This window comes from Ornithodoros turicata, chromosome 10 (genome assembly GCF_037126465.1).
Source record: "Ornithodoros turicata isolate Travis chromosome 10, ASM3712646v1, whole genome shotgun sequence".
Classification (NCBI taxonomy): Eukaryota; Metazoa; Arthropoda; class Arachnida; order Ixodida; family Argasidae; genus Ornithodoros; species Ornithodoros turicata.
In genome coordinates, this window is record NC_088210.1 from 8,231,272 (window position 1) to 8,375,450 (window position 144,179).

The window sequence follows — 144,179 nt, forward strand, 5'->3', positions numbered from 1 at the left end:
CTAAGAAAATTTTGCGTTTCAGTGCCCGGTATACCCGGTGTCTCAGTTAAATCTAAGGGCTAAATAATTTGCGAACGGGTGCACCAATCGAAGGGCTTTCTTTTTTACAAGGATCTCTCCGATACCACCTACACTCTTAGAAATGAACTTCACCGCATAGCACGCTCATAGCCAACCATGATCTTGAATGATATCGTTATCTGCCCTGATTTGTTGAAAACGGGAGGCGTACGCCTTTTTTGTGACAAATATGAACAGCATAAGTGTCACAGAAAAGGCGTACGCCTCCCGTTTACAACAAATCAGGGCATATAACGATATCATTCGAGATGATGGTTGGCTAGGAGCGTGCTATGCGGTGAAGTTCATTTTTAAGAGTGTACAAGCTCCGCATCGTGTGGATGAGTGGGAGGCGCTCTTTATTTAAATAGAAATTCAAACGAGTTTCCTGTAAAACCTCTAAATCAGGGCGCCGTCGGCATTAAAATGGGTACTACCCCTTTTGGGACCTTCAGTGGACATATTTTAGAGAAAAATGTGCCAACCAAGCGGGTCATTTGTTGCAGTAATTAACTGGTTTCGGTTTACATGTTTTTGTCGCGGCTGGTCGCGGTGAAGCGCAAAAGGACGCTCTTCCATTCCCTTATCCACCAATGAATTACGTGTTCTTGAGCTGACTTCGCAACGCGGAGCACTGAAGAAAAAGTTTGGCCCAGCGCTGTGCTAGTGGAAAGCATGTGATATCAAGGTACACTCTTAAAAATGAACTTCACCGCATAGCACGCTCATAGCCAACCATGATCTTGAATGATATCGTTATCTGCCCTGATTTGTTGAAAACGGGAGGCGTACGCCTTTTTTGTGACACTTATGCTGTTCATAATTGTCACACCAAAGTTTTCAACATATCATATATATAGCGATATCATTCAAGATGATGGTTAGCTAGGAGCGTGCTATGCGATGAAGTTCATTTTTAAGAGTGTACTATGCGATAAACTGTGTTTCGTCCGCGCGATCATAACAGAGAAAGGGCGCATATCAGTCAGATAAGCGGGGTTGGGGACTGGCGAAGTCTGTATGACGCTGTTACTCAGCACTCCCCGTTGCGAAGTCAGCTCAAGAACACGTAATTCATTGGTGGATAAGGCAACACCCGATATATGAAGTGTTCAGGCAACAGGCATGTTCCCACGATGGTCGCTAACGAAACCGTCCTGCTTAAACCGTCGGTGTACTTCAGGCTGGACACCACGCACAAAATGCAAAGGTACACTCTTAAAAATGAACTTCACCGCACGGCAGAACAGCAGAAGCACCGAACAGCATAAGTGTCACAACAAAGGCGCACGCCTCCCGTCTTCAACAAATCAAGGCAGATAACGATATCATTCGAGATCATGGTCGGCTAGGAGCGTGCTATACGGTGAAATTCATTTTTAAGACTGTAGCTAAAAATGTAGCTAAACTTCGTCCCAGTAGTTACAAAATAGTTTTAACTAGTGCTATGATGTAGTTACAGTTAGTAGTTAAACTACAATGTCAAGAGGTACAGTTGGTCGTTGTAGTTAAACTACAAAAAAAAAGTATTTACTGTCCATCCCTGCCTCTGCGGTCGAATTCATAAGACAACAGTCACTCGAAACCTGCAACAGAGCAGACGTCCTTAACATATGGCAAGCAAAAAAAAAAAAAAAAAAGACGAGATCTGGAAGCAAGGTTCTGGCTAGGGAACGAGAGACTGTAGGACGTTCTGTACGAATGCTCGTATATTTGTCAGGGCTGTCCCTACGTTCTAGCAAATGATTATCTTTGTTGAAGATCTCTCTTCCTCGCCGACAACAGCTGAGACTTGGTCGCTGAACTCAACTTCCTTAGTCCCCACGTCACACCTGTTTATTCGATTGGAATTCGTTGTACCTTGCATAAAGGCAGCATCCGTCTGTTTTGCAACTTTGTGTACTGCCCCCACCTTTTCTGCCGAATCAAAGACAGACAATGTGAGGTGCACTATCGAAGATGATCCTGATGACTGTCCACTGTCATCATAGAAGCTTTCCTTCTAGGTTAACGGGAGTAGAAGGCTCCATGGTGAACAACCCGAAACACAAAGTGGTTTCGGATGGTGCGCACTCGTTTAAAACCAAGTAAAATGTACGAGGGGTGTTCAAGTCAAACCGGGACTTTCTGTCTCATGGCTGTACAAATGACCCGCGCTACTTTTTTTTGTCATTTTCACACGCGACAGGCCTCCGCGTTCACCACGTGGTGGTCCAAAGTTTGTGCAAAACAGAAGACACGCGCTGGACAAGATGGCCGACAACGAGGTGAGCGCGCACATCGAACAGCGAATTGCCATGAAGTTTCTCGTGAATGAAGGCGTAAAGTCATCTGAAATTCACAGAAGACTTCAGGCTCAGTATGGCCACGATACACTGTCATGTATCTATTTAGTTGGGTGCATGTTACTAGCGCCCCCTATGCCGCTTGGTTGATGTTGGCGGTCGGGCCAGACTATCGCTTGTGTGTGACACATATTCATGCTGACGCATGCCAGCATGTCCGTCGCTCGTCGTTGCACGTCTGTGTGCACATGTTTTGTTGTGCTTGTAGTTCGTACGCAATACGTATAATAAACACTTCAAGATGCCCCTTCATGCTGTGACGGTTGCCGCTTTGGACTATGACAACACTTAGCCGCAACAAAGCCTTTGAGTGGTGCAAACGGTTCCGAGACGGCCGTGCAAGACGACCCCGGCCGGGGCGGCTCAGAGCCCAGCATCAGAGTTCCTGACAACATCCAACTTGTGGAGCGCCTGATCTTCAAGAACCGACCGATAACATGTCTCGATATCAATAGTGCATATAGTGCGATCAATAGTGCATATTATTGCCAGATTCTCAAGAGTGTGCATAAGGCGCTGAAGCAAAATCGGCCGGGCCTCATCACCAAAGGGGTCCTCATCCTACAGGACAATGCACGCCCGCATACCGAGCATCTCACGACACGCACCTTACAGGAACTTGGTTGGGAGTTGCTGCCACATCCCCCTTACAGTCCAGACCTCGCCCACAGCGATTTCCATCTCTTCGGGCCACTGAAGGCGTTCCTTAGGGGCCCAGCTGCGACGACGAGGTCAAGAATGCGGTCAGACCATGGCTGGCTACGCGCCGGTAAGGATTTCTACGCTGCTGGCAATCAAGCCTTCGTGAGACGCTGGGACAAGCGCATTAGTGCAGCTGGAGATTACGTGGAAAAATAAAGCTAATTTCTCGCCTGTAAGTTCATTTTACTTTTGCGAAAAATGAAAAGTCCCGGTCTGATTTGAACGCCCCTCGTAAAAGGGCAGTTAAAGCCAAGTCAAGTCAAGGTCATGTAAGGTCAAGTCAAAGGTAAAAAAAAAAGGTAAAGGTGAAGGTCAGGTAACATATGTAAAAGGTCAAGTAAAATGTGATAATTCCGCCAGCATCTTGCTCCTTGCACGGTGGAAGGAAGCCAGGACCTCTTTGATGCTTGCTTGGTTGTCCCTGCTGGAGTGAAAGTTTCGAATTGGAGAAATCGTCAGTAGTAGCCTACTGGTCTATATAGTACACCCTTAAAACACAACCTCACCACAAAGCATGCTGGGGACCAACCGTTGCGCAGGATGATGAAGTTACTTTGTGGAAATAAGCACAGGACGTAGGCCTCTCGTTCTCAACAAATCACGGGCAGCGAACGATGTTATTCGGGATGATGGTTGACTGGGATCGTTCTACACTCTTAAAAATGATGATGGTGGTGGTGATGAAATGAACTTCACCGCTTAGCATGCCCATGGCCAACCATCATTCCGAGTGGCATCGTTCTTTTTACCTTGATTTGCTGAAAAAAGGGAGACGTACGTCATTTTTGTGGCATTATGCAGTTCCTAATTGCCACAAAAACGGAATACGCCCCCACGTTTTCACGAAATCAAGAAAGAGAACGCTGTCACACTGTAAATAACCTCACCACATAGCATGCTCCTGCACTCTTAGAAATGAACTTCACCGCATAGCACGCTACTAGCCAACCCTAATCTCGAATGATATCGTTATCTGCCCTGATTTGTTGAAAACGGGAGGCGTACGCCTTTTTGTGACACTTATGCTGTTCATAATTGTCACAGAAAAGGCGTACGCCTCCCGTTTTCATTTGACATGATTTTTGACGATATCATTTGACATGATGGTTGGCTAGGAGCGTGCTATGCGGTGAAGTTCATTTTTGAGAGTGTAGAGAGCCGTCATTCCGAATGGCATCGCTCTGCGTCCTCATTGGTTGAAAATGGGAGGAGGCGCCTATATGGAACACGTTATGAGTGTCCCCTTATTTCGAAAAAATCGGGGCACAGATCCCGGTGACCGCTTGTGATGCCTGAGGTTTTTTTGTTTTTTTTTCCTCAGAGGGTGGTTTTCGGCCTTGAAGTCGGGCCAGGACGTATTTTCCCCCCATGGTGTCAGTCGTGACGTTGCCCACCACTATATAAAGCCGACAACACCAGCACCACCACTGTTGAACAGTGCACGCGGGGTGATGCTTGGCTAAGGACGGGCCGTGAAGCTCCGTTTTTAGGGTGCACGCCGTGAATTTACGTTTTAAAAATCAAGAACTACTCACGCAATGGCTGCGTCGAAAAATGTCGCTTTACGAGGTACGCCCTGGTAAACGATGCTGATCCGAGCAGACACCGTGCCTCCGCTTTCAATGGACGACCCGTATGAACCGTGCATCTGCAAGTTGACAAGCGGTGTTGTCACCAAACCAAGTGCTATGCAACTGTTGACAACAGCGACAACAGGTAAACGTTGCTTCCGGAGCACGTTAGACAACCTGCCGGTGATCGAAATCGTCCGCTCTCCACATAGGAATCTCTTAGCCAACCACCATACCGAACGATGTTATTCTGTTTCATGATTCGTTCAAAACAGGAGGAGGAGCCTTATCTGGGACAAGCATAATGTCTGCCAGATAGGCGCCCCCTCTCATTTTCAGCAAATAAGGACACAGAATATTATCAATCGGAATGACGGTTGGCTATCAGCGTGCTATGGGGTGAACTTCTGTTTTAGCAGTGTAGAATACATGACACTCTCGGGTAAACATAAACAAGTCCCCGCCACAATTTCCGGTGCCACCAAGACTTCCGGTCCTTCCGCGACTAAGGACGCTGGGAATCAGCCGCCATGCAGTATTACAGGGTTCGCCAAGATAAACTTCGGGGTTTGTAACGGCGATAAAACAAATAAGAACAGTGTCGGAAAGCTAAAGTAGGTGTTATAGGATGTATTATGCCCCAAAATTTTATGTCGATACTGCCATTTGCCATTTGGTCCGTTCCTCTGCGGATAAATCGTGAAAATTAGAAAACCGCCGCTGCCTAGTCGGCTATACCTGTGTTTCAGCTCCTTTCCGTCAGATGGCGAAACGGTCGAACGCGGCGTTGCAGACGACATCGAAACCTGAACAAGTCAGAACCACGGTGGTCAGAACAAGTGTAACTGAATGCAGAATCGTACTCTGCAACGCCGCGTTCGACCGTTTCGCCATCTGACGGAAAGAAGCTGAAACAGAGGTATAGCCGTTTAGGCAGCGGCGATTTTTTAATTTTCACGATTTATCCACAGAGAAACGGACCAGGCGGCATTGTCGACATAAAATTTTGGGACATAATACGTCTTCTAACATCCACTTTAGCTTTCCGGCACTGTTCTAATTTGTTTTATCTTCTTTACAAACCCCGAAGTTTATCTTGGCGAACCCTGTATATCTTTCGCTTTCCTGATTTGTTCCAAACGGGAGCCGTGCGCCCTCTTGTGACAATCTGAATTGCAAAAAAAAAAAAAAAAAGGAGTTTACAACCCTCTCTCTCCTCAAATCAGATGCGATAACTGTATTAATCGGCACAGCGGTTGGCGCAGAGCGCGTTTGCTGTGAAACCGGATGTCGTTTTGGCAACGAACCGGAAGCCTCGAAAACGGCACGCATAGATAAATGACACCTGCTTAGCTCACCTTCACGTCCAACGGAGTTGTATGTCTTCCCATAAAGTAATGCTGCAAAGTAGCGTTTCTGCTCGAAGGCCGCCACGTCCTCAGGAGCAGGGTGAATGAACCTATACATGAACGAGTCTATATTCGATTGCGTATACAGTGTGTGGGACAAGAAACAAATACCTGGTTCTGCGGGAACGTTGCAACTCGCGTAACCTTGCACGGAGTAGCTACCCCAGCGGTCACGGGACACTACCTGGATGAGAAGTTTTCCGACGCTGCCGAGAACATCCTCTGTAAAGACGACCAATATACAGGTGGTCAACACCGCACGACAGTCAACTCGTGTTCAATCTACACTACACAGTGGGGGAGGTGCCGAAGTAGCTCGCCGTTGCTGGCCGCACACGAGTGGCCGTCGTCACGACTATAGCAAAAAAAAAAAAAAGAAGAAACGAATCGGGGGGACAAGAAAGTTGATGAGTTCAAAAGTGAGGCATAGGCAGGATGAACGATACTGATGGGACGAAGGTACACTCTTAAAAATGAGCTTCACCGCATAGCACGCTCCTAGCCAACCATCATCTCGAATGATATCGTTATCTAACCTGAAAACGGGAGGCGTACGCCTTTTTTGTGACACCTATGCTGTTCATATAATTGTCACAGAAAAGGCGTAGATAACGATATCATTCAAGATGATGGCTGGCTGGGAGCCTGCTATGCGGTGAAGTTCATTCTTAAGAGTGTACACTGTAGATTACAGGTACACTCTTAAAAATGAACTTCACCGCATAGCACGCTTTTAGCCAACCATTATCTCGAATGATATCGCTATGCGCCCTGATTTGTTCAAAGCGGTAGGCGTACGCCTTTTCTGTGACACTTATGCGGTTCAGAAGTGTCACAGAAAAGGCGTACGCCTCCCGTTTTCAACAAATCAGGGAAGATAACGATATCATTCGACGTGATGGTTGGCTAGGAGCGTGCTATGCGGTGAAGTTCATTTTTAAGAGTGTAGCTACACTTTAAAAACAAAGCTTCACTGCATAGCAGGCTGTGCGCCAACCATTGCCACGAATGATAGGGTTATCGCTTCCGATTCGAGGAGAGAAGGGGGCGTACGCCTTTTTGTGGCAATTTGTGTATATGATAATTGCCACAAAAAGGCGTACGCCTCCCTCTCTCATCGAATCAAAAGCGATAACCCACCCTGTACGCTCCTTCTCCACTTTTCATTTGCACTCTAGAAACTAAACTTCACCGCATAGCACGCTCTGCGCCAACCGTTGCCAGGAATGATAGAGTCATCGTTTCTGATTCGAGAAGAGGGGAAGGCGTACGCCTTTTTGTGTCAATTATCGTGTATTCAAACCCGACACAAAAAGGTCCCCATCTCTCTTCGAATCTCTCTTCATCATTCGTGGCAATGGTTGGCGCAGAGCGTGCTACGCGGTGAAGTTTAGTTTCTAGAGTGTGGGATCAATAGCGAACTGTATATTTTGGTTCGTGACTGGACAGAAAACTCAAAAAGTGGGTGGAGCTTCTGGTATAGGCAGGTGTCGTTGATGGCCAGACTCGCGTTTGTATACACGGCACTGCATTGACAATGCGCGTAGCGCCATCGAGCGTGACACCTGTCAACTTCTCAAAGAGCATTGGACCCAGTACTCCCTGATAGGTTGACACGTTACACGCTAGGTGGCGCTGCGCACATGTTCAATTGCCATTTGTAACAACGATGATTGAAGACTGCCCACCCGTGTGACAGGGCCGTAACTATATACAATGATAGGGGGACTTTCAAATAAAACAACATTCCATTCTATGCAGAACCATATTTAAAAGAGTCTCACCTGTGTTGCGACGCTCCAGACGAACCTCGAAGGGATGAGCTAAGCAGCACACGTTGTTCTGGAACAACAAAATGTCATGTCGGGACTAATTTCCATTGCATCGCGTACATCCGCAACCCTCTGAGAATATGCTGTACACAGGTTTTTGATTCTAAATTTACGCAACCGGCAAAGAAAGTGCACCTACAGTCGGCTAATGTACTTTTTTTTTTTTTTTTTTTTTTGCACTCGCATCGTAACCTAGCGGCTGTCCAGCGAAACACGCTCGGCGCGCGCCAAAACACAGGCGGCGCCATTTTGGCGCCATTTCAACTAGAGTCACTAAATAAACTTCGCTTCAGAGTATCGACACTGAGGTCCAAGGGAGAGCAGGAGCGCCATCTTGTTTCCGCACCACACCGGTATCATCCCCATTTGAGGACCAAAGACGACTAACATAATGCTCCCCGTGGGATAGAGAAACGCGTACGATTTTTGTGCTATAATCCATGTATTGTCAACCAGAGCGTGTCTCGAGGATGTCAAGGTGAGCTCAATGCCGTCGACTGATGCTCGCAAACGCAAGGAACATTTCACCCGCGCACGATAGATGGCATCGTGCGCCAAAGGGGGCATTGCGCGTGCGCGTGGGTAGCGTGGCGCGGAAACAAGATGGCGCATGCTCGCTCTTGGAACTCAGTGTCGATACTCTGAAGCGTAGCTTATTTAGTGACTCTAGTTTGATCATGTAGGGAGCCCTCTCTGGTGCCTCAGAGTCGCAGAGCATGCGCAGAAGTGTTGTGAAAAAGGTCCATTGTCGGTGTTTACGTCGTTCGCGCCTATCCTTCGACGTCCATGTAAGATGACCTGTCTTCAGCATGGAATTAGGCTCAAGCGGGGGGGGGGATACGGGGTTGGAACTCTATGTGGGTCTCATATTGAGTCTCGACATTCGAGTAAAGATCCTGATGCGAAGCCCAATTTTTCTTAATGAAAGCACTGTAAAGCCGTAGATTGCAATCGCGGAAATCGTATCTTCGATAGCTTCAGTCTTCAGTACTCTTACGTCACGGTCTTCGTCCCGATTGCGCTCATGATCTTTTAGAAAATTAAAATTACGGGCAACACTGCGCCACCAACTGCGCATTGCTCGTCAAGTCGTCAACTATACGGCGTTCAAATTACACTGCATGCGCGTAACACTGTGTCTATAAAGCAAAAGAAGTCGGCCACGCCACGTGTCAGCTACGGAGTCATCATGAGCAGCAAGCCAGTCGGGAACATAGATCACTGTTGCTCGAGGAACTGGGGTGATTTCCCACTAGACGTCGCCCCGAACGGTTTTACCGCAGAGCCATTTATAGAGAGAGTTTGGCCATTAGGAGGAGCCCAACTTGAGCTAGAGTCACTAAATAGGGGTACAGACTATCGCACTCCTTTCTGCACCGCAGCCGCACCTCCGTGTTTGCGATTCTACCGATCGTGTCACGTGGTTTCTCTTTCTAAGAACGCGCCGTCCATGTTGAGTCCCCTCCCTCCAAAACCGGTTTCCTCGGTTGCGAGCTGGCTCGCCTGCGTGCTGTTCTCCGGCGGCGAGGGGGGAAGTTGGAGTCCCGTTGCTAGGCGACACAGCCGCGCCGGACTCAAGATGGCGGCCCCGCTCGCCGGCGTGGCTCAGTGTCGCTATTCTGCTTCCTAGTTAGTGACTCTAACTTGAACCTAGTCATGCGACGTCACGGCTGAACGACCTCCCTCTTCGCGCTCTATTGTTGCCCAGTCGTCAACCTGTTGCCGACGCCATGTTGATGCAAAGCGTTGGTCATGATGCAAGGCGGAAGACACGTCCTTCGAGACCTCTTCGTCCTTGAATCCTTTCAGTTTCGTAACAAAGCCTCGATTTCACAGGCGCCTGTGGGCGATAAGCCGGCAGACCCCGGTAGATTACATTGAGCGCGACAAAAGTACATGTCGACCAGCCGGTGAACTGCATCAAGATGGCGCCTATCTGCTGGCTGATAAGCGGATTTCGATTGGATCCAGGCTTTTTGGGCGGTGCAACACCGACCATGATGTCAAAACAGGCTCCGCCCGTGAAACGGCAAAAGATCAAAAGATGGCCAAACTCTCTCCGCAATGTTACTAGCAAGTTAAGAATATTTAACGTACCCTGTCAGGTGTATAACTTGCTGTTCTGGGTTTATAAGCAACACAATGTTTCGGAACGCCGCCAACGTGATCTTTCCATCTACAACTTTACCGTTCCTTTAGTGGGCCTTTCTTCAGACTCGCGTCGTATATGCCAGCGGTTGTCCAGCGAAGCACGCTCGGCGCGCGCCAAAACAAAAACCGACGCCATCTATTGAATACGTAGGGAACCCTCTCTGGCGCAGTTAGGGTCACAGACACGGAGGGGACGCGGAAGCGTTGTGAAAAAGGTCCATTGACACATGAATCATTCTGCTGCTGTGAATGTCTTTTTTTTTTTTTTTTTAGAGAGAGAGACTTTTCTTGCTGGGAAAACTCTGTATCGCCCCGGAAGAGCCTCAAAAACACTGTGCCGTGACACTGGCGGCTTTCGCGGCGAAAACTCAGAGAGGGACTATATAGCGTCATTCACATAGCTTTGGGCGAACTGATGGTGATGATGATGGTGGTGGTGGTGGTGGTGAGACCCCACTCCGTTACAATTCCATTCCGAGGAATGGAGATTTGCAATAATTCCATTCCTTTCAATTCCTCGGAATGAAAAGGTATGGTCAGTTCCCACTGCTGGAATGGCTTGGCAACCCAAAAGGACCGGTAACCATACTGGCAAGTCCAGCAGTGCTAGAGGAGATTGACATTACCGAGCACGAAAAAAGCACAAAGACAAGGTTATTTCACTCTTGACCGTGTGCAGGTGCGGTGCAAAGGGTACGAGTAGAGTCACTAAATAGGGCTACAGAGTAGTATTGCATTCCTTTTCCGCGCCGGAGCCGCCGTTCGGTGTCCGCGATTGGGCCAATCCTGTCACGTGGTTTCCCTTTCCAAGAACGCACCGTTCATGTTGAGCCCCCCCATCCGAAACCGGTTTCCTCGGTTACGAGCTGGCTCGACTGCACGTTGTTCTCTACCGGAGCAGGGGGAGGTTGCCGTCCCATTGCTAGGCTACGCAGCCGCGCCGGACCCAAGATGGCGGTCTCGCTCGCCGGCGTGGCTCAGTGTCGCTACTCTGCTCCCTGTTTAGTGACTCTACACTCTTAGAAATGAACTTCACCACATAGTACGCTCCTAGCCAACCATCATCCCGAATGACAACGTTCTCGCCCCAGATTTGCTGAAAACGGGAGGAGGAGCCTATTTTGTGGCATTATGCACGGCACAAAATAGGCTCCTCCTCCCGTTTTCAACAAATCAGGGGCGAGAACGTTGTCATTCGGGATGATGGTTGGCTAGGAGCGTGCTATGTGGTGAAGTTCATTTTTAAGAGTGTAGGTACGAGGGCAGAAACCAGCACGCTCAAACCAAAACTGCCACAGCGGCACCCAGACCATTCCATTCCCATTCCTAGAACAGTTTCCGCCATTCCACTCCAATTCCATTCCGGGCCCTGCTAAATCTGGAATGATTCCGGTATCATTCCAACTCCGGAGTGGCAACTCCGCAATCCTGGGTGGAGCTGTGAGCTCGCTCTCCGCGAAACAAGCTACTTCAGATGTGGTGGCGGTGCTGGTGAAAGGGCTCGCCGCTGTCGGCCTCACAGAGGTGGGCAACGTCACGAGCGATGCCTTGGGGGAATGAGCGTCCTGGGCCGACTTCTAAGGGAACTGTGCCGACATATGTCGGACATAGACGAGACAAAGAAAGCGTCTGAGGAAACCCAGCGCATCCGGCACCGAGATTCGAACCCGGGTACCTCCAAGACTTGTTTGGGACTTATAAACATATATATATATATATATATATATATAGGGTGAGGTAAAAGGATTATCAAACGGCCACGAAGTTTTACAGAAGTTCAAAAAAAAGTTCAAAGAAGTTCAAAAATTTTTTTAATGGCCCTAAAATCTGTTTCCGCGTCTTTTTTTGAACTTATATATATATATATATATATATATAGCTGAAATGAAAATTGAAACACAGACTACGAAGGTACGGGAAGTAAGAAAAAAGGGGATAATTTATTTACATTTAAGATACTTGGAATGCTAAAAGGGTTGTCGACGTTTCGACAGTGGCACTGTCGAAACGTCGACAACCCTTTTAGCATTCCAAGTATCTTAAATGTAAATAAATTATCCCCTTTTTTCTTACTTCCCGTACCTTCGTAGTCTGTGTTTCAATTTTCATTTCAGCTACATATATTCGCGGTCGTCCGAACCCCATTCACCAAGTATATATATATATATATATAAAGAGGGGGGAAAGCCATTAAAAAAATAATAAGTAAATGATGCTAGACGTGTTTGAAATTCAAACTTACAGATTAAAATGGCTTCTATGGCTGCACGTGGAGAAACAGATACTCATTGAACGATGCGACAGCACCAGAGGACACGTGTTTCGAAACAAACCACTAAAAACTAAACCACAAGCCATAGCAACCTCGAACCACTTCAGTTGCGTCTCTTTCGAGATGTACTACAACTTCCTCATTGACATCTGAGAGCTAAAACCGATAATTAAAAAGTTGGAAAATTAATTACCGCTAATTAATTGACGAGGGGCGATGAAAAATATATTTTTGGATAGACCACACAACAGCCAAGCACGTACAGTTGGTTCCATTTGTGTAGATCACTCTGTTTTTTTCATTAGCCCCTGGCCCTTTTTCGGTGGGACACCCTGTATGAGCGTCGACTGCCTTCCTCTGCTACTATAGTCTTCCCCTCCGGTCGGTTTTCATATTGGTTCTGCGTGCGCGACAGCAGCGGTAGAGAATCCTTTCGTCACGAGCTGGAGATTACAGACAGTGTGCTGCACGCAGTATTTCGAACGGCAGAATTGCATGATTCATTGCACACGTTTGTGATGCATGATTTATTGCACACGTGTCCCTGTTTGTAGACAAATGACGTCATAGTGTTCGACAGCGCCACCGGTTTGGTAGAGTTGAACTATGCTCGAAGGTATGGGGCGAACAAGGCCGCGCTCGAAAACCACGGCCTTCAGGGGATTACACTCTTAAAAATGAACTTCACCGCATAGCACGCTCCTAGCCAACCATCATCTCAAATGATATCGTTATCTGCCCTGATTTGTCGAAAACGGGAGGCGTACGCCTTCTTGTGACAATTATGAACAGCATAAGTGTCACAAAAAAGGCGTACGCCTCCCGTTTTCGACAAATCAAGGCAGATAACGATATCATTTGAGATGATGGTTGGCTAGGAGCGTGCTATGCGGTGAAGTTCATTTTTAAGAGTGTACGATGATTCCTGAAAGAAAGGGACTCGACCTGCGGTTAGTGTTCATTCGTAGAAACCAGCTCTTCCCCCTTCCGATCTGTTTCGGTTTCGGTCTGTCTACCAACGTCATGATGACGTTTCTCGGGCAGAGGTTTATTCGCCTACACAATTCATCAGGGTCCGTGTTTTCGGTCTTAATAGAAAAACACCGAAAAACATACGCCGGGTAAATTTTCGCTCATTCGGTTTTCATCGAAAAACACCGAATACAGAGGGACATTCCAGGGCATGACAGAGATAAATTGCTGCATACGCCCAGCAAGTTGTTGATGCAGATCAGAAAACCATATACAGAAATATACGATGGTTGTGAAAAAATGTCCGTTTAGTGTCTCGTTAGCCGTCAAACGCCACCGCAGCGAACAACGGCACGTTGAATGATCGTCGTGCGAAAATTACTTGTGATTTCGGGTGAAACATGTACAAGCCAGAAAAAACATCGAAAAACGCTGATTTCGTGAAAACCAATAAACATATCGAAAAACGTTAATCCGAATCCACCCAAAAATAAAACCCGCAAACGCGGAACCCTACCAGTTCATCAGGTTCCGTTCTTTTTCCATTGCTCTCGCTGTAAATCACACCTATTTCCATTCAGCAGCTAGAGTTGAGTATGCCAAATAAACAACCGCTGGCCTGGACTTGTTTTCAGTCGATCGTCGCAAGATGACAGTATACTCCGTCATCTGCATGAGAGGTGATTATATTATGCCCGCAATAAACCTCTACCCGACAAACGTCATCATGACGTTGGTAGACAGACCGAAACCAAAACAGATCGGAAGGGGAAAGCTGGGTTCCACGAATGAGCAATTGTTCGCTGAGAGAAGGTAGGACCGAAGGTCGCGTCCCTTTCAGAGACCATCGTAATCCCCTCAAGACCGTGGCTTTCAGGCACGACTTTGTTCGCCACTATAGCTTTGAACGTAGTTCAACTCCACCAAACTCTGGCGCTGTCGAACATTATGACGTCATTTGTTTACAAACAGGTAGAGGTCTATTGATGATTGGTGGTAGTGTGATGGGTAGGGTCCGTCGTTCTTGACCTCACAATTGTGATGGCGTCCGTACAAGTCGACCCACGGCAATCTCTCGTGACGTCACGAGACGTCCAGGGCCTCTTCAGAGTTTTCGAAGGGGTCATGAAGAACCCCCTCTAGCTGATTTTACATTTATTCTCAATACGCATTACGGGGCGATATAGATATTCCCACGTACTAAGATTATCCTGGACATTTACTTTATGATGTACCACGAAGGTGGAGCAGTCACTTAACCGTTCTACGGCAGAACGCGCTGGCACTGGGGGAGAGGAACAGCAACGAGCATTTATCCAGTTTCGAGATGAACCCCAAGCAATGGGCGCGTTAGGCAGGCTTCTGAACGCCATATCCCGTGTTCTCAGGGGAACGTACCCTTGGTGTCTCTACTTAATGGTGTTTGTGAGGCTATCCGGAAGCCGAGCGCCAGAGCCCCACTCCAGAGCGCCACCTATCGCACTTTCTTCTGTCGTCTGCTTTTAAGTAAACATAGCGGCAGACCATAGCATGCAGCCCTCTGTAATCGTATGGCTATTTACCGCCGACATCCGACCATTCCGGAAACACAAAGAGCATGGGCGTTGCGCAATTTCGAGAGTCAGTACACCGGAACATGCGTCACCCTCCGGAACTGGCACCGCTCTTCGTCAGCGTTCTCCGGCTCCGAAGAAGGGGCGCGCAGGGTGCACCTGGGAACGTGCACCGGAAGTCACTTTGGAGGTGTGAAAGGACGTAAGAACTCCTATCTGCATGCATTAAGTTACGGGTTTAATAGGTGTAATATCCTACGCTTCGTAATTCTAGTTACAATCTATTGTTCAATTCTTCTCCTTCGCAACTTGTGCAGCGTTAATACAAAAACGCACTCTCTTTCGTATTCGGGCGAGTACACGCACCGCCGTCCAGATACCTCTATCCATCGTTACATCATCTGAAGAATTGTAGCATCCAATGAGACGCCAACGCGGAGGTACACATAACGTTCTGCTTTACACTCTAAAAACAGAACTTCACCGCATAGCACGTTGTGCGCCAACCATTGCTACGAATGATAGGGTTATCGCATCTGATTCGAAGAGAGAGGTGGGCGTACGCCTTTTTGTGGCAATTTGAATATATGAAAATTGCCACAAAAAGGCGTACGCCCCCGCCTCTTTTCGAATCAGAAGCGATAGCCCAATCATTCTTGGCAATGGTTGGCGCACAGCGTGTTATGCGGTGAAGTTCTGTTTTTAGAGTGTACCCTCTTCAAGATGAATTTCACTACATGGCACGCTCAGCGCCAACCATCATCCCGAATGACAACGTTCTCGTCTCTGATTTGTTGAGAACGGAAGGCGTAGCCCATTTTGTAGCCGCGCATAATAGATACGTAATAGGCACCGCCTCTCGTTATCAACAAATCATGGGCGAGAACGTTGTCATTCGGGAAGATGGTTGGCTAGGAGCTTGCTATGTGCTGAAGATACGCACCTATCCAATTCACCTATATAAAAGGTGTCACGGACGACACTTCGGCGGGCTCGCTTGGTACAGTTCATAGCTCCTTTAAGTGATCCGTTTCAAATGGGAACGTTCCCGGGGCACGAACCTAACGCGCCCAATCGCTCATACGGTCCTCCTATGCCGGCCAACCATATAGAGAAGCCAGCAAACAGATGCAAGCGATTATGCTGTTTGGCTCAGATCTTTCGCAGGAACATGACGCTGCCCTTTCTCTGATGGCTTTTGCAAGGCAAGCGCGCTCCATTAGGTAGAAAGGAATTATTCTGATACGGAGAAGGGCTCCTGGCGATCATCTTCGCTTTCAGAAAGTTTGATCCAGCCTTCGGAAGCTCAGTCGAAAGCGCCATATCCATAGACATATGTATGTATGTATAGCGTTATTTTTTTTAAGGCAATTGATGAAGGCAAACAAATTTGCCATTCATATACCTTCATCGCTATTCGTTCCTCGACTTTGAGCAACACGTGAGACGCTGCCAGGAATCCAGCAAAGAAAACGCGCGAAGTTGGCGGAGGGGGCGAGAGCAGACGACAAACACGAGGAAAGAACGGGGAGGAGATCAGTAAACTACTCTAAATAAACTGTAACTGTAAAATAAACTGCCGTAAATAAACGTTACCTGACTGTAAAATGCACAGTCGCGCGCGGGAAACTGCCAAAAGCGAAATTAGACTAACCTGCTGGACATACAAATTCAAACATCGAACTTGACTAACCTAATAGACCTCTACCAAAGAAACGTCATATGGTAGGCGGACTGCAACCGAAACAAATCGGAAGGAGAGGGCTGGGTTCCACGAACGGCCATTTGTTCGCTGCCTCCCATTGAAAGAAAAGTAGGACCGAAGGTCACGTCCCTTTGAGGGACCATATTGTGATCCCCTCAAGTCCGTGGCCTACGGGTGCAACCTTGGTCACGTCTAGCTTCGAGCATAGTTCAACCCTATCAAAATTTCTGGCGCTGTCAAACACTATGACGTCATTTGTTTACAAATAGGAAGAGGTCTATAGCGCCTAAACTAAAACCAACGTGCTGTTCCGTCGTGGTCCGCCCTGCTAAGCATAACGGCCGCTAAAATGTGGCTTTCGTTCGCTAAAGTGGCTTGGAGAGACATCGAAAACCCGAGAATTTGAGTGGTTAAATACCGATGTCGCGTTCATTTTCCTCGTTTTGAGAACGTCAATTTCGACATCGGGGATTTCGCAACCGGGAATATCGAGCAGGGCTCGAAACCGTTATTTTTTTAGGTTCGGTTCAAATTCTGGTTCAAGGTTATCGGTTCGGTTCGGGTTCAGCGCAACGAAAATAATGGTTTCAACCGATATTAGTCGGTTCGAACCGGTTTACGTGCGCCGTGCTAATCAGTGTACCACATGTGAGAATTAATATCAGGTTCCGGCGATGGCTTGCTCCATCTTTCTTACTCTTACTACCTCGCCTCTACACTTCACTGGTACAAAGAACCATGTGGTTCACAGCAGATAATCTTTTACTGCACCAAAAAGTACTGGGAAATGGCGTACAGCTATCATACAATTGAACTCCATTGCAAAAGGCTATGGCCAATTTCTAAAGAAGAAAAAAAATAAGAGAGAGAGAGGAAAGCGGCCACGTGGTATATCGGCATATCCCAGGGTCCTATGCGCAGGCCGACACGTTGCACCCCGTTGAAAAGAGGGCCCGCTCCTGTGTTTCCTTCCCCCCTGCTCTGGACCACACGCCAACGTCGCTCCCGTAGTCGCTAGAGGTCTGCGTTGCTTGTGGATGTTACTCTGTGAACTATTAAAATTTACGTCGCCTTCACACTGCGACGCTGAATGAATGCGAGCAGCCAAGGCAACAATGCAAAGTGTCGCTGCCGTGTAGCACATTTTTTTACACCTCGAGTCACAAAAATATACAGGGATGTCGTGAACCTTTTGGAGGTGAGGTTGTAAGAGGTGCATGGAATCACCACTTCTTGGTTTATCAATTTGTCCGCTCTATGAATTCGACAAGATTCCGAGCGATGTAGGGAGCTGGTGCGCGAACCAGTTTCCGCATCATATTTTTTCGGTTCAGTTCCGGTTCGTTCAAGGGGAGAGAAAAAATGTTTACGGTTCGGTTCGGAAAAAAATAACGTTTTTTTTGCGGTTTCCGGTTACGGTTCAGTATCGGTTTCAACCCCTGATATCGAGGTCCTCTCTTTTGCCAGTACTGACATCCAATCTATCAAATATTTGTCCACTGTGTCCACTGTTGGAAGCTTACGTGTTCGGGTTTGTCCATAAATGCCTACCTCGAGCTGTTTATCATGACCCGTGTAGGTTCACCTTGTAGTGCAGCATGAGGACAATACTGGTCCCATGCTGGCCAGATGTTGCCAATATTAGCTCACTTTTACAAATGAATCCCTGCCCTAGAAGGGTCAACTATTGACATCCCCTCATTCAAACCCCACATTGCACTGCAGTTCCCCCAAATATATTGCCACGTATCATCTTTGAAGCGTATCACGTACCACGTATCATCTCAGTCTTCGTTTCCTTCTCTTTTACATTTTTTTTCTGTTTTTCTGCACAAAATCTTCGCGTGAGAATGTCGTAATTCAGTTCGTAGACCTGCCAGTAACGCAGGAAACACTACGTAAACAAAAGTAAAAAGATTGGGAATTTGGTAACCACACTGGCAAACCAGTACTCCGATGGCAGTGCCGATATTCACTTCCCATTTACCCAATAGGGAACCAACGTGAGGCCAACACAGAGCTGCTGCCTGGGCAATATGGGATCTATACTGGCAATACTGCAGATGAGTACTGGCGCCTTGCGTGGGTCGGGTTGGAATTGGAAAATTGGGCAAACATTTGTAATCGGAGATTGCCAAATATTTGTCCAGCCTGGGACTCAGATTGGGGTGCTGCCTGGGTAGCGTTCTGATGCGCATGTTTGCTTTATATAAATAAATATTTACAACATTATTTCTTGAAACGTTTGGAAGTGGTTTCATAGCCGCTGTAAGGTGCAGCAGGATATCCAAGAGGAGAAGAGGGTGGACAGCGCGAGAAGCACTCCGGCTTGTGGGAGCGCCCTCGCCGTCCCAATGTATTTCCTATGGAACATATTTTATGCTTTTTCCCGGTAACCACCGCACATATTTTAACTCTACTGGTTTCACTATAAAGAGGAAGAGGAGATGAATTGGATAACGGATATACATTTCTGATACATGTCGTATATATGTATATTGTACAGCGACGTCACGAATGTGAAAAAAAAAAAAAAAAAAAACTTTTCTAGTACCTGTTTAAACAGGTTTTTATTAAAGGTGTTGTGACAGTTGGTTTCAAGCTTTCCCAGATAAATACGAAAAACTATTCTATCACCCGACATCATCCCATATTCAAGTTTTCACGTGCATGACGTAGGCAGATACGGAGAAAAACGGCCCCGAAGAAGGGACATCGGTGACGTCACACAGGAGCAGCCAGGGAAGACGCGCGTCTCCCAAGCCAAATGGGGGAGAGGGGTACGTGAGGTCACACCGTAAGTCGTCGTTTTGTGGACACGCCTATTTTCCGGACTAATCCAGGGAGAGGAAAAATTCTTTTTCCCACGGTGTTCTCATAACGAGTACTACAATGCCCATACGTTATGCTTTAACACATCAGAGAAAGTATCTCCAAAACCTTTAAACTTCTATAGGCATTTCGAAAAAAACTTCCCATTTACTTTCTCCCGAAATATTTCAGGAATCGATATAGACACCAAATTTATATGTCTACCACTTCTCGTTTTTATACAAAAAAAAAAAAAAAGCACGAAATATGAATACACATACACACCGACTGAAAGCCCCGTGAACCATGTCACTCCGTGCCGGACTGGTATATGCCCTCTTAACGTGCCGTGTCTGTTTCCACAATGGGTGTGCTTTCTAAAAGTGCATCTGCGGGGTCACAAAAAGCGGTGCGTGACATGCGGGCATAGCCGAAAAAAAAAAAAAAAAGTACCGTTCCAACGGTTGCCGCTCGCGAAGTGTGGGTCATCCAGGAGACGGGAGAAAGTGGTTGCCATCCTATACGGAACAAACCAGAAATTATAGCCAAGACGAGCCACAAGTCGAGGATGAAAGGTACTTTATTATTACTGCGGAGATCCCCTACCTCCGTCGACTTGTAAGTGGAAGTACACGGATAGGTTCTCTTCCTGAAAGTGTGTTGCCGACACTGGCAACATTTAAAAGAGAGTAAGTAAGACACATTTGGGCCGCTGCTCGCTTCACCTATTTCACCGGACAGCAGAAGAGAGGACGTCTTCCTGCGGAGATGTTGCAAAACAAAGGTTGCTTAGTTGCAATGCCCTTATAGTGAGCTAAACACTCAAATAAAGTTAATTGTTAATTTAAATAGTTTTCTTTTTCTATTCGTTACATAATGTTTACAAAAAAGAAAAAGAAAAAAGAACTAGCGGAGCAAAATAGAGGACGTTTTAGCAGGTGCGCTCTTAAAAATGAACTTCACCGCATAGCACGCTTCTAGCCAACCATAATCTCGAATGGTATCGTTATGTGCCCTGATTTGTTGAAAACGGGAGGCGTACGCCTTTTTTGTGACACTTATGCTGACACTGATGCTGACACTTATGCTCACACTGACACTACGCGTTGTCGGAAAAGGTCCATTGGACCTTTTTCGACAACGCGTATGCGCATGCCCATCCCTTGAGTCCGCCATTTTTGAGCGGAAAACATCGCTTTGAACCCACTTGCGGGCGACTGTCATGTTCATTGTGGGGAGATAATGGATTTCAAGGTTACGCGGGCGTTTGAGGTCTGGTAATGAGTACAATGCGCTTTCACCTCTTTCCGCATTCTCCTTCCAATCTTCTCTTGCTTATACTTTCCCACGCAACGTACCAGTCCGAAAAGTGTCACCATTATTGGGGGGAAAGACACGACGTTCGACAATTCCGTCGCCAGAGGCGACGCGAATATGGAAATGGTCCATTGTCACAAAAAAGGCGTACGCCTCCAGTTTTCAACAAATCAGGGCAGATAACAATATCATTCGCGATTACGGTTGGCTAGGAGCGTGCTATGCGGTGAAGTTCATTTCTAAGAGTGACTGGTTATACAGCCGGGCGAACATCGTGTAAGGCAGCGTATAATTCTACTGGACAACTAATTAGCTAAAGTTAATTAATTGACTCATTTATGAGACGTTTTCTGGGAAAATGCCAGATAGCGAAATTGGAGCCAGTAATTATTCAAAATTCACAGTCCTTATTAAACGCCCTGTGAAGCGAACGTACTCCGCGATGTAAATTGATAAATTTAATTATGCAAATGAGCCGAAAGCAGAGAAGAAATGTCGCGACCTTCGCCGTTGTCGGCCTCACAGAGGTAGGCAACGTCACGTCTGGACGCCCTGGGGGAATGTGCGTCCTGGGCCGACTTCTAAGGGAACTGCGCCGATATATGTCTGAAAGCGTCTGAAGAAAACCCAGGAAAAACCCCAGACAGCACAGCTGGCACCGGGATTCGAACCCGGGTACTTCCCAGTCTCGATGCGACATGGCCAGCACGCGACACATAGCGGCAGATAGCGGTATATCTGGCCAACAGGCTAGCGCCTCCTCCAATCAGCTCCGTCGCTCCAAAGCACGTGACCCTCTCAGAAGGATTGCCTGTCGCTCCTTCCGCGCTCGAGTGGTGCGTAGTTTTGGTTTCAGTTCATTTGCATGGCGAAATGTAGCGATTTATACAGTGTCCGGTGAGAGAGTGTCATTAAATTTCTAAAAATAGGTTTAATTTCAGAAAATTATGAAACTACTTGGAAAACACACACACAGACTTTTGCCACAGATTCAGGCCGTTTGCATTCGCGTCACACAAGAAGCAAGCTAATTTTGCTATTTCAACTCGAAAATTAGCCAAGCAAAGGTAATGTTTTTTATTTTTTTTATGAATTCAGAAGCCAATGGCCATAGCACACTATTCCAACCGAAATCACAGGTTTTTTTAAGAAGATTTGTACAAAAATTTGACAGCCGCAAAACCGTCCCCGTGTGAGGTGAGTTTGCTGAAAGTTTGCGGAACTTTTCGTTCCATCCAAATACCCTCCCTCTTATGCGAACAAGGACATAATCACGCCTTCTGCCCTTATCAACGCGCATACCGTCAGTCCCCAGCCACTGATAACGTCGGTTACCGCGGTAATGCCCTCGATCGGGTGCTGTTTCCACTTTCTCTCGATAAAGGCAGAGCCAGCATTTACGCAAATGCAAATTTCATGGAGCACGCTTTGCCAAGTGACGGTTTTGCGGCTCTCAAATTTTTGTACAAATCTTCTGAAAAAAAAAAGAAAAAAAAACCCTGTGATTTCAGTTGGAATCACATGGCCATGCTATGGCCATTGGCTTCTGAATTCGTCAAGAAAAACGTTACGTTTGCTTGGCTAATTTTCGAGTTCAATTAGCAAAATTAGCTTAATTAATGTGTGACGCGAACGCAAACGGCCTGAATCTGTGGCAAAAGTCTGTGTATTCGAAGCAGTTTCATAATTTTCTGAACTTAAACCTATTTTTAGAAATTTAATGACACTTTCTCACCGGACACCCTGTATCTCCAAGTACGTTCGCTTCTCAGGTTGTTTAATGAGGGCGGCGGATTTGAATAATGACTGGCTGAAAATTCTGCTATCTCGCATTTCTCAGAACACAACTAATATACCTCTACCCGAGAGAACGTTGGTAGACGGACTGAAACCGAAAGAGATCGGAAGGACAGGGCTGCGTTCCACGAATGGGCACTTGTTCGTTGCCTCCCATTCAAAGAAAAGTAGGACCTAAGGTCGCGTCCCTTAGTCCCCTCAAGACAGTGGCTTTCGGGCGCGTCCGTGTTCGCCCTCTAGTTTCCAGCGTAGTTCAAGTCTACCAAATTGGTGGCGCTGTCAAACACTATGACGTCATATGCTTACAAACAGGGAGAAGTCTAAAGTGCCACTACGCGCTAAATCTCGTGTCTTCAGAATCCTATACCAAAGTCGTGTTACTGAAATCTCCTCGTCTCACTTTACTGTCCTGCAAAATATTTTGGCTCTACGTGAGGCGAAAGCTAGAGAAATGTAATTTTTATTTTCGAGGACTACGACGTCATGTTAGGCTCCGACGGAGCGCCTTCCTGCCTTCCGGGAGGGTGGGGGGTGGGGTGGGGGGGCTAATGCTGTTGTTTGCATTGACGTTTTTAGTGGCAACGGACTCCCTTTAGCGAGAGAAAGGAGAAATGGATGGACACTTATTGTAAATATAGCGTCCACGCTGATGAAGTGGTGTAGTCACGCTACTTTATGTTCCCAAAATCTATTTTTTCACAAGCGCAGCTTTAGCGAAATGCACTTAAAGGAAGCCCAATAAGATGAACACAGCACTTTACATAGACTACAGTACTTGCCAGCACATGCATTCGCAGGGTGAATCTATCTGAAACCGTACTGAATCCTGTGGAAAATAAGTCTGCCAGCATTGCTCTGGCCGAGCTCACGGCAGTATTAATTCACAACACAAACGCAATGTGTCACGACACTATTCCACTACCAGTAAACAGGACTACATTTATTTTTCAAACCACCACCAATCATACGCTCCCCTTCTCCACTTTTCATCTGACTCGTTTAATTTTTACTGCTCGCGTGTAAAGGGAAACGTTGGACTCTTGCCTCATCACATATTCGTCCAATAGAGCTATACACAACTGGCCTACTCCATTCCTGCTTCATTCGTCCGCGTTGCGCCTCCTCGCAAACGCCGCAGCGCGTGCGTGGGGCGCTAGCCGCGGCGCTCACAAGTTACAAGTTACAAAAAAAAAAAAAGGAACTTAGTTACCTCTAACTCCGAAAATAATAGCGGTAACCGGTTCCCAACAAAAGGGTTCACAAAGACACACACAAAAAAATACGATGAAAGATGAAAGTCATCAGTTCTTTCATGTTCACTATAAAAAAAGTCAGCGTAAGAGTTTATTTGTCTCTCAATCGCCGACCGAGGACACGACAAAGACATATAACCAATTTCGCAAATTTTCTCCTACCAGCCAAACGAGAACGTATAATGAGTACGCCTTCAGCGTCTTTTTTTAACAAGTTGAAGCACAGTTGTCCTTAACTCGGTACTTTCGCGCCGCGGTAACTTTCAGAGGAACTCGTTTCTTTTTCAGGTAACTTTGTCAAAGTAACTTAAGTTCCTTTTAACTCGCTTTTCACTCATGTCCACATATTTTCTTGCTTTCTCTCCGGTTCCATCGTGGCATTTTATGCCATAAAACGCGATATTCAATCAATGGCAGTGTTTTATTCAGGAAGTAAGAACCGCTGTCATTGAAATGAAGCTGAACCATTGTGCGACCACAGGGAATAAGATGCAAAGCGTTCGTATATACCTCTATACCAGAGAAACGTCATCATGGCGTTGGTAGACAGACCGAAACCGAAACAAATCCCGAGTTCCACGAATGGGCACTGGATCGCTGCCTCCCATTGAAAGAAAAGTATGACCAAGGGTCACGTCCCTTTAAGGGATCATATCGTAATCCCCTCAAGACCGTGGCTTTCGGGCGCGACCTGGTTCACCTTTAGCTTCGAGCGTTTGTGGCGCTACCGAACACTATGATGTCATTTGTTTACAAACAGGGAGAGGTCTTTAGTTGGACACAAATGAAAACGATCTAAGCGTGTTGCACTCCTCCGCAGGCCACTCAAGGTCTACCTCAACTGCATGCTGCGCCTGCAACTCAACGCGCGCTGCACCTGCGTAATGCTATTTCGTGTCCGAAGTAATTTGGAAGTAACTCGTTCTTTCTTCTTTAAGTAACTCAGTAACTGCGAGTTACGTTTCAGGCTGAAGAACTTTTTGACGGGTAACTTCTCAATCTACACTCTTAGAAATGAACTTCACCACATAGCACGCTCCTAGCCAACCATCATCCCGAATGACAACGTTCTCGCCCCTGATTTGTTGAAAACGGGAGGAGGAGCCTATTTTGTGCCCATTATGCACGGCACAAAATAGGCTCCTCCTCCCGTTTTCAACAAATCTAGGGCGAGAACGTTGTCATTCGGGGTGATGGTTGGCTAGGAGCGTACTATGTGGTGAAGTTCATTTTTAAGAGTGTATGATTACTTTTTCCGCTTCTGCTCCGGTTCAGGCTCAACAGTATCATGTTCGGGTTCGATTCTAGACCCTGTTTTTAACTATTGCGTTTTTGCAGGTTCATCACAGAACACACCAGCTTGCAGCCCTATGTTGATGCGGTTATCTTGCGACGTAAAGCCACGAATTATTATTATTATTATTATTGTTGTTGTTGTTAGACGCCTGCTGTACCGAACACGGATAGGTTTCTTTGCGACAACATACGTAAATTCGGATACCTTCGTCCAACGTAAGAATAAATTGAAGTCGCACAAACTTCAGCGAATTTGTTCTATATCGGTACAACGCACTGCAGGTCAATCAGTTCCATTTGTAAAAGTCACGAGGAACGTTGTCCACAGCTGCAGAAAACTGCCACAGAAAAAGCTCCGCTTCAAGTACAGATCGAGACGTTACCCGTCAAAAAGGACTCGTTACGAGTTAAGTTACTGCGTGAAAAATATAACTAAGTTAGTAACGAAGTTCTTCAGCTTGAGATGTGATACCCCTGTCACACGGGCATTTTCGATCCTGCTCGACCGAACCTGCTTGAACACAATGCAGATCGGATGGTGCTACACAGCCGCTTCCAAGCAGGATCGAACTTTGATCCTGCTTGACTCGAGACAGTTCCCATTTCGAGACAGCCGCCATTTGCATCCTCGACCCCGGTGAACTGTCATAACTTAACACGGACATGCGCGCGAAGCTACAAATGATGCTTTCATCGGTATACGATAAATTACCACTAATATCGCTGCTATATAGGAAACGCGAAATTAATGAATTCCGTTTATTCATTTGCACAGGTCAACCATTCAATGCGCATTGAAAGTGGCCGTGTAGCAGCGTCAAAACTCGAGCGTGCTCGGGAAGCTCAATGCAGATCGGATTCGACAAGGATCGAAATGCCCGTGTGACAGGGGTATAACTCTCAGTTAGAGTTACTTAAAAGAACGAGTGACTTCCGAGTTACTTCGGACACAAAATGGCGGTACACAGGTGCGCAGCGCGCGTGAGCAGTTGAGTTAGACCTTGAGTTGTCCGCGGAGGAGTGACACATACTTAGATCGTTTTCGTTAATGGCCAACAAGTCGAACGCTTTGCATCTTACTCCCTGTGGGCGCATAATGGTTCAGCCTCATCTCAATGGCAGCGGTTCTTACTTCCTGATACTGGTATACAGGATACTGTCATTGATTGAATATCACGTTTTATGGCATAAAATATCATGAAAAAAAAAACCGCAAGAAAATATGTTGACGTGAGGGGCTTAAGTTACTTCGGCAAAGTTACCTGAAAAGAAACGGGTTCCTCTGAAAGTTTAACGCAAGCAGCGTTGTTAACTAGCTGTGTGTATGCTGGCAATGCTTGAAATAAGAAGCGGGGTTTCGAACCGTACGCCAAATGAAACCCAAATTATATTGGCATCATCACTTCTTCACATTCTAAAAACAGAACTCGACCATATGGCTCTCACATTGCCAACCACAACCACCGTTCATTCGTTCTGCCCCAAGCAAAGATGGTTGAAAACGGGAGGCGTATACGCCCCTTTTGGAGACACTTATGTAGTCCCCAAAAGGCGTACGCCCCGTGCTTTCCGCAAATCGGGAGTGATAGCGGCCGGTGTTTACACTCTTCAAAACGAATTTCACCGCATAGCACGCTCCTAGCCAACCATCATCTCGAATGATCCGTTATGTAGTCCGGTTTGTTGAAAACGGGAGGCGTATGCCTTTTGTGCGACACCATGAAGAGCTAGCTCGCTAGGAGCGTGCTATGCGGTAAAGTTCATTTCTACGAGTGTGCACCAATCCTTAGCGCACGTTATCCCTTTTTTCGTACAGGTGCACAGCCGTCTCCCGAAGACTACACCGGGCTCCATCTGCCGTCTTTCATGCAGTTGTTTCATGGCAGTCGTATCATTGATCACGTTCGTGCCATCGTCTTTAATAAATCATCATGAATCTCATCCCCCACCCTTCATCCCCTCTTTCACACGTACATTGATTCGTGATTGCGTTCTCGCATTTCAAAGTCCTTGCTAAATTTTGCATAGCGTGTCCAAAATTTACCGAGACATATTGTTTCAAATACATTTACAGAGTTGCGTTCAACTTGTTGTGGTTGGCAGCGCGGTGCATTCAATCGATAACGCGCTGGCTACACACATCGCGTTCCTCGCCAGCCGTTCAGCCAGTCTTTACCAGGATTGTCGTTAAAAGCTGAAAGAAGTAACGCACCTGGGCACAACACTGGAATGCACGGAACCATCAGCCGCCATGATTTCATGCCCAGCTGATTATAGTAAATACACCACACACACAACAGACCTAAGCACGAACATAAACAACGCAGCGTCCTTCTTTCGCGTTTCTGTTTTTATTTCCTTCGCCCACGCTCGCATCTGTTCCGCACAAAAAGTTGAAGAATACCCGTCGTACTCGCAGATTCATTTTTTACGTCGTATAGAAGTTCATTAAGGTAAGAGACAAATATTTTACTGATATTCGTAATGGATAGTTACTAGCGGATGTACCATTATTTTTCCAATTTCGACGAATGAGAGCCGAGCTAGTTAAATTGCTGCCTTTGTGATGGCGGCTCGTAAGGGGAAATGTAAACGGCTTCGCAACTGGAAAGGTATATTTCAGATACTAACTGCGCTTATTCCTCTACTTAGTATAGCTTCGGAGGCGTATAGGACGGGAAAGAAACAAACCCCAAGGAAATATGTGGTCGATCTGTTTTGTAAACAAGCGTGTTCTTCATGGACGGAGCCTAAGCCTATTGGATACACTTAGGACTGTTTGCGACATCATTGTACTGGTGGCTTTAGACCTGTCCTGATTCGGTCGAATCAGTGTTACCTCATTTATGTAGCATCGAAGGCACGACAATTAGCGAGATGCTCGAGTGGCGTAGTCTCGAGTGACCACCGCGGCTTGACCAAAGGCTTCCTGTGGCCGTATGGAAATAAATATCGCCAGTAGGTGTATAATCGCACATTACAGCAGGTTTCACCGTTGTGGCGGACTTTTCTTGAATTGTGCCTCATCATAGTTTTTTTCCTGTCTTTGCAGGCCTTCCCTATGTGGGAGATATTGCCTAAGCGTGAGCAGGACATTCCAGGACTATATGGAAAACCGCGGCATGAGGTCAGTCACCAGACTCACGCTCGTTGCTCAGCACTTCCCACAGGCCCGACGATGAGACCTGCCCCGCCTGAAACTCACTTTCCGTCCTTTGATTTCGTAGCAAGTTCGGAAAGTCAAAACGAGCGAGCAGTGGTTGGTTTTTACAAGCGGCTCGTATGAGCTACGCTTACCAAATTTCAGGATGGACCTCGCGATCGTGAACATAAACGTGTGTCAGTGCCAGGAAGAAAACTGGCTGTATGGGTGTTTCTAGGTTTTTGTTAAACAACACAGTTTTAGAACATTTGATTCCAGGTGTAGAAGTAGAGCCGGCTAGTTTTTTTTTTTAAATCTTTCTCGCTACTGCGGCTTCCTCCGTTTCTTTTCTTTTTTCTTTTGGCAGCCATTTGTCCGATGGACGGCATTGACACGAGTCACTTTCCGTCTCCAGATGTCCTTGAAGCGTGCAGAGCATTTAGGAAGGCCCGTGTTATCCCTCTACCAATTCAGCATAGCCGGACTGCTCGTACATCGTAATCGTTTGTAAGATGTGAGCGGAAGATGAGCAGCATGTCTGACGGGTTTGGGTCGTAGATGATTCTTTAATAGACGCCTCCACAGAGCGGTAGTCTGGGCAGAAACCACGTTCGCGCACTTCTTTGTTGGTGCTCACGATCGCCGTGCTTGATGTTTCAATCGACCTTGCAGTCGATTCTTCGTAATTTAATTTTAGAGCTGGGAGCTTTGCTGCCCGCTATCACTGTCAGTGGCTTCTAATTTATGCCCTGCCAAACAAGTGTACGTCCGATTCCAGGCATAACTTGCCGATTATGTTTTGTCGTATCTGGAAACTACCCTTGATCACCTCGCCCGCAGGAGCACTCCTTCGTGACGTCTTTGAAGGCACGGTAACTGACGCTTGCGTCGTCTTACCGTAATCATTTTCTGTAATCACGCTTTCCGTCCTCCTTGCTCATCTAAAAAAACTATAACGCTCATGGGGACGCAAAAATTGTACCCCACGTTACAGCTGAATGCAACTAATCCAATATTAATCCATACCAAAGAACCCCCCCCCCCCCCCCCCCCCCCGAGACGAGGGACATGGAAGAAAGGGGGCAAACACGACAAAGTCTGGACCCGCATCACCAGCTCACCCGCTTCCTAACTGTTCTATTGGCATCTAACATGAAAATCGTCCGGCAGCTCTGGACTGCCCCTTTAATGCACCACGGTTTCCACAGCGAGGAGGGACATGACCTTGACAATAGACCTCCCCCTTGCCGTCCTTCAAAAATGGAATGATGGACACAGGGTAGCGTAGGGGACTAGAGAGCTGCGCGGGCGTACCCCCGAAAGCCCGACCCTGGCCCAGACGAAGGCTTCTTTTGACGGGCCAAGGTCGGGCTTCTCTTGGACATTGTGGGCAAAAGTGGTGGCTTTATTCTGGGCTGCAAGAGAGAGAGAGAGAGATGCCTATTGATGTCATCATCTACGCGTACCATCTGAGCGAATACACATAAATGTGACCGCTAACGACGTGCGCTGCTGCAAGTAGATTACGAGTAATTTACTCTTAGGTACGTTTAGAACTGTGTACTTTGCAGTGCACTTTTAGCTTGACTCCTATCCCCTCAATTGTCCCACTTGTAATGCAAAGTTAAAAAATGGAATGAGAGTAACTAGAAATAAATCAGTGGAAGTAAATAGAAATAATGTAAACGGAAGTAAAAGCGAAAAAATGAACACAAGTAAAATCTGAGGCCTATACAACGCGTTTTTAGGCCTGTCTTTCTACGCTAAAAAAATTCCGTTAAAATGTGCCATTTGATGCAGTTCCTCGTCGATAAATCGTAAAAATAATAGTAAAAACAAAAAATCTCCCCGGAGCTGGAGAAAACGGTTGCACAGTGCATCAACACCATGCATTCATTTTTGTATTTGTTTACTCTTTTTGTGATTTGCAGATAGAAATTCAGAAGCTGAAAACTATCATTAGGCTCTCTGTACATAATGGAAGAAAATTTTGGTGTTCGCTGTACAGGCGTTTTTGTTCTTTCTGTCTTAGAATGAAAGAAACACTGTGCTTTATCTTCGGAAAGGCTGTCCTACAAGCTGTTTATGTACAAGATTACGCAAAGTTGGGGTCCCACAGATAAAGAGGCAGTCACGGTTGCTACGAAGTTGTTTGATGGTTGTGCGCAAATGTTTTCTTCAATACGTAGCAATTTCCAGTGAGTGATGTGGAGTACTCGAGTAACTACTTTAATACAACTATGCATGAATGTGTTGAAGTACATTTCAAACGGTTCTTAAACGCCCACCCATCAAGTTACGCAGCTGGTAGAGAAACGGTAAAAAATAGTGGTAAATAATTTACGCTAGTCTCGACACGAGGATAGAACGATACTACCTTGCACATGCAACAACATTTTCTGTGCCAACTATGCCATCCGTTTCAGTTTATGTTCACGCGTAAAGAGTAAATGACCGAGGCTCACTAGAAACTTGCCTATGTGCCACTGACAGTGTTGCACTTCCAGTGCTGGATTGTCCCATCTCATCTTGGTCCTTGTCGATTGTAAAATAATTACATCTCCACCTGACAGTGGAACGCGCGCTTTACTTTAGGTACATTTGCAGCGTGATACCTTGCACTGTGCTCAGGGTACCAATGATACCAGGTGCACATTCCTCTAGTCAAAGTACAGTTTTTAGGAATGTGACCGTTTCCGGGTATGTTAATTTTGAAGGCCAGAAGCGCAGAAATCAGGGACAGGAAGGTAGACAAGTAGTTCTGCCCGTATTATGCAACACAGTCTCGTGACCTTGGGTATTTAAGGACAGAATTGTGCACGTGTGCAAAAGCTAGGAAGGATGTTTTGCTCACAAAACAGTTCTCACTGAAATCCCTCGTCAATGTGAAACACGCAGCTTCGACACGTTCTAATTCAGAAGCAGATGATGTAACAATATACCAGATTTCCCCGCTGTGCAGTGCTGAATAGACAACATAATTCACCTGGCTTCCTCAGCCAGGCTTGTACATTGGGGCCCGTGTGACAGAGCTAATGGGCAGACTGTAATACACTGCTTTGCTTCCGTTTTAAACTGATGACCTCCTTGGTTGGTTATGAAGGTAGTAAGTACAATGAAGAGGGTACACCCTTGTACTATGACATGTCCGAAAACACGATAATTCAATCGCCTGATTCCTTTGGAGTGAGAGCGGCTGACATGGCGTGGCCTATATCTTATTGATTGACAGCGATACGCAGTCGAAATCGCAGGGCGCAGTTGCGATTTTCAAAAGAAAAAAAAAAAAGCATATGAGGCACAAAAATAAGGCATATGCAAGGATAATGTTTTCCAGGGTTGATATTCGACAAAGAAATGATAATAATAATAAAAATGTTTTGGCTGATAAGTCTTGCGCTTGCTTCCGGGACGTGTTGTCATATCGTCGGTGTTTGCGCGGAATGCGCTACTCGTTTCAGTAATCAACAATCAGCTCTGAGCCGCACTTATGAGAGCACCTGAATGGGCCGCGCTTTTGACTTGTCCGAGACGTTTTGTGCTCGGAACACCGGGGGAACAATTGGAAGACAAAAATAAAGAAAACGTAATCTCCAGATTGGACGGCGTTGAGCGAGCCCCTGACCTTCGCAAACAATGCGTGGCTCCCCCCCCACCTCTCGAGCGCTCCTCATGGACTCGTCCATGTTGGTTCGTTGACTCCAATCGGCCAGCCGTCGTCGTAGTCGGCCATGAGCCAAGTGCTACCTGCCGTCGGCCGCTTGTGCGTAACCTTGTGTGTGTGTATGTGTGTGCTTGTGAATGCCAGCCAGCTGATGAAAATGTCGAGGATACATGCGTTCATGTCATTCTATTTCTGGCCATTCGCGGCCACCGTTGCTGTGACGGAAACGGTTTCTGCTACCGTTTCGGTGTTTTGCCAGACGGCGAACGTCTGCCATTGGCTCTGTATTTTTGTTTGTTTGTTTGTTCGTTCGCTTCGCGTTGCGTGCGACGAATTTCGCCCGGAGTTTCCCCGGAATAAAATCACTCGCGTGATACGTTCTACGTAGATGTTGCCCGAGATTCTCGGGAGGGAAACGCTCGCGCAGTTTCAGGTGTTGAGCGATGTGATTTCTTGTGTGCAGCAGAGCCCACGAGCCAGGCTCCCCCTACAAGCGCGGGGGTCACTTGAGCCCCCCACTTGCCGGCACCCGTGGATACCCGTACCCGCAGGACCCGACCCGATTTTCTCCGCTTCTGCCCCAGCAGGGATATAGAGATGCCACCTTCCAGGGAGCCAAAAACACTTCCTCGGGAAACGCTGTCGTGCAGCATTTCCTGGGCCTGCAGGTGAACTTCCTCCTAATCTTTCTTTTCTTTTTTTTTTTCTGTGGTGAATGGTGGTCTTTTTTTTAAATATTTTTTTCATGGTAAACATCCGTATCAATGCGAATCGTTTGTTTCCTCTCATAGCGAGCCTTGTATACAACTCGTCTCTGGCTCGCAGTTTGACCGCAGCCATCGTGCCGATAAGCTCGCTCAATGTTTTGAAGTTTCCTTCGCTCGTTCTTTTTTTTTCTTTTTAGAAAGTCTTTTTAGAAAGTCCTTTTAGAGTCCCTTTGTCTTGCCTGTCCCGTTGTACTAGCGTTGAACCTGTAAAGGGGACTGACCCGCGTCTCAAAAGTAGGTCATCTCACCTCGGGGCAATACCCTTGAGCTGGTGGCTGAGCACACTTCTCTTCCCCCTTTTCATTTCGTTTATTTTATTTTATTTTTTGTCAACATCCGCTTCGTAATATCTTATCAGTGCCCCTCACCTTATGGCTGCCCCTTTATTTCAAAGTCGATGGCCAGGAAGTAGGTCTCCCAGAAGCCCAGTGCTCATTTCCTTATTGTGACGAATCGCGGGGCTCCAGGGAAAAAGGTGAAAGTGTTTTGTGTTTGAGGTAAAAGCAACCAGTAGCAGCTGCATTGTTATTGAAGTGCATAGAACTTTTGTTCAGAGGCATCGGCATCTGGTTGCAAAAACAAACTACAAGAAAGAGGATACTGCACATATCAGCACACCCAACAAAAGAATGCACTTCTGTTGCATGTCTAAAGAGATTCTTAATGTGTCTTCTGCTACATTCTCTAGTTTTGTATTGTGCCAACATAGTGTTTTCTCTTGAGGGATGAGTATGCGTGGATGTGTTTCCCAAGTAGGGTTCCAAAAAAGGAACTTGTGTGTGCATGTGCCTTCGCACTTAGCTGTGTGCTTACATCTTTACATCTGTTTAGGCACTTCCTGTGTCATGATTGGTTAATTGTACGAGTAAAGAGGATGTACAACTATTAACTGAAACTGCTTAAACTGTGGGCCAGTATGTGTATTAATATTACGTGTTATTATCGTTCTGTTAATATAGTATTATTACGCTGCATGGTGAACCCACAGTAGCAGACAGTAGTTCAGATAATTACAGTGAACTACTTAACACAGTTTCAGTCCACACAGCGGAGATAAACCAAGTTTTGCCGATGTCGCTGCCAGTTTTCGGCATGCGAGTACTAATTCCTTTCACGCGTGTACGTGCCCCATCACATAATTTTTGTGAAGGTGAAAAATGAGGGTCTTGCGTGCGTACACTAGTGCTACGCTCTCAAAACGAAACTTCACCACAAAGCAGGGTTGTGTGATCAGCGTACATTATATAGCTACGGAGTGACTTTTTCGGGTCAAGCCCGATTTCGCCCGGGTCACAAAAATATAAAGTCACTCCCTATATATAGCCGGCATATCTTGAAGGACGCGAGAGAAAATGCGAGACTCAGCAGCTGCCGACAGCTGAAAGATTTGCTGAGCATAACAGAGCAATAAGCGCGACAGATTATCACAAACCGGAAGCGATAAGCGGAAAAGAAAGGAGGATAACAACAAGAATGGTTGGTCTTGACTTCCCAGAACTGAACAGAAAATATGCACACGTCACTCTACACTCTTAAAAAAAAGGGTGTACCGGGCAGAAAAACGCGCAGAATTTGAAAAATGTTCGATGTGCAACGCGCACCGGTGCATAACGTGCACCGCAATGGTGCTACAAGCTTCTGTACTGCCACCAGTATATACACTATAAACCAAAGCGGTGCATCATATACGTTTGCACATGCTATATTTGAAACACATTTAGTCAAATCCGTTATACTCCGATGCAACAGAGTCGATGTCATAGTATACGTCAGTCTCCTCTCTGCTTTCCGTTTCGCGTCCCTTCTCAATCACGCCGTTCTTCTGAAATGAATTAAAGATTATTGACCGTTTATGAGGTCCATTGTCCTTTCGCCGGATCTGTCAACTGACCCTAAGAGATACGGAAGAAAGCCACAGCACACCCTGGAAGTGGCTAGAATTTGTACATCACCGACCTGAAAAAGGAACTCTGCGGGAAAAATATTTCCGTGTATAACGCGCACCGTTAGATAACGCGCAGGACCTCTTCGGAGCACTTTTTTATTGTATAACACGCTCGTTATACACCGGAAAATACGGTACTTTAACTCCTTTTTTTCTTGCCACATGTATCACTTCCTTGTGAGTCTCCTTACTCCCTTGAGGGAGTGGGGTTATGCTTTAACTCCCTACTAGAGAGTAATATTACTCCCTGGTAGGGAGTAAGGGCGTAATTGTAATTGTCCCTGGGGTAATTGTACGCTCCAAAAGGGAGCGATATATGTGGCAAGAAGGAGGAGTTAGGGTCGATTCACACGACGCAACTTTAGTTGCGCCACCAAGTTGCACAGCGTGAACGCGAAGCCCTGGTTGCGCAACTCGAGTTGCACGGCCGACCGCTTCACGAGCGATTTCTCCTGCAAGTCTAGCTGCAACCTGTCAATCACACGGCTCCTCCTCGCAAGCGCGACCGATCACGAAGACTTCCACGTGTCAGTCGTTGCAGCGGCAGTACGCGGGACGACGAAATTGTCTGTGGCCAGCCGGAAACTACGCGAAATTATGGAAGTAGCAACGGGTTGAAGTCGAAACGAGCGGAAGTCGCCCTACGATTTGACGAAAATGATGACAATGATGTTTTTTTGCGCCATCTGGCGAGCTCGGTGACCACTACGACATTTCAAGTTGCTCGCCGTATGAAGGGGATTTATTTGGTGCAACTTTGATTGCGCGTAACTGTAGCTAGAACCGAATTGCAGAAAAAAGTTGCGTCATATGAATCGACCCTTAAAGTACACCCTTTTTTTTTTTTTTTAAGAGTGTACGTATTCAGTTTTGGGATGCAGAAGGTTAACGGAGGGCAAGCTGACAGTGTGCAACCCCCCCCCAATTGGTGCGTACGAAACTCTGCACAAGTTTCTCTTGTAGTTCTGTTACGATAAGTAGACAGGATTACCGCTTGCCTGAAAGAAGCGTTTCGTTGAAGTGGCCTGGTTTGAAGACTTCAATGAGGCCGCATGTTCCTCAAGCCTTACGTTAGCACAATGTCCAGTGTAGCCAACACAACCTTCCACGGCATAAAGGTCTGCAGTATACATAGGGCTTGACTTTTTAGGGTTATACCCGATTATGCCCGATATTTACCCCCCCCCGATTCATTAACCCGTTATTTCCCCGAAAACTTCTGGACCAGGGGAATCCGAAGTCATCGCAACTAGCACACAACTTTGCAAACTGTGTTGTGTAACAACATAAATGTGCTAATACAAATTGTCAAAACAGAGACCCTGCTGCCTCTTCCATGCACAGACTCAATATCGATGCGCCGCGTATACTGGTGTGCCGTGCGTATTCTGCCGCGCAAACCAGAGATTTTACGCCCGATCCAACCCGATCCAACCAGAATTAGGTCGAGTCAGGTCCAGTTCAACCCGGTTACACCAGAGTTATTGAAGCAAACTATAACCAGATATTTACCCCACTCCCCAAATTTTGCTAGAAAATACGACCGGTAAAAGTCGGTCCCCAAGTATACGACGTTCATTCGACATTGCGCAAACTTTTCCCTATGCAATGGTCACTGCAGTGGAGGGCAGCCTTTGGGTGGTTGACCACAGAACGCAGCTCCTCTAGCTTCCTGGAAGTTCCCGGAACTCCGTGACGGTGTGCACAGTTTCCTTGTTAGCTTCAGACAGGTTAAGGGCAACTTTTCTTGTCTCGTTTCTTTTTCTTTTTTTTCTTCCTGTCACTTCTGGTTTATGGTAATCTGTCGTACCTGCTGTTCCGCACGCTCGGTAAGTCTTTCAGTTCTGAGTAGCTGCTGCCTCTTTGTTGTCTGTGTGTTGATCAGGGGCTTATACTAGAAGAGATAAAACTTTCCACCAACAACCCCGTCTCCGTACCTTGATTATGTAGTCAGGCTTGGTGCCAATGTTTTGTGCAGCTGTATTAGATTTTGAACTGTTATTTTTTTTTGATTGGGTGTTAGCGCCGCGAAGCAACTGTGGCTATGAGCGACGTACAGATGTGGACAGACGGAGAGAGGATAGCAGGAAGGAGTGGGGGACAGGGGGGTTAGTATGCGTCCTGGGCTGACTTCAGGGGGAACTGTGCCGACATTCGTCTGGAAAGTCTTCGGAAAACCCAGGGAAAACCTCAGACAGCACAGCCGGTGGTAGGATTCGAACCCACCACCTCCCAGTCTTCAGCACGACCTTGGTTACCACCAACGAGCGGACGCCTTAGCCCACTCGGCCATGCCGCTGGTGTATTTTGAACTGTTAGAAAAGCGTGTGTATCCAACGTCGTCTGAAAGTCTTTTGCGGACGGGCTTTAACGTATCGGCGTTATTAGTGTCAGTGCCAAAATATTGTTCATAAATTTAATATATTCATTTATACATATAATTCATAATTCATTCCAAATATAAATTCATTTTCATTTACATAGTTTGTGTGGTAGATGCGTGCTACGTTTAAAATACACTTGTGCATTCGCCTACGAAATTTATTAGAGGAGGGGAGTGAAACCACCTCATTCACCTTGAAATGAGTTGTCCTGGTTTGGGTTTTCTTGGAATGAGTTGTCGTGGTGTGAGTCGAGTGTGGTACGAGTAGGGTCCGACTTCTTCGGGTTATATTTTGCTTCAATAATTTGGGCGTAATCGGGTTGAACTGAACCTGATTCAACTTAATTCTGGTTGAATCGGGCTGGATCAGGTTTGGTTCCTCGGTTTACTTTGTTAACTCGGCAGAATACACGTGACAAACCAGTAGACACAGTGCATCAATATTTAGCCTATGTATCTATGAGGCAGCAGGGTCTCCGTTTTGACAGTTTGTATTAGCATGTTTATGCGGTTACAACACAGTTTTCAAAGTTCATTCATTGCCCTGTTGCGTGTTAGTTGTGATGACTTCGGATTCCCCTGGTCCAGCAGTTTTCTGGGAAATTCCGGATTAAACCCTGTTTTTCCTGCTTTGAATCAGGAGGTAAATATCCGATATAACCCTAAAATGTCAGACCCTAGGTATGAGTTATCTATACAGGGTGTCCCACTGAAAAAGAGCCAGGGGCTAAAGGTGCTCTACACTAATGGAACCAACTGCACATGCTTGGCAGTTGTGCGATCTATCCAAAAATATTTTTTTCGTCGCCCCTTGTCTATTAATTATCGGTAATTATACTTTGTAATTATAAAAGCTACGAAGTTGTTCCAATGAGAACATCTGATCTCTTCGGTCACCTGATACCAAAGCAGTTTTCATAACAAAAATCTGCTTGATAGATCGTTGGCAAAAAATTTGTGAAGAAACACCTTTTTTTTGTTCATTGCGCATCACTAGAGACGCGTCTTTCCCTCACCCCCAGTGTGAGAGGGGAAAGAGCACAAGAGCGCCTCTTGCGTCCTGGAAAAAGATTGAAAGAAAACAAGATGCAACCCAAGATAAGGGCAGTTGCCATAGAGTCACCCGATACATTTGTGTTTGTTTTGTTTCATTTTGTTTTTGCAAGTTACAGTTCATCTTCGACACATTAGGTGGCACTGTGCTCTTTCACTCTCTCACACTGGGGGTGAAGGAAAGACGCATCTTCGAACATGCGCAATGAACCAAATACAGAAAAAAAAGGCGTTCCTTCACGAATTTTCTGCGGACGATCTATCGAACGGATTGTTGTTCTGAAAATGGCTTTGGTATCAGGTGACCGAGGAGATCAAACGTTCTCATTGGAATAACTTTGTAGCTTTTATAATTAAAAAGTTAATTAAGGCATCGCCTTAGGAGAGACTGCTAATGCCCTCCTAGGGAGTGCACTTCAGCATATGCTATATTGCAGTTGATTTGGTCTCTGAAAAAGTGATAGATATACTTCAAAAAAATGTTCACATTTAACTGGGACACCCTGTATATGGGGTGGGTGGCCTCCCTCGTGCAGTGGAAAGAATGTCGGCATCGCCCCTGGTGGTGGAAACCTTCAGTCATCGTCATTAAAATCAAGTCGTCGTCTGTTCTTGTTTCTCGACGGCGGCAGCGTGCACGCTTTCTCGGAAGCCTGTTATCCATAATCTGAAATTGAAGCTTTTGTTCCTTGTGGGTGTGCGCAGCTGGAAAGGCAGCAGCAGGAGTACCTGCACCTGGAGCAGCAGAGGTACCACCGGGAGCCCGAGCCCCAGCACGTGCGACGGAGACCCTCTCTCCTGCCCACCCCCGAGTATGGCGGGGGTTACCTGGAGGTCCCCACCTACAGGTTCCCCACGTACGCGGACGAACCCCTGGAGATGCACAAGCGGCCGCGGTTGGGACTCGGGGAGCCCAAGGCGGGCCCCCTGGTCATCGACACCCAAGAGGTGGTGGAGGTGAAGAAGGAGCCGACCGCGTACGTGCCCCAGGTGGAAGCCATCTCCCCCACCCTTCCCAACGAGGACCGCACTTCCAAGGATGAATTGCTCAACGCCATCAACAAGCTAGACAGGGAAATCGCCCAAGTGGAGTCCCAAACAAACAAGCTCAAGAAGAAGCAGGTACGTCCCGTGTCGCTTCATACCCCCCCCCCCCTATTGGTCTTCGACAGTCTTATAAGCTGATGGTCTTCGAACCAGTGCCGTGTATTAAAAGGGAGTCTAGTTATTAGGAGGAGTCTAAAAAACGAGTTTCGACCTGTCAATCAAGCTTGGGCACATTTCATTGGTTTCCGTTTTCCATGGGAGCCGCTATGACACCAAAATTTCTCGCAGATGGTGCCTGGAACGGTGAAGCGGAGATTTTGTGAGAAAAAAATTGGTTTCTTTCACTCCGCCATCATTAGTTACGCAAAAAGTGAGAAGTCTTGTCACTGACGTTTGGCCTAGTTAAGACCCCACCCCCACGAATATATAGCAAGAAAGGCATCCTTGATGCGTAAGATTTTGCATTACAGCGTAAAATTTTATTTATAAATACATCTTTGCACATTTTTGAAAACATTTACTTATGTTGCGTGATTAAAAGTTCCTACTGGCAGCGATCTGTCTTGAAGCAATGGTTCTGCCGGCAACCATTTCTGCGGTTGTGAACCTTCCCAACATGCCTCTCTTCATGCAGATGGCGTTGGTAAAAGAGGACTCAAATTCAGTTGTTCTGGTCTGTCACCAGCGATATCCGTTTCAATCCAGATCGATCCAGTTCTCCAAAATGGTGGCACCCAGTAGATAGGGGTGAGGTATAAGTACTGGATGGCCTGCTACAAAAGGGAATTGTATTTTGACCTCTGATTGGTTAGATACCTCAAAAAGTGTAGCTACAACTATGTGCAGGTCCCACCGACGGCCAGGCTCCCTTTTAATACACGGTGCTGCATTGAACATGAACACGGCGCCACCAATAATGAAACGTGTCAACTTCTCAAAGGGCATTGGATCCAGTGCTTCCAGAGAGGTTGACACGTGCATCGTGCATGTTAACACATGTTCAACGGCTGTTGGTTTTAATCATGTGTGGCAGAGGGAGTAACATTTGAGATCATCATTGAGAGACGTGCTTGCATGCTTTGAGTTTTTGAAGTACATAGTTCACTTATCGATTGCATGTTGCATCATGGCCCAGGATTTACACAGGATTTCCATCTCGAGGGATGGGGTTGTATGTAACACCTTACAAGTAATCAGTTACTTTTTTTTAGTAATTTTGCGAGTAGTAATCGATTTGTTTTCCCAGCAAGTAATTTTTCAAGTAATCTGATTACAATTTCGGGTAAGTGATCGCTGAGTAATGTACGGTTATCGGTTACCTTTCGACTAAGCTTAATTCATCGGAGAAACCAATCCACAGATTCCACCACTGCCTTTCCTATCTGCTTTGCTTTCCTCTACAATAAGTGGAGGTCATAGTGATAACATTCTGCAGATGCATTTTGAGTGCCTGGGGCACTTTATACCAGAGTTAAAGGTAACTCGTTACTGTAACTAAGATACTTTTTTTTTTGGTAACTTGTATTTAACTTGGTATTGCGCCGTGGCAACTTTCAGAGGAACTACTTTCTTTTCCAGGTAACTTTGCCAAAATAACTTATGCTAAGTTCCAACTTGCTTTTAATTCCCATTTCACTCAATTCCACTTATTTTCTTGCTTTTTCTCCGGTTCTTTCATGGCATTTTATGCCATAAAACGTGGCATTCAACCAATGAGAGTATTTTGTTCAGGAAGTAAGAACCGCTGCCGTTGAAATGAAACTGAACCCTTGTGCACCCACAGGGACTAAGATGCAGAGTGTTCAAATTGTTGCACATAAACGAAAACGATTTAAGCGTGTTGCGCTCCTCCGCAGGCAACTCAAGGCCCAAATCAAGCGTGCTGCACCTGTGTAGTGCTATTTTGTGTCCGAAGTTACTTGGAAGTAACTCATTCTATTTTTAAGTAACTTCGTAGCTGCGAGTTACATTTCAGGCTGAAGAACTTCGTTAATAACTTATTTACATTTTTCACGCGGTAACTTAACTCGTAACGAGTTATTTTTGATGCGTAACTTCTTGATCTATGCTTTATGCCCCTGTCACAGGGGATGATTTAGTGTCATTTTCCTGTAGTGCACTCCAACCAGCGAATGTCACTTTCACGACGTGCTCGCTCCACGGCTTAAGTAAGTGTCACTTGAGTAGTGATGGCATTTACGATTGATAAGAATAAATGACTGCAAGATTTGTAGGCATGCGCCGCAATACCTTCCCCAGGATGTTTTTCTTTGACTTAAAAAGCACCTCCTGTTTATCTTCTTCCAACATTAAACGAAATTGGCCCCAAACGTGTGCCGCAACAAAAATGGCCGCCGCCAAGACCGCAAAGTTGTCACAGGCTGTTAACGAGAGTAATGACATGTTTTTTTGGCACTGCTGATGATGGGGCTGCCTTAAATATTGATTGTGTTGTTGATATTGACTGTTGAACTTACTTTACGGAGTTAAAAAAAGAATGAGTTACTTCCAAGTTACTTCGGACACAAAATAGCACAACACAGGTGCAGCGCATGAGCAGTTGAGTTAGACCTCGAGTTTTCTGCAGACGAGTGCTACACGCTTACATAGTTTTCGTTTATGTCCAACTTTGCATCTTACTTTCTGTGGGTGCACAGTGGTTCAGTTTTATTTCAATTCTGCGGTCTTTGCTTCCTGAATAGAATACTCTAATTGATTGAATATCATGTTTTATGCCATAAAATGCCATGAAAGAACCAGAGAGAAAGCAAGAAAATATGCGGATGCGAGTGAAAAGCAAATTAAAAGTAACTTGGAACTTAGCTTACAATAACTTTGGCAAAGTTACCCAAAAAAGAAACATGTTCCTCTGAAAGTAACGACTGCACAAAAGTACTGAGTTAAGTTACAAGCTATAAAAAAAAAGGAACTTAGCTACAGTAACGAGTTACTTGTAATGAATTACCTCGAACTCTGACCTATAAAATGTACATGCATAAACTGACAGCCTGTCATTGATCGAGTGATTGCAGTAAAGTTTCGTGTTACGTTTTTGTTCGGTGTGAGTTTTTAGGGCATAGCCAGATAATATTATCGTTTATATAGACCTGCGGGAGAGATAAGTTGTTGACTTTTCTTTATAGCAAGAGTTGGAGGCAAGCAGCCCAGCAGACAGCAAAAAATATTCTCAGGAAACTGCACCCAACGAGCCAAAGCAGCTGAGCATTGCACAGATCATCTACTCCGATAACAGGGTGAGATGCTCTGAAAGTCTCTAGTTTAGTTCTGAAACCCGTAAAATGGAATGAAATACATTTTTCCCGCACACTTCGGTTGTGCATGTGTATTAGCCTCTCCATCTGGTTGCTCGCCACCTAGTGGACCCCAACAGAGGCACTCAATGAATTATAGTAACAGCAGACGACAGGTATATCTCGCGCTGACCCGAAGCTTCCGCGACTTCCCTTTGTGTGCGATGGGGGTTCTCGGCTTACAGAACTCAAACAGCTACAGCACTGCTCAATTCCGCAGCGCAAAGACTACTGCGGGGAAGAATATTGAATGTCGAGTAGGGGGAAGAGGAAAAAGATACCACCACGGGAGCGACGTGAACGGAAACTACGAGGACAGTGGGAAAGGACGCGCGAATTACTTGATTCGTGCAATTTTTGAAGCGCGTCTCGTGGAAGAGGGCACGAATCGGGGCGATTTATTCATCGGCAGTCGTTCTTTTCTCCTCCGTCTTGAGGACGCCGCGAGCGCCTCTACGGGTAGTTGGAGAGGCGGATTGGACTCCAGGAACTCGAGAGTAAAAATGCTGTGGGGTGGGCTCTTACGATGCCATCCATGTGGCAGTGACACCCGTCCTGAGGTTCGTGGATTGAACACTAGAGGTCCTACAGAGTCTACTCCCAGCGACTCTCCTTTCCTGTATTCGGGTCGCTGAGTCGATGATGTACGATGACTAGGGCCCGATTGTTTTTTGTTGTTGTTTTTTTTTCCAGCAAAGTTGGGGGGGGGGTGTAAATGTCAGGACAACTTCTGGCAACATTAGGTGTCACCGTTCCGCGAGTCGGCTTCATCTAGTGCTTGAGGGGTGATTTACTTCGCGGATGGACGGCATGTGCTCGGTTTCGCTGAGCGCCACGACTGGACCTCCTTCACTCAAGAGTATTGGAAAATGAACAGTCACTGCCTATTTTTTTTCCCGTAATTTTTATATTGGGCTCGATGGGCTTTCGCATTGTGTCGTGCACACGTGGAGAGCAGGCGGCCACAGGGGATGCTTGTGGGCTGGGCAAACCGTGTCCGAAATATGGACGGCATCCAAAATTTTGGACGTCGTGATGTGCCAACTCAACGGGACCCCGTGGCCGTTCAGCGAACGCGTCTGAATAATCGAACATGTCCGAAAAATCGATTGGCGACTGTATTCCGGATGCCTGTTTTGGTTTCTGTTTCCTCGAGACGGTTCCTCGTGTTAGCGTCATCACAATGCTTAAGGCCCTTCTTTTTCTGCTGCGGCAAATCCTGAATTCCGCAGCAGAGAACTATGAATTCTGCATTTTTCCGCGGTAAAAGGCAAATTTCCCCAGTTCAGACAGAAAGTACTCTGTTAGCTCTTAGTGTGGAGGAACACAGTTACAACTCCAAAAACTTTTGTGACTTAGCATAACAAGATACATTGTATATTTTTTTAGAGGGAGTGACATTTGTCACTGACTATCAGATTGTACTTGCTAAGTGACCTCTCTGCATGTACAGAGTTTACTGTCACACAGAGGTACTTGACAGCTATGGACACCAAAGCAGGGGTCAGCATTTGCATTCCACTCCAGAATCCCAATATGTTGTTCCAGCACACAGATGGGGCCATATCACGGCCTGGTGGCCTTAACTGGTTGGCACATCTACGGTGTAGCGCAAGCCGACCTGGTGCAAGCTAAGTCCATTCATCTCGCGCATAAACTGAGTTAAGCACACGGTTTCTGCAAAATTCTGCGCAAAACCTCATATTCCGCGGCAGACCCACAATTCCACGAATTTTTGCAGAATCGCGGAATCGCAGAAAAGGAAGGGCCTTAACAATGTTCCTTCTGCGCCTTCTGCCTGGCGTGGGTAAAGGTGCATTTACACTACACTAGTGTGAATGCACCTTTACCCATCGCAGGCAGAAGGCGTAGGGTAAGGCGGGTGAAGGTGTAATGCCGTGGTAAGGCCTTTTGCTTGAAGACCCAGGGTGCTCGGCTCAAATCGAGCTCGGTGCACAAAGGTTTTCTTTTTTTTCAACAACGTTCTGCGTTTTTCTGAGCAAGCGGAGAGGGAAGAGGGGGAAGGGATGGTCACGTGGGTGCAGTGGGCTCAGCGTTGACTCTCCTGCGGGAATGCGTTACGTGCCGCAAAGTAATCTCCATGCCGAGTCCATGCCGAGTGTTACAGCCGTCAAGTTTTGCGAGCGTACGGTCAGAGCGACGGAAGGGTCTTGAACACGTTTTTTCCTTCTCTGTTTTTTCAGAAAAAAGCTCAGCAGGCTCATGCTACGTTGGATAATTTAGGTCCAAGGGTGGACTTGGTACGTGTGGCTGCTGGCGCAGCGGATGCATGTCGCCCTAACAAATTTCTCTCTTCCGCAGCCCATGTACAATCAACCGTCGGACACTGCCGTCTATCACGAGAACAAGAAAAAGTGAGTTTGCTGCCGTTGTTTTCCCTCCATTTATTCGTGCTTGAAATGGCCACGCAAGCCGAGAGTCCGTCGAGGAACCAGAGCGTTGAATCGAGAAACAGAATTAACTGTAATTTTTTTGCTGGAACTGAACCGGAAGCGAACCGGAAATACTTGTGCCATCTTGGAGCTGAACAGGAACTGAACCGATATAAATTTGGGCGGTTACCCGTTCAGTTCGGGTTGGCGTGTGGTGGGGGGGTGACGTGGGGATTTGAGCGGTCTGTCTGCCTGCCTAGATTGGCGGCACGTCGCTCGGGGAGGGGATGCAAGGGGGTCCCATTGGTCGAAAAACAAATAAATGCGTAAAAAACGTAACTACGAGATGTTGTATCATTTTTAGTGGCTTGCCTATAATTTTGTAGCATGTTAGAACCTCGAACCTGTTTACAGCCTCTGATCCAATTAATCGAACAGATATATGTTATCTCCGGAGTTCAACTGGAACCGAACGTTTATAACCGAACCCGAATTAAACCGAAAAGTCTTTCGGTTAGACGCTCTAGTTAAAAGGGCTCACCCCAGATCACTCACTGTGAGGAGCAGCTGTCCCTTGTGCGTATTCCCACTACAGTAGACGACCACTTTTCCGAACTTGGTGGTGACCGCGAAAAAGTCCAAATAACAAAAAATCCGACAGTCACTAAATTAAACTTTATTTCACCTCAACTGCACTAATGAAGTTTCAAATGCCTTCTCTGCCACGTGCAGCACCTGCATGTGAGGATACCCACTTGCATTTGCGCGAGCATACGATGCTCACGCAAATGCGATTAAATTAAATTAATTTAATTAAAAGATTTATTTAAACGCACAAATTTTACCTAGATAACACTTACAGTAGTATTGGGCGCATTATGGCCTTAGTAGCTAATGCGCCAGAAAAGCCCAAATCAGATCAAATCAAAGATTTAAAAAGATGTGACAACACAGTGAACGCTGATGAGCTGCAGCGGCGTGCCCAAGCGGAAACTCGACTCGCGAAAAGTGCCAGCTCCGAAAGCGGAGGCGCTCACTACCCAGAGCCATTTATTGGGAGAGTTTGGCCATTCTCTGATCTTCTGCCGCCTCATGGGTGGAGCCTATTTTGATGTCACAGTTATCGTTTCCCTAAAAGCCTGAATCCAATGAGAATCCGCTTATCAGCCACCTGGTGGATGCCATTTTGATGCCGTCCGCCAGCTGGTCGACAGCTTTGTTGTCGCACTGCATGCAATCTACAGAAATAACCGGCTTCTGACCCACAGCTGTTTGTGATAAAGGGGGGGCTTTGTTGCCAAGCTGAAAGAGCTCAAGGACGAAGGGCTTTCGAAGGACAATGTACGCACGTGTCTTCCCGCCTTCCATAGTAAACAACAATAAGCATCAATATGGCGTTGGCGACCGGCTGACAACGGGACATTGGACAACATTGGTCTGTTGCCACCCAGAGCCGTTTATAGGGAGAGTTCGGCCATTAGGAGGAGCCTAACTTGAAGCGCGTCATGCGACGTCACGGCTAAGCCACCTCCCTCGCTGTGCTCTATTGTTGTCCCGTTGTCAGCCGGTCGCCGACGCCATATTGATGCTTATCGTTGTTTACTATGGAAGGCGGGAAGACACGTGCGTACATTGTCCTTCGAAAGCCCTTCGTCCTTGAACTCTTTCAGTTTGGCAACAAAGCTCCTCTTATCACAGGCGGCTGTGGGTTATAAGCCGGTTATTCCTGTAGATGCATTCATTGCGACAACAAAGCTGACGGACAACATCAATATGGCGAGCGCCAGATGGCTGATAAACGGATTCTGCTTGGATTCAGGCTTTTTGGGCGGCGCCACGACAACTCTGACGTCAAAATAGGCTCCACCCACGAGGCGGCATAAGATCAAAGAATGGCTAAACTCTCCCTATAAATGGCTCTGTTGCCACCGTCGCTATAGCGTCACCTGGCGGTAGGGTATGGAAGTTTTAGAGCAGCGTTGCCTAGGATTCCAATTACCAATCCAATCCAACTGCACACTCCAACATGGCGGTTTTGAAGTTTGTGCCGTAGTGCTGAGAATAATCATAATGGTTCTTGACCGCGAGCGTTTTAGTCCGGAAAACTGAGCCTTCGGACTTCACTGTGACCGGAATGAGTGTAATAAAACAACTTAATCCTAGGACGAAGGTCAGGAGGTTGTGTCACATTAATAGTTTGCTTTCATAAAACTTAATATAGTACATAACTGTTGTCCCAATGTCTGTGCGGAAAATACAGTAGAATCTCGATGATACGATCACGGATGATACGAATTTCGGGATGATACTAATTCTTTTCCGGTCCCGGCCAGAATGCCTATTCTTCCCATGTATTAGAGTTCGGATGATACGAACACGTTATCTTGCCTTTACGGATGTTACGAATGAGCCGAAGATGCGACAGAGGTCGTTCCCTCGTGACGCGAGAGCGCGCGAGTCATGCTGTCGCGTCTTTCGAAAAGGGAGGGCGATCCTCACCACGAACTCCCTTACATCATGTAGCGCAATGCAAGCAATGACTTTCCTTTTGGTGGTGGTGGAGATAAGATCAAAGCGATTGAACGGCCCGGAACCTTATCACCTTATCTCTGTTTTGACCTTTTTACCCCCCTCGCAACAATAAACCGCGCAGCTGTGTGGCATCGCTCTGGCGGAAAACAGCGACCGGAACCCCAGAACACGTGGAGGGAACATATCAGGACAACTTGTGGCAACATTACGCGTCACCATTCCGAAAGTCGGCTTCACCTAACGCCTGCTTGCTTTAGGAGAAGCTCGCTTTAGATCACTGTCGCGCGACCCGCGGGTGAAAAGCGCGTGCTACGTCTTTTGAATCATCTCGCGTGTTTGGGCAGCATTCGCCAAAAACGGAGACACAAAAGCGTTACAACCGACCTCTTTCATTGACAGTAACGGAAAATGAACAGTCACTGTCTATTTTCTTGCCTCAATTTTTATTTTGGTATAATTCGTTTGATACGAATTTCGGATGATACGAATTTTTTCCGCGACCCCGTGAGATTCGTATCATTGAGATTCTACTGTACTGCTAAAGCAGGTTGCTCCAAACGAACCGGATGAATTCTTTCATTGGTGATCATTCTCTTGCAGGTTTCAAGAATTCAGAAAAAGCTTGACAGTATATTTTAAGAAGCGAATACAAGAAAGGGAATCACGGGTAAGAAACGGCCTCCTTTGTGAACACAAGAATGTTACAGGGAGGAAAGTACACATGATGGGTGCATGCACAGTAAGAGCAACAATATTAATGGGGCACTAAAATGATGGCCATACCCTGTCTCCAAAACCACACAGGGTTTGGCTCCACCTAAATTTGCGCGGAAGAGTTTGTGCAACCCAAGAGCTTATGTGGTTATGCAATATAAGTAGAGCCTGAAGTTTTCGAGAAATATTTTTTTCTAAATTCGGGTGGTAAAAATCGGGTAAATGAACATGTGCACTAAATTTATGCGAATTCGGGTGAAAAGACTTCCATTACGCTAAAATCGGGGGGAAATCGGGCTCAGTTATTCAAACTAACTGTAGCGGTTTCGTACAAACGGTGATGTAACTGCATTTTTCTGCCAAACAAGTTGGTTGGTGCGTTCCTACAGACATCCCAGAGAGGGCAATTTGCCTAGTAAAAATCGGGTTCCACCCTAAAGAGGCAACTTTCAATTTGGGGTGCAAATTCGGGGAAGAATCGGGTAAAACCCTAAAACTTCAGGCTCTAAATATAAACACCGGCATGCCATCACCATGTCATGCCCGCATCACCACGAGCAATGGGGTAGAGGGTCGCCCTCGGTGATGAAACTCTCCAGTTACCATCCCGTAATAAAGTAGTTGTTGTTGTTGCTCTGCTTGTATGCAGTGAGAGAACATATTCTGTCACGCCAAACTAGCTGCAGTTCATCACAGCCAGGGCCGCCAGCGTTGGCGCCCTGGTTATTTTCTGGGTACTTCGCGGATGTACCTTGGCACTGTATTTTCGATTCTTGTGTGCCTAAAACTGGATGACGCGTCAAGCCTAATAATGATGAAGTACGTCGACACACTCTCTCCCTTGCTGATCAACCTTCCCTCTGTCAGTGCGATGCAATCCGGGTTGCATTCCCTTTTGTCTGCCGGGGTTTTAGTGCTCACTGAAGAGTCTTCGGATGGGTAAGGCAGGTGCCAGTGATTTTTCGATCTTTGGTTTGGCAACCTTAATTGCAGAAATGGCAAATTACTGCACTAGAAGGGCCGGTAAAGGCGACATCTGGAGTACAGGGTGGGTGCAGATAAACTAGCCCCACATTTCTGCATGTATGGCGTTCCACGCTTCCCGCGTGAACTTCCGGTGGCATGGGATGACGCGTTTCTCGGATGAAGACGAACAGTAGAATTGTAGTAACCAAACTCTGCGTAACAAAAAAAAAATTATCATTGCTCTCCGTGCATCCCGATTTTCCTATGCAGAAATCAGTAAGGCGGTTACGGCACGGTTGCGTCTGGCTACCGCTAGGCATAGCGGGCCTCGTTTCGTTTCTGCATCAGCGGCACCCCCAGCGGCAGGGCGACGCAACTGTGCTCCTCTGCCATGTCCCGTTGGAAATACACTGAGCAAAGTTCGCGTTGCTGACGATTTTATTGCGTAGATACCACGATTTTTCTTCTCGATGTGCACCGCGGCGCAGCGGCGTCACCGTAAGTTCGTATATTGTATGCAGGGAAAGCGCCGTGTGTGAAAATGTGGGGCTACTTTAGCTGCACCCACCCTGTAGATAAGAACGCGCCAAACATCGCGAGAAATTAGTGCCTCCTTGTAGTCAACCTTTGTGTGGACGCATTCACGTTTCACTGGAGAGAGCTCAGATGCCATTATTCCCTCTTTCAGGAAAAATACTTAATGGATACTTACAGCCAACTCATGCAGGCCTGGCTCAAGAAAATGGAGAAGCGGGAGAACAACGCAGCTCGAAAGTACGCGTCTGCATCGCGCGTGGCTCTTGTCGCGTTACTGATGAGAAATTCCCCCCCTTTCAGAGTGAGGGAGCTGAAGCAGCGAGAGTTCTTTGAGAAGCAGTTTCCGGAGCTGAAGAAGCAGAGGGAAGACCGGGAACGTTTCTCGCGGGCGGGACAGCGGGTGCGCAGTGAAGCGGAGATGGAGGAGATTATGGATGGCCTTCAGGAGCAGGAGGTGGGTGCACTTCCTTCACTGGGTGGGTGCGGTCTACCATTACGGACCTCATCCACCGTAGAGAACGAATTTTCTGGCCGATCTTACAGAGCACGAAACTTTTACGATACAGTAGAATCTCGATATGAATGTCAGCATGATGTAGGGCTGGACTTTTTTGGGTTTTATTTTTGGCCAAATTTGGGGGGTAAATATCGGGTGATATTTTTCATTCGAAAATTGGGGTGTATTCGGGTCAAATCCCGTTACGGCATATTCTGTCGACAGGAATTCGGGTGATTTTTTTTGTTTAATAAAAATTTGTCTTAACATGGAACTAATGTTTAGCAATGTTATCAAACTTTATTTTAATGCACGCTTATGAGCGTGCCACGGGACCCGGATATTTTCGGGTAGATTCGGGTTAAATCCGAATTTTACAGATTTCATTCGGGGGGTAAATATCGGGCGGATACGGGTTTAACCCGAAAAAGTCAGGCCCTAGTTATACGGGGTGTCCCAGAAAACGTGTCATTGAATTTTAATTTTAAAAAAACTACGGCGCATAGAATCATGCGGTCAACGGCGTTGGTTCTTACTAGGTTTTTGCCGCCACCTGATGTGCCTGTCGTGCATCCTAAGTTTAATTATGTAAATTTTTGCGAACTGAACTTGGAAATTTGCCAAGTAAACCCACCACCCCACCAATGTGAAGAGCGTGCCGAATTTACTCAAATTAATGGTAATTGACAGGAATATTGTGGAGCTATCGTATACAGACAGCCCTGCGGGTTCTTGCGGGTGCTGTATGGGTCCAAGTTTGCTTACCCGCACTCACCTCTAGTGATTTTGTCTTGGCTTCTTAACAGCTCCAGAGAGCAAACAGGCATCACAAGTGCCCGGGCATCCTTTTTCTTTCTTCAGAAATTTATATTTTTGTGAATTGGAAGTAAGGATTATTCAAGTTTGCATGGATTAGCACAGGGGTAGCTGCATGGAGGCTGTGATTGGATTGTCTTAGGTTGCTCACAATGTTGTCACGGTAAATGAGGTTGGATGCACTCTTGCCTCACCTCAGAATGAAGATCGCAAGATGCGGAGCTACGCCGTTGTGCCCCCAATCTTGCTGGATTCTCGGCAGCGGCACGTGCGCTATCTCAACAAGAACAGCGTGGTGGAAGACCTGTCTGTCGAGTACAAGGACCGTCAGATGCAGAACGTGTGGTCGGAGCAGGAAAAAGAAATCTTCCGAGAAAAGTACCTCCAGCATCCCAAGAACTTCGGCATCATAGCGTCGTACCTCGAAAGGAAGGTGAGAAGTACCCCCAGAAGTGCCGGTTCCGAAGGACGTGGCGCCACAGTGGAGTCACCCAGCTGTACAGCTCGGGAGCCTTAGAGCGGCCTAGCATAGGATTGTAATTGCCAATCCAATACAAGTGCGCAATCCAGAATGTGGGGTTTCAAAATTCCCGCCAGAAAGCCTGGCCTTCGGTCTTCGTATCAATCCTCTGGCAAAGGCCATGGTTTCCCCATAGGAGTCCGAATAATGGGCATCCCAAAAAGCGGTCGGCAACTGTACTAAAAAAAATCGCGAGTGTTTTTCTTTTCGGGAATATTTTCTTTTTTTTTTGCTGAAGATTTCAACCTTTACAATGCAGGTGTCGAAATCGTCGAAAGTGAACTTTAAAAGTTCAGGATTTTTATTCAGTTAAAGTGTGCACGCAAATGAGCCACTCACTCGTCGTCCCTTGGCCGTCGTCCGGAGGACGTTTACCGGAAATAAAGTTTTCCCATAGGGCGAACCATTTCCGAATCGTTCAGCCGGCAGATGCTTGTGAAACACCCGGTAGAGTGGACGTGTGTACCGTCACACCCTGTAGTAGAACTCTCGTGTGCTAGAACAACCCCCTGTTGCCACTTTGCAGAGCGTAGCTGACTGTGTCCAGTACTACTACCTTACCAAGAAGGGTGAGAACTACAAGCAGCTGCTGAGAAAGCACAACGTCAAGAAGCGTACCCGCGCAATGGTGAAGGCCCCACCTATCCCTTCTACACAAGTGACAACGCAGGTGAGCCAATCTGGAACGTCGGCACGTGTGAAGCCCCCTAGATTTCTGCGGGGCAAAATTTACATTTCTGCAGAGGTGGGACTCACAAATCTGGGGGATTCTGTGGGGAAGACAAAGAAGAAGAAGAAAAAAAAATAATTGCAGCATTCTCCCAGTGTTGCTTAAGGATTCTTCCCGCGCGTTTGTCCAGTTTTTGGTAACTTTTTAGTGTGGAGAGAAAATTAGACATCTCTGACTACTTCTCTCCGGGAGTTCCTTTTTCTAATTTTCTTTAAATTTTTAAATGTTTTTAAAAAGTTTTAAATTTTCTTTTGTTGCTGCACGTTCAGCCACGTTAAGTGCCAGCAGTATCATTTGTGTCGGGCATTGCAGTCTCAACTGATCAGGTTTAACCCACGAAAATGTTGCAGATCATTTGAAATCCATGCGTAATTATCTGATTTATGTAATATTAAAAAAAAAAATACTTAGAGAAACGGCAGGCTTGGTGAGACATGGCCAGTTCCACAAAATTTTGCGGAATGCTACGGGACTCTATTGAACTGACTGCCACTCTTGTTCTAACCCAGGCTTGTACAAATGTGAAGAGAGGCTGAAGTTTTGGGGTTTAACCCGATTCTTCCCCGAATTGAAGGTTCTCTCTTTAGGGTGAAACCCGATTTTTACCCGGCAAACTGCCCTCTGTGAGACGTCTATAGGAGTGCGCACTAACTTGTTTTCAGCAAATGCAGTTACATCACATTTGCACAAAACCGGTACGGTTAATTTGAGTAATTGAGCCCGATTTATCCCCGAATTTAGCATACTGAAAGTTTTTCCAACCGAACTTGCACGAATTTATAGCAAATGTTTATTTAAATGTTATTTTACCCCCCGGAATTTAGAAAAGATATTTCCCGAAATCTGGAGGCTCTAAATCCGAAATGTGTGAAGTTTGAAAATGGCATTTCCAAAAAGCTTTATTAGCTTGCAAGAACAACATCTTTTCAAAATTACTATCTTTAACGCATGACCCCCAAAACAGAACAGGCTCTCTGCAGACGCAAACGAATGCTCTACAGAGACGACATAATTTCCTGTCATCAATTTTGGTGTAATCTCGTGCTACGGCTTTGGGTCCCCTATGCTGCCTGATAATGCTCTCAATGGTGTACCCGCATACCCTTCAGGTCTTTGTGCTTCCAAACTGAGGCGGCGATATATGATAGTACTCCCGAACCCAAGTACTCCTTACACCAGGAAGGACGTGGATTCCCCGAATATCTAGGATGTTTAAAGCGTATGCACCCTGAGGAAAAAAAGAGTAAATGCAGTCTCTAAACCAATGACTTTTACTCTCTTTCTACTCGTTTCTGTTCGTCTTTACCCTGATCACCCCGCCTTGCTCTTCAGAGGCTCACTTTATCCTGCCAAGATTCCCGTTACACGTCGAACAGCGTAAAGGTACAGAGACAGGAATTGTTACTCTCCTCTTTCTCACTTTCATTCTGGGGTGTACACTTACACATCATCACCTGTCCTGTTATCCTGAGGCTCCCTCGAAGGTCTGCAGTTTCTAACGTACGTTTAGGAACTGCCAGACGTCCTTGTTAAAGTAGCAGCAAAGGTGGTTGTGGTAGTAGAAAACGTAGTTAGAGATGTAACATTTCTTTCAAATTTAATTTTTTCCGTATAACACACTCTGTTCCTTTCAAATCGGGCGAAATTTGTGGTACTTTACTGTCGGCATTGCAGCTATGTAAAAGACGCATATGATTTTACTTCAAATTTTGTTCTCAAAAGGTACTGTAGACGTATTTTTAAGGCCCTTCGTTTTCCGCGATTCCGTGATTCCGCGCAATTTCGCGGAATTCGGAATTCATCGCGGAATCCCTCGTTTGGCACAGAGTTTCACGGAATCCTTTATTTTTACGGGTGTGTGGATATTAGAGTTCTCAAATTCGAATCGAATATCAATCACTCGAAGTATCCGATTCGCAAATCGAAATACCCAATATTCGGATTTCCGGATAATTTGACTATTCGCCGAATACGAACGACACCTCCCGAAAGTGGGCTTCACCTGGCGCTTCCCTGCATGAGGTGAAGCCGCCTACAAAATTGAAGCCTGCTTTACGAAATTGTTTCTGCTGCAGGACAAAACAGAATAACATTAGACAAATTAGAATAACATTAGCCCAAGTTTATTGTGTATACAGTAGAACCTCGTTAATTCGAAGCCGCCCGGACCGCGAAAAAATTTCGAATTAAGCGGGTATTCGAATTAAGCAAATTCAACAAGTGACTGAGCAAAATGCAGTTCATTACACAAAAAATCGATCATCTCTGTCGCTTGCAGTAGTTACTGTACTGTCGGCCGTCACCGCTCGTTCCAAGGTGGCCACTAAGTCTATCATGCCATGCACGCACCGCTGGCTTCCGCACGACAGTGACAGTAACAGCTCCAAACGTCTCCGAAAGCGAGAGCACCCGCGGTAGTTCAGCTCGTCGTCTCCGCTATCGTCACTTCGAGGCACCGCGGTAGTCGTTTTGCATGGACGATGCGCACGTCTGTTCACCTTCTTCAATTCTCGCGTAATCTTCGAAAAAGTCGACGAGCTCATCAGAGTCCACGGCACCCACAGGGACTTGCAGTGTTGTCTGTTCCTGCTGCTATACGCGTTCCACCTCATCCGCGTTGTCTTCCTCGTTATTCTCGTTTGCTGGTATCACACAGGCAGTATGCCGAACTGCTCTGCCAGCCGAGACTTCGAGCACATAGCTGATTTTGTGGCCTCGGTGACAGCCACTTTTTCCTTCACAGTTGGCGTCTTGTACTTGCCCATGTCTTTCTACAACCGGCGTTGCGAACGCAGACAATGAAAATGGCGCAACCGAAACTGCGCCGATGACGGCATGACGGTGACGACGGGTTGGGGACACCGAGAGCGAGGAGGAAAATGCATGGAAGAAGGTTAACAGGAGAGGGACGTCGGCGGGCACGTGTCACCTGAAGCTCATGAATGGTGGATATTTCCGCGGGAAACCTTCAAATTAAGCGGGACGCGGCGCTTTAGTGCTTCGAATTATGGGGTCAAATTTGAACATGTGAACACGGGACCACGGAAAACCTTCGAATTAAGCGGGATTTCGAATTAAGCGAGTTCGAATTATCGAGGTTCTACTGTACTTCACCTGAGGAAGGGGCGGCGTCCCTCCCGTATGCTGTTTAGCAGTAGCAGTGGGGGATTTTGATTTGATATCTGGTTGTGTCGTTCATATTCGTGGAACAGTCGAATATTCGAAAATTCGAATATTGGATATTCGAATTCGAGAACTCGAATATTCGCACACCCCTAGTTTACAGTATTTACTGTAGCTCATGTCCTACGCTCTTGGAGCCCAATACATGGGTCGGTGTGCTGACTCTGTGATAAACCTGTGCGCCGGCGCCATTGGGCGTTGCACATGCGGTTCCGGAGTTGCGTGGTTGATTTTGTTTCGTGTGTGGATGAGCGCAAGTGGGAATCTTGGGATGGTTCTGCGGCGTTTCCTTTGCGATTCCCCGTGGCATCGGAAAAGGGTTGTCCGTTACAAAAGAAAAGGTGTCATTGCTATCTGTCGATAAAAGTTCATCTGCAACAAAAACGCGGCCTTAGCGATTTTTTGTTTTCTTGTCATTTTTAGTGCTAAACCAGGGGTGCGCAAATTGTGCGCTGGTGCAAAACATGCGAGTAAATACGGTAGATGGCCCTCACCACAAAAATTAAGGTTTTGGTGTTTGTTTTGGTTATATACGGAAGAGGCAGCTGCATTCATCGAGGGCTTGCAATTTAGAGGGGCACTAAAATGCGAAAACAAGTTCACTTCAAATTACGTTACACGCTGTGTTAATTTCGTACTCGTTACCATAATTCAAAGCTTTGATTCCGTTCCGACTCTTTCTTGCTTCGGTGCTAAGCATGGAACGTCGTTTCAGCTCGTGCTCGTCGGTGTTCGTAGTCCATACTGCACGTGCACGCACGTGCCACGCCATGGAGCATTCCTGGAGAATAACTAGAGCCTGAAGTTTTAGGGCTTTACCCGATTCTTCCCCGAATTTGCACCCCAAATTGAAGGTTGCCTCTTTAGGGTGAAACCCGATTTTTACCAGGCAAATTGCCCTCTCTGGGATGTCTGTAGGAATGTACCAACTTACCTGTTTGGCAGAAAAATTCAGTTACATCACCGTTTGTACCAAACGGCTACAATTAATTCGAATAACTGAGCCTGATTTCTCCCCGATTTCAGCGTAAGGGAAGTTTTTTCACCCGAATTCGCATGAATTTAGTGCACACGTTTATTTACCCGATTTTTAACCCCCGAATTTAGAAAAAAAATATTTCCCGAAAACTTCAGGCTCTAAGAATAGCATAGCGCGCGTTCCGAAGCGGACTAGCGCCACTGTCCGAAGGACGTGAATATATAAGTGTTGTCAGCGGAACATTCGCGAGAACTGTTGTGGGCTACAATTCAGTGAATCGGTATTGAAAAATGCAGCAGTGCGCATCAAGCCGCGCATATTCGGAACACTACGATCGGACCCGTTCCAAATATAAAACACGCGGACAATAGGTATTCGTGCGTGTCTGCTGTCTCATTGGATGCCTCCAATCTTTGCCTCCTGGGTATCCCATTCGTGGCCGCCAAAGACGGCTCTGTTTTTATTGCGGTTTCTTCTAAACGGTAGTGCCGTGCGAACTAATTTTGCTTGCATTATATTAATACAGGCACGGAGTTTCATTTGAGAGCAAGTTGTTTTTGCGTTTAAGTGCCCCTTTCATGTTTGCACTGTTCCGGACGGTCTATCGAGCAGTCTTTAGCTAAATCGCATTTTCTCCCAAGTCCAGTGCACGTTGCTGCGACAGATTTTTGTGGCTGTAGTTGTCGTAGCTGTTGTCTGAAATGTTGACGCTAATAGGGACCACTACAGTTGATGTGGGAACGTGAGGCCGCACGACTTTGCTTTCTGCTGCGGTGTCATACTACCGTCGACACATTGACGACTATCGCTGGCAATGCCGTAGCGACAAGTATCACGGAAGTCCAAATGGTTTTCGCATCATGATACGTATCCATGGTGTCGTCTGCAGTTACTTTTCTGCACTCAACATAGGGTGCGTCGCTGGTGCAGTCCTATTTCTGTCTTCAACCGCCTCTACTGACAGACTACTGCGTCTGCAAAACGACCAGGGATCAGTCGGGATATCAAATGTGCTGCTCATCTGTGGCTGGTGGGAGACGTACAGAAATGATGACGAACTGCATCTAAATCATTGGGCCGTTTTTTGAAAAAAAAAAAAAAAAATTGCCATCAATCATCAGTCTGAAATTTGTGAGGCGGAAATGCATTGGAGGTTGACGTGAGCGTGTTTGTGGCCCCCTCGAGGAAACGTCTAGATGTGATTATGTGTACAGTGCCTAGAAACGTGTTTCTTCCGCCAAACATTACTGCACAGGTGCTCTGGGTGGTTATTTTCTAGGTGAGCACGTCTCTACCTGTGCGTGTGCCCGTGACGACGTCCGCGGAAGACAAGGTGACGACGGCTGCTGTCGCAACGACGGTTACCGTTACCACCATGGAAAACAGCCTGACCCACATGAATGGGCCGGAAGTGTCCGACACATTGAATGGGTCAGTAGTGTGGCTCCTGATGCAGTTATAGTATATTCTCGTACAATACGGTCGGCACACAGTGCAGCGGTGGCGTAAGTTGGAATGCCGCCGGATGTACAGTGCTTGTCCGCGTTAAGTGTGAGGCTTTTAACCTGGAAAAGAAGCCCTCTGATGTGTATTGATAGCATGTGTTCTCTGGACCGACAGGCTGAAGAATGTACAGGAGAGAAGTGCCATGAATTCTACCGAGGGTATGTACTATCATTTGCAGCGCTTTTTACTCATTTATGTACAGTTACGGAACACGCTCCGGTGCACTCCTTCCCCCCGGGTGACGCGCGAATGGGATTGTGTGGTCTTAGTCACGCGCCTAGGTAACCCCATCACCTGTTTGCAAGTCTGTACGGTCCCATTCGCTGCTATTGCGTGTCACTCTGAGGAAGGAATGCCGTACGTGTTACGGCAAGGAATTAAGTGTTCCGTAACTCTTTGTCCTGCACTGTACAAAGAAAAGCATTGTCCTCTGTAGCTATGGTTTTCTTTTGCTCAGAACACTGTCTCAACAATTGCTTCGCGCGGATCTCGGTGTGTCTTGTACCCGATGACTAGGGCACTGCACTGGCTTTCACGTGACAGGGCTGGGGTCAGGTTTGACCCTGGTGGGATCGGGCCGTGCCTAGTCCTGGCTTCGAGCCTGTGTTTACCCCGCGTTTAGTTAGCCACAGTTAACTTTTACGGCTGGCTACACTGTGCCGGGCTGGGCCAGGCAGCTTATAAATAGGGAGTGACTTCTTTGGGTTAAATGTCTTTCTCAGATTCGAGGGGGTAAAAATCTGGTGCTATTTTTAAACCTGTAATTCTGGGAGGAAATCTGGCGATAATTGTACCTTCGGGTTATATTGGGTGTTTTTGTTTCTCATCTTGTATATTATGTCCTTTCCGAATGTTTTCTTTTTTTTTTGGGTGGGGGGGACCTACCAGCGCTAGTCCCCGAAGGCATAGACACCATCTTGGCCCAATATTAGACCAATATTGGGCCGACATTGCCAATATCGGTCCAATATTGGGCCAATATGTTGTGCTGCTTAGAAGTGCTGATACACACGGGTGTATTGCTGAGAACGTAAGTGACCCATTCTTACATGTTTTACCTTTGTTCGTCTTGATTGGAAACATCACTTGAGGGTTTCATAGTGACTGAATTCGGGGAGAAATCGGGTTTAACCTGTATTGGTCGGAGGTCAGTTCGGGGGAAATAACCGGGCAGAATAGGGTTTAACCCGAAAAAGGAACTCCCTACTTATAAATTTATAAAATAATAAAAATTCTTTGGGCTTAGGCCGGGCCTCGTATGGAGCCGTTGGATATGGCCTGACGGCAGGTAGATCAGCGGAAGGCCGGCCCTAGGCCTAAGAATGCAGCCTGGGCAGTGCCCTACATGTTGTTGAATGCAGCAATAGACACCACAGAGAAGACAAGAAGTTGACGCCACGGTGGCTTACTCACAACTGACGGACACAACTTCTGTTAGTCGTGAGCAAGCAGCCGTGGAGTACAACTTCTTGTCTTCTCTGTAGTGTCTATTGACTGCATTCAACAATATGTCGAGATACCAACTACCGCGACTTCGAGCATTTGTGCAGTGCCCTACCCCTGACAGATAGGCAGGCTAGTATTTCGTTAACGGGGTGGGTCCAGCTTTGAAGGACTCCTTTATGGAAGGCAGTCTGTGGATCACTGTGGATCTTCATGGAAGTGTTTCTCTTGGTGCGTGCTGCAAGAAATGTGGCTTCAGGTGTTTGGATTGGAATCCTTTTTGTAGCGAAGGTGGCCAGTCTTCAAAACATCTTCACTGTATCTGTAGTTGAGGTCTTTGGTAGTTGGGTTTCTGGTAGTTGGGGTATCCTAGTTGGGGTTTTCAGCACATTGGGACTGCAGGTTTATATGCAGGTTCTCTGCGTAATGTCCCACTATATGGCTGGAAGTTTTGAGCCGCTAAATACAGCTGCAGTGGTTTATCCAGAATCCCAAGCACGGAGGGGTGTTGGAAAAAATTGGGGGGGGGGGGTATTATTATAGCTCCATCATTACAGCTTAACATATCATTACCGACATGTGTCTAAAGCTGAAATCGCAAGGGCATCCCCTGTAGGGGGTACACAGGTGAAAAAGTTAGGGGGTGTCACTGAACATTTGGGAGGGGTGTAAGGGGGGTCTGGATAAATCACTGTTAACAGCTTCATGCACAGGAGGGGTTATTATTAAACACCAAAGTACCGTACCTACTTGCATATATTGCGCCATCACGTAATTTGTGCACCCCCAGTTTAGCGCTAAAAATGACACGAAAACAAAAATTCCTTAATATGCGCACCAACGGTTCCACGCGTGGATATCTGGCACTCGCGTCTCAGCGAACGTGGCGATTGCTCTTCGCTGAGACGTCTGTGCTACCAAAGTTATCGCGGTGCTTTTGTTTGATTTGTGCATACTTTCGGGTGATAGTCCACTGACGCAGTGGACTATACTTAGACCCTGAAGTTTTAGGGTTAAACCCGATTTTTCCCTGAATTTGCACCCCGAATCTCAAGGTCCACCTGTTTTCGGTTAAACCCGATTTCTACCCGCAAAACTGCACCTAAGCTATGCACCTGAAGGTAAAGACATACTAATTTTTCACAAAATACATGGTTGACCTCTACTTCTGACACTCTGGATGAGCGCTAGAACGAACGTTTAAGCTGCCATAAAGCCTGATTTCTCCCCGAATTCAGTCTGATGGTAATTTTTACACACGAATTTGCATGAATTTTTGACATTTAAGTTATTGACCTGATTTTCACCCCCCGAATTTGGAAAAAAATAAAACCCGAAAACTTCAGGGTCTAACTATACTGTCACTCGAACTACAAAATGCGGAAAGATTAGCGGTGTTTTCCAGCGCCATCTCGACGTACTCCGTCAGTAGACGAGCGGCAGTGGGCCACCATTTTGCCTCCCAACCGTCACCGTTTGCGCGGTATTTGGGTAGTTCTTTCGCACTTGCTCAATGCTGTGATAACATCAGTATCGGCTCTAGTGAGAGCCATTTGACCGGTGTACTAAAATTCCAAAATTTTGCGTCGTTTCAATACCTAACCAAAGTTCCCGCGCAATTTGCGCACACCCAACTTTTCCGACATTTTTTTATAGGAAAAGTGTGCAAATTATGCGGGTAAATACTGTAGCGCTACATGCAGGTTATACAGTCAAACTCCTTTACAACGAAACTCAGGGGACGGCAAAAAAAATTTGCAGTAAAGGTATTTTCGTTAAAAAGGATGTCCATTATTGGACCTATAGGGCTCCAGCGGGACCGCAAAAAAATTTGCTGTAGTGGTATTTTCGTTAAAAAGGTGTTCGCTATAAAGGAGTTTGACTGTATTCAAGTTAGTTCGTGGACGTATCTGATAGCGAAGTTGACTCGCTTGGTGTAGTCATCAGGATGATTGCCTTCCACGCTTAGAACGGGAGGTGACGCAAGTTCGAATCTCGGCACCAGCTCTGCTGTCCCAGGTTTTCCTCGGGTTTTCCCAGCACAAGGCGCAATCGTTATTCCGTACGCCACCAGCCAAGCCAACACCACCTAGATAGAGAAAGCCTGCGCATTGCCTCCCCTCCCTCCTTTGCTACGTGGCATATATAGTCAGGATTCGTCTGCTACTGCGATTCACCGTTCTGCGAATTAAAAACCTGCAAATTATTGCTCATCCGTGACCTGCAGACCTAAATATTTAGACAAAAAGTGTAAGGTGCTTTCCAGAAAATCACTTTTGAGGAAGATTGAGACCGTTTTGCGCTTTATTTCCAAGTTTTTCCATTTTGTACGCGGGGACGTTCAATCTCAACTTGCAGATGACGGTGGTTCTTCTCCATGGCCACGACCGCTGAAAACACGTTCGTGATTGGCTGCGGCCGTTGAAAACACGATCCTGATTGGCTGACTCTTAATTGTTACGTCCAGTCTACGAGCGCACAGGCTTTCTGTATCTAGGTGGCGTTGGCAGAGCATGGCGACGAGGTTCTACTGTAGAGTTATTGTTGTTGGCTGCCCTCTCAACTCCACGTCCCTTTAACTCCGGTGTGCCCATTTAAATGTTAACCGACCTGTTTCAGATGTGGAGCAGCCGTGCCTGGTGTGCCACTGCAAGTTGGAAAAGAACAGTCAGTCTCGGCCACTGACAAAGGCCAACTGCGAGATGTACGCCCTCAAGGAGTCCGACATCACGCCGGACGCCAGGGTTTGCTCCTCCTGTCGCTTCAAGACTGTGCGACAGCGATTTGTTCAGTAAGGACTCTCTCTTTGGGACAGACACTTGAGATTGCTCGGAATCGCGTTTAGTTCGTCATGCATTGCGTCGAGGGCAGCCACACAAGATAAGCTCACTGGGGGGCAAAAAGTTTGTCACTTGGCACGCTGAAGGTGGTCGTATGTGTTGAATGATGTACCATATTTCACCGCATATAATTAGAGCCTGGAGTTTTAGGATTTAACCCAATTCTTCCCCTAATTTGCACCCCATATTGTAAGTTGCCTCTTTAGGGTGAAACCCGATAGTTACCCGGCAAATTGCCGTCAATGAGACATATGTAGGAATGCACACTAACCTGTTTGGCAGAAGAATACAATTACATCACCACTTGTACCAAACTTTAAACTACAGTTTAAACTACAGTTAGACTGAGTAACTAAGCCAGACTTCTCCCCGAATTTAGCACAATGGAAGTTTCTCCACCTGAATTCGCACGAATTTTGAGCACGTGTTTATTTACCCGATCTTTGTCTGCTACGGATAGGAAGTGCCACTACCGGCGGATGCACCCTGGAAGAACTGTGCAGGGTTGTCCGACCAGCGGTAGCTGACCTTCACATTGAAATCCCTCTGTTGTGGCACTCGCCAGCCTCATTACACATGTGCTTGAACAACGCCACCTAGATACAGAAGACCTGCTTATTGCCTCCTTTCCCTTCTTCGCTACATGGACACATACGGTCGAACCTTGTTATAGCGGAGCCTCACGGGGACCACAAATTTGTTCGTTGTATCCTGTATTCGTACTAAAAGAATGCCTCCAGAAAATGCAGGAGGTTGCCGCTAAGCTAAGAACAAGTGCGTGCACAACGCTGTGATATGATACAGTCATGCACTCAAAAAAGCGTGTTTATTTGAAAAAAGCGCGTTTATTTGAAAAAATCTGTTATCACTTGTTGCCCCTTCGTGATAGCATTGCACACAGCGATTTAGTTCTCGTTGTTGACACAACGGCACTGGTTATGTGAGAGTCATCCGTGCTGCCTCGTTTGTTACCTCAGCCCGATGCCGCCTCCGTGTCAACTTCCTCCGTGATGGCCGCGAACCCGCCCTTCGCAAAACAGTTTTGGATTGTGGTCACGTGGGTGGAGGAGGACTGGGTGCGGAGGGGGGGTGGCGAGGAGGAAGCGAGAGAATGCAGAGCGGAGTGCCAGGCTAGGACGCGAATGTTCATTGAGGTCATGACGCCCCATCAGTGGCACGTACGCGGCACTATTAATCTCCGTGGATTAGTCTTTCCGCGATAAGAAATTCGGGGCAAAACCCTTGCAATAACCGAGGATGGGATGAAAATAGAGGAGGTTACTATGTTGTAGCAAAAAAATCCCCATAGAACCAAAGCATGGCCAACCAAGTGAAGAAAAAAAAAATCGTAATAACCAAAAATTCGATGTAACAGACTTCGTTTTAACGAGGTTCGACTGTACAGTCAGAGTCGACATATATAGTCAGGTTGGCTACCGCAGCTGAAAACACGATCCTGGTTGGCCGACTACAGTAGAATCTCGATGATACAATCACGGATGATACGAATTTCGGGATGATACGAATTCTTTTCATGTCCCGACCAGAATGCCTATTCTTCTCATGTACTCGAGTTCGGATGATACGAACGCGTTATCTTGCCTCTACGGATGATACGAATGAGCCGAGGATGCGACAGAGGTCGTACCCCCGTGACGTGAGGCTCATGCTGCTGCTTCTTTCGAAAAGGGAGGGCGATCCTTACCACGAACTCCCTTACATCATGTAGCGCAATGCAAGCAATGACTTTCCTTTTGGTGGTGGTGGTGGAGATAAGATCAAGGGGATTGAACAGCCCACCACCTTATCTCTGTTTTGACCTTCTAACCCCCCTCGCAACAATAAACCGCGAAGCTGTGTGACATCGCTCTGGCGGAAAACAGCGACCAGAACACGTGGAGGGAACATATTGGGACACCTTGTGGCAACATTACGCGTCACCATTTCGCAAGTCGGCTTCGCCTAACGCCTGCTTGCTTTAGGAGAAGCTCGCTTTAGAACACTGTCGCACGACTCGCGGGTGGAAAGCACGTGCTACATCTTTTGAATCATCTCACGTATTTGGGCAGCATCGGCCAAAAACGGAGACACAAAAGCGTTACGGCCGACCTCTTTCACTGACAGTAACGGAAAATGAACAGTCACTGTCTATTTTCTTGCCTCAATTTTTATTATGTGAATTTTTTCCGCGACCCCGTGAGATTCGTATAATTGAGATTCTACTGTATTGGTTGCTACTTCACGTCAACGAGTAAGCAGGCTTCCTCTATCGAGGTGGCGTTGGCTTGAACCTCGTGACATCTGACGTCAGCTGGGGTACGACTGTGCTTTGTGCACACGGGGCTCGAACATGTGCTGTGCACATTCAGTTCTACGTTAGAAAGTTGATGTAATTGCTGTAAAGCGAGGTGTATTGAGTAAGAAATATCAGACATAATCTCAAGCGTCATACAAGTGTCATCCCTGTTAGGTTTGTTCCGCAAATGATGCCAAAACGCAGGTACAAGCTATCACGACTACATACTGTACATTACAACTTTTGATTTCACTGTAGAAAGTATCTGGGGGGGGAATATGTTTAATGTAAGGTAAAAAAAGAAGTATCTGGGTGCTAAGTGTATGTTTGCATTTCAGGTGTCCAATACCAACGTGCAAAACCCCCAAGCGGAAGGTGAAAAGGTTAAGGCCACTTCCCGGGAAATGGAACGAGCTGGATAAGGACTTCAAAGAAACAGTCATGCAGGAACTGCGTAAGCACTTTGATTTGTGAATGCTCATATTATTGACTCTGCACACACGTGTTTGAAGCCTTTGTTGAAGTCAGATGAGGGCAGATGAGAGTGAGGGTGCCCTTACATCATCCTCACCCCATGCACATTGAGGTGAGGTGAGAATGTTTTTTTCAAAAGTTTTTTCTCCAATGTTGAGGAGAGGCAAATTGAGGAATATTTTTCAGAAAAAATTCAGGTGAGGAAAATGATTTAAACATGAGGTTGAGGCGAGGTAAGGAAAATTCTTCGGGAATACGGTGAAGCAAGAAAAAATTCCCCCCCCCCAAATTGAGGCGATGTGAGGAAAAAACATCTTGGCCGAAAATTGGGGTGAGCGCATTAGATGAATGTCGCTGGTCACCATGCCGTCAAGCGGATGCCAGCGCAGTTGCGAGGCTCGGTCTCACGTTGATGAAATCAGGATGTATAGGAGGCAGTTTTGCTACGAAAATGGTTAATCAGCCATGTGACAAGCCTCTCTCGATAGTTAGATCAAACAGAAGACACAGACAGTGTATTGCACGAACACCATTCCCCCAGGAGCGGAAGATGTGAAAAGCATCATAGCCCTCTGCTGTCACGTGAGCGCGAGCGCACAACGTTGTGTCTTCACGTACCCTGCCACCCATGGGGAATATCTTGCAATACAGCCACAAGATATTTCGTAGCAGACGAAAGGAAAACATGCTGACGGTGTCGTCTGCTAAATGCGCAGCACGCCATTCCCAATATTCCGCACCGTGCGAGTGCTCAGCATAACACGGGACGGAACTTGCGCTCTGTGAGCAGTGTTTTCGCGTTCTCTTCCACTAGAATATTCCGTAACGATGTCGCTCGGGTGAATACACGGAGAGCCGAGCACTTTGCATATCTTTAATGTGCCTTGCGTGTATGAACAAACTTTCTCGCACGCGCGCCAATAAAGTTCAATCATCATCATCATCATCATCATCACGCAGGGAGCGGAGCATGTTCCAGCCACAACTGGACGCCGATGCATGTGAAGTGCTTTGCACTTTTTTGTTTTTTGTTTAAAGTTCCACGTTACCCCCGCGAAGCAACTGTGGTTATGAGCGGCATACAGATGTGGACAGCAGGAAGGAGCGCGGGGCATAGGGAGGGATAGTGTGAGTCCTGGGCCGACTTCTCGGGAACTGTGCCGAAGTTCTTCTGGAAAGCCCTTGGAAAACCCAGGGAAAAAGCTCACATAAGACCAGGCAGTGGTTGGATTCGAACCCATGTCACCTCCCAGTCTCGGCGTGGAAAGTGATCATGCTTAAGGCCCCTGGTTTTCTGCTGCAGCAAATTCAAAATTTTGCGGCACCGACTCGTAAATTGCGCAGTTTTCCGCGGCAGGCAGTCAGCGTTTGCTTGAAATGGGAAACACTTTATTTTCTTGGATAGTGTGGGAGCAAAACTGTTTTATAAAATTACAGATTGAAAGCACTGTGTGGTTTTCCTCTGTGAAAGACAAAGGTCTGTCGCCTGTAATCATTTTATACTTGGTGAAAGATCTTTCAGCATCTACAGAGTTTATAGGAACTTTATAGGAAGTTAATAGGGAGGAGCTTACAATACATGCCCTGTGGAAGTTAATGGACACCTTTTTTGTTTGTTGGCTGTAGGCATTATTTAAGAGTCTTTAGAGGCAAAATCCCGGACATCAAATCAAAATCCCCCACTGCCACCACTAAACTGCACGTGGGAGGGACACCGCCCCTTCCTCAGGCGAAGTATGCACAATAAAGTTGGGCTAACGTTACCTTAAGCTAAACTAAAATGTTTCTGTGCTGGTCCTGCAGCATGGGCAGTTTCGTAAAGGAGGCTTCACCTCATGCAGGGAAGCTTCGGGTGAAGCCCACTTTCGGGAGGTGTCGTCCGTATCCGGCGAATAGTCGGACATTCGGAAATCCGAATATTGGGTATTTGATTCGCAAATGGAATACTTTGAGTGATTGATATTTGATTTGGAATTCGAGAACTCGAATATTCGTAAAACCCTAAAAATAAGGGATTCTGCGAAATTCCGTGCCGAACGAAGGATTCCACGATATTTCGTGGAATCGCGGAAAACCCGGGGCCTTCATCATGCTAATGAGTATACCACGAGAGCTGGTGAAACGCTGTGCTGAATATGTCGTTAGGTTCAACAGTGTACCGCAGATTATGTATACCTTCGGTAGCAGTAAACGTCTGGCAGTCTCACTGCGACTCCACCACTCCCAACAGCCACCATCTTACTTCGCTATGTGAATCGGTCGTGCTCGCCGAGCACAACGAAATGACCCTGAGCGAGTGAGTCATTCGTATGAAACCGTGCTTCGGACGAATCGCTCCCCAATTTGTACAGCACATGCGCAGTGCTTGAGTCTGTCATTTTATTCGGAGGAAATGGACGAGGCAAGCCTCCCTAGTAAGCTGACAACCATGTAAGCAGTCGCCACAGCGTCTGGGAGGGTTGGAACAGTGGCAAGTTAACGGACAGTGTCCCCAGCATCAATAAATCATTGAGCTGCGTCTGGACATGTGGGTGCGGGTGTAGCCCTAATTCTCTTAGCCGTAGTCATCTCTAATTATAGGGCATACCGTCGAAGAGAGTGAATTAGTGACGCAGTGGGTGCCCTCCTCGGCAGAATGTCTGCCCAGCCGTATAATGCAGGGATGGCATCTACGCTGATCTCACAACACGCCACACACATACAAAATATTGATTAAGGATAAACACGCCGTATATCCTTTCAAAAACATGCTATCGGATATCTGTTTCAACAATCAACGATCTCTTGTTGGAAAGCGTGTCAATCTGCGCTCACTTTAGTAAGAGGAAATTCTGTCTTGTATATTTAACCTGGCTTAAATCATGTTGCGATCCCAATCAAAATTTGGCATATCAGAAAAAGATTAATGATGAAAGTTTCAATCCATGCTCAGTCAACAGGCGAATATTTATGCCAGTTGAACTGAGTCGTACCAATCCGAACCAACTTGAACTGATTCGAGCGTCACAATTTTTCTGCTGTAAACCTGGAGTGAACGTCTAAAAAGTAGTGGCAACTCTCTCCCTAAACCAAAAAAGAAAAAAAAGATATGGTACCCCCATAAAAGTTTTTTATATTTTCAGTCGTCCGTGTTAGCGGTGCCCTTATTGACGAGGCATGACTGGAGTGGAGTGGGGAACCTCTCATTTTGTCTTGTGTGTATATTTCCAGAAATTCCAGCCGGGACTCAGAAGTGCTGCTCCGCGTGCTTCAATAGAATAGCTCGTAAATTGGAGCCCAATGCGCCAGCGGATGGTGAGTGATGCCCTCTTTGCCTGTCAGACACCGAACTGAGATCACGTCCATTATTGTAGATACCGTGGAGCCATCTCGTTGGAGCGAAGAGGAGATGGAACTGGCCAAGAAGTGCCTCCGGGAATACGGTACGGACTGGCCCGCGGTCGCCTCGGTGGTCAAGAGCAAAACGAAGGAACAGTGTAAAAATTTCTACTTCAACTACAAACGAAAGTTTGGACTAGATGAGCTCGTTCGAGCCTTCCGAGAGGTAAGCTTCCCACTTGGCAGTGGCAGTAAAAATGTTTAGCTCTCCTTCCTACTTGCTCTCGAAATTTTCCCCACGATCAATGGGACGCCGTCATTGCTAAGAGCCACAGAGTGCTTGGCTGTATGCTCCGTTTTCTTCAGATATTCAGTGCGTGGTCTAGCCAACACCACCTAGAAAGAAAGCCTGCTTACCTGCCGCACATGACGTAACAACTAAGAGTCAGCCAATCGGGATCGTATTTTCAACAGCGGTAGCCAATCGCAAACGAGCTTTCAGCAATCGTAGCCGTGGAGACGAACCGCCGTCGTCTGCAAGCACTGATTGAACATCCCCGCGTGCTAAATGGGTGAAAAATGGTCCCGTATCTTTCTCAAGACTGATTTTCTGGAACTTGCGTTGCGCTCTTTGCCTACACGTTCGGTCTACAGGTTCCAAGTTAGCTGCAGTCGTTTGCGAGTTCTTGAATTCTGACTCGATATGTCGACGTAACGAAGAAGAAGGGAGAGGAGGCAAGCGCAGGCCTTCTGGTATCTAGGTGGTGTTGGTCTAGCGTGCTGCTGCACAAATGTTCAGGAAGTGTTCCTGCACAATGTTTGCACGACTCTGGCACTTGTTCTGGTGTCTGGCATCATGCAGGTCACTGCATGATGCCAGCATGATGCCAGCAGTGTCAATTATACGAGTAAATGCTGCAGCCTACGAGATTGTACCGACCATGGCATGGCATGCAGCTCCTGTCGAGAGACCTGTCCACAAGTGTGCTAGGTTACAGTGGAAATTCGAATTTTGAACTTCAGAAGCGGGGCCCGCTGCTGTAGCGGACGACAGCAACGGTGCAACCCCATCACAGCGTATAGAATGATGATAATTATCGAGTTATAGCTAGAGCCTGAAGTTTTAGGGTTTAACCCGATTCTTCCCCAAATTTGCGCCCCGAAATTGAAGGTTGCCTCTTCAGGGTGAAACCCGATCTTTACCCGGCAAACTGCCCTCACTGAGACGTCCGTAGGAATATACACTTAGTAACTTGTTTGGCAGCAGATGTAGTTAGATCACCATCTGTACTGAACCAGTTCCGTTAGTATGAGTAACTGAGCCAGATTTCACCCTGAACTTTGCGTATTGGGCTTTTCTTTTTTTTTCACACGAATTTGCATGAATTTAGAGCACATGTTTATTTACCCGATTTTTACTCCCCGAATTTAGAAAAAAAATATTTCCCGAAAACTTCAGGCTCTAGTCATAGCTCTTGCAAAAGCACAAACCCAGTGGAACATGAAGTGCATGTCCCAGTGGGTGTGTGACCTGCAGAGGTTATACTTAGAGCCTGAAATTTGTGCCCCGAATTGAAGGTTGCCGAAACCCAATTCTTTATCAGGCAAATTTTCCCCACTCAGACATTTGTATAGGTATGCGCACTAACTTGCTGCTGATGGCAAATGCAGTGCAAATGAGCAGCTCAGTCAGATATCCCCCCGAATGAAGCGTACTGAAAGTTTTTTTTTTATCTGAATTTGCATGAATTTAAAGGACGCGTTCATTTACCCAGTTTTACCCCCCAAATTTAGAAAAAAAATAGTTCCCGAAAGCTTCAGGCTCTACATATGACAGGTTACTTTCAACCCTAAGATGTTTTTTATGGCTTGCCTGCAGAAATATGTGTGCTCATTTGTACAGTATTTATTTATTTATTTATTTTGCTTCACAGAATTTTTAATGAAAAGCTACGAGAGCAGCATAGGTGTTGTTTTTGCAGTTGAGTTCTGCGGCCAGGCGGACGTCCTCTGGAAGAAAGTGTGCAACTGCAAGATGACTAATTGCCTAAAATTATTTTAAATTTTTCATTTGGGCATTTTGAGCAAAAGCGAGATCGCAGATTGAGAGTTGGAAGCCATTTCACATTTAACGAGTCCTGAAATATGCACGTGCGGACTGCACGGATCGAGAACGCAGGGACGGAGACGATTGGAGCAGGTGCCGCTCAGCTGGCCAGATAAATTGCCCTCCCTCCCAGATAACTCTGCGCTCGTGATTGATAAGACTGATGTGCTCCTGAGGTGCATTTTTTTTTCTGTTTCGGCTCATTTGCGTATCGAAATTCACCTATGGATATTTAACGGCACACGCTCTTTTCTCGATTTTTAAAATGATATAATGGATTCCAACGAGGATTGCTTCCTGTCCTGTTATGTCACTGTCGCCAAAATCTCCTAATGAGAGAGTTAATGAACTTCGGGTTATTAGTAGTGTTGTAGTTACACACACTCTTCCAAAGAATGCCCGCCTGGCCGTAGAGCTCGAAAATGGCAGCCATGCTGCTCTCGTAGCTCTTTTTATAAAAATACTGTAAAGGATTTTAAAAAAATTTACATCAAGTGCAGGCTGCCAGTGCATTAGGCCCTCGTTCATATTCCTTGGTTTGAGCTCTTGTGTTTTTTTTTTTTTTTTTTTGAATAAACATGAGTTGGGACGAATCCAAGATTTTTTGCATCCGAATCCGAATCCAAGGAAGGTTCCACGAATCCGCTAATCTTACGAATCTCGAATCTTTCCAATCCTTTCGTTAAAAAGGGTTGAAAAAGCCAGGAAAAAACACTTCTAGTGAAAAGTGTTTTGAAGCAGAATATGATTCCTTTGAAAGATGAAAGTTTGAGGCTTTGTATGAGTTTATCCTTTCTATGTTGTTCCAGCCTCAGAACATCTGTTCTCTCATGATTCCTTTGTTTAGTGAAAAATAAATTATATAATGCTTCAGTCTCGGGAGAAAATATGCCAATATAAGTTCTTAGATGTAATTTATTTAAGACATTGTTCATCAACTACAAGTGCATAAATTCTTGAATCTTAGTCATTTCAATAAAACTAAGCAACAATCAAAAGCAAAAACCGGTTACTTTTAAACATGTAATGTAACAGTTCCTGCCTGAACTCTTTCAGTCCAGGGCAATGTAACCAACCAAACAAGAAAACACCTGTCGGCCAATGCGGCTTTCGGCGGACTCTGAGGCGCTTAATTTGAAAAAAAAAAAAAAAAAAAAGAATGAACAAACATGGTTGGTGGATTCGAAAGGTTCGGTTCACCCTTTTGGGCACCAGGATTTGGACTCGTGGGGTGCCGACCGAATCCGCAATAAACCTTCATCCCACCTTGAGTTGGAACCATCCCCCATAAACAGCCTCAACTGTGGCCCAAGGGGGCTCATCCGCAGTAACGTTAAGGACGTCTTTCCTCATCCGCAGTCTACCAAGAATGAAGGTGGAAAGCGGCAGATAACCGACGACGACGAGAGCGGTGAGACGACCACGAGCTGTGAAGAAGACAACTGTGTGGACCGGTGTAGTAGTGATACGGCCAGTGCGTGCAGCCCCTCAACAAAGCAGGTGGAAGAAGGTAATGCTATAGTGCACTCAGCTCCATTACGTAGATGGGAATCGTTGAGGAGAACGCTACGCGGTGTGCAGTCGCTAGCACGATCACTCCGTTTCTGCGGACCTTGGTCACGAAGCAAGTTTTCGTGCCAGCGAGAAGCGCACCCTCCGCCGACAGTGCAGACAGCTACGCGGTACGAGAGACAACACGATCGTGATGATTGGCTTTCCGATGCACGCGCACTACGTGTCCCGAAGTCGTCAACGTCGGGAGTCATCCCAGACGTTGTTTTAACCAGGGTTGGCTACCGGAAACGAGAAACGGTAATTACCGAAATTCAACAGGAAACGAAAATTGAAACGGAAGGAAAATTGTTTTAGTTTCCACTACCAGAGACCGAAACGGAAACGAAATTCGAAAGTGGTAACGTTAACGGAAACCAAATTCGCAGGACGTTTCCCTCAGCGTTTTCGCGTTAATATGAAAATTATATATATCCTCACTATTCTTTCAGTCATCATTCATTCAGGACTTTCTTTCGTGTTGAGCCCCCACTGCGCAGCAAAATGGACGCGGAAGTTTTGGATGACGCGTTATTTTTGCGCACGAGCGGAGACTTTTGAAACTTAAAGGCATGTATTTTCGCAACCTAGAGAAGCATCTGCTAGCGGTGTATAAGATTCGTGACGAACTTTGCATTAAAGTCTTTAATGTTTGGTGTGGCTGTCCTTTTGCATCCATTATGTAACTAGTATATCTGACATGAAAAATCCAAAACCAGACAGTACGAGTTCCGAATGAGAAACAGAAACCAGTACCGAAATTCTTAAAAGGAAACGGAAACAGAAATAGCTACCGAAAATCGTCCGGAAACGGAACCGAAAACAGTAACCAACCCTGGTCTTAACACGTGTCACCCTCTGCCTGTGCAGTGCCCCCTTCCCAGGCCTGCTCTGAGGGTCGTGAGATGTGGCCACAATAATGAGAGGGCAATTACGCTCACCGTTCGATTCTTCGGACTCTCTGGGGATCGCGCAAAGGTCCGAATAATTGAGGAGTCTGAAAAAATGAATTTCGCTTCAAAATCAGCCCTACTAAGCACTGGTAGGCTGAAAAAATTTGTCGATACTTTCCTGACGGACTTCCAGCTCTGCCTGACAACATCAACTTGCTTTTCCCAAAGCGATGTTTTGTCGCTGTACGGAGGCACCGTTGCTCACACAGGGGTGGCATCCAATGTATTGCTCTGTAGACGGAAGCGTGCTGGGCGAACACAATTCATCCCGGACAGGTCGTGGTCGCACGTCACAGCAAACGTCAAGGCACACGTGACATTGCAGATGGCCGCGCCTGTGATCAGCGACCAAACTGTACGAAACAAGTACAGGTGTGTTCCTCTCGAGATAACTCGAGAGAAACACATCTGTACCTGTTTCGTGTAGAAATTTAGCAAGGTTTATGAGAACCCCGTGAACAAAAATTCCCCATAGGCTGCAAGGGATTTCAGAATAACAGGATTGTGCAGTACAGCATTTTTGAAGGCCTGAAGTGATCCTCCGATTTTTGGTGGGACAGAACCAGTCGGGACAGAACTTGACCACACCGTGTAGGTGTCAGTACAGTTGACTGTATCTCGCTTCGACGTAGTGTGCACATGTCATAAAACTGGAGTGTGGTACACGAATGACTCCTTGAAAGCTAGTGGTTTGCACTTCCTTATTGAAGTTTGCTTCGGCGATCGTCAAGAGCCACTTATACAGTGTCTATTTCTGAAGGGATGATTTGCCTTTTGCTCAGGTTGGGACTGCAGCAAACCACCACCACCTCCACCGGTCTCCACCGCAGTGGCTTCGAGCAAGCCCTCTGACAATGGTGTGGAGGTAATTCCAGACTATGACAGCAGTGCAACCGTGAGTGCGGACGAAGGCCAGGGTGGATCCCACGAGGCTGAACGTCCCGCAGGCCAGAGAACAGATTCTATGAAAGGAGGAGGAGGAGGAGGGCGCGAGGGACCCACGTGTATGCGGGACCTCATCTTCCAAGCCATTGAGATGACGTTGCAGTATTCTATGAAGCCAGGCCAGCCGGGCTTACCCTTAAAGGAAGAGCAGCAGGCGGACGTCATCGTGGGCCAGGCAAAGAATAGTCCCCGACCTTCAAATACTCCCCCCGTCCCGGTGGCTGTGCCCCCCGTGTCAGCGCCTCCGGCTCCTGTTCTTCCTGCAGGTCATCATGTTCATGAAAGTTCTTCTACCCTCGCTCCTACTTACGTCTCCAGCCTGCCCAGCCATTGCCCTCCGAGCCAAGCCAACCACGGCAGGACGTCCTCACCAGCGGGCCATGACCTTCACAGTCATGTTCCTTCCTTTGGTGCATCAAACAGTCGGCCAGAGGGTCTGCTGGCTCAGTTCCCAGAGATGTCGCGCGAAGACGAATACCAGGTGCAGGACTTGAGCAAAAAGCCCCGTGAGGCCACCCCTCCCAAGGAGGTACGCCGTGAGAAGCCCCTCTTCAGCTACCAGCAACCCTTTGGAGCTCAGCCACCCCCAGCACATTCCAACCACTTCCATCGCACCCCGGACCCTCCCCACGCGATGTTTGCCCGTACCCACATGGTGTCACCCCCCGCCTGGCCCAAGGCTGGCAAGGTGCCCCCACCACCACCCCTGATAGCAGCAAACAGCAAGCCCATGTCACCCAAGCTAGTGTTCAAGGAGAAGCCCTCCGGTTCCATCACGCAGGGTACGCCAGTGAACCAGCCCGCGTTTGTGCCGCGCTACGAGGGGCTGCTCCGGCAGTTGACGCCTCCACAGAGCAAAGAGGGATCCATCACTCTGGGCACCCCGGTGCAGCACGACCCGAGGAAGCCTCCGGAGCAAGAGGCCAGACTCTACGACGAGCAGGCTTACCGGATGCCCACTGGCTACCAGTTCCGGCCCAAGTATTCTAGTGAATCTCAGCTGAGCACAAACCAAATCATGATAGATTTCAACACCTCGAAGCAGATGCGCAGGGGAGATGCGGCTCCTGTGCAGTACCCTGGAAACTGGCCCATGGGTCAGGACTCGTGGTCCCCCGCAAAGACGGGGGTTAGACAGAACGTCATTCGAAGCGTGCAGTGGGGCCCCAAGAGTGTCATTCAGGCCCCCAAGACGAGCTCCCCCCGGGAACAGGAAGTACCGAGCCCGGGCAAACGAGGCCAGTCTCCCCGCACGCAGCCGTACCCCGTGGTGTCCCCGACGAGCCACGACCCCTTCACCACCCTGGTGAACGCGGCGGCCGCACAGCCCAGCCTGGCCGTTCCCAAGGAGGACAAGAAGGTGGAGGGCCTGGAGAAGTCCCTGCTGGAAATGCACCAGCGACCTCCCCGCAACTACCATGACATGCCACCTCCCCAGCAAGAGCTGCAGCGACCACGGCCGTTCAGCAGGGAGCAGTTTGAGAGGGAGATGCGTGGGAAGGACAGCTACCGGCCCCAGCAGACGGACATGGACAACGAGGCATCGCGCATATTTTCCCAGTCCTTCCAGAAAGACAGCCCTAAGCCCCAGGGCATTACGGCAGCCAACCTCATCGATGCCATCATCACTCACCAGATCAACCAGAGCACGGAGCAGAGGAGTGATGGTTACGATGCCAAGGCCAAACGGGAGGAAGAACCGCCCCGCGTGGATGGCGACAAGGTGGTCACCCTCAACCAGCACATTGCTGCCATCATCTCGAAGAACATCTGCACCCCGAGCGACGGCACACCCCCGCTCTACAGCAGAGTCCCCGTGGAGAGTGTGGTGAGGACGTCCGGGTGCTACGCTGAGAGCGCAGACGAGCAGGGCGGCTACCACAGCTGGAAGCTGCGCAAGGCACTACAGTCTGAGGCCAAGGAGGAGCGCAACGTCATCCGAGGGCCCTACACAGAACCCATCTCGCCCCCAGTGGACAGGGAGTGGACACGGACTGCACCCGAGGGCTACCTGCGCGCCCAGCAGCACGTGGGGCTCTCCGCGCTGGACTACGTCAAGAACCGCATTGTGGAAGTGATGCGGACAGCCGACGACGTTCCACCCAAGAAAGAAGGGGGTGGCGGCTCTGTGCCTCCGCGACCTTCCTCCGCCATTGAGGCCCCCCGGTCGGAATGGAGGGGGGGCAAGTTCCGTCCGCGTTCTGTGTCGCCCTCTACTCACAAGCCCGGGGAGCGGTGGGAAAGCGGGGCTGCAGAAATTGAGCCAGTGTCGCCGCCACGAGGGGAGGCGCGCCTGTACCCTTCCCCGGGGTTCCCCACGACGTACGCGTACCCCTTTTCTGCCCTCTCCGTGCGCTCCATGTCTGGCAGCTCACAGCCCCCGGTCTCCCAGCAACCGTCGTTGCTCCTGTCGTCTCAGTACGAGCCACTGTCGGACGAGGACTGACGTTTCCTCACTGCCTCATTTCAGCTCAAGCTCATTTGCCCCCCCCCACAAGACTTGTACAAAGATTTGTATACTACTACGAGACTCTTTCATTTTGCAGTGTACATAAGCTTGTGCCCATATTAATGAGGCTGTTATTTTAGGACACCCCATTTCTTTGCAGAGTGCTAACGGTTAATGCACGCTGTACTGTCTTGTTACTTTTTGAAAAAAGAAAAAAAACAATGAAAAGTTTTAGACTCTCCGGTCGAGGGAGTGATGCAATTGTGTGTCTCAAGTACGTAACCAGGGTTGCCAGTGCACTTCGGTTGGCAGGGGCTCAGAGGGGTGCACGGTATGGGTGCTGCTCACTATACTTGTGTTCAACTTAAGAAGGAAAAGAAACGTAGTCTGGCAACTACATACACCGTTGGTCGCATACGGTCGTGTACCAGGAGAAATACTGCAGCGCTGCTATGGGGGGAAGGCTCGCTTAGTGTCAACCGGACACTCTTAAAGGGACACTAAAGTGCAAAAACAAGTTCACTTCGAGTAACATTCCATGCCATGTTCATTTCATACTTGTCATCATAATTCAAAACTTTCATTCCATTACGGAGCTACAATCGAAATTATAACCGGGCTCTTTGTTGCTTCAGTGCTAAACGGCACACGGGCACAAGATAGGTATGATGAAAGATGAAAGTCACTGAAAAGGTTAGCCAGCTGTAGGGATCGAACCCAGGGTTCTATCGAACTATGTTGTTCCAGCCTCAGAACATCAGTTTATCTCTTGTTCAAGATAGGTATGCCCGCGATTGTCCTGAAGTCTGATTGGATACCGCCAACGTTTGCCTCGGGGGGGGATTTTGAGAGCCGACGGACCAGACTTCTTTCTCTCCTGAAGTTGAAGGCAACTAGTATAGGGCTGAGGGAATGTTCGTTTTTGCCTTCATGAACAATTTCCTATTCAGATTTCAAATCGAACGACATCTTTCAAGCTGAATATATTGCAATATCGTTTGAAACTACCAGGCCCAAGAATTATAAAATGCGAGGATAGAACCTTTTTATAGTGCATTTGGTTGAACTGCTAGAAAAATCGGTAGTCACTGTCCTGCATGGTCACCATATTACATATACATGCTGTCGCCGGTGCAGCGCTGGTTGTGACCATCAGTGGTTCATTTTTAAAACTATTCACGCAGCCCTACTGTTTCTTGACTTGACTCGACTCGACTTGAGTGTTCAACGTATCCCTCAGTTTGGGGAAATAAGACAAATATTTACACTGCTAAGGAACTCGGACCAGTAAATGAGCTTTAATCAGTACGTATCGAGGGAAATGAGAGAAGGGTGTAGGTCTAGATATTCCCCCGAACTCGAATTTTCTTCTCCATACATACACCAACTGGATTGCATTCCGTCCTGTTCTCTGGTTCACATTGCAGTCTTTGCCCGATAATGCTGTCGTGTCTAAATGTGAACAGAGAATTGCAGCATTCTTAGCGAATTTAGTGCACGGGTTGAGAGGGATCAGAATTTGTACATAAACTTGGGTGGACCTCCGTTGTGATGCGTCAATGACACGCGCCAACATTTTGATGAAAACGTGGGGAATGATTTCAATATTTTCGTTTCTGAGAATGACGTTACTTTTTTCCATTGGTTTGCTCTGGTCATGGCTGTTACTAAGCTGCAATCCTACAAATCTGCATGCAAACAGGAAACTCGTGCACATTTCAAGTGGCACCCAGAGGCCTTTGCCCCACTGCGAATGTTTCATGCACCCATGTGCTTGGTTTGGCAGGCCTCCCAATGAAAAAGAAAATTGCAGTGTTCGTGGTAACGCGGTTTCTCATTGTGGAAGTACTCAAGAGGACGGTCACCAGTCAGTGGGAAATCGAAAAAGTAGTCAGTCTGGGTCTCCTGGTAAGAGCTTATAGTCAGTGTCAACTTAAGACCTACAATAAAAGGTGGAAGTCACTCAAAAGGTTAGCCAGCTGTAGGACTCAAACCCACATCATCTGGATTACCGGTCCAGGGCTATGCTAACAAACCTCCCCAGCGACTTCCAAATGCACGAGTAAGAGAGAGTTCACTCTAAAAACAACTTCACAGCGTTGCATGCTGTGCGCCAACCATTGCCGCGAATGATAGGGTTGTCTCTTGTTTCGAGGAGAGAGGGAGGTGTACGCCTTTTTGTGGCTATTACCATATATCCAAATTGCCACAAGAAGGCGTACCCCCCCCTCCCCCCCCTCTGTCCTCGAATCAGCCGATAACCCTATCATTCGTGGCAATGGTTGGGCACAGCATGCTATGTGGTGAAATTCTGTTTTTAGAGTGTGGCTGGCTGTCCCCACAGGTTCTTTCAGGTGACGCGCCCTTGGAAGTCGCTGGGGAGGTGTGTGTAAGCCCTGGACCGGTAATCCAGAAGGTGTGGATTCGAGTCCTACCAATGGCTAACCTTTTCAGTGACTTTAATCTTTCATCCATGCTGGATTGTCGCTTTTCAGCTGACGCAACGTATAGCTTCTAGTGTCACATCTTCGTTTATTCATTCCGTACACGACTGAGGCGGCGCCACAATAAAAACACCATTCGGCACCCCTTACCAGCGCAGCATTTTTGGAACCTAGCGGTGGCCCTTCTCATCGTCCCAGTTATTGCTTCCTTAACTTCAACACTTCTACGATACTTTGTACTTCAGCTTACCTTGTAGGGTGGCGCCACAATACACACACTAATCGACGCCTTCGAACCTCCTGTTTTTCCCTCTAGGTCAGAACTATGAGTTTCGTTCTTGCACGTGGTTTTTGAAAGCCGCTTTAGGACAAATGTTTCCATGCTGGACTGTCGCTTTTCAACTGACGTAAAAAATAACGCAGCTGCGCATCACATTTACGTTTCTTCATTCCGTACACGACTGCGGCGGCGCCACATACACACACTATTCGACGCGTTCGAGCCTCCTGTTTTTTCCCTCTAGGTGAGAACTATGAGTTTCGTTCTTGCAGGTGGTTTTTGTTAGCCGCTTTAGGACTAATGTTTCCATGCTGGATTGTCGCTTTTCAGTTGACGTAAAAAAATAACGTAGCTGCTCATCACATTTACGTTTCTTCATTCCGTACACGGTTGCGGCGGCGCCACATACACACACTATTCGACGTGTTCGAGCCTCCTGTTTTTCCCTCTAGGTCACAACTATGAGTTTCGTTCTTGCACGTGGTTTTTGGAAGCCGCTTTAGGACAAATGTTTCTAAGCTGGATTGTCGCTTTTCAGCTGACGTAAAAAAATAACATAGCTGCTCATGTCACATTTTCGTTTCTTCATTCCGTACACAAGTGCGGCGCCACAATACACACACTATTCGACGCGTTCGAACCTCCTGTTTTTCCCTCTAGGTCAGAACTACGAGTTTTGTTCCTGCACGTGGTTTTTGGAAGGCGCTTGAGGACAAATGTTTCCAAGCTGGATTGTCGCTTTTCAGCTGACGTAAAAAAATGACATAGCTGCTCATGTCACATTTTCGTTTCTTCATTCCGTACACGAGTGCGGCGCCTCAATACACACACTATTCGACGCGTTGTAACCTCCTGGTTTTCCCTCTAGATCAGAACTATGAGTTTCGTTCTTGCACGTGGTTTGTGGAAGCCGTTTTAGGACAAATGTTTCTATGCTGGATTGTAGCTTTTCAGCTGACGTAAAAAAATAACGTAGCTGCTCATCACATTTACGTTTCTTCATTCCGTACACGACTGCGGCGGCGCCACATACACACACTATTCGACGCGTTCGAGCCTCCTGTTTTTCCCTCTAGGTCAGAACTATGAGTTTCGTTCTTGCACGTGGTTTTTGGAAGCCGCTTTAGGACAAATGTTTCCAAGCTGGATTGCCGCTTTTCAGCTGACGTAAAAAAATAACGTAGCTGCTCATCAGATTTACGTTTCTTCATTCCGTACACGACTGCGGCGGCGCCACATACACACACTATTCGACGCGTTCGAGCCTCGTGTTTTTCCCTCTAGGTCAGAACTATGAGTTTCGTTCTTGCACGTGGTTTTTGGAAGCCGCTTTAGGACTAATGTTTCCATGCTGGATTGTCGCTTTTCAGCTGACGTAAAAAAATAACGTAGCTGCTCATCACATTTACGTTTCTTCATTCCGTACACGAGTGGGGCGGCGCCACAATACATGCAGTATTCGACGCGTTCGAACCTCCTGATTTTCCCTCTAGGTCACAACTATGAGTTTCGTTCTTGCACGTGGTTTTTGGAAGTCGCTTTAGGACAAATGTTTCCATGCTGGATTGTCGATTTTTAGCAGACGTAAAAAAATAACTTAGCTGCTCATGTTACATTTACGTTTCTTCATTTCGTACACGACTGCGGCGGCGCCACAATACACACACTATTCGACGCTTTCGAGCCTCCTGTTTTGCCCTCTAGGTCAGAACTATGAGTTTCGTTCTTGCACGTGGTTTTTGGAAGCCGTTTTAGGACAAATGTTTCCACGCTGGATTGTCGGTTTTTAGCTGACGTAAAAAAATAACTTAGCTGCTCATCACATTTACGTTTCTTCATTCCGTACACGACTGCGGCGGCGCCACAATACACACACTATTCGAGCTATTCGACGCGTTCGAACCTCCTGTTTTTCCCTCTAGGTCACAACTATGAGTTTCGTTCTTGCACGTGGTTTTCGGAAGCTACTTTAGGACAAATGTTTCCCTGCTGGATTGTCGGTTTTTAGCTGACGTAAAAAAATAACTTAGCTGCTCATCACATTTACGTTTCTTCATTCCGTACACGACTGCGGCGGCGCCACAATACACACACTATTCGAGCTATTCGACGCGTTCGAACCTCCTGTTTTTCCCTCTAGGTCACAACTATGAGTTTCGTTCTTGCACGTGGTTTTCGGAAGCTACTTTAGGACAAATGTTTCCCTGCTGGATTGTCGGTTTTTAGCTGACGTAAAAAAATAACTTAGCTGCTCATCACATTTACGTTCCTTCATTCCGTACACGAGTGGGGCGGTGCCACAATACACACACTATTCGACGCGTTCGAACCTGCTGTTTTTCCCTCTAGGACAGAACTATGAGTTTCGTTCTTGCACGTGGTTTTTGGAAGCCGCTTTACGACAAATGTTTCCAAGCTAGATTGTCGCTTTTCAGCTGGCGTAAAAAGATAATATAGCTGCTCATGTCACATTTTCGTTTCTTCATTCCGTACACGACTGCGGCGGCGCCACAATACACACACTGTTCGACGCGTTTGAGCCTCCTGTATTTCCCTCTAGGTCACAACTATGAGTTTCGTTCTTGCACGTGGTTTTTTGAAGCCGCTTTAGGACAAATGTTTCCATGCTGGATTGTCGCTTTTCAGCTGACGTAAAAAAATAACGGATCTGCTCATCACATTTACTTTTCTTCATTCCGTATACGACTGCGGCGGCGCCACAATACACACACTATTCGACGCGTTCGAGCCTCGTGTTTTTCCCTCTAGGTCACAGATATGAGTTTCTTTCTTGCACGTGGTTTTCGGAAGCTACTTTAGACAAATGTTTCCCTGCTGGATTTTCGCTTTTCAACTGGCGTAAAAAAAGAAAGTAGCTGCTCATGTCACATTTTCGTTTCTTCATTCCGTACACGACTGCGGCGGCGCCACAATACACACACTGTTCGACGTGTTCGAACCTCCTGTTTTTCCCTCTAGGCCAGAACTATGAGTTTCGTTCTTGCACGTGGTTTTTGGAAGCCGCTTTAGGAGAAATGTTTCCATGCTGGATTGTCGCTTTTCAGCTTACGTAAAAAAATAACTTAGCTGCTCATCACATTTACGTTTCTTCATTCCGTACACGACTGCGGCGGCGCCACAATACACACACTATTCGAGCTATTCGACGCGTTCGAGCCTCGTGTTTTTCCCTCTAGGTCAGAACTGTGAGTTTCGTTCTTGCACGTGGTTTTTGGAAGCCGCTTTAGGAGAAATGTTTCCATGCTGGATTGTCGCTTTTCAGCTTACGTAAAAAAATAACGTAGCTGCTCATCACATTAACGTTTCTTCATTCTGTACACGACTGCGGCGGCGCCACAATACACACACTATATTCGACGCGTTCGAGTCTCCTGTTTTTCCCTGTAGTATGGGTCACAACTATGAGTTTCGTTCTTGCACGTGGTTTTTGGAAGCCGCTTTTGGACAAATGTTTCCATGCTGGATTGTCGATTTTTAGCTGACGTAAAAAAATAACTTAGCTGCTCATGTTACATTTACGTTTCTTCATTCCGTACACGACTGCGGCGGCGCCACAATACACACACTATTCGACATGTTTGAGCCTCCTGTTTTTCCCTCTAGGTCAGAATAATTTGTTTCGTTCGTGCACGTGGTTTTTGAAAGCCGTTTTAGGACAAATGTTTCCATGCTGGATTGTCGATTTTTAGCTGACGTAAAAAAATAACTTAGCTGCTCATGTTACATTTACGTTTCTTCATTCCGTACACGACTGCGGCGGCGCCACAATAAACACAGTATTCGAGGCGTTCGAACCTCCTGTTTTTCCCTCTAGGACAGAAGTATGAGTTTCGTTCTTGCACGTGGTTTTTTGAAGCCGCTTTAGGACAAATGTTTCCATGCTGGATTGTGGCTTTTCAGCTGACGTAAAAAAATAACGGAGCTGCTCATGTCACATTTACGTTTCTTCATTCCGTACACGACTGCGGCGGCGCCACAATACACACACTATTCGACATGTTTGAGCCTCCTGTTTTTCCCTCTAGGTCAGAATAATTTGTTTCGTTCGTGCACGTGGTTTTTGGAAGCCGTTTTAGGACAAATGTTTCCATGCTGGATTGTCGCTTTTCAACTGACGTAAAAAAATAACATAGCTGCTCATGTCACATTTTCGTTTCTTCATTCCGTACACGAGTGGGGCGGCGCCACAATACACACACTATTCGACGCGTTCGAACCTCCTGTTTTTCCCTCTAGGTCAGAACTATGAGTTTCGTTCTTGCACGTGGTTTTTCGAAGCCGCTTTAGGACAAATGTTTCCATGCTGGATTGTGGCTTTTCAGCTGACGTGAAAAAAATAACGGAGCTGCTCATCACATTTACGTTTCTTCATTCCGTACACGACTGCGGCGGCGCCACAATACACACACTATTCGAGCTATTCGACGCGTTCGAGCCTCGTGTTTTTCCCTCTAGGTCAGAACTGTGAGTTTCGTTCTTGCACGTGGTTTTTGGAAGCCGCTTTAGGAGAAATGTTTCCATGCTGGATTGTCGCTTTTCAACTGACGTAAAAAAATAACATAGCTGCTCATGTCACATTTTCGTTTCTTCATTCCGTACACGAGTGGGGCGGCGCCACAATACACACACTATTCGACGCGTTCGAACCTCCTGTTTTTCCCTCTAGGTCAGAACTATGAGTTTCGTTCTTGCACGTGGTTTTTCGAAGCCGCTTTAGGACAAATGTTTCCATGCTGGATTGTGGCTTTTCAGCTGACGTGAAAAAAATAACGGAGCTGCTCATCACATTTACGTTTCTTCATTCCGTACACGACTGCGGCGGCGCCACAATACACACACTATTCGAGCTATTCGACGCGTTCGAGCCTCGTGTTTTTCCCTCTAGGTCAGAACTGTGAGTTTCGTTCTTGCACGTGGTTTTTGGAAGCCGCTTTAGGAGAAATGTTTCCATGCTGGATTGTCGCTTTTCAGCTTACGTAAAAAAATAACGTAGCTGCTCATCACATTAACGTTTCTTCATTCCGTACACGACTGCGGCGGCGCCACAATACACACACTGTTCGACGCGTTCGAGCCTCCTGCATTTCCCTCTAGGTCACAACTATGAGTTTCGTTCTTGCACGTGGTTTTTGGAAGCCGCTTTAGGACAAATGTTTCCAAGCTGGATTGTCGCTTTTCAGCTGACGTAAAAAAATAACATAGCTGCTCATGTTACATTTACGGTTCTTCATTCCGTACACGACTGCGGCGGCGCCACAATAAACACACTATTCGACGCCCTGGTGCGATGGTGGCATCATGTGGCAGTGTTGCCAGAGTGCATGTCCCTAGTTGCGTGTAAACGGCCCATCGCACAGCTGTTATAGCGGGGGGAAAATATAAACGAAGCACAGGGGTGGCATATCCAATGGATTGCTCCGTAGACGAAAGCACGCTGGGCAGGTCCTGGTCACAGCAAACGTCAAGGCACACGTGAACTTAAAGTTGGCCGCGCTCGTGATCGGCGGCCAAACCGTTTGTATACAACGCGGCTGTTGTTTCTGCACAACGTTTTGGGTGTCCTTCGATCACGGTAATTATTTCTATCCGATAATCTCGTAGTAAAACGCGCAGTTTTGCACATAAGGCCTCGTACTGTTGACGACTTCCAAAGATGGGACGTACTCAAAGTACAAAGAAATGGGCTACCATGTTGCAGAAGAAGCACCGTATAGTTTACGCTGGCAAAATACGTCCATCTCTTGGCTTTATGATGACTTAAATATGTCGGTAAGCGGCAACACGACATGTAAACAAGGTCACATTACCTCAAAATGACGTTTTCTATGACGTGCGACCAGGACAAGATGGCAGTTTTGCCTAAAGCACCCGCTTGAGGGTAGTTACAACAATGGCAGGTTTGTGTTACCCCTGTTTTACGAAGTCGACCCAGGCGGAAAAATGGCGAATGAAGTCGGCCCAGATGTGCCGTTGTATTGATTAAGAATACCTTCTTTGATTAAACGTGCTACTCCATTTTAATTCTAATTCATTGAGAACTTGTATGTATGATTACCGTTAATGAAAAATATTGTGTTACAATAAATATAGTTTCACTTGTACTTTTGTGTATAGCTATCCTTTGCATGGATCTATACTTGCATGTAAACCGCCCACCACACAGCTGTTGTAACGAAAAAAAAAAAAAATTGTGAGTGAGGTCGGCCCAGGTGGAAAAATCGCGAAAGAAGTCGGCTTAGGCTGAAAAATGCGCGAGGGTAAGCCCCTACGCCCAGCGATAACCGCACGAACAGCCCTCCGCCTAGGGTGCCTCGATGGTTGCAGGCACCCTACCTCCGCCCACGCACCGCCCGCGGTGTACGTTTGCGCTTGATTTCCACTCTGGCCATACGTGCAAACCATTCGATTATGCAATTATTGGCTCCGGTTTTGAACCTCCCCCCCCCTTCTATTCGCACGTGTCTATAAAATGCACACGCGCAGGTGCGCGAGTGTTTTCTGGCATTTTCTCACCACGAAGAAGAGCAACACTGAGGACTGCATCTGCTGCCATCTGCCGATCTGTCTATCTACTCCATTGCCTGCTCTGCCGGCTTGGTGCTCGTGGTTCGTACGTCAAGTTCGTCAACTCTTGCACGATGGCAGCGGTTATGACATTAAACCCCAAAGCTGAAATAGCACGTCATGCACAGGCACTTTCCGTTAATATAAATGCGGCCAGAGGACTACAGGACGTACTTCGAACCAACCTGGGTCCTAAAGGGACAATGAAAATGCAAGTACACGCTTTCCGTAAACTAGGCTTATGCGTCATGTGTCATCCTTTGTTGTTGCCGCTGCGATCTATTAACATGAGTACAAAATGAAAATGAACACAAAGTCTGGTCAACTGACTATTGCAATGAGTTCTACTACGCGGCACAGAGCGCAATTTTGGGTTTTATCGCGCATGCCCTGTCCGGCCTCATAACGTGCAGCACATGTCCATGTATGGTAAATTATTCATCGCGGTGGCAGCTGCAGACACCGACCGGTATAAAACGTTCCTACGGCGATCACCGACACGCCCCGCATTTAAAAGTGGAGAAATATCGTCGCAGCCAGTATTTCCGACTTTTTTTGGTAGGTTTTCTTCGGGTGAACTCCACCCCGGCAAGTTGTATGATACGCGTTACTTTTAGCAACAGTAACCGTTTGCTACCAGCTAATTTTTCGAAATATTTTCACTAAATAGGCTTGTGTCTGGCGCTGGAGATATCAAGATAACCAAAGACGGTAATGTATTGCTTCACGAAATGGTAAGGGACCTTTAGTGCTCTCTATTTTCCTTCGTACTTACCCTCTTCCCCCTGTCTTCAGCAAATCCAAGTCCCAACAGCCAACCTGATTGCGAGAGCTTCGACGGCACAAGATGATATCACCGGTGATGGTACAACGTCGACAGTGCTTATTATAGGAGAACTCTTAAAGCAGGCTGATCTTTACATCTCTGAGGTATGTCAACGACAATTCATTAGGATATGTTCGAAACCATAGATCGAGAAATTACCCATAGTCGAAAATAACTCGTTACGAGTTAAGTTACCGTGTGAAAAATGTAACTAAGTTAATAACGAAGTTGTTCAGCCTGAAACGTGTCTCGCAGTTACGGAGTTACTTAAAAAAAGAACGAGCTACTTCCGAGTTACTTCGGACACAACATAGCACTGCACAGGTGCGGCGCGCGTGAGCAGTTCAGTTAGACCTTGAGTTGTCCGCGGAGGAGTGCAACACGCTTAGATAGTTTTCGTTTATGTCTAACAAGTTGAACGCTTTGCATCTTACTCCCTGTGGGCGCACAATGGTTCAGCCTCATTTCAATGGTAGCAGCTCTTACTTCCCGAATAGAGTACTGTCATTGATTGAATATCACGTTTTATGGCATAAAATGCCACGAAAGCCACGGAGAGAAAGTAAGCAAATGTGTGAACGTCGGTGAAAAGCGAATTAAAAGGAACTCGGAACTTAGCTTAAGTTACTTTGGCAAAGTTACGCAAAGTTCCTCTGAAAGTTACAACGGCGCAAAAGTAAGGTTCCGCTACAAGTCACCGGTAAAAGGAGCTGAGATACCGTAACGAGTTACCTCAAACTCTGGTTGAAACCAAAATTTGCTTTTCAGGGGCTCCATCCCCGAATCTTGACCGAGGGTTTTGAACTGGCCCTGGCCAAGTGCCTCGAAACATTGGAAGCCATGAAGATCCCGCAGAAGATGGACAGAGACATTCTCGTCAACGTCGCTCACACATCTCTGGCAACGAAGGTCAGCGCGGACGTTGCCCAGCATTTGACTGAGGTAAGCTGCGTTATAACGTTTCATTTTTTTACAAAAAGCGAATTCTTTGCTTTTTGTAAAAAAAAGTGAACAGATATTATTAGAACCTGCGAGCGGAGTTTCCCCTGAGATTGTTGTCAAAAGGGGGAGAGGGAAGGGATTGGGTGAGGGAAATAGGAGAGAAGAGTATCTAGAAAGGGTTCATCCAGAAGCGGGCATGTACGTGTTCGTTTCGATTACGTCGTTCATGTTAACTGTGCGCACAGGAAACAAGTAAAGAGAAAATGGTTGAGAGCATTAAACAGTTTAATTTGTGAAAAACGAGACTTTCGTGCAGTAGGCTGCACTTCTTCAGGTTCGAGGACCCGCTACAAATAGTCGAGAATATATCAAACCAGAAACAACAGGAAACAACGGAACGTACTACCTCTACCACAGTGCGGTTCATAGGTGGGGAGTAACGCGTTACAAAGTAGTTCGTTACCGGTAACGCGTTACATTCGAGTAGTGAAATATGGTAGCGCATTACATTTGGGAGAAAAGTGATGAGTAACGTAATGTCATTACATCTTTAATAACTAACGCGTAACGGCGTTATGCGTTACTGCATGTTCGGGAACATTGCTTCGTCGTCTAAACTTGAAAGCTTGAGCGAGGACCGTGCCTGCAGAATCCGGGAAAATCCCCGATATTTTCTATTCATCTTCAACAATGACAAGATGGTCACTGGTCACTCACTGGTCATTGGGCGTACTCTCAGCCAAACGGGCGAAGCTCACACATAAAAATTTTGAACATCAGCGACTTCTGTGTTGCAATAAATCGTACATGTAAGTTGTGTACATGCGTGACCCTTGTTTGTGCCCAACATTGCTTGTATTGATTTGCGGAATGCACTTATCTGACTCAACCAAAAATGGTACATATTATAAGGGCAACTGTTGAAGTAATGCAAAAGTAACAGCATTACTTATCAGAAGTAACGGCGTTAGTAACGCGTTACCTACTACCGCAACAGTAACGAATAACGTAACGCGTTACTCTTTGAAAAAAGTAGGGAGTAACAGTAGTGCACTACAAAATAAAAGTAACTTCCCCCACCTATGGTGCGGTTGGACATGTTCCCAGTTCTCTTAAAAGGTGAAAGGAATTCGCTGAGAGTTCTCCATGAAACACCCACTGCGGTGAAATACCAGCAGAACTCAGGCAGCATTGCCTTTTGGACAGTGGTCGGTGAATGACTGGCTATGCGGGAGGCTATTATTAGGAGAGATGGGACGAATCCGGATCTGAATCCAAGGGAGGCTCTGCGAATCTTACGAATCTCTAATCTTTCGAATCGTTTCTTTAAAAAAAGAGTTTTTTAAAAAGCCAGAAAAGAAAAACTTCTACTGAAAAGTGTTTTGAAGCAGAATATGATATATTCGTTTAATGAATAATAAATTAAATAAGTGCAGTTTCAGGAGGAAATATACCCTCATACTTCTTCTTAAACGTAATTTATTTAACGCGTTGTTCGACGAGTGCAAGAAATGCGTATAGGTTATCGAGTCTGAATTATTTCCATAAAACTAAGCGACTATCAAAAACCAAAACAATGTTACGTTTGAACTTTTAATGCAACAGTTCCCACATGAACTCTTTCAGTCCCGAGCAGTGTAAACAAACAAACACAAACGAGAAAACACCCGTCGATCGATGAGGATTCCGGCGGACTCCGGAAGCGCCAGTTTGAAAAAGAAACAAACAAACGTGGTCGGTGGATACGAAAGGTTCGATTCGCCGATTTGGGCACCGGGATTCGGATTCACGAATCTCGAATCCCTGCCTCGGACTCGAGGATTCACGGATTCGATTGCCACATCCCTAAATAAATAGGTTGAATGCAGGCTTTCTCATTGAACTTCTCTGTATGCAGTAAGGGGATAAGCAACTTATCCCCTTTTTACTGCTTTTGCTGCAATGACATCTAGATACCAGTATACACCTGCCAGAGAAAAGTGATATGCGGATGAAAGATTGAAGTCACTGAAATGGTTTGCCAGATGTAGGACTCTAACCCGCATCTTCTGGTAGATCTCACTTGCTAGAGCCCTGGACCGGTAATCCAGAAGATGTGGGTTCGAGTCCTACAGCTGTCCAACCTTTTCAGTGACTTTCACCTTTCATCGTTAATTTCTTAGGCAACTTGAGGCTTTGTATGTATTTGTCCCTTGTATGTTGTTCCAGCCTCAGAACATCTGTTGTCTCATGCTCAACCTTTGCCGCTTGCGTCGATCCCTGTCGTATGATTGTATGTATGAGTGAGCAAAAATGTAAGAGTGAAAGGAGGATGAGTGAGAGAGAGTGGCTGGTTTGTCCCTTCAGATGACGCACCCTGGAAGTCGCTGAGAAAGGCGTGTTAGCTTAGCTCAGTTGGTAGAGCCCTGGACCGGCAATCCAGAAGACGTGGGTTCGAGTCCTACAGCTGGCTAACCTTTTCAGTGACTTCCATCTTTCATCCACATATCAAATACCTCTTAACAGACATCAGTGTGTTATGAGTGAGACGTGCGTTTCCACAGGTGTGCGTGGATGCCGTCTTGGCTGTGCACCGTCCCGGAGAGCAGATCAACCTGCACATGGTGGAGATGATGGAGATGCAGCACAAGACGGAGCTGGACACGCGTCTGGTGCGAGGCCTGGTGCTGGACCACGGCGCGCGCCACCCGGACATGAGCAAGCTGGTGAAAGACGCCTTCGTGCTGGCCTGCAACGTCTCCCTGGAGTACGAGAAGAGCGAGGTGAACGCGGGCTTCTTCTACAAGTCGGCGGAGGAACGGGAGAGGCTGGTCCAGGCGGAGAGGCAGTTCATCGAGAACCGGGTGCACAAGATAATCGAGCTGAAGCGCAAGGTGTGCGACACCCCGGACAAAGGTTTCGTCGTCATCAATCAGCAGGGCATAGACCCCATGTCTCTCGACCTGCTGGCCAAGGAGGGCATCGTGGCGCTCCGAAGGGCCAAGAGGAGGAATATGGAACGGTGAGTTCCTGCCCCGGGGTGCACTGTGAGGTCCGTTTTAAATGGGCACTAAAATGCGAGGACAAGTTTGCCTCGAATTGCGCTACGCACTCGGTTAGTTTCGTAGTTATCGCAGCTTTGGTTCCGTTACGTAGCTAAAATCAAAATTATACCAGACTCTTTCTTGCTTTGGTGCTGAGCAGTGGACGTCGTTTCAGCTCGTGCATCGGTGTTTTTAGTCCATGCTGCGCGTGCCATGCCACGGAGCAGTCCCGGTGAAAAACATAGTGCACAAAACATTGCGAGGCGGACTGGTGTCGCTGTCCAAAGGATGTGGAGATAAATGTTAGTGGAACATTTGCGAGAACTGGTGTGGGCTACAATTAGTGGATCGGTGTATTGAAAAATGCAGCAATGCGCATCATGCCATGCATATACGGAGCACAACGATCGAACCCGTTCCAAATTCACACGCCCACGATAGCTGTGCGCGCGCTTCTCCTGCTGTCTCGTTGGATGCTGTCAACCTTTGCCTCCTGGGCATCCCATTTGTTGCCGGCAAAGATGGCTCTGTTTCTATTGCATTTTTCTTCTAAATGGTAGAGCTATGTGAACTAATTTTGCTTGCATTATACTAATTGAAACACGGACTTTCATTTGAGAGCAAGTTCTTTTTTTTTTTTTCATTTTAGTGTCCCCTTAACAGATAGCTTTAGCTGTATAAATTGGGACCAAGACATTATTTGTAGGGGTGTGCAAATCCGAATATTTTAAGTCGAATCGAATATCAAATCGAATGGGGGGAAAAATTCCGAATACCAAATCGAATATCGAATATGCGTGCAAAATTTACAATATGCGACTTTCACACTAAAAGTTTCCATTTTGTGGCCCATGGCTTTAGTGTAACTTTTCTGGCATTAACTGTCACAAGAGAGACATGCAATTCTTCTGTTTAAACCCCCTACTCTTTAATTTTACATCTGCTTTAATTTTAATTTGCTTAGTGCTTTTCAGGTGAGCCTACACTTACTGGAATACTGGAGTGGTTACCTTCATTTCAAAATTTTATGTCAGGCAGTAGCATGTTATACGGATGAGGCTGTAATTGTTTCAGACAACACAAGCCATTTGTGAAACAAACAAATTGCATCTAACAGTACGGAAGGAGAACAGCCACTCGCGTCTGTCCGGTCAAAACACCTGTAAGTGATACGTCGAGAGGATGGTTACTTGACTCCTCACAAAATCCTGGCTTGCTAGCGAAGGCATATACGTGTATTCCTCTGACTCCAGCCATTTGTAATATCATGTTTTTGACTGAGTCTTGTTCTTGTATTCCTTTTGTCATCTTTGCACACACATAGCTTCGTCACTGAAGTTTACATCGTGCGTCCGTTTTATCCATACAAATAAACACGTGGGGTCACAACTTATTGCCTGAACTTGTACTGCAGTTTTTCCAGTATCTTCAGATACAATAACGCTAAAGAGATCCTCAAAGAAGAAAGTATAAGAGTTTTTACTACGGCTACCGCCGTAGGCTTGCGGGACGACAGCTGTGAAATGGTCGGTGAGTAAATACTAAACCTTTTGGACAACGTAGAACTTCTGTTCTCGCTGTGAGACTCGTCATACCGGGAGCAATATGGGCTCTGGGCACTGGCGATGAAAAACCTCAATCATTATCTCTAAATAGGTTGCCGTTTGGTCGGTGCATTTGACGGTGGTATCCAGCGCCGTTTCACCGTCACGAAAGTGGCAACTGTAAATCATTGATCATTTTGCAGGTCCTCATTCAGTTTCATTGAAACTAGAACAAAAGAAATAGAATATATTCGCTCATGTTGTGCACACCTCATGCAATGGCTGAACGCACATCACAAACGCTATTATGGCGTCACGCGTCACACAAACGCTATTATGGCGCGTCACAAACGCTGGTATTGGAAGCGTAGAAATCACAAGAAATGAAGCATCTGGTCCCTAATGAAGAGTTCTTTTAGGTGCTGGCACAGTTAGCGATGCTGTGGCAAAAAAAGATGCCCGCACTTCACATGTAAACAAAGCTGGCTACCCGGCGGCTATCACGCAAGGTACTTTCTCCGGAGGCCACATCGCGGCGCCACCAGTTTGTCGCACAATCCCTATTGGATATTCGATTCGCGAATCGAATAGTTCGAGCGTTTGATATTCGATTCGAATTCGAGAACTCTAATATTCGCACACCCCTAAATTTATTTGTGAAACAATGGAAAGGGAGGCATTACGCATGATTAAGGCTCTTCGTTTTTCGGGTTTTATGATTTTTCAAATTCAGGAGCGAAAAATCCGGTGCTATTTAGACACGTGAATTCGGGTGCTCTGTTTGATACACCACCAGGGAATTTTTGGGTGAAACGAAAAGCATGTGAAACAAACCACTGCTGTCACACTGGGACAAGAAACAAAAAATCTTTATATTTCCGCTCGGAACTGGGGCAGTGAATGACCGTGGTATTCAAACGCCTGCCCGAACTCTACAAAAGCTCATCTTTGACGACTGCAGGAGGGATCATAAAAGGAGGACAAATAGGTTGTCACAAATAACTCTCATTGCTGACATTGATTCACTTTTCCGACGGTTTACTGAGAACGCCAAGTTAAAGGACCGCGAGCATCTCGGGTAGGTATTGGGTTTTACCCGAATTTTTGAAAATTTGCTCGGGGGATAACTGCCATGAAAAATTGGGTTTAACCCAAAAAAGAACAACTCTGCACATTATTTGTGTCTGCATTTTTCTCTACTGTGGCTGTGGACTGATTATTTTGCACTTCTGGATTAGAATTGGTCCACTTTTTTTTAGCGGGTATCACGATCTGAAAAAAGGGGGCAAGCTTGAGCTGGAGTACACTGTCAAGAAATTCAGCTGTTCTTGTAAACTGCCAATTATTGGTAGCACAAATGCATTGGCTGTGTGGGCCATCTCACAGTTCCATCCCAAAGTTACGCACTTTTGTACTCTAGAAAAGGTTATTGGCATACGTATTTGAAGCACTAACAGAAATTCCGCTACGTACTTCAGCAGTAGCTGCCGTTTGGGATACTTTGTGCACTACTGCTGGTTGGTTAGCACATTTTAGCTGTCTTACCCCAGCAGCGTCCTTGTGTTGGCCCTTCATTGTAGCAGGGAGCAGCAAATACTTCGCTCCACCTGTCAAAACGTCATCGAACACGGTCGATAACACCCGAGATTAAACGAAGCAACGAATGCAGGTTCATTGACAGCAAACTGTAGGGGGGTAGAGAGGACGGAACACTTTTTCCCGACGAGGCTGTGTGAAGTAGGGGAAGCAACCCTTAGATAATGTTACTAAAAAAAATGCCATCTCTGACTGTGCATAGACTGTTGTGCTTTTTGGTTTTCTATTTGTTCCAAATCTGGTAAAAATCTGGTTTCATGTCAGAAGATATGGTTACATCACGGTTCATGCTGCGCAACAGTAATATCTGGTGGCGTCGTGTGAAAGCGGGGTTGATGGTAACTGCTGTATGTTCGCAATTTCTGCCCTCTTTGGTCGTTGTAGTTTTGGGTATTTTTTGTAGTGATGTCTGTGTGGTATGTCTCGTTCATGCTGTACAATGTGACAGGCTCTACCTGGCATGTGGCTGTTCCCCTGTCAACTCTGTGGATGACCTGTCTCCTGAAGTGCTGGGCTTTGCCGGCCAGGTGTACGAGCACGTATTGGGAGAGGACAAGTTCACCTTCGTGGAGGACCTCAAGGATCCCCGCTCGGTGACTGTTCTCATAAAGGGTCCTAACAAGCACACGCTCACGCAGATAAAAGACGCCGTGCACGACGGACTGCGCGCTGTGAAGAATGCCATCGAAGATGGTAAGCCGGCTATTTGATGTTGAACACTTTTATGGTACTTTTACGGTGTCTCAGCCACGGATAAGTCGGTGATCTCTTGGGGATTGGCAGAAACCATGGGAATCCTAAAGGGAACCCCGAAAGTCATCCGAAAGATTTTCTGTCTCCGGTGCATTACATAAGGACGGAACTTGACGTGACGATTAACACGCACAAAAAGAAGTTCTCTGAACGCAGTGTTTTTCTCGGAATTAAGTGTCCCCCGAACATCAACGCGCACGTTCCCGCTTGATTTGCTCTGCAGTCCGAAACAAAGAGGATGATTGTGATGTTGCTTCAACCGGGTCCGGCGCTTTTTACTTTTTTTTTTCTTTTTCGTTTCTGCTCCTAGTTCTCTCTCTGTGTAGCAGACGACGCTTCTCCAAACAAGCAAGCCAGTTAGCGGGTTGCACCGCAATGACGTCAAAGTGGTTATGGTGGCTAGTTGCGGTCATTGCCACCATTGCGCGCGGTCGTGATTTTCAAAACCGAATTCCACGATGTGTATGCATCCGTTGGGCGAATTACTTCGCATGGTGAGTCTTAGCAGTCGGATCAACGGCTCGCTTTGAGAAAATTGTCGCGAATGAAGCTCTTTCTGTGCTTCTTGAAGGGTTGAAGGAGCGGGGAAGGGAGCCGGGGTACCAGGATTTAGGAGTGTACTTGTCAGAGTATTGGAGGGTGTTATTCGAACACACGACCACAAAGGGGAAGCGCTCTCCACTGTGTTGTCGTCCGCTTCTCTGCACCCTTCCGTTGCACGACCGGGCTACCAGTGATGGCCACTAACTACTTCTACAGTAGTTTAACTATAACTACTAACTACTTTGTGATTGAGTAGTTTAACTAGTAGTTCAACTACTTTTTGGGGGAGTAGTTAAAACTACTTTTTTAACTACTGCAATGTAGTTTAACTACATCTATAACTACTTAACGTTGTCCACCAACACCAATCCCTTGTAGTGTTCTTGGACACCTAAACATGAATCACAAGCAATAATAAATTTTGGCTCAAGCCATTGCTACGATCGTCAAATACAAAGCTTGCGGCGGGATTCTTTCTGTGCCTACGCGATAAACTAGGTAAGTTGCAGAATTATTTCACAACAAATCAAATGAGGCTTCACTAGACAAGCATTAAAAGTGAAAATTTAGTACACATGCACGACACAATTGCTCTGCACCTCCGTTCTCATCAAACAAGTAGCTCAAGGTAAAAGTCTGAAGCACAATCGTGCCGTAAAGCTTGCGGCAAAATCGGAAGTAGTTGGCGCCTTCAGTAACCTAACTACTGTAGTTAACTACTTAAAATAGTAGTTTAACTAGTAGTTGCCACTACATTTCTGCAAGTAGTTAATAACTACTTTTTAACTACAATCAGGTAGTTTAACTAGTAGTTTAACTACATGTAGTTAACTACTGGCCATCACTGCGGGCTACATCGTGCAAGAAAATTTAGAGCTAGTGCAAGACGTGATCAGCGCTTCCTCAAAAGGAATGGGGATGCGCAGGTGTGGTGCGAGTGAGTGACAAGAGGAGTGTGAGAGTGTTGCAGTCCTTGCGCTAGTTCAGGAGGAGCAGCAGGTTGAGAGAATGCAGCCAGTGGGCATTTGGGCGTAGGCACTCTGCTGCCTGCCAGCTCACATTTTGGAAGGTATCTTACTTCCCAACAAGGATTTTCGAATACAGTGGACTCCCACTAAACGAAACTCGGTTAAACGGAAATTACGGATAAACGGAACAGCAGGGTCACCTTTGGTTGGTTTTCTATATATGCATGATAAAAATCTTCGGATAATTGAAACAACCCATTTTATGTACTTCGGGTAAACGGAACAAAGTTGGGGTACCGAGATGCCGCCGAACCTGGAAGATTACCATTTGCGTCTGACAACCCGGGCGCAAGCCATAGCCAGTGCAATCCAATCCATCAGTCACTTGTACAATGTTAGGCTTAGCTCGCGTCCACGTGTGTCTTCATGACGTGTATCAAGAAACAGCCGCATGAAGGGGTTTCGCTTGCGTCAGTGTTGCGGATAATTCGGGGACATGATCGCGAGAGCAAATCAAAAGTAGAAACCGTGAAATTTGATATGCCAAAGTCAACGCTGTCGTCATAGCAGGCCCATGCATTGAAGGGCGATATGGATGATGCCACATGATACTGACAGGTAATATCGGAAACCTGGACGCGGGAAGAGGATGCGCAGTTTGCCCGGCATAACAGAAAGATAAACCTCATTGTAGACGATTGAGATGCCCATGAAATTTTTTCCAAGCCTCAGGCATGCAGGTATATTTTGTAAACAAATAAAAAAAATGCGAAGAGAACAGCTGTTAATTCTTTTTTGCCTCGCTACCTACAGTAGTGTAAGTTGATCATCTTGAAATAAAGTTGCATTTCATGAAATCTGTGTACTTTGCTTAAATGAAACTTCTGATAAATGGAACAATATTTCCATTCCCTTGGAGTTCCGTTTAAGAGGAGTCCACTGTAGGCACAACGTGTGTATCATTGTACAATGTAGACAATGTGAGTGTGGACAATCGTAGACAAAGTACAGCGGGCGCAGATTCCCGCATTACTGAATTGTTGCGCAAAATAAGTCCGCCCATTATTCAGCAAGAACACTCAATCAATCAGTCAAAACTGCCATTTCGAGAGACGTGCCTTTTCTCGTTGAAATGGCTCCTGAAACCTCGGACATGACTGTCGCATTGCACACGGAGTCTAAGAAAAAAGTTGAGGGCGAGAGAACATTGTGGAGAGATAGAGAGAGCAGAAAACCTACTTGTCTGAACACTATGGAGTCAACACTGTTTATCTTGGGATATATTTTACAGTTGCTTTCCCTATTGAACATCAAAAATTGTCAAATCAACCTCCCGTCTTATTTTGCAGAAACAGAAAGTGGATGTCGGATTTACCCCATTGCAATCTAAAATACATACCCTGCTGCTTTGGTTATGGCTGGAACAAACAAAAAAAAAACACGAAAAATGTTGTTTCCAGGAACGCAGATGGGCCGGCCGAGATCAGTTTTCTGTCAAATTAAGGGAGACATTGGGATCAGCGCAAACTTATTTGTTTCATAATAGATTGTGAAAAAAATTTGCACAGTTGTTGACAATGCCTACAAAACAAATTAACAAGAAAGAATATACCTCAAGAACACTTTTTTTTTTTTTTTCAATTTTTGACTATGACAATTTTTTGCTTTGATTTTTCTGCATGTGGTTGCAACTGATGCATCTAGCATAGAAACATGTGGCAATAGCATAAATTGTGAATTTATATAGAGTCTCCGTCCGATTTTTCGAACTTGGCGGGGATCGCGCAAAAGTCTCGAGCTGTCCAAAAGAACGAATTTGGCTTCAAAATAAACTTCATTAAGCACTAACGGGCTGGAAAAATTTGTCTATGCTTTCCTAAAGAGTTTCCAGCTCTTCCTGATAACATCGGCCATCGATTTCTCGAAGCGACATTTCGTCTGTGTACACTGACAGAGGCACCGCCATCATCAAGTCCGCAGGTCGGCTTCAACTAACGAATGGGTGCCTTAGGTGCAGCTCAGGTGGACAGCATGTGCTGGGCCTCTTGAATTGAGCCGTTGGCCAAAAACTAAGATGCCAAAGCGTCACAACAGACCTCTTCTCCTCAGAGGAATTGAAAATAAATGATCATTGCCTTTTTTTTTCCCCCTCAATATTTTAGTTGGCAGATTCCTTTTTGATACGAATTTCGGATGATACCAATATTTTCCGTCACCCCGAGAGAGAATTTTGCTGGTTGGCAAACAGAGTCCGAAATATCGAGTCACGGGGCTGCACACCCTCCGAAATTTCGGACGTTCTTACACGTAAACCGTATGGGACCCGCGGTCGTTCCGCGAACGAGTCCGAATGATCGAGCACGTCCAAAAGATCGGTCGGTGACTGTACTCGAAAAAATTAAAATGTCACGACCTATAGGAAGCTTCAGCGATTGTAAGAAATTAACCGTATCAAAGTAGCGAGTGCTTGCGGAGGTATATGGGGTGTTGGAGTGACTTTCCTTGCAATATATACGAAGAGTGGATGAGTTTCTGGAGCACCACGGCTGTAATCTTCATCTTCATCTAATATGTGAATACAGTAAACTTCCGTTAATTCGACCCTGACGGGAACGCGAAATTTGATCGAATTATCCGAAGGTCGAATTAAAGAATAGGCAAAAAAATTGTAGAGGTCAATGTCACCCTCGTGCATTCCTCTGCTGTCGCTCACGCTTGAAACGCGCACCTCGACACATTGCACATAGAGCGCTCTCACGCGCGCTACAACATCGGTGCCAGGCGTGTCCTGCCCGCGCAAGATGGCGGAAGCGAAACTGTAGACGATTTCGCGGAAAGCTCGCAGTGTGCGTGCGTGCACGCACCCACCCACTGAATGCGCTCGGCGAGATCGTCTTCAGTTTCGCTTCCGCCATCTTGCCCGGGCAGGACACGTTTGACGACGACGATGTCCACTTCCACGAAGTCATCAAAATTCGAAACTCGTCGAGCGCACGTTGTGTATCGGACTCTTGTTGCACGAACAGTTTCCGAACGAAAACAGTTTAGAACAATAAACGGAAAGCAAAAACGAGAAAGAGACCCACCACCACCAAATGAATTGAGTTTTAGTGCATCGTACGCCATTGGCTTTGCGTACGCAAGAGATGGGTGGTGGTTCTGCACAATGCGCGAAGCTCTATGTTTTGCGCAGAACCACAAACGCTATCGCTTACGTACGCAAATACGATAGCGTTCGGTGCACAAAAACTCGCGGTTATCGGAACGGATCGGCACCGTTCAATCGTCGTCTGCCGATCTACCACCTGAACTTTAGGGCGAACTTTATCTTGTATGTGCGGTGCGGGCGACGCGGATGCCTGGTTCGCGGACGCATCGATCGAATTACACGATGTGCACTGATTTCACGTTCGAAATAACGAACTTTTTTATCAATAGAGGCATACGGGCATTTGACGGGACCTTCGAATACGATCGAATTAAGCGGAAAATCGAATTATCGGAAGTCGTATTAACGGAAATCTACTGTAGTCACTTCCTTTGTGCATTTCCCTACTGAGCATGAACGCGAGCATATTTTTTCCCCCTAGAATGCGTAGTTCCTGGAGCCGGGGCCTTCGAAATAGCAGCCCACGTAGCCCTGACGGAGATGAAGCCGACGGTGAAGGGTCGAGCCCAGCTGGGCGTGCAGGCGTTCGCCGACGCCCTGCTCGTCATCGTCAAGACACTGGCCGCCAACAGCGGGCTGGACGCGCAGGACGTCCTGGTAAAGCTGCTCCAGGAGCGGCGTATCACGAACCAGCCGGTCGGCATCAACCTGACCACTGGTGGGTAGCGTGCTGTTTTTCTTTTTGAAAGTGTTGTACCGCAGATTATGTTGCCGGCGTAGTGTAAGGGTCGATTCACACGATGCAACTTTTTGCTGCAACTCGGCTTCCGCTGTAGTTGCACGCAACCGAAGTTGCACCAAAAAGGTCCCTTTCATACGGCGAGCAACTCGGAATGCCGTAGTCGTCAGCGAGCTCGGCAGATGGCGCGAAAAACATCATTGTCATCATTTTCGTCCAATCGCACTGCGACTTCTGCTCGTTAGGAGTTCAATCCGTTGCGAGTTTGATAATTTTGCATAATTTCCACTGGTTAGTGATAATTTCATCGTCTCGCGTACTGCCGCTGCAATAACTGACACATGGAAGTCTTCCTGATTGGTCGCGCTTGCAAGGCGGAGCCGTGTGATTGACAGGTTGCAGCTAGAGTTGCAGGAGAAATCGCTCGTGAAGCGATCGGCTCTGCAACTCTTGCAACTCGAGTTGCGCAACCAGAGCTTCGCGTTCACACGGTGCAACTTGGTGGCGCAACCTGGTTGCGCGCAATTAAAGTTGCATCGTGTGAATCGACCCTAACAGCTTGTTGCTTGTAAGCGCTTGTACACAAGTTAATAAATGCGCCCCCGCGTACCAAATAGGAAAACTTGGGAATAAAGCGCAAAAGAGGCTCAGTCTTTCTTAAAACTGATTGCACTCGCACTTTTTCCCCAAAATATTTAGATCTGCGGGTTACAGGTTAGCTGCAATCACTTGCGGGTTCTTGAACTCGCAGAATGGTGGATCGCAGTAGCAGACGAATTCTGTATGTCTACGTAGTGAAGGAGGGAGAGAAGACAATGCACAGGCCTTTCTCTATCTAGGTGGTGTTGTTCCTGTGCAGTTCTGCTTGCACCTTGCGAGCTTGCATACATCCTGCACTACTCGAAGCCATTGCAGAAAAAAAAAAGACATTCTACATCAAGTCGACGCATGGCAAGCTCAGCAAGTGCGAGATAGCTACAGTGCTGCCGCCTGCGTTGCAAGTTGTGGATGTACTCGGTGTTAGGAGTCGTTTCTTGTGCTTTCAATACGGCCAAGATGACCCGCTCCATCACGTGCGACCATTGGAACAGATGCTAAGGGTGCTCGGTTTTCGAGGGCAGAAGCAAAAAAAACTATTGCTGGCTTTTTTGAAAAACAAAAGTTTTGAATCTTGCAATCCCTACTAGGGCCATTTATGGCAATTTTCTTTACTCTTTCGTTAGTTAGAGCTTCGTTTGACATGAATTTTCCTAGCTCCCCGCAAGATTAGAATTGACGAGCTCTTAATGTAGTAGTATGACGATGCTACCCTTGGTTGTTGTTTTTTTTTTAAGGGGGACGCGGGTTTCATCTTCAAAAAAGTGATCGAAAAATCGATTTTTGGAAAATGGCAGTATTGGTCTCTATAGTACCTGCTCCACATGGTAACAAAGTGCTTTTCCTGAAAACGCACCCTAAGTGCCAAAAAAAAAAACAGTTTTGTAAGTCAAGGTAGCGTGATGCGCACCAAAATTACTGAAAAATCTGCCGATTTAGAATACCCATATCTCTGGAATGGATGCTCCAGCCGACGCAATTTTGGTATCGTTGGAGACACAGTTATCGTTGGTACAGCCTATCCAGAGTATCAGACGTTGAGATCAACCGTGTATTTTGTGAAAAATTAGTATGTCATTGCCGTGAGGTGCCTAGCTTAGGTGCAGTTTTGCGGGTAGAAATCGGGTTTAACCCTAAACCGGTGAACCTCGATTCGGGGTGCAAATTCGGGGAAAAATCGGGTTTAACCCTAAAACTTCAGGGTCTAATTATAATCCTGGTGACTTTTACTCCAGTAAATGTTATCCCAAACTTCAAAGCTCGTTTTCTCAAAATGGGCTTTTCTACTACTTACTTCGCTCGTGGAGAGGATAGCTTCACAACCACTAGGTCTAACTACACCTTGTTTGTTTCGTTAGACTCGTGAGAGATCACTGCACATCGTGACACTCTTATGTTTTCAAGTTCGATGGCCCCTGGTTTGTGACAGGAGTATTTGTACACGTAACAGAATGACTGGTTATAACCACACAACCAAAAATTGAATCCAGAAATTGCCAAGCGAGAAAAAAAAGAAAAAAAGAATGTCACGAAGTGGAGCAATCATTTGGGAATATACAGCAAGTAAGGGCATGCTTCTATCACAGTTTTTAGATCTCCACCCTCTCCATGAGACAAGAAGGTGAAACAAATTATAAAAATTCCGTTTAAAAAATCTGCATGGAATATCCCCTTGAAACTCTGGCAGAGTCATTTCAGCCACACCGTGAACATTTACACAAATTTTCATCAAAACCTGCCTAGAAATTAAAAAAAGTTGACCTCGAAACCCACGTCCCCCCTTAACATGAGCACATCAGAGTGTTCATTCTCCATGTTTTTGTACGTCCGGTAACGCACACTTCAGTAAACTTTCTTTGAGAATTCCACTTTGTATTACACGCAGCTCAAGTTATGGGCAGGTGAAGATGGTACATACAGGCGTAGTCTAGCAAACATAGCACATTCTGATCGCGTCGTAAAAAGTGAAGACTGCGTTTATTCCGCATCAAACTACGCAGCCTGATAGCCATTTTGTCAGCAGTGAAGCAGTCTTGAAGTTTTTTTGCAAGCATTATATGGTCAAGTAGAGAAAAGAAATTGAGGAATATCTCACCACAGGCATTTTCAATGGTCTGTATCACACATAAACCACACAGTCTTTCTTGTGCCTGCTTCCCATCAGTATCAACACACGAAGACTGTGCAGCATACGACAGAGTGTCTACCAACCTGGAACACCTTTAAAAACGGGGAATTATTGGGGAATTTTGATGTGACTGGAAAAATCAGTTTGACTGTCAGGGAATCTCCCGAAAAAGTACTAGCTTAAGCCAGGGAAAATCAGACGAGTGCCATCACGATGCGCAGCGAATCGCGAATGCCAATCAGTGGTTGAGAGGCCACATCACAGCATTGTTGCCGCGAGTAGCAATTAGCCAATAGGACAAGGCCCGAGGCTGAAGAGTAGATCAGTCTCACTAGTAATCAATAAATGGCACGCTTTATGACGGTATGTATAAACGATTTGTATAAAAAAATGACGATTTGTATAAAAAAAAGTAGCAGCAAGCACGAAATTCGTTTTCGTTTTCGTCGGGGCATTTGCTTGAAGTTGTCAGTGAAAACCTGGAAAAGTCACGGGAATTTGAAGGCTGCTGCTGACTAGACACACTGATAGGACCATGTAACATACAAATGTTATGCAGCACTCATTGTCTTCTGCATGTTGGTGCCACCTGTGTGTGGCCATATGAAAACGAAGTGGCAGCTTTTGAGTAAGATAGGCCTCAGAGAATGCTTGATGTGAGACTCTGCTTGTTCTTTTTTCTTTTTCTTTCTTTTTTTGCAGTCTTTTTTACATGACCGTAATGCTTGCAGACAAACTTCAATCAAACCGCATAAAAGTGGCTATCCGTTTGCAAAGTTTGACGAGCCATAATCACAGTCCTCTATTTTTCTGTAACGTTTGCTAGGCCAACGCTGTAGAAAATGCTTGGTTGGTTTCCAACATAATTCAAACAGGGAGGGGTGTCAATGTGGCACGAATGTTTTCCTTTTTACTATTTGGGTGTCAATTATCGATCGATGATGTCTTTGCAGGTGAAGCGTCAGTGCCAGCCAATGAGGGTATTTTCGACAATTACTGCGTCAAGAGGCAGCTCCTCAATTCCTGGTAAGAGCCCTAACATTTGTCAACTGTCCTTTACATTTGTTTTCTTTTTTCTCCTCCTCAACAGCACGGTGATAGCGAGCAATTTGCTGCTGGTGGATGAGATCATGTTTGCGGGTGTGTCCAAGTCTGGAAAGTGATTTTGCTGCTGTTTAAATAAATTTTTTTGTTGCTTTACATATCCGACTCGTTACATTACTATTCCTAGCACATTCTAAGACAGGCTTGCCGTGGCTTAGAAAATATGGGGCATCGAAACGGAAAAACGCTGCTAGATGCACATGCGTGTGAGAGCAAGGAATAAGCTTTTTGCTTTAGTTTTATTAATGGATTTTCTCTGGATTTTTTCTGGTGCACAAGTGGGAATGGCACAAAAGTTTATTCCATCTCAAATCTCGAGGTGTTACAACACTATTTATTTCGAGTAAGAAACACATGCAGCATATGGCCCACTTTTAAACACAACATTGGAACAACATTTTCGAGGACAATCAAGGAAATATGAGCTGCAGAACTACTGACAGGTGATTTCAGACAAATGTGTCGCGAGCAGTACATAAATGGCAATTGTACAAATGTTCCTGTTAATTTATGATTTATCTAAATATAAATACAATATATACGACTTCACTTCAAGAGGCAGTAAAATGCAAAAACAACTCGCTCTTAAATGAAAGTCAGTGTTTCAATTAGTATAATGCAGGCAATATTAGTTCACACAGCGCTACTTTTTGGAAGAAAAACGCATCAAAAACGGAGTGGTCTTTTGCGGCTGTGAATGGGGTCCCCAGGAGGCAAGGATTGTAGGCATCCAATGAGACAGCGGGAGAAGCGTGCGCTTGCCTATCGTGGCTATGTGGACTTGGAACGGGTCCGATCGTAGTGTTCCGCATATGCATGGCATGTTGCACCCTGCTGCATTTTTCAATAACGATTCACTGAATCGTAGCCCACAAAGGCTCTCGCGAATGTTCCACTGACAACATTTATCTTCGCATCCTTCGGACAGCGACGCCAGTCCGCTTCATATAGCCTAGAGCCTGAAGTTTTCGGGAAATATTTTTTTCTAAATTCTGGGGGTAATAATCGGGTAAATAAACGTGTGCACTAAATTCATGCGAATTCGGGTGAAAAAACTCCCCATACGTACGCTAAATTCGGGGATAAATCGGGCTCAGTTACTCAAACTAATTGTAGTGGTTTGGTACAAATGGTGATGTAACGATGTATAACTGCATTTGCTGCCAAAAAAGCAAGTTAATGCATTCCTACAGACATCCCAGTGAGGGGAATGTGCCGGGTAAAAATCGGGTTTCACCCTAAAGGGTGAACCTTCAATTCGGGGTGCAATTTCGGGGAAGAATAGGGTAAAACCCTAAAACTTCAGGCTCTATTCATAACGCGCACTACGTTTCTCATCGTGACTTCTCCATGGTGTGGCACTAAAAATACTGATGCACGAGGTGAAATGACGTTCACTGCTTAGCGCCGAAGCAAGAAAGAGTCCGGTATAATTTCGATCGTAGTTCCGTAAAAATCTGTCTGAATTATGGTAAGTACGAAATTAACGTAGCGTGTAACGTAATTTAAAGTGAACTTATTTTTGCATTTTAGTGCCCCCTTCAAGAATTATTTGTGTACTTCGGGTATGTACTTGATAAGTGGTATAGGGAGTGTGCGACAAACTGGTGGCGCCGCGAAGCGGCCTCCGGAGAAAGTACCTTGCGTGATAGCCGCCGGGTAGCCAGCTTTGTTTACATGTGAACTGCGCGTGTCTTTTTGCCACACTGGAACTGTTGCATCGCTAACTGTGCCAGCACCTAAAAGAACTCTTCATATTAGGGACCTGATGTTTCATTTCCCGTGATTTCTATGCTTCCAATACCACCGAGGGCACTAGACTGGCAGCGAATAGCGTTTGTGACGCGCGTTCGGCCATTGCATGAGGTGTGCACAACATATTCTATTTCTTTTGTTCTAGTTTCAATGAAACTGAATGAGGACCTGCAAAATGATAAATGATTTACAGTTGCCACTTTCGTGACGGTGAAACGCCGCAGGATCGTGATACTGATTAAGGTGTTTCATCGCCAGTGCCCAGTGCCGATATTGCTCCCGGTAATCCGGTTGACGAGTCTCACAGTGAGAACGGAAGTTCTACGTTGTCCAAAAGGTTTAGTTTTAGTATTTACGCACCAACCATTACACAGCTGTCGTGCCGCAAGCCCACGGCGGTAGCCGAGCCAAAACTCATAATTTCTTTTTTAAGGATCTCTTTAGCGTTATTGTATCTGAAGATACTGGAAAGACTGCAGTACAAGTTTAGACAATAAGTTGTGACCTCACGTGTTTATTTGTATGGATAAAACGGACGCACGATGTAGATTTCAGTGACGAAGCTATATGTGTGTGCAAAGAGGACGAAAGGAATACAAGACTCAGTCAAAAACGTATTACAAGTGGCTGGAATCAGAAATAAACGTATATAGCCTTCGCTAGCAAGCCAGGATTTTGTTAGTCGTCAAATAACCATCCTCTCGACGTATCACTTGCAGGTGTTCCAGAGAGACGCGAGTGGCTGTTCTCCTTACGCACTGTTAGATACATTATAAATACGGTGGTTGCTTCTGTGCAGTTTGTCTCCATTCTCTTCGTTCGCGCCCCAGAAAGGTTCCACATTATTTGCACTTCGAAAATTAGCCCTTCTAATTACGGCGGTCGCCACGCAAGCTACGGTTCCATTTGAGAATGCATAGAACGGGCGGCGTGGTATCACGTCGGATACTTCCAAGACCGCCACTGGCGGCGCTGTCGCGACGGAGCAGCGCACCCCCTTTAGGTGTCGCACGGTCCCTATAGGGACTGTGCGACAAACTGGTGGCGCCGCGATGCGGCCTCCGGAGAAAGTACCTTGCGTGATAGCCGCCGGGTAGCCAGCTTTGTTAACATGGGACGTGCGGGTATCTTTTTTTGCCACAGCATCGCTAACTGTGCCAGTACCTAAAAGAACTCTTCATTAGGGACCAGATGCTTCATTTCTCGTGATTTCTACGCTTCCAATACCACCGAGGTCACTAGACTCGCAGCGAATAGCGTTTGTGACGCGCTTTCGGCCAGGTGTGCACATGATGAGCAAATATATTCTCTTTCTTTTGTTCTAGTTTCAATGAAACTGAATGAGGACCTGCAAAATGATAAATGATTTACAGTTGCCACTTTCGTGACGGTGAAACGCCGCTGGATACTGTATCACCGTCAAATGCACCGACCAAACGGCAACCTATTTCGAGATAATGATTGAGGTGTTTCATCGCCAGTGCCCAGAGCCGATATTGCTCCCGGTATGACGAGTCTCACAGTGAGAACAGAAGTTCTACGTTGTCCAAAGGGTTTAGTATTTACTCACCGACCATTTCACAGCTGTCGTCCCGCAAGCTTACGGCGGTAGCCGAGGTAAAAACTCATATACTTTCTTCTTTGAGGATCTCTCTAGAGTTACTGTATCTGAAGATACTGGAAAAACTGCAGTACAAGTTCAGGCAATAAGTTGTGACCCCACGTGTTTATTTGTATGGATAAAACGGACGCACGATGTAAATTTCAGTGACGAAGCTATGTGTGTGCAAAGACGACGAAAGGAATACAAGACTCAGTCAAAAACATGATATTACAAATGGCTGGAGTCAGAGGAATAGACGTATATAGCCTTCGCTAGCAAGCCAGTTTGTGAGGAGTCAAATAACCATCCTCTCGACGTATCACTTACAGGTGTTTTGACCGGGCGGACGCGAGTGGCTGTTCTCCTTCCGTACGCTTAGGTGCATTATAAATACGGTGGTTGCTTCTGTGCAGTTTGTCTCCACTCTCTTCGTTCGCGCCCCAGAAAGGTTCCACATTATTTGCACTTCGAAAATTAGCCCTTCTAATTACGGAGGTCGCCACGCAAGCTACGGTTCCACTTGAGAATGCATAGAACGGGCGGCGTGGTATCACGTCGGATACGTCCAAGACCGCCACTGGCGGCGCTGTCGCGACGGAGCAGCGCGCCCCCTGTAGGTGTCGCACGGTCCTTATAGTTAAGAGCAAAATATATAGAGCTGGGCAAATATTTGAAATTTCAAATATGGGTGGAATAGTTTGCTCTGTTCGAACTCTATTTGCAATGGAATTTGTCTATTCATCATTGTCGTCATAGTGTGTGTGTGTGTGTTCGATACGGAAGTTCTGCAGTCCCGCACTGCTGCAGTGTGGTTCATGTGGAGGACGACGGGATGCTTGACAAGCCAACGGCAAAAAGGAGAAGTGCCACGTGGAAGTATGTATTTTGTACTGCGCCAAAACCTCTGGAACATGTGTGGCACAACACTATGCACAACGACTGGGTTCGACGTCTGGTCTTGGTAAGTGGCAAGATCGGCTTTCAACATTTATGAGAAGGAGGAGCTTAAAGGCAAGTCAGTGAAAGATGGCAGACATGATGCAGTCCAAGAATCTCCTCCCCATGTGAAGGAGAAGGCACTGGATGCTATATTAGCGTAAACGGTTGCAGTAGAGTTGCAGCCAGCGCAGTTTTCAGCAGCCTCTCAGCGCAGTTCTCGGCAGTGTCTCCCTGTGCAAGCCACATCGTCATCAAGCGAGCGTCCTTCTCTGTGTTGGGAAATATACATTAAGTTACAGGGAGCTTCATTCAGCCCACGACACGAGCATCAGCTTGCTTTCGTGAATGAGAACTTTCATACATTCATATATGGGGCTATGTATTCACACTACATGGTACAGTAAAAGCTCGTTAATTCGAATCTCGCCAGGGAGTGAAAAAAGGTTCGAATCAGGCGAAGTTCGAACTAACGAAAGGCTGAGACATGCGAGGCCATCAGTGGGTGAGGAACAGTAAAACAAAAAAAAAAAAAAAGTCGTGAAAGAAATCAGTTAATGACTGTTACCTTTGACTGTTAAAGCTAAGCACGGTCAAGTTTTGTTCAGGTTCACGCATGTGCCGTAGTGCTTAATCTTGGGCTTACTCAACGCTGAAGAAAAAAAAAGTACTTTCAGTGCAGCCATGACCTCCGTTTTTAACGGCCGCACTGGCGCCTCCTCCCCTACGTACCTCATCCGCGTCGCTGTCTGCAGGTCCATCTTCTGTCGGTTTGTCTTCAACGGAGATCCGCACAACCATCTTGGAACTGTGCGTCAATGTAGTCTGGAGCTAACACCTCGGAGTACGTCACTCACGGCTGCATGCAGGAACTATCTTTTCTGTCTCAGGGTCGGACTCCTGCAGGCTGTCTTCATCCAGGCTTGTTTAACTTGGGGCAACAAATCCACGGTGGCGAAAACAGTTTGCAATAGTTGCTGTTCCTTTGCACGCACGAGCAGCGCGCTACGGAGTAGTTGCGCAAGATGGTGCGATGTGGAGTTTGCAGAACGACTTTGTTCTTGATGACGTTCTGATCCGTCGGCTGTAAGTGTTGGCTGGAAGGAACACAAGCTCAACAGCCTTTAGCTCCATGCCAACCTTGTGTAACGAGTAGTTGATGACTATGAGCAGCACTTTCCGCTTATGCTGAGCTTCATCTTATTGTCCAGCCTCACCAACCACTGTCTGAACAGCTCAGCTGTCATCCAAGCTTAATTCCGGTTGGTAGCGTACTCGCGTGGGAACCGTGCTGATGTATTTGAAACACCGCGGCTTCCAGTGAGTTTCCAATAACGAAAATTAGAAGCTTTTCCGTGCCTGTCATGTTCGTTGCCACCAACACAGTCACTCCTCCCAATTTGCTTCTTTTCCTTCTAGCACAGTTGTGCCTTTTGTAGTTTATTGTTAAGTCCCCGGATTTTCCGCGACATATCGCGGAATCCGGAATTCGAACTCCTACGTTTGGCGCGCAATTTATCGGACTATTCGGGAAATACGGACTACCCCCCCCCCTAAAGTGGGCTTCCCCTGAAGTTTCCCTGCATGAGGTGAAGCCTGCTTTACAAAACTGCCCATGCTGGAGGACCATCACATGCCCAAGTTTGTTGTGCATACTCCACCTGGTGAAGGGGTGGCGTCCCTCCTGTGTGCAGTTTAGTGGTGGTAGTGGGGGATTTTGAGACAAAAAGGGTGTCCCGTAACATCCACAGGGCATGTATTGTAAGGTCCTTCCTATAATCTTCCTATAAACTTCCTATAAACTCTTATCTTCTGAAGGATCCTTCATAAGGAATAAAACGATTGCACCTTTCTCTTTGTCAGAGGAGAACACAAGATATCTTGTATGTAATAAATTATCCAAGAACAAGTGTTTCCCACTTAGTGCAGCGGTTGATTGCTTGCCCCGGAAAATCGCAGAATCCAGGAGTCGGTGCCGCAGGAATTTGCTGCAGCTGAAAACCAGGGGCCTTACTTGTTGTCTTCTCCGGCAAAAGCTTGTAAAAGAAAGAGCCAATTCGTCGGCATTGAAAATGTCGCATGGCAAGGACCTGCTGAACTAGTTTTGCAGATTGCTGTTCCTCCACTAGCATTTCTTTGATCCAAAGTATTAAGGCCGCCTCGTATATCCAAGTGCTTTGGGGCCCGAAGCCTCTTCTATGGAACGCAAAAGTCTTCGCTTCATGGGCATCTTCAATTTGCGATTCGGATGAATGTCAGTAGCGTGCTGTTCGGTATTTCGAACTTTTTCGCAATCTCATTCCGCAAGAACACACTGTCACCCCAGGGCTATCCTAAGGTTGTCAGATGGGGACAAGGATTGCATCCCTGGAATGTCAAAATCTGATCCTCAGTATCATATAATACTGCCACTTTGGCATATGAGATGACGTCCTCGAGGCTGTCCCTCGCTCATTCACAGGGACCAATTTAGGACAGGTTAAAGGAGCATGGAAATGATCGGAATAAAATATGACGGGAGAAGTAGAAATTACGATTCTGAGCCCTGTGATACATATTATCACAAAAAGTTTGAGCGTAGCGCGCAATCCTGGCGCGCGAGGGAGCTTTGAATCTTGCGGCAGAAATGCCCCCTCACTCGGCTGCCAACCGCTGACGTCATGTGGCAGCGCAGTCTTTTTCTTTTTTGCGATTTCTCCGGCGTCGCGGCGCCGGCAAGCCGACCATGCAGGAAGCGTTGTTGTTCATCGGACGTCGTGGAAAGGACAGGTGATGAAGTGAACACTCTTTAGGCGACACGTGTGCTCTTCTTGACGAAACGCTTATGGGGTTGGAGCCTAAGCTCCACCAGCTTCGATTTCGCCACACGAATGTACCGGAGGCTGGTAAGTGATGCTGCTAAGTGTGAACGAACATCCGGATTGAAATATAGTGCTTCTTCTTGGTTACAAATGCATAGTCATGAAGACTCGGCGCAGTGACCAGTGTTTTCATTTGAAGAGGTCGTCGACCGTCATGACTTCTTCATGTTGTGATCAACACTATGGGCTCTGAACCGCATGGACACTGGCATCTCCGAGTCGAAAGAGCGGACCGATGAATGCATAGCTGTGTAACATTGCGCGTACCATATCTTACTGATACCAGGAGCGTAACGTCTCCACAAGCACAAAAACATGGATACTAAAATAAAGTCAGTAGAGTTCATTTGCTAGCGATCTGTGGGAAACCCTAAAACACATGGCCAAATAAGTGTTTTCTCTTTTGAATGGTCATACCCAGCATACAACAATGGCACATGGAATAAATCTCCAACTGACAGGAATGTATTTAGTCGTATCATATATATGCTGCACACACAGGCACAATACTGTTCACTAATTAACGACACCTCAGCACAATCGGAACAGAAACCACAACCGCGTACGATCAACTGAACAGAAACAACTGAACCGCGTACTATCCACCTCAACCCGGGCCGTCATGGCAACACAGAGGCATAACCACACCTTTTACACTGCCCACAGTCTTGTTTTATGCAAAACGTACGAGACAAATCGTGTAAGAACGCAAGTGAATGTCAAACGCAAATAAATAGCAACAGCGTCTCAGTCGGTAATTCGCCACGATTCCGGAGCTAGCAGACGATTCTGGCTGATTCTGGCGGGGAGCGGACGCTTTCGGCAGCCAATGAAGTGATCGGCCGCCTCCTCCAGAGGTTTCTAGACACCGCCACCCCTACGTATCTGCTCACTTGGATTGCGAACTTTCTCTCGGGTCGTGCCTTTTTGCGTTCAGACGGCCGATTTGTCTCCTCAGCGTACCCCCCCCCAGAGTAGAGGCGTCCCCCAGGGCTCGGTCCTGTCCCCCATACTGTTTAAGATATTCTCATGAGCTCTCTCCCTTGTGACCCTGAAGTTCTCACCATAACGTATGCCGACGACATCGCGTTCTTCGTTTCGGCACCATCTTTGCCAGAGCTGTATGCGAAGCTGCAAGCCTATATGAACACCTTGTCCACGTGGTTAGATTCTGTCCATCTGTCGCTCAATGTGGCTAAGTCTGCTATCCTCGTCTTCCCGCTGGATGCGGCCATCTCTATTGATCTAAGGGTGGGGCTCCAGTCTGTCCGTCAGGTGAGCCAGCTAAAATACCTGGGTGTGTGGCATGATGAGACTCTGTGCTGGTCCCAAACACATCGACTACCTGAGCGCTAAGGTGTCGAAAGCTCTCAGCATACTTCATCGCTGCTGCAGCCCTCGCATTGGTATGCGCAGGGCTGCTCTGCTATATATTTATAAACTGTACGTCCGACCTATATTAGAGTTCGGCTGTGTTCTGTTTTCTTCTCGTTCTGACTGGCGCTTGAGTAAACTATACATCTTAGAGAGGCGGGCCTTACGGCTCTGTTTAGGTCTCCCTAAATATACGGCAAACGACGCACTCCTCTTTGAAGCAAGTCTGCCTTCACCGAAAGAACGCTTTCGGTTTCTTACTATCTGTTGCTACCTCTCGCAAAGGCAACATCCGGTTGCGTTGGGGAGTAATGGGTCGATGGGAGACTGTCGGCTTTGGCTAACACGTCGTTGGCACCGTAGGAACACACCGCAGCTGCTTTTCGCCGAACAGCTCCTCGCGCCACTGAAGGTCTCTTTGGCGGATGTGTGTGTACTTGGTCCTCGCCGGGATGCCCCATTGGTTCAGGTCTCCGAGATATTTCATGAGGATGCCAAGCGTCTTCCACTGATCACTCTACAGAGGACATTAACGGACCACCTAAATCGCTACGCGCAGTACTTGATCGTTGCAACGGACGCGTCGGTTTCTGAGGAGCGCGCTGGAGCTGGCTTGTTTTCCCCACAACTTGGTTTCCAGTTTCCGGTTCGCCTCCCTGACTTTATACCCCACCCTTTGACAGCGAGTTCTTAGCTATGACCCTTGCCCTTAGGAGGGTTCCTCCTGCCTTCGAACAAGTTATCTTGCTGTCGGACTCCCTATCCGTCATTTCAGCCATGGCGTCGCCCTCAGGTTTCCTGCCGTCGCAGAGTCATTGGTGTCCATTTTGGTACGTCTTGCCCCGCCTCATCGTCGCAACGTCATCATCACGTGGATTCCTGGCCACCGCGGACTCACCCTTAACGAAACCGCTGACGCCATCGCTAAAATGTCCCTCTCCGGAGAGATACTTCCTCTCCTCCCAGTACTTGCTCGCACTTCTGTTGCCAGGTATAGACGGCTCGCAAGTCTGTCTCCCCCTGCTGCCCCCCCCCCATCCCACGCCTGCCCTATGAACATCTCGTCTTTTCGTGGAACCCTAACCTCTGCAGCTCCAATCAGACAGAAGTCTTGGTGACGAGAGCTCGATGCCTGGCGCTACCGCCAAATTTTTACCTCCACCGTGCTGGACGGTCTTTTCCCCCTGCTTGCTCCCACAGTGGCCAGGATGAAACAACTGAACACTTTTTGCTAACCTGTTCTCAGTTTGGCCAATTACGCCACAGGTATATCTGTACCCCGAATCCGAGCAGCAGTTAAGTCAGACCTTGGTTGTTCTTCAGCAGAGCTCGTCTACGGAACAACTCTCCGACTTCCAGCCGACGTGTGCATCCCTCACTCTACCCCGTCCCCTAACCAGTCAACCTTTATCTCCGACCTCCGTACTGCACTCTCATCGCTCCAGTACACACCAACCCGAGCCTCCACCACTACAGCACCTTTCGTGCCCGCAGAGCTTCACTCCGCTTCTCACGTATTTCTGCGTACCGACAGGCCACGCAATTCCGGTTCCTATCAAGTTTTGCGGCGCCTCAGGAAAGCATTTATCAATGACATCCGTGGTCGCCCGGAATCCGTTTCCATTGACCGGTCGAAGCCAGCATTTTCGACAACGCCCCCGCGCCACGACAGTTTCTCCCGATTTCTACTGCCGACGAACCAGTTGCTCGGCACAAAACCGTTACCTGGGCCGTGCCACCCATTCGTGCCGCCGGTTCTACCGCTTGCCCCCCTCCTTCAAAAAGGGGAGGGGCTGTGGTGCGTCCGAAGACGACGCTGGAAACTACAAGCGCCAACCGCTAGTGCGCGGTGGCGCGTGAATTAATTTGTTCCTCTGCCGCACGAGTCGTGTCGTCCTTCTATAGCGATACGCTACACCTACACCTAACACACTTAAAACAATTGCATGTATGACTGAAAAAATTGTGGAACTATATTGAATTACTATTGATTGATTCGTGCGTCATGCTCGAATATTAAGGCTACAAAATGAGAATTGTTAAAAAAAGACCAAACAAGCATAAGATGCATATTGCAACTGATCGTGACGCTACCACAAACGCAGACTGCCGGCACGCAACAACTCCCGTCGTGATGCCCGAAAATGGAGGACACGTACGCGTTGTGGGTGTCGGCGAAGACCCTTCCAAAAGGTGGCACAACCCTCCCCGAAGAGGAGCAGACGGGAGAATAATACTGAATATACAGGAACCCTGGGAAAGCGCAGCACGCAGTGCTCCTGGTAGAAGCAAATTGGGTGATGACTGCCCCAAGGCGACTCCTGTGTAGAGCGTGCACTGAACCTGGGCGCTCTCGCTCGGATTACCAGATGTATCGCCCGAAATCGCAATGAGAAATAAAAATATTCTACATGTAAGCCGTACTTCGAGGTACAAACACGCTCCCGAGTAAAGCGCTGACGTCACAGAGCTCAGAGTTGCGTCCATCCCCATTGGCAGCCGTAGACACGTGACTTCTCGTGCGCTGCCTCATTGGCTGCAGCGAGGGCTGTGATGTCCAGGTGTGATGTCAGAGCCGCATGAGTTGCGGTATTCGAAGTGTCCTTTTTCTCCGCTTCTGTTTCCCTCTTCCTTTCAATGTTGGTTCACATCAGTGCAAAGAACCGTCCTTTACCGTTTTTCTGGGATAACCTGGGATGACATGTCGCAGCCCCTTTAACAGCAGTTGAGCTTCCAGCTTGAGCTCGGTCGTCTCGGGAACGACGTGAAGTTACCAAGGTACTCACCGTTGAAAGACTTGACACCGTTCCTTGACAATGACAGACTGATACGAGCAGGTGGAGGATCGTAGTTTAGTCATGGAACCTACGACGAACGGCATACTATGACCAGCTGTATGCAAAGTTGTTGGTTCTACAAACAAATCGACGGCCTCACTCTGGAGTGGTGCTGATGTGCCTGAGAAAAATATTTTGGATTATTCGTGCACGACAACTGATAAAAAGGGTGATCCACGAGTGTCTCTGAACGCCGAAGCTGCGAGTGAAGCGGCTGCCCCTCCACCGACAGATCGAGTGACAAAATCCCCACGCTGTGCCGTCACAAGGGCAGTACCGGAGTCAGAGTATCGCATTCCTTTTCCGCGACGGAGGCCGGAGCCGCCGTTCGATGTCCGCGATTGGGCTGATCGTGTCACGTGGTTGCTCCTTCCAAGAATGCGCCGTCCACGTTGAGTCCACCCCTTCCAAAACCGGTTTCCACCGTTGCGAGCTGGCTCGACTGCACTGGTCTCAGGCGGAGAAGAGGGAGATTGGTGTCCCATTGCTAGGCGACGTAGCCTCGCTGGACTCAAGATGGCGGGCTCGTTCGCCGGCGTGGCTCAGTGTCGCTACTCTACTCCTATTTAGTGACTCTAGGCGGTACTATATAGTTAGGGAGTGACTTTTTAAATGCCTTTCTCAGATTCGGGGGCTAAGAATCAGGCGCTATTTTTAAATCTGTAAATCCGGGAGAAATCGGGCGTAACTGTGCCTTCGGGTGTTATCGGGTGTTTTTGTTTCTCCTCTTGTCAATTAAGTCCTTTCGTAATCTCTCTTTTTTTCGGAATCGTAACCTCCCAGTGGTAATCCCCGAAGGCATAGACAGTGTTGACACACATGTGTGTTTTGCTGGGAACGTAAGTGACCCACTCTTGTGTTACACTTGGCTACCTTTGTTTGTCTTCAGTGGAAAGGTCACTTGAGAATTGCATATAGTGACTAGAATTCGGGGAGAAATCGGGTTTAGCCCGAGTCGGTCGGAGGTCTGTTCGGGGGGGTATCCGGGCATAATCGGGTTTTTGCTGTTTTGTTTTTTTTTGTTTTTTTAGGGAATAGCAAGTCCGCGTGCTGCATAGCTCACCTTTCCTCTTTACTTTTTTTTTTTCTGCCAATAATTCTCCCCTCCCCCGAAGAAGTCACTTCCTATACCGGGTGTTTCAGTTAAATCCCCGGGCTAAATAATTCGCGAACGGGTGCACCAATCCACGAACTTTCTGTTTTACAGGTATCTGTCCGATACCACGTACAAGCTGCACACCGTGTGAATGAGTGGGAGGCGCTCATTATTAAAATAAAAATGCAAATGAGTTTCGTAAAAAAGCGTAACTTCTGAAGCAGGGCGCTGTCGGCATTAAAATGGGTACTACCCCCCTTTGAGACCTCCAATGGACACCTTTTAGAGAAAAATCTGCCACCGAAGCGGGTCATTTGTTGCAGTGATTAATTGGTTTCGGTTTACGTATTTTTGTCGCGGCTGGTCGCGGCGCAGCGCAAAAGGACGCTCTTTCACTCCCTTATCCATCAATAAATTACGTCCTTACATTAATGAATTACATCAATGAATTACACCAATGAAATACGCCCTTTTGCGCTTCGCCGCGACCAGCCGCGACAAAAATACGTAAACCGAAACCAATTAATTACTGCAACAAATGACCCGCTTCTGTGGCAGATTTTTCTCTAAAAGGTGTCCACTGAAGGTCCCAAAAGGGGTAGTACCCATTTTAATGCCGATAGCGCCCTGCTTTAGAAGATACGCTTTTTGACGAAACTCATTTGCATTTTTATTTTAATAATGAGCGCCTCCCACTCATTCACACGGTGTGCAGCTTGTGGGTGGTGTCGGACAGATACTTGTAAAAGAGAAAGTTCGTGGATTGGTGCACCCGTTCGCGAATTATTTAGCCCGGGGATTTAACTGAAACACCCGGTATAAAGTCCACGATTTAGGAAAAATCTTTCCGAGCAGCACCGCAAGCAGTACTGCCCCGACGACCAGACCAGGATTTTAGGAAAAATCTTCCCGGAAACAACAACGCATAGCGATGCTGCCCCGACGACCGTTTTGTATTGCCAACTGTAGGATGGGACAAGCGTAAGCTTGCCCACATCACGGTTCAAAAATAGTACTGCCCTCGCCCTAAAAACGAAGAGCACACTCTTAAAAATGAACTTCACCGCACAGCACGCTCCTAGCCAACCATCATCTCGAATGATATCGTTATCTGCCCTGATTTGTTGAAAACGGGAGGCGTACGCCTTTTCTGTGACAATTATGAACAGCATACGTGTCACAAAAAAGGCGTACGCCTCCCGTTTTCAACAAATCGGGGCATATAACGATATCATTCGAGATGATAGTTGGTTAGGAGCGTGCTATGCCGTGAAGTTCATTTCTAAGAGTGCAGGCATGCACTACATTGTCTCCCTTGTATTGCCAACTGTAGGATGGGACAAGCGTAAGCTCGCCCACATCACGCTTCAAAAATAAAGCGCCACCTGTGGCACGCAACCGCTCATGCTACAGCTACGTCAACATTGTTAATTAGTGCCTCCACGGCGTTTTACGGGCCGCGCATCCCAAGACACGGCCCCCCCGAGGGCGGACTGCGTTATCAAGGGATTTATCGACGAAGACCTTCCTACACACTCTTAAAAATGAACTTCACCGCATAGCACGCTCCTATAGCCAATCATTATCGCGAATGATATCGTTATCTGTCCTGATTTGTTGAAAACGGGAGGCGTACGCCTTTTCTGTGACAATTATGAACAGCATAAGTGTCACAGAAAAGGCGTACGCCTCCCGTTTCCATCAAATCAGGGCACATAACGATATCATTCGATAACGATATCGCTAAGAGCGTGCTATGCGGTGAAGTTCATTTTTAAGAGTGCAGGCTCTACGAGCAGGCAGCGCTGGCGATCTGTGTGCAGCAATTCTGCTGGTTGTTGTCAGTCTAATGCGCCGGTGTGGGTTGATCGTAAAAGCGACGCGCGCTGCACTCAAGCCACACCACCTAATGTCTGATCGGTTGAAGGGGGTATGATGTTGGGAGAAAGGTGTTGGCAGCCTGGTCAGGGATGGCCAAGGAGCGAGAAGAGGGAGGGGAGATATGATGGCGGCACAGGCGAGGGAACTAGGATAGTGCACTCTCTCTTTCTCTGGAATTTGGGTAGTCTAAGAGAACTACCCACCACAGAAGACATACGAGCATCCCTCTTTGTCTTCGTTATGCGATGGTTAGGGTTCTTCGTTTTCAGGTTAAACCAGATTTTTCACGATAGTTCCCCCCGAACATATTTTCAAGAGTTCGGGTGAAACCCGATACCTACCCGAAATCCTTGCGGTCCTTCAACTTGTCGTTGTCGGCAAACCATCGGAAAAGAGAATCATACACTCTTTAAAATGAACTTCACCGCATATCACGCTCATAGCCAACTACCATCTCGAATGATATCGTTATTTGCCCCGATTTGTTGAAAACGGGAGGCGTACGCCTTTTTTGTGACACTTATGCTCTTCATAATTGTCACAAAAAGGCGTCCGCCCCCCGTTTTCAACAAATCAGGCCAGATAACGATATCATTCGAGATGATGGTTGGTTAGAAGCGTGCTATGCGGTGAAGTTCATTTTTAAGAGTGTAATATCAGCAAAGAGAGCTATTTGTGACATCCTATTTGTGTTCCTTTTATAACATCTCCAGCAGGAGTCAAAGATGAGCCTTTGTGGAGCTCGGGCAAGTGTTTGAATACCACGGTCATTCACTATACCAGTTTCGAGCGGAAATATTAAGACTCTTGTTTCTCGTTCCAGCAGTGGCTTGTTTCAGATGCCTTTCGTTTCACCCGAAAATTGCCTGGTGATATATCAAACAGAGATCATAGCGCCCGATTTCTCCCCGAATTCTCGTGTGTAAATAGCACACGATTTTTCCCTCCCGAATTTGAAAAATCATAAAACCCGAAATATCTACTGGAAGTAGATGCAAAATTTTGAAGCCGCGACAGAGCTTTTTTGCCGCTGGACAGGGGGCGCACACGTCGATTTTGTCGCTTGTAGCGTGTCGCCGCCGCTTGTCGTTTGTTATGGGGTCCCGCCTTAAGAGCTCGTATGGACCCAGGGCGAAGTTTCCGAATTCCGCACAAGGTTCTCGTAGCCTCTCTGTCCCTTACTCTATCTGCGTCAAGCACTTGAGGCTCACCTGTTCGAGCCTCGTCTCTATCTAATCACATTGCAAGTGCTTTTGAAATATTCGTTGTCAAAGAATAGAACGTTGCAACCCCCAGCGCCCGCCTCCGTCACGTCTATGGAACGCGGAACATATACTACCGAAGATATCACCCCGAGTTGCGCGATAAACGGAGAAGAATAGATAGATATTCCATTTAGGTAGATAGATGTGAGCTCCAAGGCATAGGTCGAGAACTTATCCGTCAAAAAGAAATCGTTACGAGTTAAATTACCGTGTGAAAAATGTAAATAACTTAATAACGAAGTTCTTCAGGCTGAAATGTAACTTGAACTTACGAAGTTACTTTAAAAAAAGAACGAATAGAACGAGAACTTCCAAGTTACACAGGTGCAGCGCGCGTGAGCAGTTGAGTTCGACCTGAATTGCCTGCGGAGGAGTGCAACACGCTTTGATAGTTTTCGTTTACGTCCAACAATTGGAACGCCTTGCACCTTAGTCCCTGTGAGCGCACAATGGTTCAGCTTCATTTTAATGGCAGCGGTTCTTACTTCTTGAATAGAATACTGTCATTGGTCGAATATCACGTTTTATGGCAAAAAATGCCATGAAAGAACCGGAGAGAAAGCAAGAAAATATGTGGACGTGAGTGAAAAACGAATTAAGAGTAACTCGGAACTTGGCTTAAGTTACTTTAGCAAAGTTACCTGAAAAAGAAACGAGTTCCTCTGAAAGTTACCACGACGCAAAAGTACCGAGTTAAGTTAGAAGTCACCAAAAAAAAAAAAAAAAGGAACTTAGTTACAGTAACTGGTTACCTCGAACTCTGCTCCGATGCATGTCACATAAACGTTGTCTCATCCTTTGAATCGGTTAGGCATCTGCACTCTAAAGGCACTGCGCTCAGGATGATATTATTGGGCGTGGTTAAACACCATCTTGTCCAACATGGCGATGTGCGCGGTGCAGCAGATGCTCAAGGGGGGTGTAACACGATTCCCCCGTCCAAACTCCACCGTCTCATTTCCCCCACGCTGCTTTCCCAGTTAGTTTCTGCATTACAGTTTCAAGTGAGCCGTCGGTATCTCATCCGTGGTACTTTTGGCGGTAATCATCATTCCATGAGCTTCCTAGGAACCACAAAACAATGAATCATGCGAATCATATGAAGGGAGCAATGTTCCGCTTGGGCCTAGTTAAGTTCCTCCTCGGGGTGGGCCTAGCGATGATGAGACATTCGGCGGCCCAAATCCCGGATTGTACCGGCACCTTGCTTGAAGAATGGACTCGCAGGCGACGTCAACAGACAAACAACTGTTTACATTTATTTACAACGTATGATGGCACGTCGACAACCGACAATCAACCCCAATGATCAAGAAGCGTCGCCTTTTAACGGAAAGGCCACACCTCCTTCACCAATCAGATAATTACAAACTGACGTCAAGGTTTACACGTGAACATGAGCTGATATGGAAAACTTTCACTTTCAAACATAGCTTTCTCCGAAGTGAGTAACAAAGGCATACTGGTCCGGCTGACCCGCTTTCCACGACTCCGGGCGTTCCGATGGTTTGAAAGGGACGCTGGCTCCGGACGACCTAGAAAGTATATACCGTAATCCCCATAGAGGGATCCAAAAGCGTATGTCGTTCTTCTAACGTGTCCTTCACGTAGGCAGCCAACAGATGCACATTGAAAGTTAATTAACAGCAAAATTATGTGTTTGCTCGGCCTAACAGGCCTTAAAGGCCTTCAGATAGCCGTAGAAGAAATGACTTTGCCATACTTGGTGGGTACAAAAGAATGGGACAACTGCTTGGAGACGTTCAAGGTACAACGGAAACATGCAGCTGTGCAGCCCCTAGAATATAGTCAAAATGCCGGGGGGTGTCATGCATATTGGTAAAAACGCACATCGGCACTACAGGATTAAAAACATCTACAAGTTTGGCGTTCCTGGAAAACGTCAAGCTTTTAGTTGTTTTTAATGTTATAGTGCCGGTGTGCGTTTTTACCAATAAACAAGCCACTAGGAAGCATATAAAGGAGTGGCTTGCGTAGACACATGAAACACAAAAACTTGACGTTCAACGATACGGTCGCACTTTTATTATCAGAGCTGTCGGAAGCAACGCAAACAACTTGTTACACATGCATAGAACTTGAAATCCTCGAACACAATGCTTTTAATGCCAAGTGATCCGTTCCATGTAATGACGCTATATTGAAAGGAGCCAGTGACTGATCTCCAGTCAAGCTCGTTATTTATCCGCAGTTTTCACAAAACCACCCTTTCAATCAATAAATCAGTTCAAAATGTCACTATGTTCCACACACACGCACACACACACAAAGAAAAATAAAATGCATGACCAAACAGTCCGAGGTTCGTCGCTTTTCAATCTTCCACAAGCGCTGTCTGTTTCCGAAAGCGAGTTACAGGCGCTTATACCAAAACAGACGCTAAAGCCGAAACTAATGAGTTCCACAACAAAACTCAGCATTTTTCCGGCACGCAGACCTGGCACGCTTTAGCTTCGCCATTTAAAAAGAAAAAATTAAAAGCGTGCTTAGCCTAAGCCATTATTCGTTTGCAAACTTTGCGGGTCACTGCACGGACTGTGGTGATGTTCCGTGCTGGTCGAGTCGGGACGGGGGAGTTGAAATCGACGGACGCGTGCACAACCCGTTTTAGCGAATGAAAGCCACATTTTAGCGGCCGTCATGTTTAGCAGGTAGTGCGGGTTAACTATCCGTCGCAGCGCTTCGGTAAATATCATTTGTGGAGCTCTTACAATTCCTCCAGTGTAAGTGAAACTCTGTGACATTGTTTTTTTTTTCCTGATATGGTCTTTCCCGGCGTTACTTTAGTTGTGAGTTTGAAAAGCTAGCTATACTCCCCGGGTAGCGCCAGTCGGTATGCACGAGGCGTATGCTCCCCCCCCCCCCAAAAAAAAAAAAAGAAATGAAAGAAAGTTGAGTTTAGTTCGTTTGATGTGAGCTTTCTTGGTATATTAGTTGTCCTGGAATGCGTTGTCCTTGTATGAGTTGTCCTGGTGTGAGTTGAGTGTGGTATGAGTTGTCTTGCATCGAGATGTCCAGGTATGAATTGTCTTTGCATGAGCTGGGTGGTCGCCTGCGAGTTTCCATTGAACCAAGCATCAAAACGCAAGCACGCCTTGTCAGGCACGAAATGTGAAGACTGCGTGGTCCCGCTGGTCGCTAACGGCCAGTGATGACAAAGTGGCGTCCAGATGACGTCCCCATTTGGCCAGGACAGATGTTGATTAAAGGTACGGATCAGCAGGCATGTTACCAAAGGCAAGATAGACGTTTAGACTTTATGTTGGTAAATGACCGAATTACAGAGTTCATGAGATGTTGATGCGGCGACGCTGGCCGATGAACTCTCGTGGCCTCTCGCGCTCATCGCTTGTTTTGTACAAGGGCGATGCAGCGATGAAGACGATGATTGGACAGCGGCTGTGATGACGATGCTGCACACAATCTGCTGCTATGAATGCTTGAATGATATGATTTTCTTGAGCTTGGACACATGGTAGAGACAGAGACGCAAAACACTAGTCCTGTGCACTTGCGTTTTGTACCTCCGTCCCTAGTATACCTCCTCAAGCTCGAGGACATGATACCGTCCACAGTTTTCATTGGTTTAGCGCGCAGTGTGAAGTGTACTCCCAGGTTTCTCTGCTTTGGAAAAATGCGGTCTCCTTGGGATTCTTTCCTCAAAGATCGGATACGACCAGTAAAACACGCTTTCTCCGTTATAGGAACGAAAACGAAAAAGAACGTTCCAAATCGATTAGTCTTGTACATTGCTTGGCAATGTCGAGCCCCCGTCCAACACGCGGCTATATACGATGCTCCCTGTAGCATATGCAGAGGGATTTCTCCAGGCCTCCCCTCCAACTTCCCTCAACTGTCTGGCGACACCCCCAACTTTTTTTCCTTTTTGCACCCCCTGCTGGAGTGCCAGTGCTGTTTCCTCTTCAGCCACATGACAACGAAAGGCTGTTGCAAGGCAACTGTATTATCTGCCAGAGCGGCGAAGCCCTAAAAAGTGGTATGAGTGAATCAAAGGACCTTATCTTGAACCTCTCCAACCAGTCGCAGTACGAAGTACAGGCGACCCGGAACAAGTTGTTCTGCCTGTGACGAGTCATTCAGTACGCAACTTTAGTGCAATTCTAGGAACCGACACCCAGGGGCATGTAGATCCAGGATTTTTCTCAGAAGGGGTCCAGCCTTGGCCACCATGGTAGACACAAGATATATAGGTTAAGTAAACAATACGTGTAAACAGAAATTGAGGTGAAGGTCAGGATATCCTGAACCCCCCCCCCCTACACACACACACACACACCTTCTAGATCCGCCCTTGCCGACACCCCGTCCATGCATTGCAAGGAAGAGCTTGTCTTGACCTCCTCGTGTGAAGGCCACTGGTAAGTCTTGTAGTACAGCACTTCCACAAGTTGAGTGAGTACCGTATTCTGCTCTGCTCTCTCTCGAGCAGAGTTGCGGAATTAAAATTCCGGAATTGGAATGATTCCGGAGTGATGCCCCGTCTTTAGCCCACCGGAACGGAATGGGAATAGATTTAAGTCACCAGCTGTTTGGGAATGGAATTTGAATGGAATTAGACCTGTTTGGGGCCGGAATAGAATGGCCAAGCGAACGGTGTTAAATAGCTGGCCTCCAGCACGCTGAGTTTTGAGCGGAGGCCACTCAAACTGAGTGTCTGGCAACCATTCAACCGAAGGTTCGTCTATAGTTTGGGATTACAACGCAAGAAAAACGTCTGCACTTCGGACGCTACACGTGCAGACAATCTTGCTCGTAAACGCTCGTCGCGGCGCTGATTCTTGTTTTAAGATGTTAATGTTGAAAACAGAGGAACATAAAATTCATCGAAATAAAGCAGTGTACGATTTTTTGTCCGTTGGCTGTTGGTGGGACATCTAGTATCCCGTTAAATATTTCTTTTCTTCTTCTTCTTTTTTATTTTTATTTTTTTGTACTTACCAGTGCACCAGTTAATACCTGGTAGTGTATCACTTTAGCCCCGAAGTGGGAATGGGAATGTCCTTTTCTTAGGTGGACTGAGAATGAGCCTCGCGTCTTCATTCCGAAGAAATAAAAGGAATGGAATTTCCACTCGCGACCACTCCTCGGAATGGAGTCGGAATTGAATGGAATTGAATCGACCCATTCCGCAACACTGCTCTCGAGACACAACAGAATACGGTTTTTATTACTCTGCTCTTATCTGCTCTCCAGCAATTACATGCGTCCAAGCTATAGGTACACAAGTATTACTTTAGCTTTGCATCTGCTTTGTGGTGTTCTTTTCAAATCTTGACTTCCTGCGTAGAGCGTCATTATAGGGGCACCCCGTCCCAGAGCCTGCCCCGTCCCGCCAGATAGCGCCGCGACTCGAACAATCCCACAACCTGCAAACTATGCAACGCGTGGTAGTTCAGCAGACGACTGCGGCACTTTCAAGTACATGGTCTCGAGTAGTTCGCAAGTTGGCGAGATGCACCGCATTTTCTTTTGGTTTCCTACGGGTTTTGTAGCTTTCCTTGGCGTCATATACTATACTTGCAGCACCATGGGGAATCCGCTGATGATTTTACCTGCTGTTGTACCAGTGGCCGCTTGGGCCTGATATGGCGCTGAGCGAACTCGCGAGCTCCCCACAATATTCTGCAGCTTTCCGCTTATGACACACCGTGGTCCTCTTACTTTTTTAGCTTTAGGCCTCGGTGCACGTTAGCTAGGAAGATACGGGCGTTTTCGTTTTATGCCTTACCGATTTGTCATAAAAGAAAGCTGAGCTCTAAAGATGTCGTTTTTGCAGTTGAGTTGCGCAACCATGCAGGGGGACATCCTCTCGAAGAGAGTATGTAACCAATAAATGACCAACTACCTCACATTCATTAATTAACTATTTAATCTTTTCGGTGGAGTATGGCCGATTATCCAGGCGAGACAAGGACGACGGTTCTTGGGTGCTGGCCAGCAAATCAGCTCATACCTGCCATGCGCGCCCTTGTGCAATTTCTCGTCTCGACGGACCTGTTTGACACATTGTGACACTCTTTGTTTTTAGTGCCTTGAGACTTCGCTTTTGGTGACAAGCTCGGTGATGATGTTCTCATTTATTCTTTCAAAGCGTTTCAAAGCGTCGAGGTTAGTGTAGTTTCCCTTTCTTTTATTAATAACGCGTCCTGGAGTAGCCAGTCCCGAGTGGCTCGAGACTACCATCTCCATTTTTTTCTTTTTAAAATCAATCAATCAACTATTTAATCTCAGGTGTTCGAATAAAAGGGAGCTGGCAGAGTGGGAGACAAGCCTCGTTGAAAGCATTTCTTCTTCTTGTTTTTTTTTCTTTTCTTTAGCCTGATTCCAGCACGTGCGTTCAAATGTCCGTTGCCGAATTTTTTATATGCAAATGAGCCCGAAACCAAAACCGCGAGCCTCAAGGAGCCAAAGTGCCTGTGAGCCATGGTGGCGAGCCCGGCCACTGTTAACAAACTGTGCTTGTCCTTCTAGTGTTCCGAAGGTGCTGGGCTGCGTTCCAGAACTTATTCGGGTCGACCCGAGAGTAGGTTACTCTACGCGCTCCAAAACCTACTCGATGTACGCCGCGACCCTCGTTCTAAAAGCGGATCGCCTATTCGGGAGTATAGTTATACGAGATCGACTCGCTCTATAGTCCCTATCATACGGGGTTAGCTAAAGGTAGTGACGTCAGAGCTGTCGTCTGCAGAGAAATCTATGGTCGTCTGCTCTTGCAGCTGCTCGTCTCGGCTGCATCACAGAGGACGCAGTAAAGTTCCAGTGCGGATTGTGCGACTGGATGTTTTCTTCAGAGCAGCATGCGGGGAACCATACATACAACACACATCAGCTCGAACATGATGGCAATTGATGTTCTGAGGCTGGAAGACATAGAAGGGACAAATACATACAAAGCCTCAAGTGCCTAAGAAGATATGGGTTCGAGTTCGACCTTTTGCAGCGACTTCCTTCTTCAACACATCAACTCGTTGCACGCGAAGGTCGAAAGCTGCTTCTGTGTGTTTGTAGCTGCAAACGAGAACGGCGTTACCCCTTCTCGGAATCTGCAGTAAACACCCCTAATTCATGGCGTGGATGCTTTATGAACCCACGCAGATTTGCAGATGAACACGCAGACATATGAAGATCATGCCGAAGTCAACACCGTCACACTATAAATCGAAGCAATGGCAGCAGTTCTGCCACTGTTAGAAAAATTTATACCTTTTGGGGTATAAACGGCTTGTCCCAGGGCGTGTACCTTTTGAGGTATAAACGCTATACCTTCCTCAAGGTATACTATCTTTATACCTCCCTGAAGGCATATTATTTGCACCTCAGGGTATAAACATATACCTCCTAGAGGGTATATTTTTAAGGGCTTTGGGGTATAATTGAAGAAAACGGTAATATTCGATTTGTTTCAGCGTCATATCCGAGTGGCGGCTTCCCAGTCCCAGCGCAGCTTTCCACAAATATCGAAAAAAAAGGACCCAAAGAACGATAAAAAAAAAAAAAAAAAAACCTGGAGACACTCGCGCACAAACTCACTAAGCATGGATGTGAATCGGAGAGGAAATAAATTAAGTAACAATTAGCATTACATTGGAAACCAAGAAGCAACACCAACAAATATTAGGAAAAATATTTCCAGGAACACTTGGCATTTGCTGGAGAACAGATACATATACAACATATCGCGGCTACACATGGTGGTGACCATCCTTCGCGCGGAAAGCAACTTAAGAAGTGAGGGCGTGTAAATTTATTTATTTTTGGATCAAATAATTGGCTTCCAGATGTCACTACACAATATAATTAGAATGTGTTTAACTGAGATGATATAGTCGCCGTCACAAATTAATGTGATCCCAGATGTTGTGGGAGAAAAGGTATACAAAACGCTGAAGGTATAAACGTAATATAGAAGTACTTTTTGATACCCTCAGCTGCCGTGGAAGGTATAGAATCAGTTATCTACACCTTACACATGGTTTAAACAGGGTATAGACAGTGGTGATGAGGTATAAATGTCGTACTCTAGACCTTATTTATACCTTTTTTTATACCTTTTATATACGTTTTCTTCTGGAACCAAATGTCACGGTCGTCTGCTGTCGCCATGTTGAGTATCGTACTCGCGCTCGTCGTTCCATTCTCCTACTCTCACCTACACTCATAGCTTTCTGCTGTCACGTGGGCGCGAGCGCTCAACGTCGTATCTTTCACGTACACTGCTGACCGTGGGAAATATCCTACTACACAGCCACAAGACATTCCGTAGCAGACGACAGGAAAACACACTGACGGTGTCGTCTGCTACTGAATGCGCAGTACGCCACTCCCGATATTCCGCACCGTGTGAATGCTCAACATAACACGGAACGGAACTTCGGCTTGGTGAGCAGTGTTTTCGCTTTTTCTTCCACTAGAATATTCCGTGAGGATGTCGCTCGTGTGGATACACGGCAACGGCCGCATGGTACAACTTCTACTCGAGACTTAGTTCCGGAACGCAAGTTCCGCTGCACTCGTTATTGCTCGGAACCGCTCGCCGTGTAACTAAGATAAGATACCGAATCACCTGACCGGCAGCATACACTGATCTCTATAGTAACAGGCTGGATAGCGGACTGAGGGTGCAACCGTACTGTCACCGATCGCCATTTTGCGAAGCTCAAAACGTTGCCGTCCGCGACTCAGCTCCATATTCTGCATGCGCCTTTGCGTAGCATTTTTGTGGTGTCATGCCCGCCTGCTGTGGTTATGGGTGTGCTGCCCGTACTGGCAAGGCACCGGAGACGACATTTCACAAGTACAGTAAGTGACAGTTTTACAAATAAATATGATGTATTAGCCCACGAGGGGGGGGGGGGGGGGCTAGGGGGGGCTCGAGCCCCCCATACCTGCCACGGACCGACCCACGCAAATCGTGCAAATCCGAGGAGAACATAATATATGGAGGTGGGAGGGGGGAATAGTGTAACGATCGCAAAAGTTGTTGCAGTTCATGGCGTCTATCTAAGCAGCACTCTTGGATGGTTTTCAAAGTATGAGCTTTTCAAAATATTTCCAATCTCGTGACACCATCTCATTGCTCATGACAGCCTATACATGTAATCGTCTTGTGAAGATCCAAATAAATTATTTTAGTTCCTTTTTTTCTTTTTGCATCCGCATTTTGCAGTGTGCACAAGTATATATGTGTTTGCCCCCCTCCGGGGGGGGGGGAGTGGGGCGAGTTTTCGCATCGAGCCCCCCCCCCCCCCTACCTTGGAGGTCTGGCTACGCCACTGGTCACAATGTGTTAAAGAGGTCCCTCGAGACGAGAAATTGCACAAAGGCGCGCATGGCAGGTATGAGCTGATTTGCTGGCCAGCACCCAAGAACCTTTTCGGTGGAGTATGGCCGGTTATCCAGGCGGGTCAGCGACGACACAAGGGTACAACGGTGTGCACTGTATACATCGGGCAGTCTTGGAGTATATGATCCACGTCGTCAACTAAACCACACAGACCGCAGTTGGGGGACGAGACCACGCCGAGCTTAAACAAAAGTCGTCCACTGTATGGCACGTTGAGGCGAAGCCTGTAGATGAGCGACGTGATGGGTCGAGGAAGCGCTGACGGCATATGAAAACGGAGATCTGGGTCCACTTTGTGCAGGAACGACGTAGAAGGGACACTTCTTCGCCAGTGTTCACTGCATGCACAGATTGACGTCTCATAAGGGCACCAATTGCTTGCTTCGCGTCCGCTTGGGCGAAATACGTAGGGTGCTTCGGTACGCCTCGAGCCACATGAGCCCGTCTCGCAAGTATAGGTCGGCAGCCTCATCCCCAGGGACGCCACAATAACCTGGGATCTACTGCAAGGTGATGTAGTGCGTCTGTATGAGAGCACACGAATACTCCCTGAGGACGTCACACACCAGTGGAGTGAGGGAGCTCGAGCCCGTGGTGCACTGCAGAGCTTGGAGGGCGGTTTTGGAGTCACTGTATGCTCCAGTGCATCGGTGGTTGACGGGACACAATGAAGGAAAGCGCCATAAGAATGGAATGCAGCTCGGCCGCAGCAACCGACGTCGGGTGCGACAGCCTTGCGCTTCTTTCAATTGACAGCTCGGGGATTACGAATGCACAGGTAGAGCCGGTCTGTGTCGATGAGCCATCCGTAAAGATTTTAATTCTGCCTTCATCGCGATGAAGCATGCTCAGACTGAGTTGGCGAAGAACAATTGTTGTAGCTGATTTTCTGGAAGTCAAGCCAGGGACATTGACATGCACAGGTGGTGCCTGAAGGGCCCATGGTGGAACTGCGGGAGAGTCAGTTTCTTATGCTTGGGAATGAGGCTGCGGTGAGCTGAAACAGCTAAGAGTTTCAAGCGATGGTTGCTCATTGGAATCAGTACTGCATGAGGGGCTCCTTAAAGCTGCCCAGCTATTCCAATATATGAAAACACTCCTCAATTATGCATTCATATGCAGTTAAAAGCCACTCCATATTGCATAGGACAATACTAAGATGGGCAAAAGCATATAAAGAAAAAGTATTGCATGAAAATTTTGCCTCACTTACAAACTCATTAGTGGGATATACAAACACACACTCTAAGAAAAAAAAAAGTAGAATTTCCTACCCAAGCTGGTAGAACGACAGTACTTCTACCATTTCGGGCCAATCCACCTTCTCCTCCGCGGGTATAAGCGTCCCTTTCCCTTCTCCTCTTTCTCACATTTGCTCTTAGGGAAAAAGGTCGAATTTCCTACCCACAGAACGACAGTTTCAACTCTGTAGTTTGTTTCGCCTCTGCAGTTATACCTAAAAGGTAAAATTGGTTTGAGTAGAAATGTGGTTGCAATACAGCTCTACCGAGATGGGTAGCAAATTCCACCTTTTTTTTCTGAGAGTGCACCAGCCACATGTCTTTTTGGTGCGTTCCAGCATGTTTACTTAGACACAATAAACAATTTTTCAACCTCGAATGTCTTCCTGCTTAACTTTGCGACAACATATATGTTTGAATGCAGCCCAAATGAAAACCGCGTGATCCGTCTGATCAAAGAAGTTTCCCAGTGCTACAGCAGGATCAGACTGTACCATGCACCTTGCCAAGAAATATACAGAGAAGGTGACAGCCGAGCCTCACCTGCGAAAGAAATTTTCAAGGTTGATCATATTCAACAACCAGTAATGCACACTGCTCACTTACCTGGTTGGCTGCTTCAAACTTGCCATTGCAACTGGACTTGTGATACTTTGGTGTTGGAGCTTTCACCACAAGACCTTGCTACTTAGCCTTTTTGACATATTCACTCTACCCCTAGTCATTTTGAATTGCCTTTGCCGCCACTTACCTTCCTAGTAAACATTTTTCATGTCGACATGTTTTTACCGTCATATAGCCTTTATACCACATACTTAATCTCATTCTAGTCCTTTGGAAGTGCTTTACTGTCGTTCGGCCCTTCCTGTCACACCAAGTCATATCTAAACTTCCTGTGCAAAGCATAATGTTTATGGCCAAGTACCCCGTGGACGCCGGTTCCAACCGGCACAGCCGCCGCGCTGTCGCCTGTTTGAGCGCTCGCGAACAAATTTGAAAACGGCCAATCCTTATGGGAACCGATCAGTAACCACTAGCCACCGGATGTCTCCATGACGTTCAATTTATGACGTTTTCTGTGAAACGCATGAAGCGCCTCACTTTATCCCCCAAAGGAACTGGTGAGCCGCTGGAACTGGTGAGCCGGCCGGTTGGCGTACCCTTTCTTGCGATACCCTCCCCCATCCGCTATCAGCCTTCTAAATAGAGATCGGTGGCTGCATATGATTCAACCATAGACGTCATCCAGGGTGGTCGCCTTCAGTCAATCACGTGTTCAACCCGCACTCTTGAAAATGAACTTCACCGCATAGCACGCTCCTAGCCAACCATCATCTCGAATGATATCGTTAGCTTCCCTGATTTGCTGAAAACGGAAGGTGTACGCCTTTTTTGTGACAATTATGAACAGCATAAGTGTCACAAAAAAGGCGTACGCCTCCCGTTTTCAGCGAATCAGGGAAGATAACGATATCATTCGAGATAATGGTTGGCTAGGAGCGTGCTATGCGGTGAAGTTCAATTTTAAGAGTGCGTGCTTCAAAACGTCGATGGCACTAAAGAGGCTGCAAACAGCGCCACACCCTTAGAAAAAAGTTCGGAAAAAAGTAGTAATAGTAGATGCATTTACCGACTGCAGCCAGAGGAGGCGCACGGTAAGCGGGTTTCGTCGCCGCGAAAATAAAATAGTGTCGCCGCTGGCATTTCCCGCCAAATTTCCGCCACTTGCTTTTCATTGGCTCCGATCCCCCACGTGACCATTCTCGATCATGATTGGCAGCAGCACAACGGTCAGACGGGTCGGCGCCTCGGAGGAAACGAACGCGACCGAATCCACCGGTTAAATGAGCCTCAGCCAATCATGATCGAGAATGGTCACGTGTGGGACCGGAGCCAATGAAAAGCAAGTGGCGGGAATTTGGCGGAAAATGCCAGCGAGCGACACTATTTTCTTTTCGCGGAGGTGAAACCGTCTCCTCTGTCGTTTTTCTTTCTCCTCCGTTCGACCGACCGTTTGGATACTCGCGCCTCAATCAAATGACTCTCGCCCAACCAGCGCGAAGGAAACTGACGACTGTTCTTGGAGACCAATGAGCATCCAAATATATACACATATAATGTGCAGCCAATCAGAGATCCCCCGAGCGGGCGCGCCGGGGGCGACAGTATTTTGGAGGCGGTGCGTTTCGCTTTACACTGTTTTCACCACATAGCACGCTCCTAGCCAACCATCATACCGAATGATATCATTCTGTGTCATGATTTGTTCAAAACAGGGAGGAGGCGCCTGTCTGGGACAAGATAATCTGTCCCAGATAGGCGCCTCCTCCCATTTTCAACAAATCAATGCACAGAATGATATCATTCGGAATGATGGTTGGCTAGGAGCGTGCTATGTGGTGAAGTTCTGTTTTAACAGTGTAGAACCGGCGGCTGGCGAAACCAGCTTACCGTGCCTCCTCTGGCTGCAGTCGGTAGCGACTTCTTCCAGGTGAGAAACCAAGGTATGGATTTCGCTTTTTAAAAATAGCTTACCAGTGCCGCCGACTGCAAGTGAAAGTTAAAACCAAGTCTCACTCGAATGATATGTGCTTTTCCTGCCACGAGCAGCTTGATTCCAGCTGCACGTCTTTAGCTTGTATACTGATTGCGGAGTGCGAGAAAGGCGTTTCGCTGCTAGAAGCGTATGTCTGTGGAACAATCTTACCGCAGGAAAAGAGTTGAATTGACTTTGCTTTTTGTCTTTTTTTTTTTTTTTTGCCCTACCATGGTCCAACGCCGAAGTAGAGGCTGTTCAGCGCAACGAATATAGCATAATAATAGTAATAATAAGCGAAACCAAATTGCACAAGACGTTTTGAGTGCTGTTCTGGGTGTCCACATTGAACTTAAAAGAAGCAATAAGAGCTGCCGGGTTTGTGGTTTGGACCACGAGGAAATGCCTGCGCTCCATTGGAACCATGACAGCGTACAATTCCACCGCGACGTGGGCGGATCCCTGTACGTCAGCGAGTACTTCGCAAGCTGCAGATATCCAAGATTACATCCCGAACTATAGCTTGTCGTATGTCTAGCCACTGTACATTGTTTCTACTATGCAGTGATGGCCACTAACTGCTTCAATAGTACACTGTCAGCCAAAATGGTGCGAAAAAGGGATAAACGGGGTGCAAAGACGGGTCTTGTCACGTGGTTTAGACCATCAGGGTCATATGTATATACCTTTTAAATGGTATAAATAAGTGTCATGTTGCAACGATATACATTGCGCGCTGTCAGTAGGTATAAAAGCAGTATTATGTTCCACGTTTATACCTTCAGGGTTATTTTTTTATACCCCTGCATTCCGCGAGAACTCGTTGGCAACCTGCTCCGCCAGGGAAGGTATAATGCATTATAATGGTATAACTTGTTTCTGGTCGCCTAAGATGGCCGCTTGCGCTGTTTCGCTGTAGTTTTGCGTCAATAAAACACAAGAATAATGTGATTTAGTGATGTGCTTCAGTGACGCTATGCGATGGATAGAATATATCATGCGTCTTCCTGCATTAGCGGCTATATTCACAAATTTGTGTTGGTTTGCCATCTGCGCCGTTTTCATATAAAATGCGGCAGCGTTGTCGTAGAAGTGTTGTTGTGAACTACGATGGGCCACACACTATGAATTGTTGTTGGAATATTCTTACATAAAAAGAGATATATTTATTTCGAGTGCACTATAAAATGTATGTCCCTTTAGGGAATAAAAGCCAAAGTTTAGCGGCCGTTAGGCTTAGTAGGGTGGACGTGTCGGAACAGCATGTCGGTGTTCGAATTCGTTGTTATTCCTGTATTCGTACGCGCGTCGTGTTCTGCAATGTTAAGCTGGATGGTTCAATATTTTCAGCTCTTATTAGAAGACACAGCATTAATAACTCTACAAATATTCATAAAAAAACTTTCGAATTGTGCGTTGCATTGCAAACAACATATGTATCGCTTTAAATTAACATTCGGGACATTCCCTCTTTAAGCCTAACTGCGATTTATTTTGGCAGTGTTTATTTGCGGCGCGGATTTTTCACGGGTGCATTTTTGAATGTTTCGGCGTAAACCCCTTCGCAGTGTCACAGACACAGAATAAATGTTCTAAGTGCATTTGTTGACACATCCCATGCACAGTGTGCATGGGATGTGTAGAATGAATGAGAAAATAATACTGTACGTAATTTACAGCCTTCAAAAAACTTCAGGCTTCCACACATGTTCGTACTGAAGTCCGCGATAGGACCGAGCTCTGGCAGATTTTCCTATGTCACGTGATGTTCCATTGTCTTTGTCCGAGAGCGCTGACGCGTGAATGTCAATGCATAGACTGCGATACGAACAAACGAAGACAGGAGGCACTCGTTTCTTCGTTATCAGTTGTGTTGTTGCAGATGTTATGGTGAGCCTGAATGAATGAATATGGTGTGCTTCTCGGCCTATTCAATGGGTGGGGAGGGCCGGGGTCCCTCAAATGAAGTATAGCTCGAGTCGTCTCTGGCAGCGAACCATGCGGATTCGCCACGAACTACAGGGAAAAGTTAGTTCTCCGCCTCTATCTTCGTGTAAGCAATGAAACATTTTCGACTTCGAGGCAGTCCCTTGTAGTAGCAGTTGTCCCTTACTGCTTGCATTTGTGGTTGCCTATTACGGGGCAGTGACATTGAGGCGGTCATGTGACCACGGTAGACGAGTGTACCTAATGGTAGGCACCTGGACGCCTTGATGCGGCAACACGCGCCATGATGTTGATGTAGTTGTTCGCAGACTTGTGCCCGTTACTCGAAAAATGTAATTGATTACCGTTACCGTTACTTCTGTGGAAAAAGTAATTGATTACCATTACCAATTACTCGACTTCAAATATAATTGAGTAACGAGTAGAAAAGTAGCGCGTTACTTCGGTCGTTACTCTGCATTCACGCAAATTATAACCGTCTTTGTGTGCAAAAAAAAAAAAAAGGTTCAACAGCGGAACAGCTGAAATAACAAGACGAACAGAAACACGTAGGACAAGGAGATCTGTACGCCCTGGAAGACGTTGACCCGATTGTGGAAGAGCATTGCGTGGAACTTCCCCATGCCTCACTAAACTTCCAAAGCTTCAGGTACCATCACACTGGTGTAGGAAGAGATTAGGAAGAGAGACTCTGAAATTCCAGAGCGTTATTACAATAACCTCCGCTTGCTATAGTAGAACAGCCCAACAAAGGCTGATGGCACCAGGGGCTTGCGCTTGACTTGGGGCAGAACATCTGAAAGATAAGCTAATCTCTGCCGGAAAAGTAATCAATTACTGAGTAATCGATTACTCAGAAAAGTAATTGATTACTGGAAAAATTACTTTGACAGTAAAGTAACTGATTACTCGAAAAATTACTCAAAAAGGTAATTGATTACAAGTAACGCAATTACTAGTAACGCGTTACGCACAAGTCTGGTTGTTCGTCAGCCTCTCAGTTATCAGTAAAGCGGCACGGGCGTCTGCATGCTATGGTTCCCCTAGTGATATCTGCAACAGCACAACCGATAACGCAGAAACCAGTGTCCCGGGTGTCCTCGTTTGTTCGTATCGGGTTCTATGCATTGCCATTCGCGCAGCAACGCTGTCGGACAAAGAACAATGGATCCAAGCAGCACGCCAATATTGGTCCAATATTGGACCCATATGGGCTGCCAGGCTTACCAATATTGGTCCAATATGAGCTGCCAATATGGGACAAATATGGGCTGCCTATATTGGCATGCCAATTATGACCATATTGCGCGAATATTTCCGTGATAACGCCAACGGGGAGTCCGTGTAACAATAAAGCATTATTCGGTACAATATCCACCAGTGATATTTAATATCAGGGGTCCGGACCCCCTCAATTCCAGACTTGAACATAGCGTTCAATGGACCAATCCCAGCATGCACCTGGCAATTGTCTATAGCGGACCCCCCCCCGGGAAAATCCTAGATCCGCCCCTGCCCTGATATACCACAGGGAATGAAATCCACTGCAGTGTTACACTGTGACCTGACCGTATGCCACCGCTGAGGGTGGTGAGAATTCTGTACACCATATAATTCAAATCACTCCCTTTGATGATGGCTTCTAAGGAGGACTTTGGAGATAGTAACTGTGCAGATGAGCCAAGTTTTCGGGTGGGTAGTGCTTTGAATATACAGTGTAGTTCAGCACCGGTGGATGAGGTGCTATGTGAGAGTCTGTATCCCTTCCCCATGGTTTCAGTGGAAAAGCACTTGCAGATCTGTCCTCTGTACAGGAACCATCTGCATAGATGACCGTTCTTGACGAGAAGGTGTCCTGAAGGTATGCTAGGGACAGTGTCTTGAGCACGGAGGCGTTCGTTTCTGATTTATTAGTGATTCCAGGAATTTCTGTGTGTACTTCCGGGTGCGGCAGGATCCATAAGGGCTGTTCTTGTTGAAGAGCCCTTATCGCTTATTATGCTGGGGTGAAATGACGACAACATATCTAGTGATGCCTTGCTGTCGGTAAGAATGACCCACGTTCCGTGCCAGGATTCGGTAATATGCTCCAGTGCTGCCAGGATACCAAACCGTTCGGCTTCTGTCGAGGACACTGTATAGGGGAGTTTGAAACCGTGCCCCAGGTCTTCATCCGGAACGTAGAAAGCCGCGCTCGAACTATCTTGGGTTACTGAGCCATCGGTGTATCTATGGCGACTTAGTCGGTGTGTTGAGGCGAGGTGCTCCAGTGTGAGCTGGTGGGCCACGACTGTGGGGACGTCTTTCTTGCGTTGGAGTCCAGGGATGTTAGAGTGAATACAGGGTCTTTCAAGGGTCCACATCGCCGGTGCATAGGATGGTGTAGACGCGGGAGATGGAATGATCCCTTTCAGGCGGGCAATGGCACTGCCGAAAGCAGACGCCGGGCAGTCCTCACCAATGCGACAAAGAGACAAGTTCCGATTGAGAATTATTCCTAGGAATTTGTGGCTCTGTGTTCGTTTGACTTCATCCCCTCGCATTTTGAGGTTGAAATTCTTCAGCTTCTTTCTGGTGAAAGGAATACGGCTTTCTCTGGGGGAGAGGTCCACAGCGCGCTCTTTAAGGAAGCTGGCGATTACTTCTAAGGCATGTTGTAAGGTATTTTTGATAAAACTGATGTAACGTCCACTGACCCAGATGCATACGTCATCTGCGTAAATGGTAATTTTAACTCGTTTGGGCAGAAGCCTTGTCAGTTCGAACATGACAATATTAATTAGCGTAGGGCTGAGAACGCCACCTTGTGGTGCTCCATGCTCAACGGGCATCGGATTTGTTTTCCCGTCTGCTGTTACCATCTCCATACTTCTGTCTCCTAAGTGGTCGAAAATCTAGTTGTACATGCGTTCTCCGACATTGGCATTCAGGAGTCCTTGACGCACGTGGGGATGGCTCCCAGTATCGAAAGCTCTCTTGATGTCTAGAAAGGCTGCTAACGTGATGTAAGATTGAGCAACGTGCAGCCACAGAGCTTTTGCTACTTTTCCTTTGTATATGAACTTGCCGGCTTGCACTGCGGCCTCCACAGGTGGCGCCTCACCGTGGAACCTTGGCGTCTCGTCGAGACGCACTGTTAGCGCCGACCCAAGATCGTGTCACTTCCCCGCGCCAGGCTGACGAGCTCCAAGTAGAGCGAAACAGCTGTCCTTGGCCGGGAGTGCACGATCAAATTGTAAACATATGCTCAACGTGCAGCCATAGAGCTTTTGCTACTTTTCGGTTGTGTATATATATATATGAGTTCGTTTTGCATCTTTATTTATTTTATTTGTATCTTTTTTGTCCTGACGTAGACAGTGCCACCGTCGAAACGTCGATCGTCCTTTCGTCCTTTTATAATCTATGTGTTAAATTACCCGTTAAATAAATTAGTTTTTGTTAACTTTCCTGTAATCTCTCGTCCACGTCTTATTATTTTACTTTTGTTCAACATCGTAGCCGTCTTATATACTAACCTCTTTGACCTATGTATATTTAATGTGTGTGTGTATGTGTGTAAGCTAGTATTGTACGTTCCACGCAGCTATATGTACATCGGTAAATGATTTTTTTTTACTGGGTTTACAAGTATTTTGCATTCTCCTTTAATGTGCTTATTTCGTTATAGGAAGGAAGCGAAAGCGGCAAATGTCGTCCGACGAGGAAGGACGTGAGGAAGGGATGGAAATATCGTATGACAAAAAACGTCCACTCGAATGGTCGAAGACGATTTTGAAAAGCGAGACATGGCCAGGAGTGGAACTTACAGTGAGCGGTGATAACATAAAAGCTGTTCCTGATAGGCTGGCCGCGTGTATTCGGCAGCCAAAAGAAGTATTTACGAAAGTTCATGTATCCAAACGTCCGAAAACTTCGATTGCATCAGCCTCTGTGGGTCTGGATGGTCTCATTGGTATAGCTGACACCTATGACAGAAAAGCTGATGCTTATACACAAGACAAATACGTTGGGACTGGAACATACGTCAACCCAGGTGGAGGTGAAAGTGGGGAGCGGATCCCCAAGGTTGGTGCTTTTGCGGAAGCTGGTGTTGGCAAGGCCAGGGCTGAGTTCAGCGTGTTTGAAGCAGAAGCTAAGGGTCCCAATGCCTCAGCTTCTGCAGAAGCCAGTGCTACGGGAGTGCGAGCAATGGCGGGAGCGAGTATTGGCGGCGCCTCTGTTAGTGCCGGTCCTGTTTCTCTAAAACTGGGTCTCGGAGTGGATACTGGTATAAGCGCAGGAGTGGAAGGAGTGGAAGTGAAGTTCCTGGGGACAGGATTCAGACTTGGACCGCAACCGAGTTTTTCCCTGTTTGGAATAGAAGCTAAATGTTGCGTTATGTAAGATTATTTTAACGGAACCTCACTTCCTTCTTGCCGATTATATGGTGCGGGTATTTCGTCGCGTGATTCTTGCACATCATGTGTTTTCCGAGGTTTTTATAAGGACAATAAAATGTAGTTTTATGTAGTCCACTTTCTCTCTGCTGTCTGTCCTTTTTTATTTATTTTGTTTAGTCCGCACCTGAATAGCTACGCAGGGTTCTATAGGGTTGAAACCGCGAAACCAGCTTGTGGGTTGTGGTAAGTGGGGGTGTAGGAAAAAATGACCCCGGAAGAAATGGTCCCAACAGCAAAGGCGGAAACAATGGTCCCATCCCAGTCGCGCGTGCGAAACTGTCAACGGCGAACTGAGACTAACCTGGACATATAAATAACCTAATTAACCTAATAATAAGTTAACCAACATGCTGTGCTCCCTTTCCACTGCCTATGTCCCAAGCGTGAGAAACTTCGGACGTGGGCCATTTTTTCCGTCTTTGCCGTCCGGAACCATTTCTTCCGGGACAATTTTTTCCGGAACCTGGTAAGCGCGGTATGCCTATATATTTCTTTAGCGGTTTCTGATTTGCTGTAGTTGCTTTTCGAGCAATTCGGATATTTCGAACAGAGACTGGTTTTCGGGGCTAAGAGTGTTCAGAAGAACATAGAATGGCGTAGTTGCAGACTAGCTGATGGATAGTACTCCAAGTATAGCCCAAGTAGTGGTTCTTACCGGTTCGCCCAATCTTTCTTTTTTTTTTTTTTTTCATTCAAGTTCATTTTTAAGAGTGCATGGAGGAGTCATGTATAGGACCACGTAGGAGCCATAAAGTCCTACATGAAGAATGTAGAGGTTATGTGGGTTCCTGTATACAGGGCGTCCCAGAAAACGTGTCATTGAATTATAATAAAAAAACTACACCACCTAGAGTCATGCGGTCAATGGTATTTGCTCTTACTGGCTTTTTGCCACTTCCTCATGTGAATGTCGTGTAATGTAAGTTTAATTATGTAAATTTTTGCGAGCTTAAGTCGGAAATTTGCCTAGTAAAGGTCACTTTTTTACCCCACCAATATGAAGAGCGTGTCTAATTTAGTCAAATTAATGATAATTGACAGGGATATTCAGAAGCTATCCCATCGGAAAAAATAGCCGAACATCATGCTCTACGGAGGTCGCACAGAATAGCGCACGATGAATTTTTCAGCGCAGTCTTTGTCAGTCCGACGAAAGGAGGTTGGAAACCCAGCCCTCCCCGACATCGCAGAAAGTGATAAAACAGGCCCGGCTTATCACATCCGACTTTCGCTGGGATAATGCTTTCCCTCTCCCAATTTTAGGAACTGTTACTTTTTCTACTATCACTCTGTGGGCTGGCTTCGGAACCTCCTTTCGTCGCACTGAGAGCGATTGCGCTCAAGAAGTCATCGCGCGCTATGGTCGGGTGCTTCGAAAAGCATAATATTCGGCTATTTTTTCCGATGGGATAGCTCGTGAGTATCACTGTGAATTATCGTGAATTTGAGTGAATTCGGCACGCTCTTCATATTGGTGGGGTAAAAAAGTGACCTTTACTTGGCGAATTTCCGAGTTCAGTTCGCAAATATTTACATAATTAAACTTGGAGTACATGACATCCACATTAGGAGGTGGGAAAAACCTAGTAAGAACAAATGCTGTTGACCGCATGATTCTAGGTGGCGTAGTTTTTTTTATTATAATTCAATGACACGTTTTCTGGGACACCCTGTATAGGTCATGTAGGAGGCATGTAGGGTTCTACAGGGTGTCCCCATTGAATTATAATAAAAAAACTACACCATCTAGAGTCATGCGGTCAAGGGTATTTGTTCTTACTGGTTTTTTGCCACCTCCTCATGTGAATGTCGTGTAACGTAAGTTTAATTATGTAAATTTTTTAGAGCTTAAGTCGGAAATTTGCCTAGTAAAGGTCACTTTTTTACCCCACCAATGTGAAGAGCCTGTCTAATTTACTCAAATTAATGACAATTGACAGGGATATTCAGGAGCTATCCCATCGGAAAAAATAGCCGAACATCATGCTCTACGGAGGTCGCACAGAATAGCGCACGATGAATTTTTCAGCGCAATCTGTGTCAGTCCGACGAAAGGAGGTTGGAAACCCAGCCCACCCCGGCATCCCAGAAAGAGATAACGCAAGCATGGCTTATCACGTCCGACTTTCGCTGGGATAATGCTTTCCCTCTCCCAATTTTAGGAACTGTTACTTTTTCTACTATCACTCTGTGGCCTGGCTTCGGAACCTCCTTTCGTCGGACTGCGAGCGATTGCGCTCAGAAAGACATCGCGCGTTATGGTCCGGTGCTCCGAAAAGCATGATATTCGGCTATTTTTTCCGATGGGATAGCTCGTGAATATCACTGTCAATTATCACGAATTTGAGTGAATTCGGCACGCTCTTCATATTGGTGGGGTAAAAAAGTGACATTCCCTTGGCAAATTGCTGAGTTCAGTTCGCAAATATTTGCATAATTGAACTTGGGGTACATGACATTAACTTTACAAGGTGGCAAAAACCTAATAAGAACAAATGCCGTTGACCGCATGATTCTAGGTGGCGTAGTTTTTTTATTATAATTCAATGACACGTTTTCTGGGACACCCTGTATACGGCCACATAGGAGTTGTCCTATGTCGACCAGTTGTGGGTCCCTGATAACCTGAAACAAGAATTAACGTGTAGCAGCACATATCAGCCATCTGGAAGTCAATATAACAACTGATGTTCCATTCAGTTTTGGAACATGCATACGATTAGTCAACCAAACATACAATGATGCATACATTCCTGTCTGTGTGGTCTACACCGATTTGTGGGCTGCTCTGCAATGTGTGGCAACCATGAGGCTTCGTGGGTTTCTTCCATCGTAGTAGACATTCTCCACCAAGCTCAGCGTCTACATAATGAAGGTCATCATATATCCCTGCTGTGTATTCCAGGTCACTGTGGTCTAAGAGGCAATGAGGAGGCTGACCGAAAGTAGCAACGGCTGCCCACGAATCCCCGACAGCCGTGCCCATTGTGCTGTCGAGAGGTGACAGAAGGACCCTACTAACTGCATGGTTTCAACCCTTGGCTCTGCAGCAATGGCGCCGGAACATCATGGCTCAATCTCTCATGTATTCGGTAGACCCAAATTTGTCGTTTTCTTTCCCTGCCCGTCTATTAAGCCATTTTACCTCCCTCATGCGTAGACTCCAGCTCAATGTGGCTTTCACTCCGCAATTCAGCTGCATGATCTGATGCTGTGACACGGGCCTCTGTTCCACCAGCGGTGTCGTGGCGACCGCCCAGCACATTCTTATGGAATGTGCACTCTACTGCCCACAAAGGCGGAAACTGTGTGATGAGCTTGCCCGTATCAGCAAGAGGCCGCTCACCTTAGCTGCACTCGTTGGCCCCTATATGAAGATCCTCTACTCCATCATCGGGGTCTTCACCGTTCATGGACTTCCTGTCGTCCACTGGATTGCTCCAGGCGCCCTTTAGTTCTTTCTTGTATTTTCATCCTTCCTTCATCATCTTCATATAATGTTCCCGTGCAATGGGGTAGGGTACCGCACCACCGCGATGAAACACCCCATCTCATCCTCATCATTTATTATTGTTGTTGTTGTTGACAGGCACACATTTGCCATATGACAGTACTTGAATACTATTTATACCAGACATGCATAGAGGTGTCAACTGCATTAGCAGTGTGCACGTGCCACTTGAGGTGGCGGTTGATACCGACGTTGTTTAACCGTCCAGTGGTGGCTGAACCCCGTCGAGCGACATCGTGGTATCGCTCGATAGGTTTCCGTGTCTAATATCTCGGCCTGCAGCGGTCATATCCGGACGCGGTTTGTTGTGACGAATTCCAATTTCCTCCCCCTTCACTTGCACGATCGCGATTTGTGAGAAATCCTGACGGTTGTCGAGATATTTGAAAATTATAGGCTCCCGTCGGTGCTTCCGACACCTTCAAAGTCCTGTAACCCCCACCCCGTTTTTCGGATCGAGACCAAAGTTAGTTCCGAATGGGTCTGGAATAGCTCTACGATCGCTCAGATCACACCAGGAGCTGATCTCTAGTGGTTTGGAAGTTGCAGGCGGATACACACGCACATACATTAGATGATGATGAGGTGGGCGATTCACAACCGCTGAGGCGGTACACTGCCCTATTACGCATTGGGAACGAATGAGGGGATGATGTTGGGTGGAGCACTTTCAGGGAGCCATCACCAGACCGGTGGAGCGCAAATACTCCGCAAGAAGACGAAGGCCTTGCGTCTGGTGGGCCTCGTTCGACCACGGCCAAGGATGTTCGCGAGGTTGGGAACGGCCGCTTGTCAGTACGCTGCATAGAAACTTCCATCAGTGCACACTCCTGGTGCTTGCCAACAAGCCAGGATGACGTGGCAGAGGTCGCCGTGCACTCCACAAATGGGGCAGAGGGAGGACGAGGGGGAGTCGAGACGGTGTTGAACGGCAGGTGTAATGGCAACGTTGAGCCTTACGCGGTGGAAGAGTGCAGTAAAGGGTCGCGGTAATCGACAAGGAAGTACGAGAGAAAGCGTGGGGTCTACGTCCGAGAGAAGGGAGAAAGCTATGTCGTGTTGCCACTGAGCCTGCATCTTGGGACCGGTGAGTGTCGAAAGGAGGTGTCTTCGGTTGCTCGAAGACATCATTATCGGGGAAAAAGCTGCGTGCTGATGGGCGTTCAAAGCGGCTCTGTCTACTTCTTCACTGCCGCTGATGCCGACATGTTCGAAGATCCACTGCAATGCGACAGTGTGCCCTTCAACGGCCGCCTTCTTATAAACTTGCAAGATGTCAAAGACAACAGGAATGACGAACCCACGTATCCCCAAGTTGGCCACACACTGGACCGCGGGTCTTGAGTCTGTAAAGACGACCCAGGACTGAGCTGGGTTGGCTGATACTTTTTGTATGGCAAAGAGAATGGCGTAGAGCTCGGCACAAGTAGATGATGTTCTGTGAGAAAGATAGTGACGACAGGAGACTGACTGAGATGGAATGACAAAGTCCGAGGACGAGTCATCCCGAGTATGATGACCTGTCAGTGAAAACCAACGTTGAAGCCGTGTACCTGTCACGCATCATGCCCAGAGTAAGCTGCTCGGCGACACACGGGGCTGTATCCCTTTTCCTTCCATGCCGCCCAGGAACAGTTAGGCAGGTGATGGACTTGACAGAGACCATGGAGGGGCACTGGAAGCCACTGTCTTCACCGCGTAACGAGGAACGCTATAGGCTGAGCAATCACCGGGCGGAAATTGTCTCAAGACCTTCGATACGAGCGGGTGCCGCCGATGATGGGATAAAAGGCGGAGAAAAAGTCGGCAGGTCTCACCGTAGCGAAGAATGTACAGCGGGGTCTCTTTAGCTTCAGCAACAACTGCTCTCGCACAAGAAGGGACTGCAACCTATGGTATGAAGATGTCGATTAAGCACCGGCAAACTAAACGCCAGGGACCCTCGCAACAAAGCCCTGTGGACGGCCAACAGAGAGCTCGTGTCACTGCCCCATCTCATGCCTGTCAAGTGCCAAGCGACGGACAAACCTTGGTCTCCGGCCTTCGACGGAGCCTTAGTCTCCTACCTTGCTTCCGCCAAGAGAGCCCACCGAGGAACCTATGGTGAGCAGTGGCGTATCCAGGGGGGGGGGGCGGCGATCACCCCCAAAACGTCAGTTGATACATTGGATTTCCCTCTCTCCCCTCCCCCACTACGAGCTTCTCGACAAAGGAACCGCCGC

The 144,179-nt window shown here is 46.8% G+C and overlaps 3 protein-coding genes, 1 long non-coding RNA gene and 1 other non-coding gene across 7 annotated transcripts; 3 read left to right on the forward strand and 2 right to left on the reverse strand.

The window, feature by feature from the left end:
• Positions 1-976: 976 nt before the first annotated feature.
• LOC135370405 (tectonic-like complex member MKS1) lies at positions 977-27,394 on the reverse strand. The gene is made up of 9 exons (XM_064604148.1): positions 27,259-27,394; positions 20,109-20,143; positions 19,990-20,052; positions 19,837-19,901; positions 7,872-7,929; positions 6,199-6,309; positions 6,037-6,137; positions 4,643-4,755; positions 977-3,531 (listed from the first exon to the last, which is right to left on the reverse strand). The coding sequence occupies exons 1-9, from the start codon at positions 27,297-27,299 to the stop codon at positions 3,441-3,443; spliced, it is 678 nt and encodes a 225-aa protein (XP_064460218.1). The 5' UTR covers positions 27,300-27,394; the 3' UTR covers positions 977-3,440.
• A 198-nt stretch (positions 27,395-27,592) lies between these two features.
• Positions 27,593-76,367, forward strand: LOC135369698 (nuclear receptor corepressor 1-like). Of its 3 annotated transcripts, XM_064603212.1 has the most exons (20): positions 27,593-27,658; positions 28,099-28,173; positions 32,316-32,520; positions 38,706-39,122; positions 42,191-42,301; positions 44,563-44,619; positions 44,681-44,733; positions 47,884-47,950; positions 49,652-49,737; positions 49,801-49,954; positions 51,012-51,245; positions 51,859-52,002; positions 57,504-57,655; positions 57,845-57,888; positions 61,793-61,964; positions 64,648-64,763; positions 67,994-68,077; positions 68,137-68,327; positions 71,568-71,718; positions 73,495-76,367. In XM_064603212.1, exons 2-20 carry the CDS (start codon positions 28,154-28,156, stop codon positions 76,101-76,103), a joined length of 5,067 nt encoding a protein of 1,688 aa, XP_064459282.1. In that variant the 5' UTR covers positions 27,593-27,658; positions 28,099-28,153; the 3' UTR covers positions 76,104-76,367. The 3 variants fall into 3 exon arrangements, with proteins under 3 accessions (XP_064459282.1, XP_064459281.1, XP_064459283.1); XM_064603211.1 differs by lacking the exons at positions 27,593-27,658; positions 28,099-28,173 and adding an exon at positions 31,867-31,951; XM_064603213.1 differs by lacking the exons at positions 27,593-27,658; positions 28,099-28,173; positions 44,563-44,619 and adding an exon at positions 31,867-31,951.
• A 9,013-nt stretch (positions 76,368-85,380) lies between these two features.
• On the forward strand, positions 85,381-103,383 carry LOC135369791 (T-complex protein 1 subunit zeta-like). Its single transcript, XM_064603309.1, has 9 exons — positions 85,381-85,626; positions 86,086-86,149; positions 86,211-86,345; positions 87,010-87,183; positions 89,727-90,184; positions 93,795-94,039; positions 99,201-99,437; positions 103,137-103,209; positions 103,274-103,383. Exons 1-9 carry the CDS (start codon positions 85,490-85,492, stop codon positions 103,344-103,346), a joined length of 1,596 nt encoding a protein of 531 aa, XP_064459379.1. The 5' UTR covers positions 85,381-85,489; the 3' UTR covers positions 103,347-103,383.
• On the forward strand, positions 89,563-89,635 carry Trnaa-ggc (transfer RNA alanine (anticodon GGC)). Its single transcript has one exon. It is a non-coding gene; the product is annotated as a tRNA-Ala (tRNA).
• A 4,332-nt stretch (positions 103,384-107,715) lies between the features above and the next one.
• Positions 107,716-108,393, reverse strand: LOC135369992 (uncharacterized). Its single transcript, XR_010415173.1, has 3 exons — positions 108,314-108,393; positions 108,150-108,233; positions 107,716-107,853 (listed from the first exon to the last, which is right to left on the reverse strand). It is a non-coding gene; the product is annotated as an uncharacterized LOC135369992 (long non-coding RNA).
• Positions 108,394-144,179: the final 35,786 nt, after the last annotated feature.

Coding starts and splice junctions, on each gene's coding strand:
- LOC135370405 (XM_064604148.1), bottom strand. CDS start 27,299: ATGGCGGCTGATGGTTCCGTGCATTCCAGTGTTGTGCCCAG. Junction 20,053..20,108: donor TCTGCTGTCCGGTGAAATAG/GTGAAGCGAGCA, acceptor AAATGTTGCCAG/TGTCGGCAACACACTTTCAG. Junction 6,138..6,198: donor CAACGTTCCCGCAGAACCAG/GTATTTGTTTCT, acceptor GTTCATGTATAG/GTTCATTCACCCTGCTCCTG.
- LOC135369698 (XM_064603211.1), top strand. CDS start 31,920: ATGAGCCAAGTGCTACCTGCCGTCGGCCGCTT. Junction 31,952..32,315: donor CTACCTGCCGTCGGCCGCTT/GTGCGTAACCTT, acceptor TCTTGTGTGCAG/CAGAGCCCACGAGCCAGGCT. Junction 64,764..67,993: donor AACAGTCATGCAGGAACTGC/GTAAGCACTTTG, acceptor GTATATTTCCAG/AAATTCCAGCCGGGACTCAG.
- LOC135369791 (XM_064603309.1), top strand. CDS start 85,490: ATGGCAGCGGTTATGACATTAAACCCCAAAGCTGAAATAGCACGTCAT. Junction 86,150..86,210: donor ATGTATTGCTTCACGAAATG/GTAAGGGACCTT, acceptor CCCTGTCTTCAG/CAAATCCAAGTCCCAACAGC. Junction 99,438..103,136: donor CGGCATCAACCTGACCACTG/GTGGGTAGCGTG, acceptor ATGTCTTTGCAG/GTGAAGCGTCAGTGCCAGCC.